The sequence below is a fragment of the Schistocerca nitens genome, chromosome 2, assembly GCF_023898315.1.
Source record: "Schistocerca nitens isolate TAMUIC-IGC-003100 chromosome 2, iqSchNite1.1, whole genome shotgun sequence".
Lineage (NCBI taxonomy): Eukaryota > Metazoa > Arthropoda > Insecta > Orthoptera > Acrididae > Schistocerca > Schistocerca nitens.
This window is the reverse complement of record NC_064615.1, coordinates 76,290,841-76,435,019: the sequence shown is the minus strand read 5'-3', so window position 1 is coordinate 76,435,019 and position 144,179 is coordinate 76,290,841. Positions and strand designations below refer to the sequence as shown.

The window sequence follows — 144,179 nt, the reverse complement described above, 5'->3', positions numbered from 1 at the left end:
AAATGATGACGCAATTAGTTTTTCAGCACAACATAATGTAGAAGTAAATACAATTCAATTGCACTCCACAGGGATTAACAATAACGAACCACTTGCAAATGAAACCTTGTACACAGTCGATGAAGCATCGATTACCAGATCAGATGAAAATATTTCGCGTGAAATCAGTGAAACTAGCCCGGTTTCGATTCAATCAGACCGTGACAGAGAAACAATGGCAACAAATAATGGCATAAATACAAACACACAAGCTTCGTCAGTTACGCTTGAGGCACTATATAGTCTGATGTCAAACGTGAGCGAGCAATTATCTGATTTAAAGATCAGTCACAACACAACGAACACAAAACTGGCGAATCTAGAGATCAGTCACAACACAACGAACACAAAACTGGCGAATCTAGAAATCAGCCACAACATGACAAACACAAAATTGTCAAACATGGAAATTGGGTTCCAACAGCAGTTTTCAAGTGTAAACACGCAATTTGAAAACATGCACATACATTTCGATCAACGCTTAAATAAACTCACCAATGAAATCGATCAAAAGATCGAAGACAAAGTCATTAAAACAGTCAATAGTGTATACAATGTATTGGCAAATGATTTAGAAAAGAAATTCTCAGATCTTACAAACAAACAGGAACAGGAACTGTCAGAAATAGTAGAAACACACAATCAAACACAAACCGTACAAAAAGAAATACATGAAAACGTACAGGCTATTCAATTAAATTTAACAAGAGTACAGTCCGCATGTGAAGAAATACCTGACCAGGTTAATAAAGTTAACGAAGAAGTCGGTTTTCTGAAACAGGAGACTCGACGTATCAACGCGGACATTATAAAAATAAATGAAACTTTAGAAAACGGAAATGTAAATGAATCAATAACTGACCGGGAAACAAAACTTTTTGAAAAATTAGGTAATGAAATCAAAGTAGCCGAGGACAGAATACGTAAGGAAATCGCGGGTAGACTGAATGTTTCAAATGACTTGCCTACGTCAAGCAATAGGCAGCGCGACACTTATTCGCCCGTGCCAGATTACGATGTCAATAACGCAAAACATCACGCGCCCAGTCCGGCGTATGTGCACGCACCGGCACAGGCAAACAATGGCTATTCGCCAAACGTGGTGCTGCAACAGGCAGTAGGCGTGTCGCCTTGCATCTCGACGATTCTAGTCGATGAGAGCCTGTTGAAAGGCAGTTTCCAGTTTTCTCCACAGAATCCAGAAAAACTCATCCAGTCGTATTCGTAAGAGCATTTAAAAATGTCTTACCAAGAAACTGGACTGAGGCACAGAAAATTAGATATGTAGTAGGCTTCACACAAGGCGACGCACTTTTGTGGGCCACAGACATGGCTGAACAGGGCGTCACCTACGAACAATTTGAACGAGCTTTCTTGGAGAAATATTGGTCTGCTGGGGTCCAAGAAAGACTGCGACGTGAGGTATTCAACCCACAACCGTTCAACCTCAAAAACGGCAGGTTGAGAAAGTATTTCGAAAAGTACTTGAATAAGACGCGCTATTGGAACAATCCAATACCGCACGTAGATGTTCTCAAAATTCTGAAAAACAGACTACCCGCGAACTTACGCGAAAAATTGGTAACCATACCAGAGAACGACCTTGAATACTTTCTTTCCGTGCTTGACTCAATTGATCTAATATACGAAGAAGAGCCGAGCACAAGTAATCGGAATGAATATTCCGGAACAAATCAAAACAACGGTAACGGATATCATTTTAATGGCAGTGGACAAAACCCACACAGTTGGCATCCGTATGCGACAAGGCCAAATAATGGAACCTGGAATTACGGAAATCGGAGGAATTCGGCGCCACAGAGACGTGAAGACCGAAGGTATAGTACAGATTACGGTCCACGCCGGTATGGAAATGATAGAAATCACGTGAATGATTGGTCAGGCCCGCGTGATGAAAGGCGGCACACAAATGAAAATTACAATAGTTACGGTAATAGGAATGACCTACCAGGGAGAAACAGCGACGACCGGTCGCAAGAAAATGTTGCACGCAGCGGTCCGGAAACTAATTGGCTACAGAATAACCACTCAGTACATTTCGTAGAGGTAACGGACAGTAATGAAGCAACGCCGTTGTCTCCCCCGGTAAACAACAATCGGTCGCAATGAGCCCCCACCGGCCGACCGATTTGACAACAGGGGGCACAAACAAGCACACATTACATCTTGAACAATTATTTTTAAGATATGATCAGGATGCTACCGTAGAAGATGATCTATGTGAAGAAGAGATGAAAGCACCGGACAAGGTAAGTGACCTCGTGCAGGCTGTAATAACAACAAAAAGATAAGAAAGGTTACAGAATTTAACATTCGACAGGAAGTACTATTACGTACCCACCCAAAATCCTCTAAAATTAAGGCATTAAACAAAAAGTGGCAGTTGTTGTATGATGGCCCTTTCATTATAATAGACAAACCTCACCCAGGGTGTTATCTGTTAGGTAACACACGAACGGGCAAGGTGAAAGGGTTATACCCCCAAAAGGATATCAAGGAATTTTTTCATTAAAGGTTATATGTTATTTTAGCAAAATTGAAATTATACAACCTTGGATCACACAGTAAAATTGCTGTCATTAACCTAAGAAACTTGCGAACAACTGGGGGCATATGCCAGCTTAAAAACGCGTATTTAACCAAACCTAATGAAACATGTGTTACTGTGAGTCTTAACACTATAAAATAAACCATACGGTACTTTTGTAGTCTAACTCAGTTATTTAAGAGAGGGGAACAAAGACAAATTAGCGCGAAGGTCAGAGTTTGTTCGCTTGTGACGAGCAACAAACCACACGTCGAAGTTGCAATCCAACGCTCAGCTAATGAGCACGTGATAGCTGCATGTCAAGACGAGGTCATTGGCCGCGCTGTAGGCAGCGAGCCGGGGAGAAATCTTCCCCCCCTTCCCTGTCCGATCAGCTGAGCGTATACAAAGCGCGAAGGCGCATGCGCAGTCGAGTCCAGACGACACGTGACTCATATTACACGATGGCGGCTATCATGAATAATGTTCACCAACAATGCAGAGTTTTCCCCGCGCCTACAGTCCAGTCGTGGTACGTAAGTGCGCATGCGCGGAACGTTTAAAAGTTTTGAGACCATGCTTACTATGAGACACAGAGGCGAAATCCATTCAAAAACAAGAAAGAAAACGGTACACAAGTCTTGTAAATAGTAACTTAGAAAATTTAATTATAAGCTGGTATTACGTAATAAAAGTGAACATACAAGTACATACTGGTCATGGACGGTATTGTAATATTATATTATACTGAGTAAAATCTTAGCTTGTACAGAAGGAGAAAGAAAATAGGAAAAAAAATAAATAATGCAGATATATAACCGGGAGAAAGGCTATGTACACGAGAACAACACACAATTACATATAGGGAAAAAGCAGCAAAGAGGAAAGAAAAGAGATAACGCATACATTTACATTACACAGTAGCTAGCGATTTTCAGAATGAACAACAAGGTAAACGCGGGAATTTTTGTAACTAAGGAAAAGAATGACACAAGCTTTAAAATAGGAAAATAATAAACAGATCTATGCAGCGTGAGTAATGAACTGAATCGCTCTCAAAACAAATACCTAGGATTTATAGAGAGAGAAACACATTAACGTTAGGAAACACCTAAAGCACTCAGCAAACAACTTTGTAGAATATATAAGCTATACACGAGGTTACATGTACGAAAGCTAAAGTGTAAAGGAGGAAAATATGGAATGATTGCGCATTAATGGACCGTAAGGCAGTTATGTATGTGAGAAGAAATATTTAGTTGTAAGTATTATTAGTATCAGGGGACGATGCTCAGCACACCCTGAATTATTTTGGAATATTGAGGGAATGGTGCAGGGTACCGAAAAAGGGCCCCACCAGCAAAGTGTATATTGTAATGGTAGATGTTTTTTGTGTGTATAAACGTATGTATGAATGTGTGAAAGGCGAAAGAAGCTCTGTACATGTACGGAACTTAAACAACGTAGAAGTGTATAAGGAAAATTAAACTGTTAGACAACCTCATATAAACATGTATACCTAACGTCAAGAAATAACTTAATTAAAACCGTAAGACTCTACGAGTTTACGAGAAAATACGAAAAACCTGATACCCAGTGCAACATTAGCGATTCTTCACTCATGTATGCAGAAGGAAAGTATGAATTACTTTACACACTTGAAATATGAAATGATAAATCATGTCAAAATTATATCTTTCATACATATAACTATTTACAGTCACAAAGAATGAAAATGATATCGCCGCTATACGAGAAACAGGTAAGTAGTGTGATCGACGACCTGTAAGCAAAGGAATCGTCTATAAAATGAATTATGAACAAAAAACGTCATACAGAGTATCATGCTGCACTGAAGCTATGAAAGTCTGATTATTCGTGTACATAGATTTTCATGACAACCAATGCATTAAAATGTCTGTATTTTTTCTCCCATGATAACACAAGACGCCTATAAGCGCATTTTAATTGAAGATGATACACGCACACAAGGGCGTGCCGCTATTATGAAACACTGTACATAGTAATAGTAGTTACACCCTGAACTTCATAATTTTATGTTTATATGTCCATGTTAATGTAGGAAATTTTATTAGAGGTAATGATTTACAAGCACACCAGAACGTGCTTAAGCACAAAACACTGTACATATTAGGTTTATGCTACATATAAATTATTATTTCGTGCATTTTCAGATTTTATACGTAAAAACCGTAGCATACACGTAGTCGTTGTCATTACCCTAAGTAGAAGGTAGAAAATTCCCTTCCCAAGGTGCAGTGGAGCGGCTACAGGTGTGTTCTCTGCATGCTGATGCATGTCGTTGCGTATGAAGAATACGTAACGGAGGTAAACCTTAACATATACTCGAGTTCAAGAAGGAAAACAAAGGACTTGTTCCTTCTAACTGATTAATGGAAAAAGGTGTGTGTGTCAGTAAAATCCAAGACGAAGAAGCCACTTCGAGTGGTAAAAAATTTTTCAATTTTCGTCGATAGTTTTTTCCTGTAATTAATGTAACCAATGTATTGTATGTGTTATTTGTTATTCAATTGTATGTGATGTATTTTGTATTTCATGCCAAGTCCCGTGACTTACAATTTTGTGAATACTTATGTACATTGACCAGAAGTATTCAGGGAAATGAATCTCGGTACAATAGGTAAAAGGGGTTAATGCGAAGAAAAAAAAAAAGTGAAGTGAAAAGAAAGTTTCGATCGCAATACTCGCGGTTAAAGTGGTGTGTGTAGAAATTAAAATTGTGCAAAGTAGTGCTACATTGCAAGTGTCAGCGAGCCTAAGCAAGTGACATCGAAAATTGAAGTTTGTATCGTCAAACGACCCATGGCGTCACAATAAGAAAAGACAATGCCAAACAGGTTTGACATGGTACGCTTCTTACCAGGAGCTGCATCGACGGGATCGTCCTCCGCCTCGCACATAGTGTGGTGTGTTCTTCGGGGCACATATTCCAATGTACCTCGTCGTATCCAGTCTAAGTACTGGAAGGAACTACAAAAAGCACACGCATACTGAGGTTCGGACGTCTCGACGGTACCCGCACGTCGGTGCATATTCAGTGCACCGGCGCGCGCATTCAACCAACGTCGCCCGCTAACGGACGACCAAACAATCAGGCGCGCGTACCACACGCCCATATTCAACACTGCGGATAGCGAACAAAGCTCGTCGCCCCAGAATAAATACAGAAAGCAATACAAGGACTTAATTTTCACCTCTGATGAGGAAGGAAACATTTGTATGTAACTTTGTATTCATTGTATATTTTATTGTACAAACTTTACTACATGATGTCATTTTCTCAGTATTAACCAGAACTTTGTATATTAGGATTAAGGTTTGTAAATATTAGCATAAGTATACCAAAAAACTGACACACACTCAGAAATACCAAAGAATTCACAGTGCCATGAAAATGAGACAATAAAAATGAAGTTTGTAAGTAAAAGACCCCCAAACCTATCGATCGTAAGGTCGACTACTGTATCCTGTCAATCAAATAAAATTTTCTAGTGACAGTATACAGTAGGGGGGCAGTTGTAATGACACATTCCTATGCAGAGACATACAATATCTTAAAAGCTGCGCCAAAGATAAATTGAGAGGCATGTTATATTATAATCTTTGTAAAGTTCACATTGGATTCTCTTTTGTTTCATACTCCAAGGAGCTAAGGGACACTTTCGATTGTTGACTTGTGGAGGATGGACGTGATTTTTGGACTGTGCGGAGAGGCAGCCATATAGTTAGTAATTATGGTTTGTGCGACGAGCACAGTAAGTTTTATTGTCTTGTGAATAAAAAATAGTGAGAAGTATCGAAGTGTTACGAAAATTATTTAAAGCAACGTAGCATTGTATTCCTTGGTTTCCACCGTCTTCGTGAAGTGAACCGATGCCGACTTAAGAAGATACACACGGTCAACAAAGAGAAGAGCTTCGATGGCGACTGATGAATTAATATTGTGGCAGAAGGACTAATTCTACGTCTAAGGTGAGAACTCTGATTAAATCAACAATGACGTGGAATTTAAAATGTAAAATGTTTTTTATTTATTTCGCCACATATGTCATAGTTGATTGTGCTTCGATATCTATACGATTAGGTTCTGGGTTCGAATCCCTGTCCAACACAAAGGTTTACCTCACGGCATTTCAAGTAAGTTACTTGTTAAGAAGCAATATTTAACATCTCTCGTAGTTCGTTAACAAGGACAATAGGTGCTGGGTTGGAATTCGCGTCCGTTAAAAATTTTGCGTTATGTAATTTAAAGTTGATATTTGCTAACTGATACTGTCTAAAATCGAGGTATATCACTCTCTGTGTACCTAATCAGGAATGACTGTTAGTTTCCGTCAGTCACGAAATCTTTGCTTAGTCTGCATGACTTGTGTTTGAATCCATATGCAGAACGAGACAGTTCGTCGTGTCATTTGAAGTTCATACATATTCTCAACTAGCTGCTCGTGAATAACTTAAATTTTTAATGTTATATGTTAAATAATAAGTACGGTATGTTACTTTGAAGAGGAAATCATGAATACGACGAACTTACTACGCGCATTACCTATCTGACGTAATAATGAGAGTGGTAACATTTCAGGTATGTCATTTATTGTAATAAATGTGAGCTTACAAGCCTTAAGGACAGACTTACCTGTGATAAGGTGTTCCCTGATATTTGTAGTATCCTAGTATTACTTTACATCTTGAGTTATTGCGATACAGAGTAGTGTTTTCTAGTGGTGACTTGTTGGAACCATTTTCAATAGTCAAACGACTGTACCAAGGAGCGATTAGAGGACCTGCTAGACAGCTGCATTATGTGGGTTGAATTCGAATCAGGCGAAATGCAATTCAGGTCGTTCGGATACTTTTGAGCACGACTGTACGTTTGAACATTTTATTTCGGTTGTTCCAATGTGATAGATGTACCTTTGTGAACTTATTATTTCTGAGAACGCATGCTGTTATAGCATGATTACCTGTAAATACCCCATTAACGCAATAAGTGTTCAAAATCATGTGCGTCAACCTCAATGCATTTGGCAATACGTGTAACGACATTCCTCTCAACAGCGAGTATTTCGCCTTCCGTAATATTCGCACATGCATTGACAATGCGCTGACACATGTTGTCAGGCGTTGTCGGTGGATCACGATAGCAAATATCCTTCAACTTTCCCCACAGGTACTTGGCCCGGTCACTATCAATGGACCATCCTGTATACCGCGTGTAGCGCGTGAGTATGACTTAAATCTACATAATAGTCCGTAATCCACGTTACAGTTTGCGGCGAGCGCTGTGCGTGAGGAAGTACCGTAGGCACCAATTTCTTTAATTGTACCCTCTCGATCATTACGTGAGATATAACATTAGGAAAATAATGATTTTCCTGACTCGCGATGGAGCTTCGGATTTCGGACTTTTTAAGGGGGAAGACTTTTGGCCAGCCGGAGTGGCGCTTCAGTCTGGAACCGCAAGACCGCTACGGCTGCAGGTTCGAATCCTGCCTCGGGCATGGATGTATGTAGTAGTTCTAAGTTCTAGGGGACTGATGACCTCAGATGTTAAGTCCCATAGTGCTCAGAGCCATTTTGAAGGCTTTTGGCGATGCACTCCGGTTTGCTTGTACTTCTTCTGTTGAAGTTTTTTAACCCCAGTTTTGAAACTCTCGCGACGACTACAAGAAATCCATGACGAAACGCACAGCTGTCTTTTGCCTCATCTCTGCGGTATGGCGGAGCCATGTACCTTGGAACACTTACAGGACATTCGCCTCTAGCTAGTCCTGTAATAGAAATTGAATATATTTCCTTTTCCAGTTACAGTTGATAGGGTTCATTGTATGTGTGCTGCTGTCAGTTCATGGAAAATACAAAAATTGCTCCGGAAAAGTAAGGTTTTCTCAAATTTGAAACGCTGTTCCGAGGTACAACAAGGTTGTGTACCTACGAACAAATATTCCATTCAAATTTCGAAGTCCTGCAATCGAGAAACTGTTGTCAGTGAAGTATTACAGTTATTGCAGTGTCTGTATTTCACAGAATGCGTAGTTCGAAGCAAATGTACTTCGGACAGACATATATAAAATGTATTCGTAATTAGCAAATGCATTTTAACATTAGCTGTACCATTTACTAAAATTTGTGCTGGACCGGCACTCGAATCCGAATTTCTAGCTCATCGTGAGCGGTCGCCTTAGGATGCCTCCAAGATCGATTCAAACTTCTACATGTCCTTGTGTCTCGTCCAGTGCAAGCATGTCTGAGGCACATTTGCATCGAACTACACGACACTGTAAAATACAGTCACAGCAGTAACTGTATTTCACTGCTAAGGAAAGGCAAATAGACGAGCAAAACATTGTCTCTCCCTCTGCGAGACACTGGGACATTGTGACGTCAGCAGCCACAGACTTCCGTCATGTGTGTATGAGTTGCGTTTGCGAGTGTGTGTGAGCTCGTTTCCTGACAGTCTTTTTGATGTGCCTATGTGGGCCTTAGCATCTCCGCCATATCGTGAGTAGCTACTATCCTTTTCGTAATATTTTTATAAGTCTCGTACAACACTGTCTCCTACAAATGGATGTTTTCTGCGTTTGTTTGTTATACCACTACGTGTTTCAATGGTTCACACCACGATCTGCAGGTGGAGAATTACCTACTCTCTATTGACTGCGATCTAGGTTAGGGAACAAAAGTGATGTCAAAACGCTAAGGGCTTCACGGTAAATGTAGCTGGAGAATTTTATATCTCATAGGGGCTCTTCATTATTCTCTAAAGTTACCAAGGTATTTGTGCGACATCTCCAGTTTCTATTAGCGGGTTATTGATGTGCATGCATCAACGACATTCAAACGAAAGACAGGAAACTGATATCATCAGGTGTTTTTATGTAACTCCATGTCTGGAATGTAGTGATCGAGGCACGTTGTGAAGCGTCGTTGCGCATGCTGAAGCCATCCCTTTTGTAGCTAGTGGAAACCCTCCGTCACAGATAAAGGAAAGAGTAATAGTTATTTTGTCGAAGTTTCAGCTATGGTGTGAAAGAAAAAAAAACACAAGATTTCCCTCAATCAAGACGAGTAACATTTGTGAATAAATTGCAACAAGTGACCATGTAGTGATAAGGGTGTCACATTCAAAGGCCCGCGGCCGATGAACGGGCGATCTATTTAAGAGGATGTATTTTGTACGAAATTATGTGTGACGAAGCAGCGTATCCTGCACAGATCAGCGGATACATATTCCAAGAAAGACTTGCAAATATATCTGAACATTCAGATAAGAAGGCAACATATAACATATTTATGACATACGGTAACGTCCAAGCGGCAAGATACACTCAGGATGCACCACGTGTCACGACTTGCATGTTCCTTTTCAGTATTAGAATTAGTGCAGCGGAGGGATGACGGCACATCACCAGATACCGAAGGGAACAATGGAGTTGACCAGACTCAAATTCAATGAATGACACTTTATATGCCAGACTAATTGGAGATATGTATGTAAATCTGACTGAATGAAGTACGACAAGTTTTTCGGCAGTGAAGCTGAGCATGCTGCAGCTCTCGTGATATGGAGTCAGTGGTTGTGACTGGTGAAGTGTAGTAGATAGTACCATGTAATTAGGTAATCCCCTGCCTTTATTTTTGTCTCATCTCTCATCCCTTGTTTTCTTCTTCGTCTTCCTCTTAGTTCCTTTACAGACTGTTTTGCTTTCCTATAAATCTTAGGAACTGTAGTCCAAAGAATTCGGGCTTTGGCGATGTAAACTATTTATGTAAACTGTATATAAATATATATGTAAACTGTTTATAAAGCAACAAAAATTTCTTACCGAATGTGGAGCGTTTAATAATAATAATTATGAAACATGGCCTGTTGTAGCTTCTGGAGTCCATTACACACGTGAAAACAGGAACTAACAAAAACAAACAAAGCGGCTAGCGGTATTCATACATTGGTCGAACAAGGTTTTGCAAGCATCCTTCTAAGTGGTTGTGAGTTGCGCTTCATCAAGACTCTCGTGGTAAATATCAACCTACAACTGGTTTTAGGTGGATTACATCGTGGTCAGTTACATATTCCTAAATCAAATACTGGATTGTGAGGCTTACTCAGGAGCAGAAATAGACTCAGATCACAATTTTGTAGTGATGTACAGTTGGCTGAAGCTTAAGAGAGTTGTCAGGAAGAAACAATGCTCGAAGAAGTGGGATACATAAGTAGTATAGAATGAAGTGACAGATTTGAAGTTCTCTGGGGCTATAGATATTGCAATTAGAAACTCCTCAGTAGGCAGTTTAGTTGAATAGAAACGGACATCTCTAAAAACGTCAATCACAGAGGTTGGAAAGAAGACAACTACGAAAAAACTGTGGGTAACACAAGAAATACTTCACTTGATCGACAAAATAAACAAGTAAAACAAATTTTCAGGGAAATTCAGGAATACAGATATAGGAGTCATTAAGGAATGAAATAAATGGGAAGTGCAGGTAAACGAAGGGGAAAAGGCTGTATGAAAAATACGAAGAAATCGATAAAGAAATGATTGTCAGAAAGACTGACCCAGCATAAATAGAAAAGTAATTGAAAACAAGGGTGGTAAAATTAAGACCGCAATTGGAATTTCATTGTTAAATGCAGAGGAGAGAGTGGATGGATGTAAACAGTACATTGAAGACCTCTATGAGGAGAAGAATTTTCTGATGACTTGATAGGAGTCGATATACACACATCAAAAAAAGTTTTGCATCACCCTGTTTCCCAGAACTCCTGAATATAGAGGTTGACTGTGGATATTGTATCACAGACACAGTCCCTTTGACTGTTTAGAGACGTCTTTAAGCCCACCCAAAGCTGTAAACAACCATGCATGAGCAGCGTCTGTTAGACGGAGGGGGTCCGACAGCCAATCAGTTCCAATCATTCCACCAGGAAGGAGGTACACGGCTGGTGTTGTCTGTAGTTCAACCCTGCCTAGACGGTCAATACCGCGTTTCGATCGCGTCCGCTTTGTTACTTTGTGCCAGGAAGGACTCTCAACGAGCGAAGTGTCCAGGCGGAATGAACCAAAGCGATGGAGGAGATACAGAGAGACAGGAACTGTCGATGACATGCCTCGCTCAGGCGCCCATGGACTACTACTACAGTGGATGACCGCTACCTACGGATTATGGCTCGGAGGAACCCTGACAGCAATGCCACCATGTTGAATAATGCTTTTCGTGCAGCCAAAGGATGTCATGTTACGACACAAACTGTGCGAAATAGGCTACATGATGCGCAACTTCACTCCCGACGTCCATGGAGAGGTCCATCTTTGCAACCACGACGCCATGCAGCGCGGTACAGATGGGCCCAACAACATGCCGAATGGACCGCTCATGATTGGCATCACATTCTCCTCACCGAAGAGCTGAACGTCTTAGACACAATGTCCAGCGAGTACAGCAAGGTGGAGGTTCCCTGCTGTTTCGGGGTGGCATTATGTGCGGCTGACGTACGCCGCTGGCGGTCATGGGAGGCGCTGTAACTGCTGTACGATACTGAGTGCCATCCTCCGACCAATAGTGCAACCATATCGGCAGCACGTTGGCGAGGCATTCGTCGACATGGACGACAATTCGCACCCCCGTCGTGCACATCTTGTGAATGACTTCCTTCAGGATAACGACATCGCTCCACCAGAGTGGCCAGCATGTTCTCCAGACATGAACCCTATCGAACATGCCTGGAATAGATTGAAAAGGGCTGTTTATGGACGATGTGACCCACAAACCACTCTGAGGGATCTACGCCGAATCGCCGTTGAGGAGAGGGACAATCTGGACCAACACTGCCTTGATGAACTTGTGAATAGTGTGCCACAACGAATACAGGCATACATCAACGCAAGAGGACGTGTTATTGTGCATTAGAGGTATCGGTGTGTACAGCAGTCTCGATCACCACCTCTGAAGGTCTCATTGTATGGTGGTACAACAAGCAATGTGTGGTTTTCATGAGCAATAAAAAGGGTGGAAATGTTCATCTTGATCTCTATTCCAATTTTCTATACAGGTTTCGGAACTCTTGGAACCGAGGTGACGCAAAACTTATTTTGATTTATGTGGAAGAGATAGGGGAATAAGCACTAAAATCATAACTAAAAATAGTTTTGAAAGACATAAGATGGAACAAGGCAGAATGGATAGGTAACCATCCATCTGAATTTCTAAAATCGTTGGGGAAATGGTAACAAAACGACTACTCACGTTGGAGAGTAGTCCGGCGCTATACCCACTGACTTTCGGATGAACATTACCCACACAGTGGCCAAGACTGTAAGAGGCAATAACTGTGGGAATTTTCTCACAGTCAGCTTAACCAGCTCATGCACTCAAATTGCTGACAAGAATAGTATACTGAAGAATGGAAATGAAAATTGAGGATGTGTTAGATGACGATCAGTTCGGCTTTAGGAAACGTAAAGGCACCAGAGAGGTGAAGGACCTGATGGTCAGGCCCCGCAGAAAGTGTCATCACTTCTGTCTATGACTTGGTCGTTGGGTGTGTTCCAGAAATGAACAGCATAGAGACAGAAGTGGTGACAGTTTCTGCAGGAACTGACCATCGTTTTGCAGGACAATGCTCAAGCACGTAAAGTGCAAGCTGTTACTGATTTGTTTGACTGATGGGGCTGCTCAGTGTTATACGACCTACTGCACTCCAATGACTTAATCCGTCGTGAGTACAACCCGATTTCTAAAATGAAGGACATACTGTAAGTAGGCTGTTGAGGTTTTTATGTTGGTAACGCCACGTAGTGCCCTGTATGAAAAGCGCAGACTGCGCTGTGTGCAGTCTGTGGCTGGTTGGACTCACTGTTGGAATATTCGCTTGTGTAGTGTTGGGCAGTTGGATGTGAACAGTGCGTAGCGTTGTGCGGTTGGAGGTGATCCGACAGCAGTGGTGGGTGTGGGGAGAGAGATGGCAGAGTTTTGAGAGCGGACGATCTGGACGTGTGTCCGTTACAAAAAGGAAATTTGTAAGACTGGATGTCATAAACTGATACATATATTGACTTTTGAACGCTGTTAAGGTAAATACATTGTTTGTTCTCCATCAAAATCTTTCATCTGCTAACTATGCCTATCACTAGTTAGTGCCTTCAGTAGTTAGAATCTTTCATTTAGTTGGCAGTATTGTCGGTCGCTCTATTGCAGTAGTTCGAGTAACCAAGATTTTTGTGAGGTAAGTGATTCATGGAAAGGTATAGGTTATTGTTAGTCACGGCCATTCTTTTGTAGGGATTATTGAAAGTCAGATTGCGTTGCGCTAAAAATATTGTGCGATCAGAATAAATAAAGACAAAACTGTTTGAGTAGGTTGAGTTTCGCTCAGCTGGTTGAAAATCAAATCACGTAGAAGTTTACCAACACAGTCATTCATAATTATTCTAAGGGGACGTTTTAAATGCCGATCCTTAGCCGAGGATACCTCACTGGAATCTTCTGATATTTTCTTGTAGTTTGAGTAATTAGTGTAGTTATTGTTAATTGCTAGCGCATAATTGTAGAGAGAATTTCCTTTGTAGTGGTAGTTTTTCATTGTTGTACTGTAAAACAGTTGTGGCATGCATGTAGATTTGCGCCAAAAAAATTCGCAGCCACGCTTGCAGTTAATTAGATATTACTTTCAGTGCTATGTTAATGTGTTTTCTTATTTTTGCTGTTAAAATTGTGCTTTTCTCGTTATCGTGTGAAATATGTAACATTATGGCGTGTGAAAAACGCAACACTAGGCTCCAAAGTAAATTGAGAAATGATAGTGACAACGAGCGTAGCTTATCAGCACCCCCGTGTAAAGACATTCAAAGTAGTAATTTGGTTACTGTGCATAGGGAAATGGACTAGGCGGCAAATAATGGTGTAGACAGTGAAACAATTAGTAAACAGGGAAGCATTGTCGATAGATCGGTCTGCAACAGCTCGCCTTAGGAATCCGAATTGACAGGAAAAAATCTTGCAAATACTATAGATTCAAGTTTTGCGTCCTTAGCCTTTTCTCAATTAAGTCAAGACACATTTTCTGTTCTTCAAAATACGAATGCTGCCGGTACAAATGCACTGCCGATAGGCACAAAGGAACAAGTTCCAGACACTAATACCTTGTTATTGCAAATAATGCAACAGCTTCAAAAGTTAGACGCAATGGAACAAAATCAAAAACAATCACAGCAACAGATTCAAAAGTTAAACACAACTGAGCAAACGCTGTAACAAACACGTGAAGGTTTAACTGCAGAGTTAATTAAAACTGAATCTAAACGTCAAAAAGTCTGTAATTACGTAAGAATACAAGTTTGTGAGCATTTTCAACCTATTTTTTCGCGTCATGAAAGTGCATTACAGAATCAGGACACCTAGCGAGCTAACATTGACTCAGTTGCATCTACCGATTCGGTTACGCAACTTGCAAAAACTCAGGAAAACTTAAAGGACATAGTAAATACTCTGAAACTTGGTTCAGAAAGACACATGGAGGAAATCAGTTCATTATCAGAGAAAGTAGTCGATCTTTCGGATCAGCTAAATAATTTATCTACGAAGGTAGATGATAATCTGAATGACACAAAACCGGTAGCCTTTACTGACACAGAAGAGTACGAACAAATTAGAAAATTCAAACAAAATCAGAATCAAATTAATACACAACACAAAACAGAAATCCGGGAAGTACATGATCAGTTGGCACAAGTAATACAAAAATTACATATTTCAGAGGAGACTCTCGCTCCAACACGGGAAGAGGGACTTAGAAATACGGAAAAGCCACAAAATAATAACACAGGGCATTTCGGAAATTATGAAGGAAATGGGAAAGGTGCACTGAATTTCGAGATGGAACCGCCGACATGACGTAACACTGATATGCGACTCTCCCGTCGTGATGACATTGACTATGAGCTGTTCATTACTACACGTAAATTCAAAGCATTTCAGAATTCCAGCAATGACATTCATCCACAAGCGTGGCTTCATCAATTCTCTCATTGTTTTCCTCCCAACTGGTCATTAGAGCACAGATTAGAATTTACGTGTGGCTACTTAGAGAATAAATCAGCTGTAAGAATGCGATCGATCATTCGCGATTGTCACAGTGAAGGAGAATTTTATCATGCCTTCCTCTCAGCATATTGGTCTCAAACTACTCAAGACCGAGTAAAACAGAGCATCATAATGATGAAACACTTTGAACAATCTGAATTTTCCAGTCTGGTCAAATATTTTGAAGACATGTCAAACCCATACAGCCACTAAGAACTTATTTGCATTTGATTGATTAAATTGCCTGAATATTTAATACATATTATTTTGGCAGGACGTTGCAAAGACGACATAGAAGGTTTTCAGGGACTTTTACAAGAATTAGAAATCGACACAGACAGTCGTGGGATGCATAAACAGGAAAACAATCATTAGAGGTAACGTCCGTCACAATTCCGTGACGACAGAAACAATAACTGGACACGACAAGGCTATCCTTACAACGCAAATCGTGACCGAAACAGACACCACCCGTATGACAACCATTGGCAGAGTAATAATAATTACAGGTAAAGATCACCTTTCTGCAATAATGACACTGACAGAGACGATCATAGAAACAGACAATATGGGAACCAGAACTATTATTATCAAGGGAGAGAGAATAACTTCAGACGCAATAGTCCACCGCACAGTTACGATTCCAGGAGAAATTCTCCACCACATGACAGACAAGAAAGAAACTATGGAAACTACTAACATGAAGACAGACGATATAATCATAACGATAGACCTGAATTTCATCTGAACTGGCGGGATTCAAACAGGGAAGGGCCCTCTTGGCAAGGTGAATTTGTAGAAGTTGGATATCCAAACCCAAGTAACGACACGTGACAATAAAGAGACAATAGACCATGATTCGCACCGCAGGCAGCCACGTGCGCCATCCAGCCCTGAGAAAAATAACATAGAAGCTAACCTTGAGAAATATTGCAACATTCTTTACCGACGTATACCACATGATAATTGCATTGAATTTGGAACTCTGCATACTAGGAAGAGTAAAGGTTTATACCACATTTCACATGTAAAACCTTTTATTGAGTGATAATCTGCTTTTTAACTTAGTCTTTGCCATACAATTTTTCACTTCACGTTACTAGTATGCTTTGTCACATTTAGAAACTGCTAACATGCAACAATGTTTTGAAGTTAACTATCCAGGCAAGAACCTAGGGAACTTATTTAGACAGTAATTACGAATGCATTGTTATAGCGAACAGACGACACAGTGTTATTTTGTGTACATTCTTGCTTGTTAGTTGCACGATTACGTAACGACTGTAAGGCTTACATATGTAGAACATATACTACTAATGAGACTTTAATGCAACATTTTGGTTTACTTGGAAAGAAATTCCTTATTGAAATTTCTTTCTGAGAGATTACAGATGACTTAGTGTTTGGTTTGTTTGACAGCTACATGATTATATCATGATGCTACTAATGAGAGACACAATTTACATTGTTGCTTTCACACTGTATCTGTTTTACATCTGCACAGTTATTCTGTATTCTTCTGGAAAGTAAAACATGTTTTAGTAGTAACTTTTGTGGTATAGCTACAATGAGATAGCCTTTTCTGTAGCACAACTGTACGTTACAGTATAGTACTTTCTTGATCACAGCAATGAGTGTAATAACTACGATATCTATATGCATAGCATTTCACTTTTGTTTATCACAAGGAAAGTACATTGACTTCTACAGAATTTTGCTTGCGGAGGACGAGAATTACGACAATTGGCACATTTTTACCGTTAAGTAATGACAGATATTATTTTACAACAATATGCACAGTTTAGTGCTACAGTACACGTATTTGAGTGATTAAGTTTTGTACTTAGGACATTTGTTTAGAAAGATTCTTGAATTACAAAGATATAAAGAAGGTTTTCCTCAGGAGGTACATGCCTACTTTGTGTACTAAGCGTGTGGCAGGCACTAGGAGCCCTAGGTAATATGGTATTTGCGTATACAACTTTGCACATCGGTACCATATTTCTCTAACACAGAATTACACAGCTATATGATTATTTAACAGAGATACAAACATATTTTCTACTATGTCAGTGACACATATTTACGTAATTACACAGTTAAATTAATTTACACTTATGACATTCTATTTTGTCTGTACTTTGTGAACTGTTCATTTATTTTGGAACCATTGTGATACTATAAGAGCTTTGAATGATGTATACGGTAAGGGATCATGATTTTTGAAGTACTTTTGAAGTAGATGACTCTACTGAAGCGAACAGAGAGAACTTTTAAAGCTTTTGAGATTACTGGAGGTAGCTACGACGATTTTGAGATTTGACTGATGTGCTATGATGATATTATTACGACGACGATGTGTATTATGCTGTTGAGGTATGTTTATGATCAATGTGATGATGCTATATGAGGAGTTTGATTATGCTATGTATTTATTATGATGAAATATTGAAGAAGTATTAACAAATATGTAAATGTATAATAAGGTAAGGAATAATGAGTAGTGGTTAGGGACTCTGATTTGTGAAAAGGATGTCAGAAACAAAGAATCTTGAGTTAAGAGTTATGGAATGTGTGTACATGCGTGAATGTATCACAACACTGCTGTTCATTAGATTTCGTTTTTACACATTTCTACTGTCATTTTTCGACCTGTGACATTTTGTTGGTATCACACTGTCACTGTAGTGGAAACTGCTGTCGTAAATATTTCGGTAAAGAATGTAGGTGACCTTCATGTATTGCGCTGTGGGTGCCAAGCTGTGAGACAGTCACCTGGAAAAAAGCCATTAGTGTGTGCCTTTCAGAGGCACAGGTGGAGAAAAAAAGAGGCCATTAACCTGGATATTGACATTTCTTTGTAGAAAGCATCGCAAATACGACACACTCATACTTGAAGACATATGATTACACTTTGGAGCTCATAATTTCTGATATTTACTAAAATGCCTCATGAAATGATGAGAAATATTTTACATCTATACACCTGATTATGAATACTGTCTGTCTGGTTGAGAGATTTTTTTTACTACCTTAGGAGATGCCATATGCCTAGTGAATGATGTTTCATGCTTTGTTATATATATATATATATATATATATATATATATATATATATATATATATATTGGCGTATTTTGTTTAATATATAGTTTCTACCTGCACTGCAGCATTGGTTAAAATAAAATTTTATAGATGTACTAATAGAAATGTTTTCTATCTACTGATGTATGAAATAATAATTTTATGATCTCCTTTCTTAAAAAAAAAGTAGCACAAATAGACATTTCCCTTCATAGGATTTGCATATATAATTTTTTTCAACGACTTGGTAACTTGTTTGGTAGAGTAAGTTATTGTGATGCATCACTCTAGTGTTAAGATGTGACACAGGTATTAGACATGGCTATCTTTACTCTAACATTTTTTCTGCTTGAGCTTTCTCATGTTTAGGTATAAGTTATTGCATTTGCTGCTGCTGTTTGCCAGGCATAGTTCTACTCAATTTTACTTTGTATTACTCTGCTAAGCCAGTTTTACTACTGATTTATTTTTCTTGTTGCTGCACATTGCCTTATATAACTTGTAATGTTGCATTTGCTTTGCTAATTTAGATATACTGCTGCTTGTTTTGCCGATCTGCATTTTTTTGTCATTGCTGTTGGTGTTAACTGTTTTGTGCTGCTGCATTGCCTCATTCTCTAGTGTGTATCTGAGCTCAGTAGATTTAAGTTACCTTAAAAAGGGGTAAGCTATATAAGAGAATTAGTTGTGATGAATAGGAAGAAATGCATTGAGAAGCTATAAGAAAAAGGTTTGTCCAAAAAAGCAGTGTGCAGTGAAGAATAATTATTTTCAAAGAGGATATGAACAAAAATGTAGGATTTAGGGACAACAGGTTTATGTAGGATTTTCTTGGAAACTAATGATGAGATAAGATAATGGAAAATAAATAATGAGGTAAGAAATATGTGAACATATAAATACAGACAGCATGCTTCGATAGGGCTTTTTTTGCGGTAACAAATGCTGAAATAAGTTGAAAGATCTGTGGAATGAAGTTTTAGATTGGGCTGTAGTACCAAATGTTATACTGAAAACAAACCCTGTCCTTTCCTTTTGTGTTATTCCACTATGTGTTTGTGTACCCTTGTGTATTTGTGTTCTTCCTGTCTTTATGTGTTTATCTGATAAGAGTTTTATTGTAGATTTTTTCTATTACTAAGCTACATTCACTATGATGAGGAATACTGTTATCCTCAAGTACCATGGAAAAATGTTTAGATATTATTTCCTCTGTTGTGTTTTCCTTTAATGATCATATGTCAAATTAATGTTTGAATATTATTATTTATTTACTTATGTCATAATTCCTGTAACACTGATGTATGTGCTTATTTCTATTCTTTTCTAAAGCCAATATTACTACAAATGTTGTCTGTATTATTATGCACTTTAATGATGTTTTCTGTGCCTTTGTAACTGTATTCTCATTTCATAAAATTGTACAGACACCAGTTCTACAAATGAAGTATATCGTAGGTTACTGCACACGTTTCTGTTGGTCATAGTGTATGCACAATATGTGAGAAGTTAAGAAAAAAAGGGGGACTGTTAGTGCTCGCACATGTGTTGATAATTCAGCAAGGTGCTGGTTAATGACATTGTTGATTCTAAGGACATTTCAAAATTTTTTTGTAAGTGCACAAGTGGTGGTTCAGGCACTTGCTATATTATCCGCAAGACTCTTCGATGGTGATTGTACACCCACACAGTCACAACAGATGGCTGCTGGCCATCTCTGCAAGGATTACAGTGGGTCTGCACCTTTGCTGGCCCACCAATACCATAATCTCTACCAGGACTACAGTGGGTCTGCATCTGCGGTGGCCCTCTAATACCATCATCTCTACAAGAAATACTGTGGGTCTGCTCCGTGATGACCTACTTGCCAATATTCTTCAAAACTTCGACTGACTCTGCTGTGGGTTTGATATGTTGTGGCACCTTACCTGCCTGCACGTTAAGAGCCAGCACTGTCTTTCCGCTGGAAGGACAACACTACTTCTTCAAGTCTGCATGTAAATCCGCTACTGCCCTGTGCATTTTCTCTCAGTGCTCATACTTCGTACTACTGTGATGAATGATCAGGACTGTCTTTATTGACTGTGAGGACAGTCTTTGCTTTTGACCAACAGTGTATCAATAAGTGTGAGCATTTGATATCTTTGTTATTGTAATTGTGAAAAAAATTAAAATCAGTATTGCCCACTGCCCAAAACAATTTGTAAAATATTTTGTGGGGAGCATGGGGGCTATGTAAGTAGGTTTTTACGATGGTAACGCCACATAGTGCTCTGTAAGAAAATCGCTGACTGCGCTGTGTGCAGTCTGTGGCTGGTTGGACTCACTGTTGGAATATTCGCTTGTGTAGTGTTGGGCAGTTGGATATGAACAGTGCGTAGCGTTGGGCAGTTGGAGGTGATCCGCCAGCGGTGGTGGATGTGGGGAGAGAGATGCCAGAGTTTTGAGAGCGGACGATCTGGACGTGTGTCCGTCAGAAAAAGGGAATTTGTAAGACTGGTTGTCATGAACTGATATTTACATTATGACTTTTGAACGCTATTAAGGTAAATACATTGTTTGTTATCCATCAATATCTTTCATTTGCTACCTATGCCTATCAATAGTTAGTGCCTTCAGTAGTTAGAATCTTTTACTTGGTTGTCGGTATTGGCGCTCTCTGTATTGCAGTAGTTCGAGTAACCAAGATTTTTGTGAGGTAAGTGATTCATGAAAGGTATAGGTTATTGTTAGTCAGGGCCATTCTTTTGTAAGGATTATTGAAAGTCAGATTGCGTTGTGCTAAAAATATTGTGTGTCAGTTTTGTGATGATCAGAATAAGTAAAGAGAAAACTGTTTGAGTACGTTGAGTTTTGCTCAGCTGTTTGAAAATGAAATAACGTAGAAGTTTATCAGTACAGTCATTCATAATTTTTCTAAGCGGGCGTATCAATACTTCACACCATTCGCTTCACAACTGCAAAGAATTTGTCGGGCAATAGACCGTGCCACTCGAACTGTCAACACAACTGGCACTGCTATAAGTATCCTACGACTTCCACATCGCTGGTAATGGGTTATACACAATGCTGGTGACTACTCGAAGGTGAGTAAAACTTTGAAACACGTATCTATTTTGCACGAGCTATAAATAAATATTTGTCACTATTAAAGTTCCAAACCTTGTAATATTCAGTCCGAATTCTGGTTTGAGTCTACTTTCCATGCTGGTTTCTCCTGTGCAAGCCTCTTCATCTCTGCATTACTGCAACCTACATCCATTCGAACATTTTTATTTAATCAAGACTTGAACTCCTCCTGAAATTTTATCCCTTCACCCACTTCACTCGGTTACTCCCTTTCAAAAAATGGTTCATATGGCTCTGGGCACTATGGGACCTAACATCGGAGGTCATCAGTGCCCTAGAACTTAGAACTACTTAAACCTAAGTAACCTAAGGACATCACACACATCCATGCCCAAGGCAGGATTCGAACCTGCGACCATAGCGGTCGCGCGGTTCCACACTGAAGCGCCTAGAACCGCTCGGCCACAGCGGCCGGCCCTACTCCTTTTCGTTATCAAAGTGATAATTCTTTGCTGCCTCAGGATGTGTCCAATGAAGCGATCTTATTTAGTCTTATGTCCATAAAATTCTCTTCGCCCCAATTCGATTCAGTACTTCTCCATTATTCATCCAATTTCCCCTTTTAATCTGCAGCATTCCTCTGTAGCACTAAATTTCAAAAGCTTTTTTCTGTTCTTTTCTGAACTTCCGTATAAGACCATACTCTGGACAAATACATTCAGAAAAGACCTCTTAACCCTGATTTCCTATTAGGTGCTAAAATACTTCTTTTCCAGAAACTGTTTTCCAGAATCTCTTTTCTTGTTATTCTAAACTACATGATCAAAAGTGTCCGAACACTCCTACATAATGCGGAATCGACCACTCGATGTCGCGATAGACAGTATAAAAGGAGAGAAAAATTTTGTTGTCTGTGGAGAAGAAATAACAGGGAAATGGATCGTTCACGAGAACTAAGTGACTTCGATCTTGGAGTAGTCGTTAGATATCAACTATGTAACAAATCCATCAGGTAAATTTTCACCCATCTAAATCTGCCCAAATCGACCGTTGGTAATTTGAGAAGTGGAGACGAGAAGGAACAACCACAGTTACGAAAAGACGGTGAACACCTTATGTACTGATGGACCGTCGGGCTTTGCGAGCGGTGGTTGTAAAAAATCGCATGAAATCAGCGAAAGGAATCACTTTTTAGTTCAAAGTTGCTACCAGCATCCCAGATGGCGCAATGACTGTGCTTATGGAGGTGAAAGGGGTGGGCTACAGTGGTCGAGCAGTTCTTCATAAGCCACACATTTCTGTAGTCACTGCAAAGAGCCACACTGGGGTTCGCGTAAAGAGTGACATCACTGGGCAGCAGGCGAGTGGAAACTGTGTGGTTTATAGTGATGAACCACGCTATACCCAGTGGCAGTCCGATGGAAGAGTTTGGGTTGGGTGAATGCATGAAGAACGTTAGCTGATGACGTGAAGTGCCAGCTGTGAAGGAAGTGGTCTTTACGGTATGGGAATGCTTTTCCCGATTGGGATGTTGTCCCTTATTGCGATTAAGAAAACGCTAAATGCAGTCGGACATGAATATAGTTTAGGTCATTGTGTACTGCAAGCAGAAAAGGATCAGTTCGTAGGCGATGGCTGTTTGCATCAGCATGACAATGAACGCTGTCATTGAGCAGGATGTGTGACGCAAAGGTACGTGGAGACTGGTATTTCTGAAACGGACTGGCCTACCCACAGTCCCGAACTGAACCCAGTGGAACACCTTCAGGATGAGTTTGTTTCAGACCCCTGTGTCGAACACTGTTGCCGTCTCTTGTTTAAGTCGAAAGTCCTCCAGCACAGTTCAAGCCGTCATAAAGGCGTAGCGCGGACACACCCCACATTAGCGTCCACCAGTAGGTGTCCAGATATTACTGATCAGTGTGTAGCCTTTCAGTTTCGGTCATAGTTATTTGGCTGCCCAGATGCGAAAAACTATCTACTATTACTGCTATTGTCTCATTTACTTATACAATTCACTCAGTGCTACCTGATTTAAACCGACAGCATTCTATTACTCTCATTTCGATACCCTATGCAATTAGTCCTACTGATCTTCCAGGTTCTGACAGAATTACTATGTATTGGGAAACAATATGGATTTCAATGTTTCTCCTTGAACAGATCAGCTTCTACCAGTCTTCCAATACTACTGTAAGTAATTAAGTTTAGTATTTTGTGTCTACGACTCAATAACTGATAATTCTCTAACAGACAAACATGTTAGTACCATTGTCGTGCCATTTTTGGAATTGGTATTATTATTTTTTTAAGTCTCTTGTCTCACATGTTTTGCGTACCTGGTGGAATAATTTTGTTATGGCATGTTATCGGGAGGGTCACTGGTAATGTCTCATATACACAACTTCCATTAACCTATTGTATCGATATTCACTTAAATTTTCCTCAAAATCTCACTGCTGTTAACATCAGATTTGATCCTGTTTTCAGTACCTAGTATTATGGGAGCCTTATGGCATTTTAAGAAGCGCTTCAAACTCTGGCAGTTCGCTGCAAATGCTGCAAGAGTTACCACTAATTTTTAATACTCTTCAGTTCTGACACTGATACTTCCGGGTTTCCTGCGTCTACCATTATCTGAACTGGATGGAAAGTAGCCTAATCTGAAAAACCCTTGTGTGCACTCCACACACAATCAGCTATATGAGGTGTAGTACACACTCTTTTAGGTATACCTTACAGGTCTCAATCCTATATCTGGGAGGTTACAGAGTAGCTTATACAGAACTTCATAATCTGTGGTTTAAGCCCTCCACTAGACTCATAATCATGGGCCCATGATCTGTTCTTGGGCCAATATTGCAGATTATTAGCTTCGTTGGAACTCCATGAGCAAGGCCGGTATTCTCAACCTTCTCTGTCAGTCGCTGGAATGATCCACGAACGACCTTCGTCCCCAAACGACAGGCATCCTTTGTCGCTTTGCAGCTGATTACACCCTGTGCCCTCAGTGGCTGCCAGAATTGCGTAACATGTTTTGCATGAAGCCCCAAGATATACAGGGACAAGCAAAATTCGCGCACTTGTGCTTCACAGTGCAACTCCTCACATGCCAGCGATAAAAAAAAGTATCTCTCACAAAACTGGGTCCAGCGAGTATATCCGGCAGAGAAAGGACGTTAAAGAGTGACCATCTGGCAACACTGCAACCACTTTGAGGGTAACTACCTCTACCAATTTGTCTTAGTTGTGTTGTACACTTGGTGCAGTGGGTAGAGTTTTGGGTTAGCATGCAGGAGGTCGATGGTTCGATCCTTGGTTGAGACACATGTTTTTTATGTGGTAAATGTAGTCCAGGTGGCACGGTATCTGGAATCTTAATTGTCAACAGCGATTGCAGCGGGTCATCTAGAAAACATATGCACTTATATACTACAATCGTAGAAATGGAGGATTGGTGAGCTTTGAAAGAAGCCCTTTCCACTTCGTGGGCGTGAATTTATCCGCACCACATAATCTACCAATGCAAAATCTGTTTTCGTTGTACCCTCCTCCAGTGGTCCCATGGATTAGTACCAACTATTATTCTTGCCTTGTTCAGGTCCATTACTTTTCGTTACGGCCTTACATTACCAGTAGGACTAGAAAAAGTGCTTTGCGAATAATGTCCAAACTCTGATATTATTTGTATGTGTTATCACCATGGGCCCGCAAATTATGCCTTTCAACACTGAAACTGTTAAGCGCATGCTGCTTAGTATGTATCTCGATGAATTATTATTATTATTATTATTCTGTCGATGGGATTGTGGAAACATCACGTCTATTACCGTTAGGAAAACAGTGTAATTCGAAACCGAACATTTCACAATTAGCGGTATTGGGATGAATCATGCAAAGCAATATCTGTCAGAGGGATAACGCGCGTTGGATGTAACAGTACATAGGACTGACGGCGTGTTTATACTGTATGCGCTGTCCACCAGACGGGGACTAGTTGCGAAAGGAGTAACACTCCCATGACAGACTCCAATGTACGTGCGTACACGTATCGAATTTTCTCATTGTAGACCTCTACACCAGTGTACAGACGTATGGCATACGATGAATATTTGGATATGCTTCCGCTCTTTGGTGCATCTGATAACCGGGCTGGTGTTGCCGCTCGTGAATATGCTGCTAGATATCCAGTTAAAAATGTGTTTTGTCGTCTGGAGCTGCGCCTTCAGGAGTCGGGTGATAATGGTCATCCACAGATTCGCCGTACTCCTGCTACTGAGGAAGCTATTCTGGAGGTGATACACCAAGAACCTCAGCGAAGTACACGTAGCGTAGCAAGGCAGCTGCGTGTCTCACAAGGGATGGTCATTCACGTGCTGCACGGGCATGGGCTGCTTTCACGGAACACCTGCATCCTGCAGATCGCCACCAGCGGACGCAGTTTTGTGAATGGTTCCAACAGCAACAGGAAGCCAACGATGACTTCGAGAAGGCCGTAATATGGTCAGGTGAAGCAGCATTCACACGTGAGGGTGTCTTCAATATGTACAATGCCCGATATTGGTGTGAGGTTAACCGGCAAGTCACCTGTGATCATGGATATCAGGTTTGTTTTGGTATCAATATCTGTGCCGGAATATTGGACGACCGGTGTTTCGGCCCCTACATGTTGCCTGGCCGGTTGACTGCAAGAAGGTATCATGCACTCCTCTCAAACTATCTGCCTGATGTGCTGGAAGATGTTCTTCTACATGTTCGGCAGAGGACATTGTTCCAACATGATGGTGCACCTCCACACTCTGCAATTAATGTGCAACAGTATTTGGACAAAACATTTCCAGGGAAATGGCTCGGTCGTGGAGGTCCAGTTGTATGGCCACAGCGTTCACCTGACGCAAACCCCTGGATTTCTTCCTGTGGGGACACCTGAAGGAGCCCGTGTACTCTACTCCGCCGACGAATGTGACAGAATTGGTAGCACGTGTTCATGCTACTCTTGTTACTGTGGACGCAGCTTTGCTGCGAAGAGTCCAGTGCTATATGATCCGACCGGTTGCGCAATGTTTGGATGTACAGAGAGGTCGCTTTGAGCATCTGTTGTTCTGGGGACAACGTATTCTGTTGTGAAGGTCATGCAGTAATTTATATGAACATTTTTATGATCACTAGTTGCTAAAGTGCGACACGTAGTATAAATGACAAGTACTATGCTATCATCTTTAGCATCTCGAAATTGATATTGTTTTTGTAGTTATTCTGTTCTGTGACAGGTCGTTTGTTCAACTGTCTATTTCTTGAATGAGATTTCCACTCTGCAGCGGAGTGTGCGCTGATATGAAACTTCCTGGCAGATTAAAACTGTGTGCCCGACCGAGACTCGAACTCGGGACCTTTGCCTTTCGCGGGCAAGTGCTCTACCAACTGAGCTACCGAAGCACGACTCGCGCCCGGTACTCACAGCTTTACTTCTGCCAGTATCTCGTCTCCTACCTTCCAAACTTTACAGAAGCTCTCCTGCGAAACTTGCAGTACCGGGCGCGAGTCGTGCTTCGGTAGCTCAGTTGGTAGAGCACTTGCCCGCGAAAGGCAAAGGTCCCGAGTTCGAGTCTCGGTCGGGCACACAGTTTTAATCTGCCAGGAAGTTTCATATCAGCGCACACTCCGCTGCAGAGTGAAAATCTCATTCTGGAAACATCCCCCAGGCTGTGGCTAAGCCATGTCTTCGCTATATCCTTTCTTTCAGGAGTGTTAGTTCTGCAAGTTTCGCAGGAGAGCTTCTGTAAAGTTTGGAAGGTAGGAGACGAGATACTGGCAGAAGTAAAGCTGTGAGTACCGGGCGCGAGTCGTGCTTCGGTAGCTCAGTTGGTAGAGCACTTGCCCGCGAAAGGCAAAGGTCCCGAGTTCGAGTCTCGGTCGGGCACACAGTTTTAATCTGCCAGGAAGTTTCATGTCTATTTCTTATTTGTCTAACCACGTATTTGTTACTAAATGTTGTAAATTTAGAATACATGTGACCTAATAAACGGTGTATATTACAGTATGAAATGTCAGAATGAAATTAGCAAATTAAAAAAAAGTGCACAAACCCAGGATCGAACCATCAACCTCCGGCATGCTAACTCAAAACTCTGTCCACAGCACCAACTGTAAAGCACAAGCGGAACATCCAGATAAAGGAAGTTACCATATTGTGTTTACAGTATTGCCACACTGCCACTCTTTAACGTCCCTTTTCTGCCGAATGTACTCAGCGGACGAAATTTCGTGACAGACATTTTTTTATCGCTGGCTTGGGAGGATTCCCGCTGCAAAGCCCGAGTGAGCGAATTTCGCTTCGCCCTGTATACATTGAATGCATCCTTTGCTGACATTATTCGCAGTACATTTGATCTGCTGACTATTAATATACCCTACTCCGTTGTGTTTGCCTACCTGTGCCACGGGATACAGAACGTTTCTACATAGGTGAAACGAGTCTCACTGGCTCAATTTCAGTAGAAGACAACAACTCGAACTTGTCGGGTTTGGCGATGACTGTGACATCCTGAGTTCTCCTTAGCCCTGGTTCATGAGTCTCATTAGCCCTCCTAATACACATATATGCTGCGGTTTCAAGCCGCTTGAGAGCAGTCAGGGAGATTTTAGGTTGCTTATGAACAGCAACTAATTTACCCCATGTTCGAGTAGAGCACACACGGTCGGGCTCCAATGCGCCTTGTGCAATATTTTAGCGAACAATAAGTCGATAACTGATTCGTTACACATAATTTAGATGAAAGAATCATTCAAATCATCTATCCTTTTTCGCACATCGACGTCGGTTCTGCAACATAAATTGTCCACCCACCTCGATACTGCTGCAGATCTGCACACGTAACTCCTGACTGCAGCTACTTAAGAGATCTCAGAAAAGCAGTGGTGAAGAAACTGAGAATTCATAATTACACGTCGGAGGCCGCTATAAGTACAAAAAGCTGAAAATAGTCTTGTGAACTCTAGAGAATAAGTCGGAAAACGTTGCTGTTCAAATTACTAAGTTCAAAGATCCTCTTAAACTTGCATTACGATTTTGTTTTTATTGCTATTAAGCAAGATCATCAGCCCACATGTGTTCATGTCATTAAAGTTCCTGTTCACAGACGTCGTCACACTCAAACAGCCAGAACTTTTCCTATCCAATTCCGAAATCATTTACGAGAGTAACACAGTCAATAAAATGCTGTTTACTTTTGCACTCAGCGTTCAGTGGTTGTCTTTAAAAAAGTTTTTCCTCGCCATAAATACTCAGTAAAAAAAATTTACTTAGTACCGCCACGCTTTTAGTTCAAAATTTACATACGTGATTTTCTCCCGAACAAAATATCTCTCGACTTCACAAATATTTAATGGTAAACACCAGCTACCTTTATCACTGTACCGAAACGCGGAAGTCACAATATCATTTCATTTTACACATGCGTTCGGACACTTTCAGCATGACCAACTCCTTCGAAAGCTAGTCCACTTCCTTCTTCTCTTTCTGCCTCTACAAGAACCGCTATCTCCTGCGTTAGGCGGCTCGCGCCAAAATCTAGCAAGAAACGACCACTGCTGTCAGCTCATTGACATCATTTAGATAAGCAACTCAAAACTCTCTTGTTAAACAAATAAAATGAAATAAACTCTAAGCAGTAGTTTACGTCTGGAATTTAACTATATAGTCGCGAACGTTCTGGCTCTCTCTTACATATTCAAACATGCTTGGACATCCACTAGTAGGGGAAACACTGGTGGATTCGTTCCCACGATACAAAGCTGGAACACTTGCAAGTTCCTATAGAGAATTACAAACTGAAAATTTAATATTGGCGAATGTCCCACATACACTCACACAAGTACTCTCTCTCACACTCACCCTAAAACAAAACAAATATCTACTTGAAATTCTTAAAGTTATTACTACAGCAAAATTACGAATGGTTTTCTAAAATGAGAACTTTCCAGATTTGAATCTAAGCACTAAAAGTCTTATCATATCTTTTCAAATAGTCACAGTTGGTGAACTATTAAGATCTATATATTGATTTAGTTTAAGTGTCTGATAATTAAGTTTTTTACTGACTTTTCATTTTTTTTTGTAACTTCAGATTTTGACAGATTGTTCCTTTACACAACAGAAGGTTATGTACCTAATATAAAGTTCCTCAGGCTACTTCTAGATCAGTTATTAATTTTTATAGTTCCACAGAATGTAACCACTCTGTAAGCGCCTCTCCGCTACTTTCACACGCTGCAGTCACGCCACACGGTCATGACGCATGTCTGCAGGACACAGCTCGCCCGTTGCAAATCGTGTAAGATTCTGACTGCTTACACTGGAGTCCACATGCATTCAAACAAGAAAGCTTTAATAGACAAATTGGCGATCGCGCCCTAGGTACGATGCCTCAGAACGTGTAACCAACCAAGTCTGTAAACTAAGCTTGTTGATTCTCTTTAATGTGTGGGTGTGATATGCTACAAGTATTACCAGCAATCTTTTAGAACTGAGCGATTTATAGCCGAAACGAGACATCTATTACAACTTGATACAAAATATACTGTTTCTCTGAAACGTTTTCTAGGTAAGTGTCACTAACAGATTCCACAACAACGTTAACGTACAATTAATGCAGACAATATAGACTTTTGTTAAAAGAGGAAACAAATGTGACATGATACTTTAGTTAGTTACAGTAACTGTAAATCACAAAGACCAATTGACTACGAGATAGGTTTGCACAAACACTTGTATTCTCGTAATAAACATTTGTGTCTTGAACGAACACTCGTAACTCCCAAATATTTTCAGAAATATGCTATTATTCGTGTTGACACAAACTGATATTCGAGGTAAACGATCCTTTCAACGAGGATAGTACTGCAAACATCGGATAAGGCGCAACTGTTAATTGGAACTACCGTTGTAGCACAAATTTTGTTTCTTGTTGTATACACCGTACGAAAATAGATAATATATCTACATCTACACCTACATCTACATTTATACTCCACAAGCCACCCGAAGTGTGTGGCGGAGGGCACTTTACGTGCCACGGTCATTACCTCCCTTTTCTGTTCCAGTCGCGTATGATTCGCGGGAAGGACGACTGTCTGAAAGCCTCCGTACGCGCTCGAATCTCTCTAATTTTGCATTCGTGATCTCCTCGGGAGGTATAAGTAGGGGAAAGCAATATATTCGATACCTCATCCAGAAACGCACCCTCTCGAAACCTGGCGAGCAAGCTACAACGTGATGCAGAGCGCCTCTCTTGCAGAGTCTGCCACTTGAGTTTGCTAAACATCTCCGTAACGCTATCACGGTTACCAAATAACCCTGTGACGAAACGCGCCGCTCTTCTTTGGATCTTCTCTATCTCCTCCGTCAACCTGATTTGGTACGGATCCCACACTGATGAGCAATACTCAAGTATAGGTCGAACGAGTGTTTTGTAAGCCACATCCTTCGTTGATGGACTACATTTTCTAAGCACTCTCCCAATGAATCTCAACCTGGTACCCGCCTTACCAACAATTAATTTTATATGATCATTCCACTTCAAATCGTTCCGCACGCATACTCCCAGATATTTTACAGAAATAACTGCTACCAGTGTTTGTTCCGCTATCATATAATCATACAATAAAGGATCCTTCTTTCTATGTATTCGCAATACATTACATTTGTCTATGTTGAGGGACAGTTGCCACTCCCTGCACCAAGTGCCTATCCGCTGCAGATCTTCCTGCATTTCGCTACAATTTTCTAATGCTGCAACTTCTGTGTATACTACAGCATCATCCGCGAAAAGCCGCATGGAACTTCCGACACTATCTACTAGGTCATTTATATATATTGTGAAAAGCAATGGTCCCATAACACTCCCCTGTGGCACGCCAGAGGTTACTTTAACGTCTGTAGACGCCTCTCCATTGATAACAACATGCTGTGTTCTGTTTGCTAAAAACTCTTCAATCCAGCCACACAGCTGGTCTGATATTCCGTAGGCTCTTACTTTGTTTATCAGGCGACAATGCGGAACTGTATCGAACGCCTTCCGGAAGTCAAGGAAAATAGCATCTACCTGGGAGCCTGTATCTAATATTTTCTGAACAAATAAAGCGAGTTGGGTCTCACACGATAGCTGTTTCCGGAATCCATGTTGATTCCTACAGAGTAGATTCTGGGTTCCCAAAAACGACATGATACTCGAGCAAAAAACATGTTCTGAAATTCTACAACAGATCGACGTCAGAGATATAGGTCTATAGTTTTGCGCATCTGCTCGACGACCCTTCTTGAAGACTGGGACTACCTGTGCTCTTTTCCAATCATTTGGAACCTTACGTTCCTCTAGAGACTTGCGGTACACGGCTGTTAGAAGGGGGGCAAGTTCTTTCTTGACACAATCTCGAGTTATCATGTAATGAAGACGAAAAACACGTTAAAATTTAACGCTCAGGTTTTAGAACAACGTTTTCGAGGGGATTTCATCTGATACACGTGATTTTGTTCGGACACAAAAGGGAATACCGAAAAGTCGACTAATATCCGTAAATATAAGAAAATCAATGAGCGAATTTCACTGATTTTGCAAGTGGCTGGTTTCGTGTAGCGTTTTTACTCCAGCGTGCGGCAGCTGAACGCTGCAGCTTCAGTGTATCTCACGAAAATGACATAAGATGTGGAGCACAAGGTACGTCTTCTACTTGGATCAGTGTCTGTGACGTCGTACTTCCTGATCACAAATTGACAACTTTTGCCGGCACATTCAGTGGTTATGTAGATACCGTATGCAAAATTCTGCTGCGAAAACAGTTTGTAATATAGAAATAATCAATCAAAATTTCATACATGATGCTGATGTTTTATTGCATGGGTAGCGAAAAAGCACTCGATAAACTTTCTTCCTTTCATTATTTTGACAGGGTTTGAGAGTATCAGTGTGAAAAAGTTTCGGAAATGTTACAATTTATGTATGATGTTTGTTGTAAATTGCTAAGTGCTCGCATTCTCAAATACTGAATGAATAAAATCTGGGTAATTTGCAAGCCGTCAGTTCCGTTGCCTTAACACACATACTTTTTCGAACATCAATAGTTGACTTATTATGTTAAGTCTTTATCGTATGTTTATACTTCTTAGTGAGTATAGTGTGATACTACATTGCTGGCCACCGTAAATGCAACACCCTGAAGGAAGCATCTGAATCAAGTGAAATTTACACCATGGGTTTGCAGCGATGAGATATGCAACTGATTAGAATTTCAGCGCAGACGCACATCACGCGCGCCTGTGGCGCCACCTCATAGCGCCATTTAAGGCTTGGCGATTTCGACGAGTGTAGGTTCGGCACGTGTGTTTACCTTGTGGTTGTTTCACAAGACGATCAGTTATGCCTCGTAGACAACAGCGAACAACGTTTGATCAAAGATCCGAGTTCGACAGAGGAAGGATAGTGGCTTACCGAGATTGTGGATTATCATACAGAGAAATCGCTAGTCGTGTTGGACGAAACCAAACAACTGTAATGCGGATATCTGACCGTTGGATACAGGAGGGTACGACGGACCGACGTGGTCGATCGCATTCACCTCGGTGCACCACTGCACGTGCTGATAGGCAAATTGTGCGCATGGCAGTGACGGATCGCTCAGTGACATCCCGAACCATAGCACAGCACATTGCGTCTGTAACGCATCATCCAGTGTCTGCGCGTACCATTCGACGCCGTTTACAGCAGAGTGGTCTGTCCGCAAGGCGTCCATTGCTTCGTCTACCATTGACGCAGAACCACAGACGTCTGTGGTGTGATGACAGACGGATGTGGACGGCAGAATGGAATGACGTTGTCTTTACTGACGAGGCACGCTTCTGTCTGCAGCACCACGATGGTCGGATTCGAGTGTGGAGACACCGTGGAGAGAGGATGCTGGACAGCTGCATTATGCACCGCCACACTGATCTTGCACTGGGTATTATGGTATGGGGCGGTATTGGATATTACTCTCGCACGCCTCTAGTACGCATTGCCGGCACTTTAAATAGCCGGCGCTACATATCCGAGGTGCTGGAGCCAGTTGTCCTTCCTTACCTTCAGGGCTCGGCCACAGCCATATTTCAACAGGATAATGCGCGACCACACGTGGCACGCATTGTCCAAAGGTTCTTCGTCAATAACCAGATTGAACTGCTTCCCTGGCCGGCTCGCTCTCCGGATCTTTCGCCGATAGAAAACATGTGGTCCATGGTTGCTCAACGAGGTGACCCAGATTACATCCCCAGCTGCCACACCAGATGATCTTTGGCAACGTGTGGAAGCTGCTTGGGCTGCTGTACCCCAGGAACACATCCAACGTCTCTTTGATTCAATGCCGAGACGTGTGGCAGCGGTGATCTCCAACAATGGCGGCTACTCTGGCTACTGATTCTGGTAGGAACCACATGTCACAGACGTCTGTAAACGTAATCATTTGATACTTCGTCAACATGTTATCTACAAAATAAATTTTGTTGTGCTACCTCTTGTCTTTCTTGGTGTTGCATTTACGGTGGCCAGCAGCGTATTTTAAATTCTTAAATGCGGTAAATTATATGAAATAGTGACAATCGAATTTTTCTTGTCCCTCGAAGCAAACTGCGACTGGGATGGGTTTTATCCGTTTATTGATAAAGTTATTTTATTAAATTTGATTTTAATGCGCAGATACTCCCCACGATAAGTCCTCCAGAGCGGTATTATACACAGAAGAGCCAAAGAAACTGGCACACCACCCTAATACCGTGTAGGTCCCCCGCGAGCACACAGATGTGCCGCAACACGAAGTGGCGTGGCCTAGACTAATGTCTGAAGTAGTGCTGGAGGGAATTGGCACCATTAATCCTGCAGGACTGTCCATAAATCAGTAAGATTACGAGTGGGTGGAGATCTCTTCTGAACAGCACGTTGCTAGGCATCCCAGATATGCTCAATACTGTTCAAGTCTGGGGATGGTGGCGGTGGCGGTTAGTGTTTAACGTCCCGTCGACAACGAGGTCGTTAGAGACGGAGCGCAAGCTCGGGTTAGGGAAGGATTGGGAAGGAAATCGGCCGTGCCCTTTCAAAGGAACCATCCCGGCATTTGCCTGAAACGATTTAGGGAAATCACGGAAAACCTAAATCAGGATGGCCGGAGACGGGATTGAACCGTCGTCCTCCCGAATGCGAGTCCAGTGTGCTAACCACTGCGCCACCTCGCTCGGTAAGTCTGGGGAGTTTAGTGGCCTGTGGAAGTGTTTAAACTCAGAAGAGTGTTCCTGGAGCCACTCTGTAGCAATTTTGGACGTGTGGGGAGGTGCATTGTCCTGCTGGAATTGCCGACGTCCATGGGAATGCGCAATGAACATGAATGGATGCAGGTGATGAGACAGGGTGCTTACGTACGTGTCACCCGTCAGACTCGTATCTAGACGTATCAGGAGTCCCATATCGCTCCAACTGCACACGCCCCACACTGAGCCTCCAGCAGCTTGAACAGTCCCCTGCTGACATGGTTGGTTGGTTGTGTTTGGGAGCAGACCAGACAGCGAGGTCATCGGTCTCATCGGTTTAGGGAAGGACCGGAAAGGAAGTCGGCCGTGCCCTTTCAAAGGAACCATCCCGGCATTTGCCTGGAGTGATTTAGGGAAATCACGGAAAACCTAAATCAAGATGGCCGGACGCGGGATTGAACCGTCGTCCTCCCGAATGCCCCTGCCTGCTGACATGCAGGGTCCATGCATTCATGAGGTTGTCTCCATATCCGTACACGTCCAAGCGCTCGATACAATTTGAAACGATACTCGTCCGACCAGGTTACATGTTTCCAGTCATCAACAGTCCAATGTCTGTGTTGACGGGCCCAGGCAAGGCGTAAAGCTTTGTGTCGTGCACTCATGAAGGGTGCATGCGTGGGCCTTCGGCTCCGACAGCCCATATCGATGATGTTTCGTCGAACAGTTCGCACACTGATACTTGTTGATGGGCCAGCACTGAAATCTGCAGTAATTTACGGAAGGGTTGCACGTCCGTCCCGTCGAACGATTCTCTTCAGTCGTTGTTGGTCCCGTTCTTGCAGGATCTTTTTCCGGCGTAGCGATCTCTGAGATTTGAGTTTTACCGAATTCCCGATATTCACAGTACGTCCGTGAAATTGTCTAACGGGCAAATCCCCACTTCATCGCTTCCTCGGAGATGTTTGTCCCATCGCTCGTGTGCCGACTATAACACCAAACTCACTGAAATCTTGATATCTTGCCACTATAGCAGCATTAACTGGTCTAACAACTGGGCCAGACACTTGTTTTATATAGGCGTTGCCGGCCGCAGCTCCGTATTTTGCTTGTTTACATAGCTCTGTATTTGAATACACATGAATATAGCAGTTTCTTTTTCGCTTCAGTATAAACGTAATATCTTGACAAACCATTCGAGTTGTTTGATATAACGATGGAGAAAAGTAAATAATACAGTTTATTAGCAGTTTACTTTTCGATGCTATTGAACAGCTTGAATGACTGTCTACTTGATCAGACGTTGTGTTGGTGAGTAACTAAACATTAATTTTATTCGAGTTTAGTGTATCTAAATTGCATTAGCAACAATTCTTTCTAATGTATAATGTGTTAATAATATCCTGAGAGGTTTGGAACTATCATTGCAAGCAGTGTTGGCTGCCATATTCCAGTAACAATAGCATACAGTAAAATGTGAGTGCGATTAATACCCACAAGATCGTGTGATACGTTACCTTCAGAGAGGTAATTCCTGGCGTTATAACAGTAGATCTAAGCTGTGAAGTACTGAAGACGTTGAGTAATTTTTTTTTAGCAAAGGTTGTCATTGAGTTGTAGTTTTCTAACTCTAATGAAAAGCTTTAATAGTATTACTCACACGTATATTATCCATCTCACTTTATTCAGAGGATCCAGAAAATATTAAAGAGAAAATTTCTAGGATAAAATTCAAGACTATATAAATTTCTGATAATTTAAAGCATCGTATTTATAAGTACGATTGTCATGGTATGTCGTTGAAGCGTAGATGACTGAGGTGACATCAGTACACAAACTCTTTTTGCTGAACCATAGGAGCCTTCTTAAAGTGAAGGATCGGAGACACGTCCCGCGAAGAGCACCACCTTCGTCTTTTGATCCAGTATGTAGAAGAGGAATGGATGGTTCGCCCTGAAGATGATTGGTTGTGGTGGTGTGTGTTGTAGGGAAGTTGTGACTGCGCCAAAGATAACAGCTGCAACAGATAAATTTTATGAGATTACGCGCAATGCAGTAACTGTTTGCAATTTATTTACACTCATTCTTCATTTTCTTCCGTGTTCCGCAATTAACGCAGTACTTTGTTTGCAGTTATGACTGCGTTTTAACCGTTAGTGGAGAGATGATATTGCTGCCTTACATCTAAGTGTTTTAGTCATGCTATTGTACATTTAAGGAATTGTGATTGCTGGTATGCAAGTTGCAGCGTACGGTATTAATGGGGTTAAGTAAGCTCAAGCGACGTTTTGGTAGGTGGTCATGAATGTTAGTGCCATGTCGTCCTCCACTGAAATTAATAACCTCGGGATCTGCTCCAAGAGAGAAGGGCTACTGATTGTGATCGCAGGAAATTCGAATGAAACACTGTAGGGGACATGGCTCTGCCACCACCAGCTTATTCTCTAACAACAGTGGCTACAGTGTGTGTACAGTGAGCTGCTTAGGGTTGGGTTGTTTGGGGGAGGAGACCAGACAGCGTGGTCATCGGTCTCATCGGATTAGGGAAGGACGAGGAAGGAAGCCAGCCGTGCCCTTTCAAAGGAACCATCCCAGCATTTTCCTGGAACGATTTAGGGAAATGACGGAAAACCTTAATCAGGATGACCGGACGCGGGACTGAGCCGTCGTCCTCCCGAATGAGAGTCCAGTGTGCAAGCCAATGCGCCACCTCGGTCGGTAGTCAGCTACTTCTCGTGTAGTTCGCCCACATCTGTTCAATGCGGAAACTCGTAGCATGTGACGCCACAGTTCCAAAATTGGTCGCAACATTATGTGGTGTCATTTGAAGAAAGTGCACTGCCGACATTTGCTTCTCCAAGCGTCACACTGCCGCCGATGCGCCGCAGCTAAGACGGTGTTCGTTGTTGTGTCGTTGTCTTGGACTCCTTATCTTGTGCACAGTGGTGAATCCGCCATATGGATCATGTTTAGCTTCGATCTGTTCACCTGCTTGCTGTAAACCGTAATAAACCATACTGCAGTAATGGCGGTGATGACCAGCGTAACGTGGTGAGTCGTCGGCCATTTTACGCTCTAAGAGACGTTCGGGTGCTCCCTCTCAATCACTTTATTTGGTCGTCCGCGCTGTATGACATGATACACTGCCCGTGCCGTCGCCATTCGAACTGCTGGTAGGGCTATCCGGACGTAACTGAGGTCTACATAAGAGACAACGATGTAAAAGATTGAGGGGGGGGGGGGATGTATTGTATCGTCACAGGGGGCGTGAGGGAGGCCTGCACCAATTCCTCTGATAACAAACCCGTCAAACGGTCCGGACGGCGGCGTCCTTACAAATAGAGCGACGCCCTCTCATAAACATGGGCAAGACCAAGATCTTCCCGATCAGGTGATTGGGGGAGAGTTTCATACTTTATCTTGAAAGGCATACCTGAACTGACAAAGGACCCAAAAGCCGCATGACGCCAAATATTGTTGACATAATGAGTCCTTTGATGGATATCCAGTGAGTCTAGCTGACATCTTGTAAAATTCATCTTGTAAAATTCGTTGTTGGTTGCGAGCAGTGGTGCATCGAACATCGTCAGTGAAATCAGCCCGGAGGCATTTCATGATACCTCTGACCTGTAGTGGGTGACACAGTCAACAGGCAGATCGACCCCGATATTCATCGAAACTGATTTGGTGATGCTGATACCACTACACGAGACCATGACATATGTAGCGACGTCATCCGAGCGTTCCCAGAGCCGTCGCCGTCGCAGATGACAATCACCAGGTCGTTAGCAATCGCTTTACATCGAAATGTGTGACCTCGTACTGTCATACCTGTTGCTAACGTTGGTTCGAGTATAGAGCAATGTAGACAGAGGGCAGCCTTGGCATACCATCGAGAAGTCGTGAGGGGTGGCGTAGTTCGTTCGTGGACGATCATCTTGCAGTTAGCGCAGTGGAGGAGTCTAATCACGACAGCGATAAATGACCACGGGTATCGCATATGTCGGAGAACCGCTTCCAAATAGTCACAGTCCACGCGATCGAAGGCTTGAGCGAAGTCAATTGACGCCAATGCACCGTTCAGACGACACGAAGAAGTCACGTTATATACTGAGCGCTGGTTGAATGTAATTGTCACCTCCTAGTGACGTTTCATCGCGTGAAATATCCCGTTTTAAGATCTGGTGTATACGTATCACCATCAGTGTGCGAAAGATATTGACATCTCAGTTCAGGAGCATCAGCGCATCTATAACGCAGCGGACGGTTTGTGAAATGATATCATCATCCCTTCCGCAATGGTCGAATAGAGCGCCACTTCTGTAGGTTGTAGTTCCAGACAGACATCCCTCCATCGGATGGCTAATAAATGTTGAAAAGTCCTGTAAATGGTTCAAATGGCTCTGAGCACTATGGGACTCAACATCTGTGGTCATAAGTCCCCTAGAACTTAGAACTACTTAAACCTAACTAACCTAAGGACATCACACACATCCATGCCCGAGGCAGGATTCGAACCTGCGACCGTCGCAGTCGCGCGGTTCCTGACTGAGCGCCTAGAACCGCTTGACCACCGCGGCCGGCTGCCTGTAAATTCTAACGGGACACTGTCAAGGCTCGGAGACTTATTTGCCGCCCCTTTACCAATGGCATCTATCACTTCCTTTTCTGAAATTTCTTCTAGCAAAGCAGCAGCCATCGCTTGGCTAATGGTGCTGTAAATCGTCTGAGAAACGTCTGCTAACGCCATTAGATCAGGAGTCTGAGCTTAGCAAAATAATAGTCGTGGAATGCGGTGGCTATGTCATGTTATGTGGATAAGAGGAGATGCAACGACCGTCCCTCGTGTTGATTGAGTGTATCAGCGCTCTTCGGAGCTCTTCGGGCCGCTTCGGCGTCATTTACGTTCATAAAGTAAATAGATGGTAGCCGGGCGCTCACTTGTTGTGCTGTCCTGCGTCCCCGATCGGACTACCGCCCACTCTAGGTGGCGTCGCATGTGGACGACGATCTAAGCCAGCGCCGGCCAAACGCTGCACACTGTGCAGACGTGCGGAAGTGCTGCACATGTGCGCACGTGTGCGACAGCGAGCGTCAGCGACATCTGTTATTAGACATGTGTCCTAAATGAACGGCGGCAGCTCCACTTCCCTGTTTGTGTGGTACAAGCAAGAGCGCAACATACCCAGTCTCGTTTACCCCTGGTAACCGTAACCTTAACAGAGAAGTACTGAGAAATGGCAGGTACTGTGAAAAAGCTAAGGACGGGAGATCTATGTTCTCAGTCGTTTAAAAATGACTGGGAACTGCAATTATTTTTTGTATCCGTTGGTGAAAACTCACAATGTTTGCTGTGCCGCCGAATAATAGGCGGCCAGCGTAAGTTTTCAATTGAAAGACACTAAAATACATATCACAAAGACGAGTGTAGTGTACTCAACAGTGAAGAACGGCAAGCAAAATTAAATGTCCTTAAGAAAATGGATGAGACACATCGCCTCAATTATCATTTCTCATGACCAGTGATAAGCGTGTCTGGATTTATTCCTTTCATAATTAAAAATTGTTGTTTACTAACTGTGCATTATTGCATCATTCTGCTCCATGTTACATTATTATCAGGAAAGTTGGTCATTAAACCGATTGTTCCAATGTATACTTACATTTTTTTTTTAATGTGTGAAGGGCTACGCTCAGCTGAAGTCGATAAACGTAACATTCATCTAATTGTCGTTTAGTATGCAGATTTCAGACGGAGCTGATGAAAGATGTAGCAATAATGGTATTGAAATAACAGGTGATCATCGAGAGGTCTGCGGTTATCATTCTGTTCAGAGGTCAGTGAGACAGAAATTATGTGGGTGTAACTGAGGGCACCGAGAACTTGTTATAGGAAACCTTGCATTAGTTTAATGTTATTTGAAATCATGAATAAGGTTCGTTGGAAGTCGCTAAGTGCTCTCTTTCTTAAATACTAGGTCAAAAACATTACGCATATTTACGTGCCATCAGTCAAGCTGCCTTAATAAAAACCCACGGTTGTTAACTGTATTACTTGTCTTACTGGGTCAAATTGTTAACATAAAAGTAGACGTCGCAATGAGTAGACTGTGACAGTATTTTAAATGTTTAATACGCGAAATACCTTCCCATGGTCGACTTGCAAACTGTGGAAAGAGCACTAGAATGCGCCGGTACAGAGTATCCCAGCAAGTGGATAAAGCGACATCTGTGCGTAGAAACATGCACTACATGCACGCTGACGGCTGCGGCGTGCACGCTGTGACCCGGAAGTTGCACATGTGCAGGAGCACCGCACGCGTGCTGAATTTCTGGCCGATCCTGATCTAAGCCTTAGTACGGCGAGTAGCCGTTTGTCCTTCCGGAGATGACGCCATAATATTGCAGTTCCGCAGTACCTTGTAACGGAAACCAAGCGTACGTCTCCGTCAGGCTGCGTGGTCTCGACCAAAGCTTATCAACGTTCGTCGTAGGGGCAGTTTAGCGCTGTCCAACAACCAGGCCGAGGGCTACGGCCGAGCGGTTCCAGGCGCTTCAGTCTGGAACCGCGCGACCGCTACTGTCGCAGGTTCGAATCCTGCCTCGGGCATGGATGTGTGTGATGTCCTTGGGTTAGTTAGGTGTAAGTAGTTTTAAGTTCTAGGGGACTGATGACCTCGTATGTTAAGTCCCATAGTACTCAGAGCCATCTGAACCAACAACCAGCGGATCGTCGTAGTGTTCACCATATGCAGGTCCCAGATGAGAGTCCCGACTTGCGGTCATGGATTGTGTCGAGGGAGCTGATCTTTGGACGCCAGGACACAACTCAAGTCACCCCCAAGTGTTAAATGGTCGCGGTGGCCTTGGAAGAGCGGCGTGATTTCTTCCGCAAAGAAATGTGAACATTAGGGACGTCTGTCCGCACGACAAGGTACGTAGACTTTGATAAGCCTAACATCCAGCGCTGTGAATGCCATTTCTTAAGCATTGGGGTGACATTGAATGCCACCCGCCACTATTCCTTCCTGTAGAATTGTTGAGATACCGCTACCTGTGGGAGAGATATGCGAGACATACACTCCTGGAAATGGAAAAAAGAACACATTGACACCGGTGTGTCAGACCCACCATACTTGCTCCGGACACTGCGAAAGGGCTGTACAAGCAATGATCACACGCACGGCACAGCGGACACACCAGGAACCGCGATGTTGGCCGTCGAATGGCGCTAGCTGCGCAGCATTTGTGCACCGCCGCCGTCAGTGTCAGCCAGTTTGCCGTGGCATACGGAGCTCCATCGCAGTCTTTAACACTGGTAGCATGCCGCGACAGCGTGGACGTGAACCGTATGTGCAGTTGACGGACTTTGAGCGAGGGCGTATAGTGGGCATGCGGGAGGCCGGGTGGACGTACCGCCGGATTGCTCAACACGTGGGGCGTGAGGTCTCCACAGTACATCGATGTTGTCGCCAGTGGTCGGCGGAAGGTGCACGTGCCCGTCGACCTGGGACCGGACCGCAGCGACGCACGGATGCACGCCAAGACCGTAGGATCCTACGCAGTGCCGTAGGGGACCGCACCGCCACTTTCCAGCAAATTAGGGACACTGTTGCTCCTGGGGTATCGGCGAGGACCATTCGCAACCGTCTCCATGAAGCTGGGCTACGGTCCCGCACACCGTTAGGCCGTCTTCCGCTCACGCCCCAGCATCGTGCAGCCCGCCTCCAGTGGTGTCGCGACAGGCGTGAATGGAGGGACGAATAGAGACGTGTCGTCTTCAGCGATGAGAGTCGCTTCTGCCTTGGTGCCAATGATGGTCGTATGCGTGTTTGGCGCCGTGCAGGTGAGCGCCACAATCAGGACTGCATACGACCGAGGCACACAGGGCCAACACCCGGCATCATGGTGTGGGGAGCGATCTCCTACACTGGCCGTACACCACTGGTGATCGTCGAGGGGACACTGAATAGTGCACGGTACATCCAAACCGTCATCGAACCCATCGTTCTACCATTCCTAGACCGGCAAGGGAACTTGCTGTTCCAACAGGACAATGCACGTCCGCATGTATCCCGTGCCACCCAACGTGCTCTAGAAGGCGTAAGTCAACTACCCTGGCCAGCAAGACCTCCGGATCTGTCCCCCATTGAGCATGTTTGGGACTGGATGAAGCGTCGTCTCACGCGGTCTGCACGTCCAGCACGTACGCTGGTCCAACTGAGGCGCCAGGTGGAAATGGCTTGGCAAGCCGTTCCACAGGATTACATCCAGCATCTCTACGATCGTCTCCATGGGAGAATAGCAGCCTGCATTGCTGCGAAAGGTGGATATACACTGTACTAGTGCCGACATTGTGCATGCTCCGTTGCCTGTGTCTATGTGCCTGTGGTTCTGTCAGTGTGATCATGTGATGTATCTGACCCCAGGAATGTGTCAATAAAGTTTCCCCTTCCTGGGACAATGAATTCACGGTGTTCTTATTTCAATTTCCAGGAGTGTATGTGTCATAGCCGTACATGCCTGAGAAGTCGTCGACGTGTACTTCCTGAGAAACGTCTGCCTGCTTAGCTGAATAGTAACATTGCCACGCGATCATATCATTTTTTCGTGGGAAAAGGCTATACCGATGGCAACAGCGTTCAGCATGTATTGAAGCAAAGAATATTTAGTGTGTGTCCATATAGTGTTGATGTTAATAGTCGCAACACGATAAGTATGAAGTCTGTCCATCGCACCCAAGTTGGCCATTAGCATCAAAGTAAGTGGTGTGAGCGTGTTACGTCAGGGTGACACGTCGCGGTCACCGACAGTGTCAAGAGATCAACACTGATGAACTGTGTGGGCGCGTTATACCAGGGTGACTCATCACGGTAACCGACAGTGTCAAGAGATCAACGTTGATAGACTGTGTGGGTGCGTTACATCAGAGTGACTCACCGCGGTCACCGGCAATGTTAAGAAATCAACACTGAGTGTGTGGCCGCATTATATCACGGTGATTCTATGCGGTCACCATCAGTGCCAAAGGAACAACGCTGATGGAGTGAAATCACTGGCATGGTGTCCGACATGACGTACAATGAGTCTTCTTCACAATCTTCCGCCCAGACGCCATGACACACCTTCGACTGCTGATGGGATATCTCAGTTGCGGCTCTTAGTGCAGACGCCACGGTTATTACAGGCTGGTAATCTGTGGTGGATATCTCCATGCGATCCTACGTTACAGAGGAAACGGAGGGACTGACGCTGTTGCCAATGCGATCTACAGGGTGTGGGGCTCTGTGTTGTGCCGTCACCACCGTTAAACTTTCCACTGTCTTTTTCACATGTTCGCAGCCGGCAGTAGTGCGACGGAACTCGCCACTGTTTCTTGTGCCTCCGCTGGGAACGCTGTTTGCCTACATACGTTTCAGTATCCGAATGAGGCTGGATCTCTTTGATCGCCCTCCTGCCGGTAAGAAAAACTGCAGTCAGCACCACCCATGCGTCGATACCCATCTTCTCATCCGTACCTTCCCACAAGGTCAGACGCTGATTGTCTTCTGAAGCGGCCACCTTCGTAGTGGATGAGTTTAGTATTTCCAATTCCGCTATGTTCGTCCTGTCGGGAGCGTCTGTCTGACAAGTAGGTTAACTTCGTATGGTGAGGCCGTACGTGCAACCTCTGCATAGTTGTGAGGGCGGGTCGTGATCCTAGGAGGAGTAGCCGGCCGCTCTGACCGAGCGGTTCTAGGTGCTTCAGTCCGGAACTGCGCTGCTGCTACGGTCGCAGGTTCGAATCGTGCCTCGGGCATGGATGTGTGTGATGTCCTTAGTTTAGTTAGGTTTAAGTAGTTGTAAGTCTAGGAGACTGATGACCTCAGACGTCGTCCCATCTTGCTTAGAGCCATTTTTTGAACCTAGAAGGAGTCACAGTTTCGCCTGTCGGGATTTGAGCAAGTCGCCATTGTAAACACACCGATCTGACGCGTACTTCTTGACCGCAAACGGAGCTTGTACGTGGCTGTCCATCATACATACTATTCGCCATACAGTCACCAATGACGAGTTAGGAAAGCACGTGTTTACTCAAGACAGCTTTAATCTGTAGTACTCTGTTGAGGAGCAGGTATGTTGTAAAAGTGTTCCTTGTTTTGGCCACATGGCTGACTACATTGCTCTAGTGTTGAAAAGACGCCGTGACGACATCCGGTACTTCGAACGGGAATTCTAAAACTCGTAGCTTCTGGAAGCTATACTCCAACATGGCCATGTTTGAATTTAAAATTGTTCGCATTTGAGCGCACAATTCTGTTACACCCCTCGCCACCGACTAACTTGATGTAGACGACACCGCTCGTAATATGGAGGTGGATACCGATTTTGTCCTGTGTTTCAATATTAAAGTCGTCACATATAAAGCGTTCAACTTCAAAAGCTCGGGACCACGCGTGATTGGGTTGAAAGCTGATCTTATAGTTGTTGTGTGTGTGTGTGTGTGTGTGTGTGTGTGTGTGTGTGTGTGTGTGTGTGTGTGAGTGAGTGAGTGAGTTAGAGAGAGAGGGGGGAGGGGGGAGGGGCGAGTACCCTGTTACGTCAGCTGTGATGGGCTCTGAATAAGTGGGATCGAAGTAGAATACGACTGCGCACACACGCGACACCATGAAGAGGACGTAAACATCAAGTCCGCGCCGATCCACTGCCGAAGACTGACTGTTCCAGATTCAAATGGCTCTGAGCACTAAGGGACTTGACATCTGAGGTCATCAGTCCCCTAGAACTTAGAACTACTTAAACCTAACTAACCTGAGGACATCACACACATCCATGCCCGAGGGAGGATTCGAACCTGCGACCGTAGCGGTCGAGCGGTTCCAGACTGAAGCGCCTAGAACCGCTGGGCCACAACCGCCGGCACTGACTATACCATTAGGTTTCACGACCAGAATCAAACTTCCGTATGTCTTTAACCTTGTGTCTTCAACCAGTACTCGCTCTTACCTTTTGTATATTCCTTTACTTCGAGACATTTTATTGAAAGTCGCTTGGTCGGTGTAGGCGGATAAATACGATATATTGTCAATATTCGCAACCGAAAGTAAATTTCATATATTTCACAATGGCTTTAGTTGACCAATTCATGTTCATCCGGACATGCTCGCATGTCCGAAGGAACATTGCATCCTATTTCTAAAATATCACAGGCACTGCAGTATCGAATTAGCTAACATCTTACGCTGCGCCTTCCATTGTTCAAACGCTCAGCAGGTGGTTGTTTCCGCTTCACTCTGTCTTCACTATTGTAGTCTAGAATCGACATTTCACCAAACACAGCAACAAATGGGCTAGCCATTCTCACACTGTTGTTGTAAAACTTACTTGTGTTGCGCCACAAGCGTTTTGTAGCCTGAGAACCTCAGTATTAGAATTTGCATTCCTTGTGCAGTTTTAGAACTATTCTGAAATTTTATTTCTTCATTTTACCTACAACCCAGTGGGATAGCAACGGCTAGAAGCGGAAATCTTGTCCGCTCTTTCACCAAGACACATTTAAGTTTCCTGTCTATTTACCTGAACATTACTCTAACTGACAGTCTAATATTTCTCTTGTAGCTTGTAAAATGGTTCAAATGACTGTAAACACTATGGTACATAACATCAAAGGTCATCAGGCCCCTAGACTCCTACTTAAACCCAACTAACCTAAGGACATCACATACATCCATGCCCGGGGCAGGATTCGAACCTGTGACCGTAGCAGCAGCGCGGTTCCGGTGGACTGAAGCGCCTAGAACCGCCTTTCTCCCCCCCCCCCCTCCCCCAATTCGTTGATGATCGTTGTGTTTGGTCGTTGAGGGCGTCACATGACGTCCGTTCAAGTTCGTTTGTTGATCCTTCCACTCAGTTTTTTTTTTGTTACAGAGGCCAACCAGCTCTCTGACCGAACACGCTGAGCTACCGTGCCGGCGTCGGCTACGGAGGCCGGCTTCTAGCTTGTACCTTCTATCTTGGCGTTACCTGTATTTTTAAAATTTGTGAAAAGTCTTATGTTTAATAAATATGAGCCATCAAACAAAGTAATCAATGAGTAACCGTGAACTGTCATCACCTGCTAACACGTATTAATTCTTCTGTCAACCTCAGAATGTTTCATTCTATCTTCGATATCTTTCATGTCAAGAATCTGCGTAGTGACCTTGTTAGGCTATAACGATTCTGCAGAATAATTTCCAGATCCCTCCCCGTTATCTCAGTACTACTCTCCGCGCTTTCAACCACCCATCGATCATTCCACTATACATTATTGTGGCATAATTAAATGTATAAAGTGTAAAGTAATTTATTCATTCCCTGTTGAATGGTTTCTAATAAAAGCTATAACATCTCTTCCATTTGTTTGTAATTAGTCATTAGATTTCCCTCGACACATTCGTCGTGCTTCCTGCATCTTGTACATTCGGACAACACGTATCAACTTCAAACTTTCTGTCTGATTAAAACTATATGCCAGACCAAGATTCGAACTCGCGACCTTTGCCTTTCTGCAACAAGTGCTCCACAGACTTTTTTTTTTGTCGAGGCAGGCGTCACATGAGACCCGTTCAAGTTCATCGTTAGTTCGTTCACTCAGGTTTTTTTTTTATTACAGGGGCATCCAGTCCATTGAGCGAAAACGGTGAGCTACTGTGCCGGCGACATAGCTACCCAAACATGACACACATACCCTCACAGCTTTACTTCCGCGTGTACATCATCTCCTTCTTACAGGAGTGCTACTCCAGAAAGTTTCGCAGGAGAACTTCTGTGGGGTTGGGAAGGTAAGAGATGAGGTACTGGCGGAAGTACAGCTCTGAGGATACGTCGCGATTCGTGCTTGCATAGCTCACTCGGCACAGCACTTTGCCACGAGTCTCGGTCCAGCACACAGTTTTAATCTACCAGGAAGTTCCATATCAGCGTACACTGCACTGCAGAGCGTAGATTTCACTCTATCAATATTATCAACTTGCGCACCGAATACACTCCTCGAAATTGAAATAAGAACACCGTGAATTCATTGTCCCAGGAAGGGGAAACTTTATTGACACATTCCTGGGGTCAGATACATCACATGATCACACTGACAGAACCACAGGCACATAGACACAGGCAACAGAGCATGCACAATGTCGGCACTAGTACAGTGTATATCCACCTTTCGCAGCAATGCGGCTGCTATTCTCCCGTGGAGACGATCGTAGAGATGCTGGATGTAGTCCTGTGGAACGGCTTGCCATGCCATTTCCACCTGGCGCCTCAGTTGGACCAGCGTTCGTGCTGGACGTGCAGACCGCGTGAGACGACGCTTCATCCAGTCCCAAACATGCTCAATGGGGGACAGATCCGGAGATCTTGCTGGCCAGGGTAGTTGACTTACACCTTCTAGAGCACGTTGGGTGGCACGGGATACATGCGGACGTGCATTGTCCTGTTGGAACAGCAAGTTCCCTTGCCGGTCTAGGAATGGTAGAACGATGGGTTCGATGACGGTTTGGATGTACCGTGCACTATTCAGTGTCCCCTCGACGATCACCAGTGGTGTACGGCCAGTGTAGGAGATCGCTCCCCACACCATGATGCCGGGTGTTGGCCCTGTGTGCCTCGGTCGTATGCAGTCCTGATTGTGGCGCTCACCTGCACGGCGCCAAACACGCATACGACCATCATTGGCACCAAGGCAGAAGCGACTCTCATCGCTGAAGACGACACGTCTCCATTCGTCCCTCCATTCACGCCTGTCGCGACACCACTGGAGGCGGGCTGCACGATGTTGGGGCGTGAGCGGAAGACGGCCTAACGGTGTACGGGACCGTAGCCCAGCTTCATGGAGACGGTTGCGAATGGTCCTCGCCGATACCCCAGGAGCAACAGTGTCCCTAATTTGCTGGGAAGTGGCGGTGCGGTCCCCTACGGCACTGCGTAGGATCCTACGGTCTTGGCGTGCATCCGTGCGTCGCTGCGGTCCGGTCCCAGGTCGACGGGCACGTGCACCTTCCGCCGACCACTGGCGACAACATCGATGTACTGTGGAGACCTCACGCCCCACGTGTTGAGCAATTCGGCGGTACGTCCACCCGGCCTCCCGCATGCCCACTATACGCCCTCGCTCAAAGTCCGTCAACTGCACATACGGTTCACGTCCACGCTGTCGTGGCATGCTACCAGTGTTAAAGACTGCGATGGAGCTCCGTATGCCACGGCAAACTGGCTGACACTGACGGCGGCGGTGCACAAATGCTGCGCAGCTAGCGCCATTCGACGGCCAACACCGCGGTTCCTGGTGTGTCCGCTGTGCCGTGCGTGTGATCATTGCTTGTACAGCCCTCTCGCAGTGTCCGGAGCAAGTATGGTGGGTCTGACACACCGGTGTCAATGTGTTCTTTTTTCCATTTCCAGGAGTGTAGTATGGTCTGTGTGTTACTACTAAACATGCTTCTAGGATGAGTATGTTGGGCAGTGCGTATCTCAACAAAATACGAATAAAACCACAATGATAAAAATATGTTGGCTGCCGCGACCTGTGTCAGTCACGTTGAAATCCTTTTGGATGTACTCCTGGGACGTCTTAAAAAATACTTAAAATACTAACATTAATCGACGTTTTGGCAGAGCTGCAGAACCTTCAACTGGGACCTCTGAGGGGATCGCTGCAACACAGCCGAAATGCTGACTTATCTTATTATTTTTTCACTTCAAGTGTTTTATAAGAAGATGTCGCAGCAGTGCTCCCAGATGGGTTTTAATAAAAAGAATCTGAGCTACCTATAAATAGCCGGAGCTCTCGTTTTTCTAAACTTCTTTTTTTTCTGAGGCAGACAATACTGACGTAAAGGCAATTTCATACTAACCGAAAACATTAATATCGTTATTCAGCAACAAGAGCGTCACGTGTAGCCGAGTGTCTTCTTCGGCAGCAAATTACTTAAGTGAGCGAGGTGTTGCAGTGGCTAGCACTTGCATTCTGGAGGATGACGTTTCAGTTCTTCTCCAGCCAACTACCGGGATGGATCCTTTGGAAAGGCACTGCCAATTTCCTTACCCCCTTACCCATCCGTTACTAATCCGAGCTCATGCTCCGTCTCTAAGGAATTCGTTGAACCTTAATCTTCCTGCCTTCCTTTTCCAGATTACTCACCAGTAGCAGCAGCAGCCTCTGTACCTTCTTCGTTAACCTCGATGAAAGCTTTGTGCAGTACTTGGTCCACTTTAAGTTTCTCTGTGGCGATTTCAGAAAAATTTGCGGCATCACTGAACATTGAAGTCATGCCGAGCTGAAATTAAATAACGAAAAGTTTTAAGCAAAGTTTCATGTATATTCACAGTATTTTCCTAATATATCTGTGACAATAGTAGCAAACAATAGTTCCATACAAATTCAGTTGACAAATTTCACTATTATGTCTCTAATAGAGGCACAAAAATAGGTAGTGTCTCGAGCTTTTGGGACAGAGATAGAATGCCGACGAATTATTCGGTATGGATTTGCTACTTGAGGACAAACTGCAGGAAACAAACCCTTATAAATAGCAAAAAAGATCATATGGGCAGTTGGCCGGAAAGACGTCCAAGGAAAATACGTCAAGTTGAAGACAAAGATAAAAGATCTTTCACCGTGTGAGTATTGTAAGTAGGCTGTTTAGGTTTTTTTTTATTGGTAACGCCACCTCTGTATGAAAATCACTGGTTGTGCTGTGTGCAGTCTGTGGCTGCTTTTCATTGTTGTAATACTCGCCATTGTAGTGTTAGGCAGCTGGCTATGAACAGCGCGTAGCGTTGGGCAGTTGGAGGTGAGCCGCCAGCAGTGGTGGATGTGGGGAGAGAGATGGCGGAGTTTTGTAATTTGTCATGAACTGCTATATATATGATGATATCAAGGTAAATACATTCTTTGTTCTCTATTAATATCTTTCATTTGCTAACTATCCCTATCAGTAGTTAGTGCCTTCCATAGTTTGAATCTTTTATGTAGCTGGCAGTAGTGGCGCTCGCTGTATTGCAGTAGCTTGAGCAGCGAAGATTTTTGTGAGGTAAGTGATTTAGTGATTTGTGAAAGGTATAGTTTAATGTTAGTCAGGGCCATTCTCTTGTAGAGATTATTGAAAGTCAGATTGCGTTGCGCTAAAAAATATTGTGTGTCAGTATAAGCACAGTCGAGTATAAATTTTTCAAAAGGGGACGTTTCATATGTCGACCCTTAGCCTAGGATACCTCACTGGAATCTTCTGATTTTTTTTTCTTGTAGTTTGTGTAATTAGTGTAGATTTTGTTTATTGCTAGCGCGTAATTGTAGAGAGAATCTCCATTGTAGTTGTAGTTTTTCATTGTTGTACAGTAAAACAGTTGTGGCATGCATGTAGATTTGCACCAAGTATTTCGCAGCTGCAATTAACTAGATATTATTTTCAGTGTTATGTTAATGTGTTCTCTTATTTTTGCTCTTCAAATTGTGCTTTTCTGTGTTGTTGTGTGAAATATTGTGACAATAATGGCGTGTGAAAAACGTAACACTAGGCTCCAAAGCAAACTGAGAAATAATAGTGACGACGAGCGTAGCTTGCCAGCACCACTGTGTAATGAATTAACAAATGTTCAAAGTAGTAATTTGGTAATTGTGCATAGGGAAATGGAGCGGGCGGCAAACAATGGCATAGACAGTGAAACAATCAGTGAGCAGGAAAGCATTATCGATCGGTCGGTCGGCAACAGCTCGCCTCAGGAATCCGAAATGACAGGACACAATTTTTCAAATATTGTAGACTCAGGTTTTGGGTCCTCACCGTTTTCTCAAATGAGTCAAGACACATTTTCTGCTTGTCAAAATGTGAATGTTGCCGGTGCAACTTCACTGCCGAATAGCACTGAGGAACATGTTTCAGACACCAGTGCACTGTTATTACAATTAATGCAACAAATGGGACAAAAGCTTCAAAAGTTAGACATAATGGAACAAAATCTTCAAAAGTTAGACACAGTGGAACAAAATCTTAAAAAGTTAGACACAATGGAACAACACTAGAGACAAACACAGCAACAGTTAGACACAGTGGAACAAAATCAGAGACAAACACAGGAAAAGCTTCAAAAGTTAGACACAATGGAACAACACCAGAGACAAACACAGCAACAGTTAGACGCAATGGAACAAAATCTTCACACCACGCTAGAACAAACACGTGAAGATTTAACTACTGAGTTACATAACATCGAATCGAAATGTCAAAAAGTCTGTAACGACGTAAAAACACAAATTTGTGAGCATTTCCAACCTATTTTTTCGCGTCATGAAAATGCACTACAGAATCACGAAGCAGCCATAAAAGAACTGCAAACTACTGTTCATGAAAATCATGAGACCTTGCAAGCTAAATTTGACTCAGTTGCATCTACCGATTCGGTTACGCAACTTGCAAAAACACAGGAAAACTTGAAGGACACAGTAGATTCGATTTCAACACAAATGGACACTCTGAAACTTGGTTCAGAAAAACACACTGAGGAAATGTGTTCACTATCGGAGAAAGTAGCCGAACTTTCGGATCAGTTTACTAATTTATCTACGAAGGTAGATGATGATCTGAATGACACAAGACCTGTAGCCTTCACTGACACAGAAGAGTATGAACAAATTAGAAAATTCAAACAAAATCAAAATCAAATCAATACACAGTACAAAAGAGAAATCCGGGAAGTACAAGATCAGTTGACACAGGTAATACGAGAATTACGTATTTCAGAGGACACTCGCGCTCCAACACGGGAAGAGGGACTTAGAAATACGGAAAAGCCGCAACATAATAACACAGGGCATTTCGAAAGTTATGAAAGAAATTGGCAATGTGCACCGAATTTTGAGATGGAACCGCCGACACGACCTAACAATGACCGATATGCGACTCGCCGACATGATGATTTTGACTATAAGCTGTTCATTACTACACGTAAATTCAAAACATTTAAGAATTCTGGTAACGACATTCATCCACAAGCATGGCTCCAACAATTCTCTCATTGTTTTCCTCCCAACTGGTCGTTAGAACACAGATTATAATTTATGTGTGGCTACTTAGAGAATGAACCAGCTGTAAGAATGCGATCGGTCATTCAAGATTGCCACAGCGAAGGAGAATTTTACCATGCCTTCCTCTCAGCATATTGGTCTCAAGCCACACAAGACCGAGTAAAACATGGCATCATAATGATGAAACATTTCGAACAATCTGAATTCTCCAGTCTTGTGAAATATTTTGAAGACATGTTGCACAAGAATCAGTACCTGTCAAACCCATACAGCCCCTCAGAACTCATCCGCATTTGCTTAATCAAATTACCTGAACATTTACGACATATTATTTTAGCAGGACGTTGCAAAGACGACATTGAAGCATTTCAGGGACTCTTACAAGAATTAGAAATTGACACTCACAATCGCGGAACGCGAAACCAGGAACACAACAATTACAGGTCACATCCGTCGCAATTCCGCGATGAAAGAAGTAATAACTGGACACGACAAGGCTATTCTTTCAACGTAAATCGTGACCGAAACAGACACCACCCGTGTGACAACCGTTGGCAGAGTAGTAGTAATTACAGGGAAAGATCACCTCTCCGCGGTAATGACTATCACAGAGACAATCAGAGAAACAGACAATATGGGAACCAAAATAATTATTATTACGGGAGACAGAATAACTTTAGACGCAACGGTCCAGCGCGCAGTTACGATTCAGGGAGAAATTCTCCACCACATGAAGGACAAGGAAGAAATTATGAAATCTACCGACAGACCTGAATTGCATCAGAACTGGCGGGATTCAAACAGAGCAGGGCCCTCTCGTCACGGTGAATTTGTAGAAGTTAGGTCTCCAAATCCCAATAACGACGCGCGCCAACAAAGAGACAATAGGCAATGACTCACACCGCTGGCAGCAACAAAGCGCGAGTATGAAACTAACGACGCAGCTGCCGTAGCTAGTAATTACGTAAAAATGGAAGACATTAGGGATATCTTACTCCAAGAATACGACGTAAAACATATTAACATTGCATATCCTGTGATTCACATTACAGTAAATGACGTAAAATTTACGGCAGTACTTGACTCTGGCAGTCCCATTTCAGTAATTAGTGAAACAGCCTTTAGCAAATGCAACAAATCGAACGATTGCCCCACACTTCCGTTACGTAAGATTAAATTACAAGGTGCAATCTTTGGAAAAAGTGTAGATGTACGCCAACAAACCAACTTAGAATTCTTTTGTCAAAGCCACAGTTTCTCTATGAACTTTCTTATTGTTCCATTATTGTCGACGGAAATTATACTGGGAGTAGACTTTTTGAATGAATACAAAGCAATCTTAAGCTTTCACGATGCTGAAATAAGTTTAGAAAAAGGAGGTAAGTCAGTAGCTTTGAAATTTGAAGATTGGCTCTCAAACCATGACGAAGAAATTAATCGGCTTTACCTCCTGTTAGACAACAGTTCGGAATTTTCGACGGAACTTGACACTAACAATCACTCTGCAAGTACTGACAGGGGTGATATCGACGGCGCATTTGATACTAATGAGTTAATTCAGAATAAAATTCAAACAATTGAGAATTGTAATGACAATGATAGGCAAGACCTTTTTGAGATTTTACAAGCACATTCCACAGTTTTTACTCACAAAACAGGAACAATCAAGGGATTTCAATACCAATTTCGTGTTCGTGAGCATACTAAATTTTGTGTTAGACCATACGTAATTCCGGCGCATTATAGGGACCGTGTTAGAACAGAAATACAATCTATGCTTGACGAGGGCATTATTGAGCCTGCAGTAAGCTCATACAACAATCCATTACATGTTGTCTAAAAGAAAAATGGATCAATCAGGCTTGTCTTAGATTCGAGACAAATCAATACTATCATTATTCCTGAAACAGACAGGCCGCAGACGTTGGAAGAACTTCTTCAAAATTTTAATGGTGTAAACGTGTTGTCTTCCATTGATCTCAGATCCAGCTTTTATCAGATCGAACTTCATCCAGAATGTAGAAAATACACAGCTTTCCTTTGTTTCGGCGTTTGTTATCAGTTTCGGAAACTTCCATTTGGTTTGAACATTTCTTCAGCAGCATTCATTCGCGGGCTAAATTCTATATTACCTGAGTTCTTAAAACGTCACATCACCTTATATGTGGACGATATTCTAATAGCAGAAGCTTCATGGGAACAACATAATCGCATCCTCAACAGTTTGTTACGTATTTTTGCAGAATCTGGAATTACAGTTAACTTGGAAAAGTCTGAATTCGGTAGGTCAAAGGTGAGGTTTTTGGGACATATTATTTCTTCTGAAGGTATTCAGCCGGATCCTGAAAAGTTAGAAGCAATCAGAGCCATTCCAGTTCCATCCACAAAAAGACAAGTCCGCAGTTTTCTAGGTCTCGTAAATTTTTACCGTCGTTTTCTGAATATGCAAATCCTTGTTACACCAAAACTTTGTTCTCTCACTGTAAAAAATACTATTTGGAACTGGGACGAACAAGCACAGTTGGAATTCAATTCTTTGAAAGAATCGCTACTTAACGCGCCAATACTAGCTCATCCAGATGTGTCACAAGATTTCTGCCTTAGCACAGATTCTTCTAAAGTCGGTCTTGGTGCCCATTTATTTCAAGAAGCCACAGAAAATGACACTACTGTTCAGAAAACCATTGCTTTTGCTAGCCGAGTGCTAACCAAATCTGAAAAAAATTATTCCGTTACTGAATTAGAAGCTTTAGCTATCGTTTGGGCATTTAACAAATTCCGTTTCTTTCTTTCTGGTAAGCACGTAAAAGTATACAGTGATCATCGTGCATTACAATTTCTTATGTCATCAAAATTAAATCATGACAGGTTAAAACGTTGGGCATTGTTTCTGCAAGAATTCCGCTTCACAATAGTCTACATTCCCGGCAAGGAGAACATTGTTGCGGACGCACTGTCACGCGCACCGGCTGGGCTTGAGAAAAGTACCACAGAAGGCAACCTCGAGAAAAATTTCAGTATTCTTTACATTCAGAAAGTCGCCTTTGAAAACTTCATCGCCACATCTTTAAAGGACATTGCTCATGAACAAGATAAAGATCCGATTTGGAAAGACATCAAGAGCAAATGGCATGAAAAGACACACACTCAGATTCGGCATTATTATCTGGTTAGAAACAACATACTGTTCAAACGCTGCACTGTTGATGACAAGCTATGGGTACTTTGCATTCCTGACGATTTTGTTAATAAGCTCATTTGGTACATTCATTTCAGCTATGCACATTTTGGCCCACGAAAATGTTATCATATTCTTCGAACGACTTGTTATTTTAACAATATGGAAAAGAGAATTCGAAGAGTCTTGTCTATTTGTAAACTTTGTCAAAAGGCGAAACCATCTACTATCTCCCATCGTGCTCTGCTGTTTCCTATCATTCCTTCTAAATTAAAAAAAATTTGCTGCTGTTGATCTCTTGGGACCGCTTGTCAGAACATCTAATGGATTTTCGTACGTTCTAGTCGCTGTTGAACTTACTTCAAAATTTGTTTCTTTCACACCGTTACGTAAAGCCACTGGACGGTCTGTATCCAACGCCTTTGTTAAAAATTTCTTACGTGAAGTTGGACACGTTAGTAAAGTCATTTCAGATAACGGACCGCAATTCAGATCTGCTGTTTGGGCACGCATGCTTCGCAACCATAAAATCGAACCTGTTTTTATTTCATTGTACTCACCACATTGTAACCCCTCCGAACGGATTATGAAAGAAATCAATAAGCTTTGCAGACTTTATTGTCACAGAAAGCATCAGCATTGGGACAGATATTTACACTTATTTCAAAACGTGCTGAATGAAATGCTCATGATTCCACTGCTTTACCACCTACTCTTGTACTGAAGAATGAAAAACCACCGAACAGAATCAGAGAGCTTGTACCTTTCCCGAATACACGTAAACTTCGACACAAAGACATAATTGATTTGGCTATTAAAAATATAAAATCTGCAGCAGACAAAAGGAGAAAACTACACGGTAAAGCAAATGCAAAGAAATTGTATATTGGTCAGAAAGTTCTCATTAAAGCTCATTCATTGTCACATAAGAAGAAACACTTAAGTCACAAATTCTTTCTAGTTTACAATGGACCTTACAGAATCCGACGTACACCACATGATAATTGCGTTGAAGTTGAAACTCTGCGTACTAGGAAGAGTAAAGGTTTACACCACATTTCACATGTAAAACCTTTTATTGAAAGATAATCTGCTTTTTAACTTAGTCTTTGCCATAAAATTTTTCACTTTACATTACTAGTATGCTTTTTTAGACGTAAGTAACTGTTAACATGCAACAATGTTTGAAGTTAAGTATCCAGTCTAGAACCTAGGGAACATTTTTAAACAGAAATTACGAATGCATTGTTATTGTGAACAGACGACACAGTGTTACTGTATTTGTACATTCTTGCTTGTTAGCTGCACGATTACGTAACGACTATTAGGCTTACATAGAACATTTACCAGTACTGTTAATGAGATTTTAATGCAACATTTTGGTTTATTTGAAAATACATTCTGAAATTAAAGTGTTTTCTGAGAGATACCAGATGACATAGAGGTTAGTTTATGTGACAGCTACACGACTATATCACGACGCTACTAATGTGTGACACAATTTACATTGTTGCTTTTGCGGTGTGTCTGTTTTATATCTGCACAGTTTTCTGAATTCTTTTGGAAAGAAAAACATGTTTTAGTAGTAACTCTTGTGGTATAGCAACAATGAGACAGCCTTTTTCGTAGCACAACAATACGTTACAGTACAGTACTTTCTTCATCACAACAATAAGCGTAATAACTAAGATATCTATACACAAAGCATTTCACTTTTGTTTATCATGAGGTAAGTACATTGACTTCTGCAGAACTTAGCTTTCGGATGACGATAACTACGAGACTTTCACAGAGATTATCTTACAACAAGACGCACAGTTTAGCGCTACAGTACACGCATTTGAGTGATTAATTTTGTACTTAAAACATTTATTTTTAAAGATACTTGAAGTACAATGATACGAAGTTTTTCCGTGATACATTTCATTCCCTTGCAATAATCTGTTACACCTGAGGGTATAATTACATTAATCCTCAGGGGGGTACACGCTTACTTTGTGTACCATGTGTGTGGCAACCACAAGGAACCCTAGCTAATATGGTATTTGCTTATACAACTTTACACATCGGTACCATATTTCTCCAACACATAAATTACACAGCTATCTGATTATTTGACAGAGAAATAAACATTCTTTTTACTACGTCAGTGACAGATGTTTACGTAATTACACAGTTGAATAATTTCACACTTATGAAATTGTATTTTGTCAGTACTTTGTGAACTGTTCATATTTTTTCGGAGCCATTGTGGTACTATGAGAGCTTTGAATGATGTATTTGGTATGGGATCATGATTTTGAAAGTACGTTTGAGGTTGATGACACTATTGAAATGAGCAGAGAATTTTTTTAGGTTTTGAAATTATTGGAGGAAGCTACGACGATTTTGAGAGTTGACTGAGGTATTATGATGTTATTTTTACGACGACGATGTGTATTATGCTGTTGAGGTATGTTTATGATGAACAATTTGATGCTATATGAGGAATTTGATTATGCTATGTATTTCATATAATGAAATATTAAACAAGCGTCGACGAATATATATATATGTGTAATAAGGTAAGGAGTAATGAGTAGCGGTTAGGAACACTGACTTGTGAAAAAGGATGTTGGAAACCAAGAATCGTACTTTAAGAGGTAGGAAATGTGTGTAAATGCGTGAATGTATCACAATGCTGGCGAAAATTTTTTGGACACTGTTATATTCATACGATTTTGTTTCTACAGATTTGTAACGCAAATTCTTGACCTATGAAAATTTTATATGAGACTGTCACTGTAGCGGAAACTGGTGTCGTAAATATTTCGGTAAGAAAGTTCAGTGACCACCTGCACGTAATGCGTCGCCGGCACCCAGCTGTGTCAGACACCTGGAGAACAAGCCATTAGGGTGTGCCTTTCCGGAAGCACAGGTAGAAAAAAAAAAAAAAAAAAGGGAGGCCATTATCCACGCTATTGACTTTCCTTTGTAGAAAGCATCGCAACATTTCATGGCTATTGTCGTGCTAGTTGAGAGAAATGCCATATGGCTTGCTTTATGTATTTATTTACTCATTTTGTTTAATATCTAGTTTCCAGCTGTGTTGCAGCATTGGTTTTATAAAAAAAAAAGTTTCATTGGCTAATGTGAACACTTTCTGTCGACAGATCTATTAAATAATTATTTTATGACCCATATTCTTCGAAAAAGGAGCTCTTGGAATGGAAAGATCAATAAGAAGGGACTAATAACAGGAACTGTACACATAATTTTCTTTTCAACTACTTGGTAAATTTTTTTTCGTAGAGTAAGTTTTTGTGATGCATCACTCTAGTGTTAAGATGTGACGTTAGTTTTAAACATGGCCATTTTTACTGTAATATTTTTTCTGCTTGAGCTATGTCATGTTTAGGTATAAGTTGCTGCTGTTTGCCAGGCATAGTGTTATTGAATTTGACTTTGTATTATTCTGTTAAGCCAGTTTTACTAATGATTTATTTTTATTGTTTGCTGCACATTGCCTTATATTAGTTGTAATATTACAATTGCTTTGCTAATTTCTTAATGCTGCTTGCTTCGCAAATCTGCGTTTCTTTTCATTGCTGTTTATATTAATTGTTTTATGTGATGCTGCATTGCCTCGTCCCTTAGTTTAGCATCTGAGCTCAGTAGATTTAAGTTAGCTTAAGAGGGGGTAGACCATATAAGAAACTAACTATGATGGATTGGAAGAAATGCATTGAGAAGCTTAAAGAAAATGCTTTGGCCAAAAAAAAGGGTATTTTGAAAGAGGATATGAACCAAAAAAGTAGGGTTTAGGGACAACAGATATAGGTAGGATTTTCTTGGAAATAAATAATGAGTTAAGAAAAATGTGAAATAAATACAGAAATCATGCTTGGATAGGATTTTTTTGGTGGAAGCAAAGGTTGAAATAAGACGAAAGATCTACAGAATGAAGTTTTGCGTTGGACTGCAGTACCAAATGATACACTGAAAACAAACCCTGTCCTTTCCTTTTGTGTTATCCCCCTATGTGTTTGTGTACCCTTGTGTATTTGTTTTCTTCCTGTCTCTGTGTAGTTTCATAGAATTTTTTCTTCTTCTAATACTAAGCTACATTCACTATGATGAGGAATACTGTTATCCTCAAATATAATTGACATTAATAATATGTTATTTACTTTGTAAAGATGTTTAGACATTATTTATTCTGGTTTTAATGCTCATGTGTGAAGTTGATGTTTCAAAATTTATTCTGATCTTTATGTATGTACTTATGTCATTATTTTTGTAACACTGATGTATATGTCTATTTCTATTCTTTTGTAAAGCCTGTATTACTACAAATGTTATCTGTATTGTTATGTTCGTTAATGATGTATTTTGTACCTTTGTTATTGTATTCTTATGTTATAAAATTGTACTTGTCACTAGTTCATCATATTATTAACTTGTAAGTTACATTTCACTGCACACGTTTCTGTAGGTCATAGTATATGGACAATATGTGAGAAGTAGGGACTGTTAGTGTTTGTATGTGTGTTAATAATTCAGCAAGGGACTGGATAACAGCATTGCTGGTTCTGAGGACAATTCCAAAAACTTTGTGAGTGCACAAGTGGTGGTTATGGACTTGCTAAATTATCCGCAAGACTCTTCAATGGTGATTGTGCACCTGCACAGTCACAACATATGGCTGCTGGCCATCTCTACAAGGACTTCAGTGGGTCTACCTCTTTGATGATCCATCAATACCATTATTTCTACAAGGACTGCAGTGGGTCTGCGCCTCTGGTGGCCCACCAATACCGTAAGCTCTACGAGGACTACAGTGGGTCTGCTCTGTGATGACCTACCAAACAATACCCTTCAAAACATCGACTGACTCCGCTGTGGGTTTGCTCTGTTGTGGCCCATTACCTGTCTGCATGTCGAGAGTCAGCACTGTCTTTCCGTTGGAAGGACAACGCTACTTCTTCAAGACTGCATGCAAATCCACTACTTCCGTGTGCATTTTCTTTTACTGCTCAGACTTTGAGAAAAACACTGCACTGTGATGAACGATTAGGACTGTCTTTATGGACTGTGAGAAAATTTTAGCTTTTGAGCAACATTGTATCAATAAGTGTGTGCATTTGATTTCTTTGTTATTGTAATTGTGAAAAAATTGTAACAAATATGCATTGGCCAGTGCCCAACCCAATTTGTAAAATTTTTGTGGGGAGCATGGGGGCTATGTAAGTAGGCTGTTTAGGTTTTTTTTATTGGTAACGCCACCTCTGTATGAAAATCACTGGTTGTGCTGTGTGCAGTCTGTGGCTGCTTTTCATTGTTGTAATACTCGCCATTGTAGTGTTAGGCAGCTGGCTATGAACAGCGCGTAGCGTTGGGCAGTTGGAGGTGAGCCGCCAGCAGTGGTGGATGTGGGGAGAGAGATGGCGGAGTTTTGTAATTTGTCATGAACTGCTATATATATGATGATATCAAGGTAAATACATTCTTTGTTCTCTATTAATATCTTTCATTTGCTAACTATCCCTATCAGTAGTTAGCCCTTCCATAGTTTGAATCTTTTATTTAGCTGGTAGTAGTGGCGCTCGCTGTATTGCAGTAGCTTGAGCAGCGAAGATTTTTGTGAGGTAAGTGATTTAGTGATTTGTGAAAGGTATAGTTTAATGTTAGTCAGGGCCATTCTCTTGTAGAGATTATTGAAAGTCAGATTGCGTTGCGCTAAAAAATATTGTGTGTCAGTATAAGCACAGTCGAGTATAAATTTTTCAAAAGGGGACGTTTCAGTATCATTGATTGAAAGAACACATGAGCCTGCAAGAGACAAATGGGAATATTCTCTTGTACTATAGTTTTAGCTCAGCACTCATGCAAGTAAGGGCGACTGTTACTATACTTTGCACTACCCACTTTCAGCTATTTATCAAGGTCTCCAACTACCCACATACATTTACTTTTCAACGTCACCATCCAAAAACACATGTAGATTTTCTTAAACAGCTGACTGTTTAGGGTCTTTTGGCAGGGTTACACAAAAAAGTAGTTGAAAGTGGGTGGTTGGAGGAGTTAAAAAAATAGTTGATGTCGGTAGTTGGAACTACAGTAACCGTCTTTTCTTACTGTCATACAAAAACACTATACCGCCGAAAACACCAACTTGCTTCAGTTATTCTCATGTGTGCTTTCAGTTATTGATACCGTGCACTGTCAAACATCGTTCATCTGCACGTTTAAGTACTATGTCCAGTAGGCTTTAATCATCATCCACTTTTATAATTGTGTCATTAATCGAAGAAGGAGACAGGTGAGCGTGGAAAAATGGTGGATATGGAAGGGAGGATCGATTCCTGTATTTGAGAAAGAAAAGGTATTTTAAGCGAAGATATAGAGTATGATTGTGTATCAGAAGGAAGAAGACATATGTTTGCGAGAAGAAATTGAACTGAAGCAATTTTGGAAGATTAAGTGGTACATAATGAAGAGTGTTCTCAGAGAGTGAGTAATAACATCTTGGGAGAACGTATTGGTGATCTTGTACTTTAACACTGTAATGTCCTTGCCCGAAAGAAGTCGGATAATAAATACGAAAGTTGTTACTCAGACGTAAAGTAAATTAATAAAATTTACAGAATAGATTATTTGATTATTAGAGTTATATAAAATGTGGCTAATGTAACGCCTAAAGAAATCGGATAAAAATAGGAAAGTTGTTACTCAGACGTACAGTAAATTAAAAAACAATTTACATAACAGGTTAGAGAGTATTAGATTTATGCGTATTCCTTAGCATCTGCAATGCTTTAGAATAATTGAGTCTGTCAAGACTAAGGTAATGTGCCGGTACCTTTGATGGGAAACCCTGTTTAAATGAACATCGCAACTACAAGAGTCCACTCAGCTTAATAACAATAAATATTCAATTGTCTCCAACAGTAATATAGACAATGAACAAAATAACAAGTTTGGACAAAACATGCAAACATCTGATAATCACTGGTTGGTTGGTTGGTTGGCTTGGGGAAGGAGACCAGACAGCGTGGTCATCGGTCTCATCGAATTAGGGAAGGAATGGGGAAGGAAGTCGGCCGTGCCCTTTCAGAGGAACCATCCCGGCATTTGCCTGGAGTGATTTAGGGAAATCACGGAAAACCTAAATCAGGATGGCCGGACGCGGGATTGAACCGTCGTCTTCCCGAATGCGAGTCCAGTGTCTAACCACTGCGCCACCTCGCTCGGTGATGATAATCACTGAAATACAGTTCTAATACTTCAGTTATATATTAGTTAATTTAATGTTAGTTCATTTTCCAGTTTATTGGATATATCATAGCACTAACAACACGCTAAGGAAATGCAGTTCGTGTGACATCATGGAAAACAAATGTTAATTGTGTCAATGTAAGAAGCAACTTAAATTTGTTCACGCCTGATTTAGCAACTACGTCCACCTTGTCTACCAATTAACACTTAATAACAACGCAGACACAACAGCCTTAAGAACATATCATCTCCAGTCACTTGGCTTTGCTGTAACATGCATTTACTTTCAGCCCACACATGAAAAGATTCGTATCTGGTAATAAACTTGTTCAAAAATCAGAAATTTTACTTTGAAATGTTGAAAATTTGTGGTAGGGTCTTATGGGAGCAAACTGCTGATGTCATCGGTCCCTAACCTTCCACACTATTTAATTTAAAACTAACTTACGCTAAGGACGACACACACACACACACACACACACACACACACTCATGCCCGAAGGAGGACTCGAACACGCGGACCGTGACAAGACGCCCAAGACTCTTCCAGTGATTATCGTCTTGTACATGATAATAATTGCTGCTTCTTATTGCACAGCTGAGCTGAAACAGATCTGTATTAATTTACGTTAACTAAAAAAATTTAAATCCACCTTGCGTCAATGACATTTATTACAGCTTTTGAATTAAGTTTTGAATTTATTTATTTATTTATTTACACGTCAAGTTCCTTAGGACCAAATTGGGTAGCAAATCTGCAAGGCCATGGGAAGTGTCCATATATGAAATTACAATATAAGAGTGATAACAGATAAAAATAAAATGTTCATCAACCCGAAAAAAGTCAAGCCAATTAAGTAAACGCTATCAACAATATAACAAAAGAACCAACTTAATTTTTCAAGGAACTCCTCAACAGAATAGGAGAAGTGACCCATGAGGAAACTTTAGATTTGAAGGTGTATAGATTACGGCTAAGATTTTTGAATTCTTGTGTTAGCTTATTGAAAATCGATGCAGCAGTATACTGCACACCTTTCTACACAATAGTTAAGGAACTGTGATCCAAATGTAGGTTGGATTTTTGACGAATATTAAAAGAGTGAAAGCTGATTATTTTGGGAATACGCTGACATTGTTAACAAGAAACGACAGTAAAGAACATATATATTAAGAGGCCAGTGTCAAAATACCCAGACTAGTAAACAGGGGGGCAACAAGAGGTTCGCGAATTTACACCACATATTGCCCGAACCGCCCGTTTCTGAGCCAAAAATATCCTTTTAGAATGGGAAGACTTACCCCAAATTATAATACCGTACAACATAAGCGAATGAAAATAGGCAAAGCAGATTAATTTTCTTGTCGAATGATCACTTACGTCAAATACCATTCGAATAGTAAAAATGGCAGCATTACCTCTTCCAACAAGATCATGAATGTGGTCTTTCGCAACAGTTTACTATCTATCTGAACACAAGGCTCATTCTGTGAAATTAAAACGTCGGGATTTGTTGAACTGTGTTTATAAACTGTGTCTTACTGTGATTTAGCGTTAGTTTATTTTCTACAAGCCATGAAATTATGTCATGAACTGCACTATTTGAAACCGAGCCAATGTTGCACACCAATGTTGTCGACCTGGACAAAGCGTTCGACGATGTCAAAAGGTGCAAGATGTTCAAAATTCAAGTATGAACAAGAAGGAAGAGTGGAAAATAAGGCTGGATGACCAAGAACGAAGTGCTCGGATTAAGAATGGTGTGAGACAGTGATGTAATCTTTTGCTCTCCACTGTTCAATGTACACATCGAAGAAGCAATGACGGAAATTAACTGAAGGTTCAAGAATGGAATTTAAATTCATTGTGTAGTGATATTAGTGATAAGATTAGCTGTTGAAATTACTGTCCTCAGTGAATGTGAAAAAGAATTACGGAATGTGGTGAATGCAATGCACAGTCTAATGAGTACACTTAATGGACTGAGAGTAAGAAGATGTAGTTTCTAAGAAACAGCAGAAATGAGAACATCGAGAAACTTACTATCAGGATTGGTGATCACTAAGTAGATGAATTATGTTACTTATGCGATAAAATAATGGATGATGGACGGAGCAAGGAGGACATTAAAAGTAGACTAGCACTGGCGAAAAGGGCATTTCTGGCCAAGAGAAATCTACCCTACCATCAAACACAGGCCTTAATTTGAGGGAGAAATTTCTCAGAATGTACTTTTGGAGCACAGCATTGTAAGTTAGTGAAACATGGATTGCGGGAAAACCAGAACAGAAGGGAATCGAATCCTTTGAGATGTGGTGCTGCAGAAGAATGTTAAAAAGTAGGTGGACTGATAAGGTATTTGAATGAGAAGTTTCTGCGCAGATTCATCGAGGAAGGAACATTTGGAAAACACTGAAAAGAGAAAGGACAGGATGATAGGACATCTGTTAAGGCATAACGTTTCTCTGGTGCCCGTCGGTACTGTCAACAGACGGGGTTTCACTAGACATGGCCTACACCTAAACAGGACTTGGCAGGGAAGATTGGTACAGCTGATTCATGAAAGTATAGGAAGTGGATCTCGGGCCACACATGGTCAGATATCTGTTGTCATGAGTAAGAAAAGTAAGTCTTTTTAGGATAAATCCAGACAACAGGTTCCCTGGCCTAAAGAGTATCTCCAGCAGTTTAAAAAATACTGAAACAATCACTCACAGACAGATTTTAACACTCCAAATATCACATATGCCAAATGTCACCAAGAAAAACAAACCACTGGGAAGAGTAACATCGAGCATTTCCCACACTTATCAATCCTTCATCAAAACATACAATCAATAAAAAATAAAATACAACTATAAGAAGTTGACCTCCAATCTTTGAACTGCACAGTAGCTTGTGTTACTGAACACTGGTTTAGAGACACAGAAATCCAACATGTAGTATTATCACTGAATGAAAGGGCAAAAACTTACTGCAGAACTGCTTCAATGGATGGAGAATCATGCATTTATATCAGAAAAGGAACACAGTTCAAATCAAGACATGACCTCAGTACAGTAAGTGAAGACAAACACTTGAAATATCAGCTACTGAATTAACAGCGCTTGAGACCACCAAGAAATTGATCATTTTGTGGGTGTATAGATGTCCCAGTGGTAGTGTGGACAAAATTTCAATAAATTAACAAAAATTTCTAGATAAAGTCTCAAGTACAAAGGTCAACATAATTCTGTGTGGGTACATTAACATCAACACTAATATCACAAATGAATCCAGCAGCACCCTCATAAATATCTTCAACGTTTTGGCATGTCACTAATGGTCAATAGTGCAACAAGGGTTACTACAATGTCTGCATCAGTAATTGACCTTGTGGCCACAAATATGGGCAGTGAAAAACGTGATGTAGCTGTAAAAGATCTCAGACTATCAGATCATCTCTATCAAATATCAACAGTAAACAGAGGCATCGAATCATTCCCTAAACTACAAGCTTACAAACGACATCTATCAGAAACCAAAATAAAAGATTTTTCAGTAAATCAAGCAAAACAAAGCCGGGCTGAAGTGTCTAAGGAAACCAATGTGAGTATGAAATTTTCTAAGTTCTCCACATTATTTCAATTGAACTTTGAAAAGGCATTTCTGAAAGTATGCATGTCTGTATTAACATCTCACAAAAACAGATAGAAAACAGCAGGTATTAAGTAGTCCTCCCAAACACTTAGATATGTCAGATCCACGAAAAAGAGTCGCAGTGATCCAGATTCTTAAATTTCTATCATAGATACAAAAAGACCTATAGGAAGGTGCTGATTGTTAAAAAAAAGACATTTTATGACAAAATAATATACAGGGTGAGTCGCGTAAGACTTAACACCCCCTTTATTCTGGGGGCGATTGCACGTATCAGCATGCGGTTTTTGGCGAATCATAGCGGACTATGGGGCACATACATTGGTACTGTAAGTAGGCTGTTTAGGTTTTTATGTTGGTAACGCCACTGACTGTGCTGTGTGCAGTCTGAGGCTGGTCGGCATTGTTGCAATTTTTGCTAATGTAGTGTTTGGGCAGTTGGATGTGAAAAGCGCGTAGCGTTGCGCAGTTGGAGGTGAGCCGCCAGCAGTGGTGGATATGGGGAGAGAGATGGCAGAGTTTTGAGAGCGGATGATCTGGACGTGTGTCCATCAGAGACAGTAAATTTGTAATACTGGATATCATGAACTGATATATATATTATGACTTTTAAACACTATTAAGGTAAATACATTGTTTGTTCTCCATCAAAATCTTTCATTTGCTAACTAAGCCTATCAGTAGTTAGTGCCTTCCGTAGTTTGAATCTCTTATTTAGCTGGCAGTATTGGCGCTCGCCGTATTGCAGTAGTTCGAGTAATGATGATTTTTTGTGAGGTAAGTGATTCATGAAAGATATAGGTTATTGTTAGTCAGGGCCATTCTTTTGTAGGGATTATTGAAAGTCAGATTGCGTTGCGCTAAAAATATTGTGTGTCAGTTTAGTGTTGATCAGAATAAGTAAAGAGCGAAATGTCTGGGTACGTTCAGTTCTGCTCAGCTGTTTAAAAATCAAATATCGTAAGGGGTTTATCAGCACAGTAATTCATAAAATTTTCTAAGGGGAAGTTTCAGTACATGCGCAAATACCACGTTTATATTGACCGAGATAATGAGGCAAGTACATGTTTTTTAATTGGGACGCTATACTTTTTTTTACCATCATTCGAATGCTCTGGAAAAGACGCGTATAGTGATGTAACGCATGTTGCTATTGTGATTCAAACTTTGCTTAAAAGAGGGCGTATGAGGATTTACCTACGTAGCGTAGGCCGTGCATGCTGCATAGAGCACGGCAACTCGGCCTGCGGGTTGCGCGAGGCGTGTTTACAGTCTGCAGCCGCTTCCGACCGCCTCGACCTTCAATCGTACAATATTTTCCAGCGTCTTAAGCAAAGTTGGAATCACAATAGCAACATGCGTTACATCACTATACGCGTATTTTCCAGAGCGTTCGGATGATGGTAAGAAAAGTATAGCGTCTCATTTAAAAAACATGTACTTGCCTCATTATCTCGGTCAGTATAAACGTTGTGATTATTGTACATGTACCAAAGTATGTGCCCCATAGTCTGCTATGATTCACCGAACACCGCTTGTCGATGTTTGTAATCGCCCCCGGAATAATTGGGGTGTTACATCTTACGCGACTCACCCTGTATAATGCAGAGAATAAAAGCAAAGCAGTCTGGGATGTTATAAAAAAGGAAACAAGGTAGGCAAACAAATACAGAATCACATACTGCAAAGGGAGGGGGATAAGGTAAATAAATGATCCACAACACTTAGCAAACAATGTAAACGAGCATTTTCCAAGTTTTGCACAGAAGTTACAGCAAAAATTCCCCATAACAAATAGAACACCTACAAACAATGTTGCACTAAAAACAATTATGTTACTTCCAACCACAGAGAATGAAGTTAGTAAAACTCTTCAAAAACTCAAAAATAGAAAGTCAATACGCTTAGATGAAGTACCAATGTGTGTACTGAAACAAAGCATAGAGATTATACAAGGCCCCTTAACGAACATAGTAAATGAATCCTTCACATCAGGGACATTTCCAGCGCAGTTAAAACACGCAAGAGTTGTACCTTTAATTAAGAAAGGTAATGCAGAAGACGTAGAAAATTACCAGCCCTTTCCCTGCTGTCACCATTCTCAAAAATAATATACGCAATTATGAAAGACAGATTAATGAATTACCTGAATAAATACAATCTTTTAAGCGAATCTGATTTGGTTTCCGAAGTGGAAAAAATATGGAGTGGTTAGTAAAAAAGAAAAAGAGAAGAGAAGAAAAGGTTGAAAATGTGGGAAGAAATGGTGAATAAAAAGGGGGTTTTAAAATCGTTAATGACCGTGAAAAAGGGAAAGAATGAAATGCAAATCGAACTTCGTATTACAGAAAAGTTATCGGACTTCGTGATTCGGAAAAGCTATTGTTGCCGGCCGGAGTGGCCGTGTGGTTCTAGGCGCTACAGTCTGGAGCCGAGCGACCGCTACGGTCGCAGGTTCGAATCCTGCATCAGGCATGGATGTGTGTGATGTCCTTAGGTTAGTTAGGTTTAATTAGTTCTAAGTTCTAGGTGACTGATGACCTCAGAAGTTAAGTCGCATAGTGCTCAGAGCCCTTTTGAAGCTATTGTTGGGGTGGTCCTTGTGGCGTTTCTGAGCAAAAGTCAAACCCATTTCCACTACAAATATTATTTGAAGGAGAACAGAGAATAACAAAATGTGATTAACAGGGGGAAATGGCGTAGGTAAGAGTTCATCCTTTACCATGTTAACATGTCTTCTCTTGTGTGGCGTCCAGGTCTTGTTCTCCAGAAATCTCCTGCTTCATTTATGCGTGAAAAGTCGTAGGTGCTCCGAAATCTTACAATAAATTTCATTGTCCAGGAATTACTAATGTATACAAAAACCATCTTGATATTAAATGCAACGTATTTTACGTTGCTGCTTCCATCCTCCAAATTTCATTCCACAATACGTCTGCACATCAATGAGGTTTTTCGTCTTAATCCGACCAAGACTAGCTAATAAAGTGAGTTAAGCTTCTGCTCTCCAAGACAAAAGCCGGTAGAAAACAAAAAGTGTTACAATTTTAGTACCTTCATTTTCTTATATATTTTCTCTGCCGTCGAGTGCTCATACAGCTGCGACGGTGTAATTTATATCTGAGGGAACGAGTGTAGCGCGGCGAAATTCAAAGTCCCGCTACAAGTCATAGTAGAATTCACAAAACTTGTACTTGATGCTCTTGACACAGGAAAATTTTTGGATCTTTCTAAGGCCTTTGATACAGTTGACCAAAAGATTCCGCTAAATGAATTAGAAGCATTAGGAATAAGAGGGATAGCTAATGATTGGTTTCGATCATACCAAGCAGATAGGGTACAAAGAGTAGAGATAACACATACTTCAAATAGATCTAAATATTTAGTAAAACACTTATCCGAACCAAAATACATTAATAAAGGGGTTCTGCAAGGTAGCATATTAGTACAAGTACTATTCCTGTTATACATCAATGACTTTCCCTCTAGTGTTACTCACGGTGAAAAAATTCTCTTCACTGATGACAACAATATTATAGTCACTGAGAAAACAAGACGACAACTTGCAGAGAAAGCAAATGAAACTCTCAAAGAAGTTTACTATTGGTCAGTAAGCAATAAAGTGGCATTGAACGTAAAGAAAACTAAGGCCATGAAATTCAGTTTGAAGATTGAAAATGAAAATGTTAAATTAAATGTAGTTGGCACCTCTATAGACTGTGCAACAATTGCAAAATTTCTAGGAATGAATATTAATTCTCAGTTGAACTGGTGTGAACACACAGATAACTGATAGAGGAAATAGAGAATATCCAAAGAAGAGCAGTAATTTTCATTTAGTAAGCATGAAAGTGCTACAGAGATGCTCAGTCAACTGCAGTGTAGATGCTGCAAGAGAGGTGTTCAGCATCACAGCAGAATGTCATCAGCATGTTATGCCCTTAGAACCCTACCATCAGTGTGTTACATGCAGTCTTTTAGCTACATACTATTCATATGTACACTCAATTCTTAACTATGGCATTCTTTTTTGGGAACAAATGCACAAAATATGAACACAATTTTCGAACTCCATAAAAGAGCAATAAGAATAATAACCAAAAATAGTAGTTGTGCTCATTGCGAAGATCTCTTCAAAACATTGGGGATTTTAACTCCTCAATGTGAATACATTTACCATTCAGTGGTACTCATCAAAAGTAACATTGATAATTACTGTACAAACAGCTCTGTCCATGACTATGGAACAAGAGCTGGACTCAACTTACATTTACCAAAAAATAAACATAAAACTCAAAACAGCATTTTCTTCCAAGGAATAAAACAGTACAATAAATTACCAAAAGAGATTAAAGAAATTGAAAATGCACTTATTTAGAAAGACAGCTAAAAAGTATCTGTCCTGCAATACATTTTATACATTGAAGGATTACTTAGATAAAACAGAGTAGGGATTTGGTAAAAAAAGTTATACAAATAAATAATAATAATGATTATAATACGTCCAATATTCTACCTAACACCTTCACACTATGTTTTTTCCTTCCTTTTTCCTTTTCTAGAAAAACTTACCCCAAGCTATGCATATCACAATACTAACAACTCTTACTCTTTCTGAGCTCAACATCTCCCTCGCTTTAGAGGGATGCTGACTCAGTTTTTCAGGATTGCAAGTGGGAAGCTGCGGTACAGAAAATGACCCAGAGATCACCAGTGTGTGTGTGTGTGTGTAGTGAGTGAAGTGTTATGAAACAATGTGTGCATAGTGTGTGCAGTGACTGATAGTGAGATATGAGTGGACATTGTGGCATTACATTATTTAGTAAGTTATTTGTAAAAAAAGTTAATGTATACCAGGAGTAAATCTGATGACTGTCTCTAAATAGAAGTCTGTAAATGTATGTGTACATACATACATTATTTTAAATTGGTTTAACTTATAAACACTTTGACATGTCCTACATCCCTGTAGAAAGAGATCTACAGATTACTACCACTACAGTTTACTACCACTACAGTTTACTACCACTACAGTTTACTACCACTACAGTTTACTACAACTACAGTTTACTACCACTACAGTTTACTACAACTACAGTTTACTACAACTACAGATTACTACAACTACAGATTACTACCACTACAGATTACTACCACTACAGTTTACTACAACTACAGATTACTACCACTACAGATTACTACCACTACAGTTTACTACCACTACAGTTTACTACCACTACAGTTTACTACAACTACAGTTTACTACCACTACAGTTTACTACAACTACAGTTTACTACAACTACAGATTACTACAACTACAGTTTACTACCACTACAGTTTACTACAACTACAGTTTACTACAACTACAGATTACTACAACCACAGATTACTACCACTACAGATTACTACCACTACTATCATGGGATAACTTCCATGATACTAGAGGGACGTGTAGAGGGTAAAAACTGAGGAGGAAGACAGAGATTGGAATACACACAGCAAATAATCGCGGATGTAGGGTGCAATTGTTACTACTCTGGGATGAAAAGGTTGGCAGAGGAAAGGAGTTCGTGGTGGGCCACATCAAACCAGTCAGAAGATGGCAGAAAACGCTATAAACCTGAACAATAACGAAAAGAATGAAGGACAGGTCCTTACCAAATCGGAACAGCTACTGACGAAGTAGCGTCGCACTGAATGGCAACTCAGTCACGTTGGATACGACTTGGATTTGTATTTCGCATTTCTCAATCACATAGACCCGCCAGGGTAGCCGAGAGCGCTAATGCTCCTGCTTCGGGGACTCGGGTAGGCGCGCTGGCTCCGGATCGAATCCGCCAGGCGGATTAACGACGAGAGCCGCTATGCTGGCTAGCCTGGGTGTGGTATTTAGGCGGTTTTCCACATACTGCTAGGTGAATATCGGGCCGGTCCTCGCGTTCCGCCTCAGTTACACGACTCGCAGACATTTGAAACCATTCACACAATTCCATGGCTTACAATAGATGCAGACAGATGGGGTGCATTAATTCTATCCCAGGGGATTCGGGGTGGCGACAGGAAGGGCATCCAGTCACCCTCTCCAACTAACACGGCCAAATCAATAGTAACACGACCAAATCAATAGTAACACGGCAAAATCAACAGTAACACGGCCAAATCAATAGTAACACGGCCGATCCCGCGTTGAAGCGGGACCAAGGCCCCGAGAAAGAAAGGAAGAAAGTTAATTTTAAATTAACAACAGCCTCAGTTGCAATTTTTACCTAGATTTACCTAGGTTTCAGTTGGGATAACCCAACCTTCTTCAGAATAAAGGGAACTACGATTTTTCCATAATGGACAACGACAAAAACTAAAAGCTATAATATAATAACACATCGTCATATTGCAATAACTTATCTGGGAAACAGCCTCGGCCCCGCTTCGCGACCACAGTACAGCAGTAGCAGATGTTGTACTGGAACTGGCTATAGCCTCGAGAGTGCATGTGCGATAGTGTGTCATGCGTACTTGTTAACACTGTACTCCCAAACTTAAAATTTTATAGATAAGCTCGTGCGGCTAACGAAATTGACGTATACGTTATCCTGTAAGGAACAAAGATATATCGACTGTCTTAACATTTGTTTCCCAGATATGTTATTGCAATATGACGATGTATTACTATATTACAGTTTTTAGTTTTTGACGTTGTCCATTATGGACAAATCTTAGTTCCTTTTATTCTGAAGAAGGTTAGATTATCCCAAATGAAACCTAGGTAAATCTAGGTAAACATTGCAACTGAGGCTGTTGTTAATTAAAAATTAATATTTATACAGTTGCTAATAGGGCCGCGAAATGTTGAAAACATTCAAAGAAAGATTTCTCAGTAACATAGATCATAAACACATCAAAGTTTCAGTATTGTTTAATTATTTTGGTGCACTGAACACACTAAATTATTTTTATCTGGTACATATTCTCGGCATGCCGACAGATGAGGATAGTTTCACAGATTTTCACACTCGTATTCATACTTTACTTAGTTCCGCAATCGAAAGAAGGTATTTCACACGTAGATTATGTAGCCTGAAATGTTGTGACACATTTGCAACCTCGTTATGGAGCCGTGTAAACTACCAGAGGAAAACAATGTAGAAGTCAGGAACAATTTAAAGTAAAAGGAGTTGTCTGTAAAAGATCTGCACATGTACAGGCGCACATTCAACTGAAACGGCAAACGGTTTCGAAAACAGCTCTAAATCGGATGTAAGCTGGCAGTGTCCTCAAAACTACTAGAAAAATATGAATTCTTCAAATCTCGCGTTTTCTCCAGTGACCTTACGGAAATTTACTATGTGTATGTGTCAGACTTTGTCCCTCCTGTAACGCAATTGTCTTTTTAAATTCATCGCAAACAAATCAGAAATAAGTTGTTCCATATCTTGCAATACCTTTATGTGTGCAGTATGCAGTCAAGTTCAGTTAAAATACGAGTTTTCGAATCCATTCTGGAAATTGTAAATTTCATTCCTGCATTACTTTTTTCCCTCATAAATTCGACAAGAGCACGTTTTAAATCTGGAAAGAGTTCCAGCCATGTTCCTTGACCTACCCTACGTGCTTGGCAATAATGTATAAGGGGTCCATACCCTTCGTTCTGTTCCATTGAAAACTGTTGCCACGACAGCTGAATAATGCGTGCGACTTCAGAAATTTTGCCATTCATACCACCAGTTCCTTCACTCCTCCATGCTCGCAAATTTATCACAAAGTGCTTCTTGAGGTGCAGAAAAATGAAACCCAACTAATGATCGTTGTAATTTTTTGCTCTTTTATGGTCAACTAAATCCTTAAATTACTTCTGCATGGTATCGTTATGTCGTTTCATTCCAAATTGGCAGTAGCTGTCGATTATGCGACTGGACAATAGAAAATGAGGATTCTCATCCCTCTCTTCAGTAATTCCCATTCACGTTTAAAGGCTTATGACGACAGGTTGCTAGATAGCCATTTTCTTCTTTTTTTTCCAGACAGCCACTGGACTTGTCATTGTCCGTCATACGATGAACAAACGGCGAAGGGTAAACAAAGTTGGTGTTCAAAACAATTAATGGAGACCTCTCAGTTGCCATTTTACTCGCCTCTACAAGGGCGACACCATGAGTGATGGGAAACGTCAATTGTTGCTCGTAGCAACAACAATATGAGGTGCTCATACTTTACACACTAGAGAACATGTAGGTTTTTAATTGAGCTGGGGACTTACGTAAGCTTCTTATGCTGAGGAGAGATGCGATTGTGATTTGTATTTAGACTGATTCTACACTCCTGGAAATTGAAATAAGAACACCGTGAATTCATTGTCCCAGGAAGGGGAAACTTTATTGACACATTCCTGGGGTCAGATACATCACATGATCACACTGACAGAACCACACGCACATAGACACAGGCAACAGAGCATGCACAATGTCGGCACTAGTACAGTGTATATCCACCTTTCGCAGCAATGCAGGCTGCTATTCTCCCATGGAGACGATCGTAGAGATGCTGGATGTAGTCCTGTGGAACGGCTTGCCATGCCATTTCCACCTGGCGCCTCAGTTGGACCAGCGTTCGTGCTGGACGTGCAGACCGCGTGAGACGACGCTTCATCCAGTCCCAAACATGCTCAATGGGGGACAGATCCGGAGATCTTGCTGGCCAGGGTAGTTGACTTACACCTTCTAGAGCACGTTGGGTGGCACGGGATACATGCGGACGTGCATTGTCCTGTTGGAACAGCAAGTTCCCTTGCCGGTCTAGGAATGGTAGAACGATGGGTTCGATGACGGTTTGGATGTACCGTGCACTATTCAGTGTCCCCTCGACGATCACCAGTGGTGTACGGCCAGTGTAGGAGATCGCTCCCCACACCATGATGCCGGGTGTTGGCCCTGTGTGCCTCGGTCGTATGCAGTCCTGATTGTGGCGCTCACCTGCACGGCGCCAAACACGCATACGACCATCATTGGCACCAAGGCAGAAGCGACTCTCATCGCTGAAGACGACACGTCTCCATTCGTCCCTCCATTCACGCCTGTCGCGACACCACTGGAGGCGGGCTGTACGATGTTGGGGCGTGAGCGGAAGACGGCCTAACGGTGTGCGGGACCGTAGCCCAGCTTCATGGAGACGGTTGCGAATGGTCCTCGCCGATACCCCAGGAGCAACAGTGTCCCTAATTTGCTGGGAAGTGGCGGTGCGGTCCCCTACGGCACTGCGTAGGACCCTACGGTCTTGGCGTGCATCCGTGCGTCGCTGCGGTCCGGTCCCAGGTCGACGGGCACGTGCACCTTCCGCCGACCACTGGCGACAACATCGATGTACTGTGGAGACCTCACGCCCCACGTGTTGAGCAATTCGGCGGTACGTCCACCCGGCCTCCCGCATGCCCACTATACGCCCTCGCTCAAAGTCCGTCAACTGCACATACGGTTCACGTCCACGCTGTCGCGGCATGCTACCAGTGTTAAAGACTGCGATGGAGCTCCGTATGCCACGGCAAACTGGCTGACACTGACGGCGGCGGTGCACAAATGCTGCGCAGCTAGCGCCATTCGACGGCCAACACCGCGGTTCCTGGTGTGTCCGCTGTGCCGTGCGTGTGATCATTGCGTGTACAGCCCTCTCGCAGTGTCCGGAGCAAGTATGGTGGGTCTGACACACCGGTGTCAATGTGTTCTTTTTTCCATTTCCAGGAGTGTATTTAACTGACATGACATTATATTTCTGTGTCTTGTCGATTATTTACACCAGTCTTGAGTTCGTTATGATAGAAGTGGCTAAAGTTTAGCACATATTTCCATGAGCAAAAGAAGCCATCGACCTTGTTTTAACGTTCTTTAAGTTCGAATAAAAGGTATTTCTGTTCTCTGTAATAGGTTGCTAGTGAAAATGGGCGAAACCTGAAACCAGTCAGCCAATAAATAAATAGCACCTTTGATGTAAGCAATTAAAAATGTATTTTCTTCTACATCTGAGAGCTGTAAGACGCAAAATACCGAAAATCCTCACTTTTATTTCGTAATTATTCGTACAGGCTTTTCTTGTACAGCCACACAGAAAGTGTGGAATCAAAATGATTTAAAACGCATGGTTGTATACATGTACTTAAATCAGTGGATGTTGGTGTCTTCTATACCATTTAACATTGCTGAATGATTTCAGTGTGGATGATATACTAACTCGAAATGTTGAAATGATAGGTGTTACACGAAAAATGTACTCTATTTTATCATTCAAAGACGTTTCAGTGGTACACACATTAAGTGACAACAAAAAAAGGACCTAAAAAAGTAAGATTTTTTTACCTCTTACAACAGTTTTCTCTTTGTTGATAACCGAAATTCTGACGTGAAAAGCTCTGATTAAATTATTGAAAAAGTTTTCTACAGCAAGCTAAGATATTGGGTCTTGTTATATCAAATGCATTTAAGCCAATAAACAAAGTCTTTGTCACCCTGCTCCTCACTAATATTCAAATTACTGTTTTGTGACTAATAATTAACTAACTGACTAATATCACAACTGAGAAATACAATATTGTGTGACTAAAACAGTACTGGTTTTAGAACATTTCTACACAAACAACATAGCTTTCGGTATCCCCCTCCCGTCAGACATCAGTTGCCTCTCCTTTGGCTCTTACATGTAAGAATCTTAAAAATAAATCTAAATATAAAGGCTGTCCTTTCAAAATAAGTACTACATGGATAGTCTTCTGTAGCAGAACCTCTTTGCAGTACTAAATATTAGAAGATGAAAGCATCCATTACTATTTAAGGTAGCTTCTGAGATCTTGAAAAGATTTTAATGAAAACAAAAAGAGCTAGGCCTACTGTGTAGTTCCAGGTTCAACAAAAACGTGCTATCTAATTGGGTGGGAAAATTGATGGCATAAAACTTTTGGTATTCCTTTTTATTTTAATAAGGAAACTTTTTAATTGTGTGATATACAAGTCATTTTCTTTCTCATCTGGAAAAGGAAATAAATACAAAAACTATCATCTAATTTTATATTGACATTTTCAACATTTTCAGGGGTAAGACAAGGCTGCAACCTGTCTCCACTGTTGTTCATATTATTTATGGATCATATATTGAAAACAATAGACTGGATTGGTGAGATTAAGATATGTGAACACAAAATATGTAGTCTCGCATATGCGGATGACTTAGTTGTGATGGCTGATTCGATTTAAAGTTTGCAAAGTAATATTTCAGAGCTAGATTAGACATGTAAGTACTATGGTATGACGACTAGCATCTCCAAAACGAAAGTAATGTCACTGGGAAAGAGATATAAACAGATTGAGTGCCAAATAGGAGGAACAAATTTGGAACAGGTGGATGGTTCAAGTACTTAGGATGCATATTCTCACAGGATGGCAACATAATGAAAGAACTGGAAGCGAGGTGTAGCAAAGCTAACGCAGTGAGCGCTCAGCTACCATCTACTCTCTTCTGCAAGAAGGAAGTCAGTACCAAGACTAAGTTATCTGTGCACCATTCAATCTTTCAACCAACTTTGTTGTATGGGAGCGAAAGCTGGGTGGATTCAGGTTACCTTATCAATAAGGTTACTGATATGAAAGTGTCTAGGATGATTGCAGGTACTAGTAGATGGGAACAATGGCAGGAGGGTGTCAACAATAAGGAAATCAAAGAAAAACTGGGAATGAACTGTATAGATGTAACAGTCAGGGCGAACAGGCTTAGATGGTGGGGTCATGTTACACGCATGGGAGAAACAAGATTACCCAAGAGACTCATGGGTTCAGCAGTAGAAGGTAGGAGGAGTCGGGGTAGACCAAGGAGACGGTACCTGGATTCAGTTAAGAATGATTTTGAAGTAATCCGCTTAACATCAGAAGAGGCACCAATGTTAGCACTGAATAGGGGATCATGGAGGAATTTCATAAGGGGGACTACGCTCCAGACTGAACGGTGAAAGGCATAATAAGTCTTAAATGATGATGACGATTCCAACATAACATGCTATTTATATGGGTTAGTTGTATGAATTTTACATGTTAAGAAAACGCAGCAGTCTGCACTTACATTTTAAAGAATCTGCCATAAAGTAGTGTAAACTGATAAACATGGTTAAACTGAAAATGAAGAAACAAATTTTTGTGTGATCTGAAAGAGAAATACAAGTAATTCCTACATTGTTTCAAAATTTGTACTGATAACATTTCCTTTGAATAAAAATACACTCCTGGAAACTGAAATAAGAACACCGTGAATTCATTGTCCCGGGAAGGGGAAACTTTATTGACACATTCCTGGGGTCAGATACATCACATGATCACACTGACAGAACCACACGCACATAGACACAGGCAACAGAGCATGCACAATGTCGGCACTAGTACAGTGTATATCCACCTTTCGCAGCAATGCAGGCTGCTATTCTCCCATGGAGACGATCGTAGAGATGCTGGATGTAGTCCTGTGGAACGGCTTGCCATGCCATTTCCACCTGGCGCCTCAGTTGGACCAGCGTTCGTGCTGGACGTGCAGACCGCGTGAGACGACGCTTCATCCAGTCCCAAACATGCTCAATGGGGGACAGATCCGGAGATCTTGCTGGCCAGGGTAGTTGACTTACACCTTCTAGAGCACGTTGGGTGGCACGGGATACATGCGGACGTGCATTGTCCTGTTGGACCAGCAAGTTCCCTTGCCGGTCTAGGAATGGTAGAACGATGGGTTCGATGACGGTTTGGATGTACCGGGCACTATTCAGTGTCCCCTCGACGATCACCAGTGATGTACGGCCAGTGTAGGAGATCGCTCCCCACACCATGATGCCGGGTGTTGGCCCTGTATGCCTCGGTCGTATGCAGTCCTGATTGTGGCGCTCACCTGCACGGCGCCAAACACGCATACGACCATCATTGGCACCAAGGCAGAAGCGACTCTCATCGCTGAAGACGACACGTCTCCATTCGTCCCTCCATTCACGCCTGTCGCGACACCACTGGAGGCGGGCTGTACGATGTTGGGGCGTGAGCGGAAGACGGCCTAACGGTGTGCGGGACCGTAGCCCAGCTTCATGGAGACGGTTGCGAATGGTCCTCGCCGATACCCCAGGAGCAACAGTGTCCCTAATTTGGTGGGAAGTGGCGGTGCGGTCCCCTACGGCACTGCGTAGGATCCTACGGTCTTGGCGTGCATCCGTGCGTCGCTGCCGTCCGGTCCCAGGTCGACGGGCACGTGCACCTTCCGCCGACCACTGGCGACAACATCGATGTACTGTGGAGACCTCACGCCCCACGTCTTGAGCAATTCGGCGGTACGTCCACTCGGCCTCCCGCATGCCCACTATACGCCCTCGCTCAAAGTCCGTCAACTGCACATACGGTTCACGTCCACGCTGTCGCGGCATGCTACCAGTGTTAAAGACTGCGATGGAGCTCCGTATGCCACGGCAAACTGGCTGACACTGACGGCGGCGGTGCACAAATGCTGCGCAGCTAGCGCCATTCGACGGCCAACACCGCGGTTCTTGGTGTGTCCGCTGTGCCGTGCGTGTGATCATTGCCTGTACAGCCCTCTCGCAGTGTCCGGAGCAAGTATGGTGGGTCTGACACACCGGTGTCAATGTGTTCTTTCTTCCATTTCCAGGAGTGTATATTATAATTTTTCTAGCTTTTAACTTGGAAAACTCTTCCAGAATTTAATCTAAATCTATTGAGTCCAAGGTATCAGTTTCAACGGCTGAAGTTGACAGTCCAAAAAACCTTTCATCATAAAGTGTTGACTTATGGTATGTCTTTACCAATTTGAGTTTTTGAGAAAATTCTTTCACCATATGCAACCTGCTGAAATTTATTGTATTTCTTTTTAACGTAAGCCTCGGATAAAATTTGAGCCCAATTAGATGGTGGCTTCATCAAAAAGTTTACATTTCAGTTACATTTATACTAACTAGGACAATATTTGACACAAATGAGTGGCAGCTCATGACCACACATTCACAGTTATCTCACATAACTCGTTTATGACCCAGTGTTCACTAGAAAGTTTTTGCTTCGGTAATGGTACATTTTCCTGCGCTACAGTTGTACATACTAATTGTGATTCAACCTGTATAAAAAAATGCGCTTGGCAGTTCTGGTGCCCCTCTCAACATGTCACCCCAAGCAGCCACTTGTGTAGCTTGGGCCTCAAACCGGCCTTGGAATAAGACCTTCATCTGCTGAGTTGAAGAATTTTATCCGCCAATAGTCTCAAGCAACATGACCATCCTCAGGTAAAAGAGTTGAAATACAGTATCCATATGACAATGATTAACTTTAGCATGTTAAAAGTCAACTATTCTTTAATGTTACTCGTTACGTATCAGAACTCCACTTACTTTCATTAGTGTTTCTGTAAGTTCCTTCTTGTACTCCATTTTGAATTTAGGTAAGTGTACAATCACTTCAGGCCTGTACATTCTGGACATAATTTGTTGAAGACTTACATCTGTAAGTTTCTTCTCAGCATTCGGTAGACCATGTAATTCTCGGGGCAGAAGTATCAACATACTTATTCTACGACCCTGGCGTATGAAATGAGATCAGAAAACACAAGCACATTAATACCATACCTTACTCAACAGAGTAATCGACTACACACTAAAACAATGTAAGAGTGTTATCACAGACATTATACAATGAGCTACGTACCTGAAATCTAATTTTACTATGTTCTCCTGTGATAGCTATGTGATTGAAGGAACATTTTAACTTCCAAGTATAGTGTTGCGTGTATATCTTAAAATGTATCACAATTTTTCTTTGTTGACTTAATAATTACAGAGAACTTATTTGTTCCACACTTCATTTCATGTACTTCAAGCACTTAAGAATAGGCTTACCATATAGTGAACTTGATTGATTTGTTCAAAACATGCAAAGAAATAACTCAGCTCAGTTTCTTGCTACTTTTTCTTCATTTATGCATGGGGAAAATATTGCACTTCCAACTTTAAGGATTTATAGAAGACAGTAATACAGAGTAAGGAATCACTATCTCACAATTCTTACGAATTTCTGTTTCATATCATTGCTTCTATCTTAAGTACAATTCTTTCCGTTCTTCAGACTGATTACCTGGTAGGGAAGAAGCAAGGCCTGACAATTCAGTTCACTTATGAGTGCATAACTGAATCTCTCCTTGATGAACATGGTGTCCACATTTTTTGCTGGTTGTGATTCTGGGTAGAAAAGTTCAGGTCTTGTAGCGCTTTTGGTAAACTGCTTGATCCAGTTACCCTTGAAATAAACGGCGTTGACCAGTACCAGACGAGTGAGCTCATTGAGGGCATCTGAAAAGATTTGCTCGTTACGATCTTTTCACATCAGTTCATCTATGCTTTTTATTAATATTATACCTACAGCATTCGTTAGCCTCTACTTCTTATATAATTGTGAATATGAAAACGAGAACCACATTTTGTCAGAATTAATGGTTCACGACAGCGACATTTAATTGTTGTTGTTGTTGTTGTTGTTGTTGTCGTCTTCAGTCCTGAGACTGGTTTGATGCAGCTCTCCATGCTACTCTATCCTGTGCAAGCTGCTTCATCTCCCAGTACGTATTGCAGCCTACATCCTTCTGAATCTGCTTAGAGTATTCATCTCTTGGTCTCCCTCTACGATTTTTACCCTCCACGCTGTCCTCCAATACTAAATTGGTGATCCCTTGATGCCTCAGAACATATCCTACCAACTGATCCCTTCTTCTAGTCAAGTTGTGCCAGAAAACTCCTCTTCTCCCCAATTCTATTCAATACCTCCTCATTAGTTATGTGATCTACCCATCTAATCTTCAGCATTCTTCTGTAGCACCACATTTCGAAAGCTTCTATTCTCTTCTTGTCTAAACTATTTATCGTCCATGTTTCACTTCTAAACATGGCTACACTCCATACAAATATGTTCAGAAACGACTTCCTGACACTTAAATCTATACTCGGTGTTAACAAATTTCTCTTCTTGAGAAACGCTTTCCTTGCCATTGCCAGTCTACATTTTATATCCTCTCTACTTCGACCATTTTGCTCCCCAAATAGCAAAACTCCTTTACTACTTTAAGTGTCTCATTTCCTAATCTAATTCCTTCAGCATCACCCGACTTAATTCGACTACATTCCATTATCCTCGTTTTGCTTTTGTTGATGTTCATCTTATATCCTCCTTTCAAGACACCATTCCGTTCAGCTGCTCTTCCAGGCCCTTTGCTGTCTCTGACAGAATTACAATGTCACTGGCGAACCTCAATGTTTTTATTTCTTCTCCATGGATTTTAATACCTACTCTGAATTTTTCTTTTGTTTCCTTTAGTGCTTGCTCAATATACAGATTGAATATCATCGGGGAGAGGCTACAACCCTGTCTCACTCCCTTCCCAACCACTGCTTCCCTCTCATGTCCCTCGACTCATAAATGGCATCTGGTTTCTGTACAAATTGTAAATAGCCTTTCGCTCCCTGTATTTTACCCCTGCCACCGTCAGAATTTGAAAGAGTATTCCAGTCAACATTGTCAAAAGCTTTCTCTATTAATTACTAGTATCTATCTCCTGCAACTAAAACCCAAGAAGGAATCTAGACTCCTGTGCTTATTTATTTATTATGTAATACACATCCCTTTCCAGTGCCAGTTATGTTTCTGTCAGTTATCAAATGAGAGAGTGTTGGGCTGCGGTTTCACGAGTAGAGCAGTTTAGTGCAGGTGTACATGTTTCATTTGGGATTTGCTGCCACCCTAATGCGTGGTGTGAACAGTCAAAGATTCACCTACGGTGGAAGAGTCTCTGGGGTTGGTAGGAGCCTTCTCCCTCCCCTCAGGGACGAGCAGAGTGAACGTTAGCCACAACTTTGCCGCTTTCATCATTCTGTTTTAGCTGGCTGAGAGGATGGACGGATTTTGTGCACGTCTTCATCACCTTGAATGATAAATGAAACGCATGAGATATATCGCTATAAAACAACTAATGCATCCCTTTTCAGTATTGTCCTAGCCATGGTTATATTGCGAGCACCTTTTGTAATTATTTTTCAAGTAAACTGAGTGGTGAGGACATATTTCTAACGAGCTCAATGTGCTTATTTCAGTCCAGTGGTATCAAGTTAATCTTAGCACATTTGATGTTTGTTGACTTGATATTGCACTTAATTTACGCTATTCATTTTCGTTAACTTTTTTTTTCAGAGTATTTTACTTTCTTACTTTATGATATGGGCTTCACCCATTGTGTATCAGCCAACCATATGGTCGCAACTGTTAATACAAAGAATAGGCACTTTCATAAATTTGTTCCGGCTTAGGTTCACAATCGAGTGAATAGTTTTCATTATTTGAGTATTCTGGTGTGTGGAGTTATTTTATTTTACTTATTTTTGGTTGATTGATCATTGTCTTCGTGGTCCCACGAGAGCACGGCTGCACAGAGGAAGGACCATCTGCTTCCCAGGTTAGGTGAGGACACGATTTGCTTGTGATGCGTCTACAGTTTTGCTATTAATCCAAGAAAGATCCAGTAGGTTGTGCACATAATTGTGCCATTAACTTCCAATTACCTATATGGTACATGCTGCACAGTCAATAAGCGATTATCGTTGGTGAGGGAAATTGGGTTTTACATGTATTGCGTGTGGAATTTTGTTAGTAAACCAACAACGATTCAGCATGGATAGTGCACAGTTTTGACATTGACATCCAGTTATCCACATGGTGTTGGCTGCGTAGTCCATGAGAGCTGGCCATTCTTGAAGAATTTCATACCAGGCTAAGTTTACGTTCGTGTGAAGAGTATGGTAGGAGGTACCATTGATTTACACGTGTTTTATATGTAGTTCTCCAGTCCCACTAGTTTTCAAATGAAACCTTGAGATAACGCGCTCACGGTTCCCGTCTAATCTATTCATTATCTCGCAGCCATGTTGTGTGCATAATTATGAGAAATAGTAGCCATTAAACAGCATATGAGTGCCATGAGTATGGGCCTGCCCAGTTCGCCATGCGGTCTAACGCACTTTTTTCCGGGCGAATTAGTGTCGAGGTACAGTGTGGCGGCCAGCCTGTGCATGGTTTTTAAGGCGGTTTTCCATCTGCCTCGGCGAATGCGGGCTGGTTCCCCTTATTTCGCCTCAGTTACACTATGCCGGCGATTGCTGCGCAAACACTTTCTCCACGTACGTGAACACCATAATTACTCTACCACACAAATATTGGGGTTACACTCGTCTGGTGTGAGACGGGGGTCCACTGGTGGCCGAACCGCACAATAACCCTGGGATCGGTGTGGGGCGGCGGTGGGGTGGGTGGACTACTGTAGCCTGTTGTGGGGTTGTGAACCACTGAGGGCTACGGCGGGTACGAAGCCTCTCCGTCGTTACTTGGTCCCCTGTTCCACACTATACAATACAATACCATGAGTATGAATGTTACGTGTTAAAAGCACCTTAATGCCGGTACCAACATATACTGATGAATCAAAACGTTATGACGATCTGCTTAATAGCTTGTTTGTCCATCTTTGCAACGAAATACATCACTCATTCTGCGTAGCAGGGACACGACAGTTTGTTGGTAGGTTTGTGTAGGTATGTGGCATTAGGTGTCTCTGCACAGGTCATGTAATTCGCGTAAATAACGAGCCTCTGATTGGCGTACGCGGTGATGGCAACGGATAGCGATCCATCTGGATTCCATAGGGCTTGCATCAGGCGAATTTGATCGCCCAGACATCGACTTGAGTTCACTATAATGATCCTCCAACCACTGGAGCACGGTTCTGACTCCGAGACACGGACAGTTACACTACTGAAAGATGACATCGGCATTGGGGAAATCAAGTATGAAGGGATGCTGGTGGTTCGCAGCTGCCAACGTGTCGTGTGATACTAACACAGGTCCCGTGCAAGCACAGGAGAGCGCCTCTCCTAGCGTAAGACTGCTCCCACCAGTCTTGTGTCTATAGCGCAATGCAATTTTCGAGCCGCCGTTCACCTCGGTGGTGGCGTTAGTGGAGACGACTATCAACCTAATGTAGCAAAATGTGATTCACTTGAAGATCCAACACGTTTCCTTTGATGGACGGTCAAAACCGCGATGGTTCCCTGCCCACTGGAATCAAGTAGGGGCCCAATGGACAGCGTGCTCCGAAACACTTGTGCGTGTATAAGCGTTATGCTCTTGCGGCAGAGATGCCACAAATCCCCATCTATCCTACTTTACAGAGCAGACAAGCCGTAGAATCCCACGTTCTGTGAAGAGTCGTCCGCGTCCATCCATTTAGCGCCTAGTAGAGATGGGCAAACTCGTTCATCCTTGGGAACTAGTTCACTGCTGATCGTTCTTTTTTGGGAACCGTTCATTTTTACTCGTTCACCGTTCATTTGTGCTTGGTATGTGGTTCTTATGAAAAACTGAAAACTAGTAGCGTTGGTGACTGAAGGATGGAGGGCACCAAGAGGGGGCAATTGCCTCCCCTCTGGAGTATAGAGTTTTTATCCATTACAGAATTCTTACACAATTTTAGAAGTAATTTCTTTGATTCCTGCACAACCTCTCGTTTAGCCAACTGTAGCGTTGTGCGGCTGATCGCAGGGAAATAATATAGGGTGGCGCACGGAAAACCGGCCCCGACTACAGACTGTTTACCAATTAAGAACGATGTGTTGCCCGTTACGAGCAGATACAACAAACAGACGAACATGTAATAATTAGGCAGTGAAGAAATAACAACCTAATGCAAGCAACAATTGCGAAACAATCAATGACGATGTGTAGAAGCTGGAGAAGAGAACATGAAAATAAAATAAAATGTGGTTTTCTCATCATACTTGCGTCACACGATTAGTAAAAATTGGGTTTCTATGTTACATTATTAAAGTTAATGCACCAATAATAATAATAAAGTTTTCAGTAATAAAGTTTTTGGTTTGAAAGCTCCTTCTGAACAAATGTTTTTGAGATAATAAGTAAATACGATTTTATGGCAATCTGTATCTTTTCAAATGAAGAGGCACCGCTTTTCCTACTGAGCCAAAATGACCCACAACACACTTTTTTCTTTTTTTTTTTTTCAAAGAAACCAAACTAGCAGGTAATGCAAATTGGGAACAACCAAACTTAAAAATAATTAGAGCCTTCCTAAATGTAATGTTTTGTATATGAGAGATACACGAAAATCGTTTTATATGAATTTTCTTACACTAAAAATTAAGCAAATTATTGAAAGTTAGTTGCTAAATCAAGTCGATGAAACCAAAAAATATATGAATAACAGAAAAAAACTTGCCTTGTTATGTCTTCTACTGTTCTCATCGATATAATGAAGTGAGCTGATATGCCCTTTTGTTACCTGAAAAGACTTACCTATTACATACAACGTAATTTTTATGTAATTTACGTAACTATAAAATACTTGTTGATTGCCAGTCTTGGACACTGAATAGCCAGACCAAAGTGCAAGAACAGTTTGGGACACATGTAAAATGGGCGAGCGCAGTGAACGAAACGAACAACTGGATACTGAACTAACTAGGAGCAGTCGGCAGTGGAACTGAGACAGGTGGTCATGCGAAGAACGACGAGTGCGGCCGAGGGAGACCGAGACTGAGACGAGCACGCGACCGAGGGTGGAACGAGAACTGCCGAAGTGACCGCCGCGACCAAAGTGAACTACTGAAGTATAAACCGATCGTTCCTCGTTCCCGGGAACTATAAGTAGACCGCCGCGACCGAAGTGAACTATGAACCGATCGTTCCTTGGAATTCGTTCCTCGATCCTTTCGTTCATCTTCTTGAACCGTTCCTTTGCACCCGTTCGTTCGCGAACTACCCATCTCTAGCGCCTAGTGGTAATTTCATCGTCCATCTACCTCTTTCCGTAGATGCTCACGACAGTAGCGCGTGAACATTCGCCCAGTTTTGCCGCTTTGGAGATACCCGTTCACAGGTTCCGCGCAATAAAAATCTTCCCCTTGTCAAACTCCCGCCCCCCCCCCCCCCATTTCCACCCCATATCTTCCCTAGGGCGATGACTCGTCTGTGTCTGCTCGCTTACATACTTTTGTTACGCCGTCACGCGTCCGCACCTCCACCAGACGGCATCCGACCTCGCATTGGGGGAGGTCATAATGTTTTGGTTGTTCAGTTTATTTTACTCCAAATCCCGCACAAAGTAAATTACGAGGCCCATTACTTGTAGATATTGAAACCCTTCAGCGAGTAAAGTATGCCGTGTATGTTTTGTTCACATCTGTTGTTTGAGCAGAGCCCCATAATAGATTGTATCGTTGAACGAGAAATACCTTCAGGTTGTTCACGCTGATACTTTCAGTGACCCGACCCCACCTTATAATGCAATCCTGAACAGACCTATCCTATGAAATAACACTGATTGAGTCTGTAACTAAATTAGAACCCCACGCAAATATTTATCGTGTCACACTACGCTGCAAGCGGTCTCATTCAGTTATCGCCTTCGGTTTTCCTGTTTCCTCCTTTCCAGGTTGTACATTGTGCTACATTGTTTAAATCAAAGTAATTAATTGGTTAAATAGATTTCCAGCCAACCCCTGTCTGCTTGCTCTCAGCGAGCACTGTATTGAAGACGGTAACGAGAATATGGGCAAATACAGAAGTTCCAGTACACACCATCAGGCAACAACAAATCAGAATAATATTCGACGAACTGTAGGCTTTCGTGTGTCGAATCCTGTTCAGTGTAATACAAACAAAAGAGAGGTAGGCTTTGAAGGTGACGTAGCAGAATCAGAACTGAAAATACACTATGCAGCACGATGAAGACATCATGTCACACACGCCACATTGGGATGAAGTGTACTGCATGCTTGGACACTCGTGCTCATAAATTAAGAGTAATGCTGATACATGGTGAAACAACGCTCTGGTGGGCGGTTTGCGGGTTTAAATCACCTCGGGGTATGACCACACAGTGCATTTGACCTGCGGTCGTTGCACGGTGGCGCTGGCAGCAGTCCACGTACGCAGAGGTGTGTTGGTGCATGTCAGAGTACGATGCAGCGAGTAAGTGTGCAGACGTTTTCAGACGTGCTAATGGTGACTGTGTGTTGAAAATGGCTCAAAGAACACATACTGATGACGTTACGAGGGGTAGAATACAAGGGCGACTGGAGGCTGGTCAAACACAGAAGATGGTAAAACGGGCCCTCCGTGTGCCACAAAGTGTGATCTCAAGATTATGGCAACGATTCCAGTAGACAGGAAACGTGTCCAGGGACTACAGTATGGGACGTCCACAGCGTACACCACAAGAAGACCGATATCTCACTATCAGTGCCCGCACACGGCCACGGAGTACCGCAGGTAACTTTGCTCGGGACCTTAGCACAGCCACTGGAACAGTTCTCTCCAGATACGTAGTCTACAGTCGACTGAACAGACTTGGTTTATTCGCCCAGAGACTTGCAAGGTGCATTCCACTGACCCCTGGTCACAGGAGAGCCCGTAAAGCCTGGTGTCAAAAACACAGTACAGGGTCATTGTAACAGTGGTCCCAGGTTATGTTCACGGACGAGTCCAGGTATAGTCTGAACAGTGATTCTCACCGGGTTTTCACCTAGCGTGAGCCAGGAACCAGATACCAACCCCTTAATGTCCTTGAAAGGGACCTGTATGGAGGTCTTGGTTTGATGGTGTGGGGTGGGATTATGATTGGTGGACGTACACCCCTGCATGTCTTTGACAGAGGAACTGTTACAGATCAGGTGTATAGGGACGTCACTTTGCACCAGTATGTCCACCGTTTCAGGGGTGCGGTGGGTCCCCCCCCCTCCCCCCTTCCTCCTGATGGATGATAACGCACGGCCCCAGCGAGCTGCCACCGTGGAGGAGTACCTTGAAACAGAAGATATCAGGCGAATGGAGTGGCCTGCCTCTTCTCCAGACGTAAACCCCATCGGGCACGTCTGGGATGCTCTCGGTCGACGTATCGCTGCACGTCTCCAAACCCCTAGGACACTTCAGGAGCTCCAACAGGCACTGGTGCAAGAATGGGAGGCTATAGCCCAGCAGCTGCTCCAGAGTATGCCAACCCATTGTGCAGCCTGTGTACGTATGCATGGTGATCATATCCCATATTGATATCGGGGTACATGCGCAGGAAACAGTGGCGTTTTGTAGAACATGTGTTTCGGGACGGTTTTCTCAACTCATCACCAATACCGTGGACTTACAGATCTGTGTCGTGTGTGTTTTCCCTATGTGCCTATGCTATTAGCGCCAGTTTCGTGTAGTGCCACGTTGTGAGTCACCACATTCTGCAATTATCCTTAATTTATGATAATGAGTGGATATGCAAATGATTAGTTTTTCAGTGGAGTATAGATGCAGACGTGAATGCGGTCTGGCGTCAGCAGTAAATGATGCATGGCATCATGATATCTCAAACGAACTACCAGTAATCCACTAAGGCTCGTGGCCATCTGTAATCTCTGCCTGGATTTTTGTTGGTGTCATCCCACAGTTCGTCATGACCATTTAAACAAACCTGCAATATTTTCGTGTCGCAGTCCTTCTGAAATAACTAGGGCTGGCCTGAGTCCGTCTCATCACCACCTGTTTTGCAGTCACATCACTACAACCAACTGTCTGTAGGACCTGTCAGTGCTATGCTCCCATGTTCTCATGCCAGTGTTTCAATGGTTTTCAAAGCCTGGAAGAAGGCGACAGTTCACACATGTGTGTGTGCTCTGTGTACACCGTGTTACAATCTCACCTAAGAAGTTCCATGACTGATCATTGAATCTCAATGGCATGAAAATACTGGAGTATCAGTCTGCTAGTGTTTCGCCCATGTGTTAAACGAATGTTTAAAATGAAAGGGAAAGAAATGTTACGTTGGGTAAGCGACAGACAAACACCATTCCAAGCGTTCATGTCAAACATGACTTTTTGTGGGGATACTTGCCGAGGAATTATAATCAACTCATGGAATAATACATCCACCTTTTTGTGTGGACCTAGCCTCAGCTCAATTGCAGTCCTGAATGGATGGAGCGAAAGAGTTGCTTCGGTCTCTTACCTGATTTTCATATCCCTTGCATACATGTTTCCAGCTGGCGAAGCAGTCAGGTTACTCGAGAAAATAATATCATTTTCAAGGAACCAGCCAAGCTTTATCATCCATCAGAAGAAACTAAAGAAACTATGGACTCATAGTCAGGAGAAAGTCCCCGTTATGCACTGCGAACAACTGGCCTCGATATCTTAATTACGTCATGTCCTCCCTCTGTCAGATGCCTACCGTCATTCCAAAGTTTGCAACTTAATCCCCGTTTTGCTTTGCGTCTTGTTCTATCCATATCGTTGGGACTGTACTACAGTCTCACTGGTGAAGGTAACATGGACTTCGTTCTCCATCTCTCCAGGCTCACGCAGTCCACAACAGTCAGTATTTTCCGTCCCTCAGCCAATGACTCCTATCCCCGGGGATGACATGAAACACACTCTGTCAAAGCACTTTCCGTATAGAGGTCAGTCTGCCACAAGGAAACAAACCACCACGTGGCCCCTGGTTGTCATTCTGTCGGCATACTACTCTTACATACACACTCGTCGACTGACGAGGGCTACACTTAGTTACGTCACGCAATGAAGGAGAGAAGATAACTGTTTAACGTCCCATCGACATCAAGAGAATTAGAGACGGAGCACAAGCTCGGATGAACAACCTCAGCGTTTTCCTGGAGCGATTTAGAGAATTCACATAAAACCTAAATCTTGATGGCCAGACGCGGATTTGAATCGTCGTCCTCCCGTATGCGAGTCCCGTGTGATAACCACAGTCCCACTTCGCTTGTCGCAGTGAAGGGGTCACAACGCAATCGCGACGTCAGATTCCATGAACTGCAGTCTTCCATAAAACATTCTACTGCTCTGACCAATGTGTTGCTGGGTTTCTCTTTCTAGCTACAGTTCTCTTCGATAAATACTGCTGTGCTGGTAACTGATTCTATAGCTTCGCATTTAACGACAGAAACAATCCCCTCACACAAGTGAATTATAGAGACGCCTTCAAATGCCCTTGACTTACTTCCTCAATCTTGTCGTGTTGTGTCCCATAAGCAACTAATTACAGGATGAAAATCGTGCAGGTACTTCAGCTTCTGAATGAACGGCTTCAATTCTCTCAATCCTATCCCTTGGAGTGGCATTATCCAATAGTCTTGACTGTAGCAGTTTCTGCCTGTCACCTGCATGCACACCTCTCTCACTCGCAAGATTGTTGTGGAAACTCCCTAACGCATCTACTTCCACATCTACATCCATACTCCGCAAGCCACCTGATGGCGTGTGGCGGAGGGTACCCTGAATACCTCTATCGGTTCTGCCTTCTATTCCAGTCTCGTATTGTTCGTGGAAAGAAGGATTGTCGGTATGCTTCTGTGTGGGCTCTAATCTCTCTGATTTTATCCTCATGGTCTCTTCGCGAGATATACGTAGGAGGGAGCAATATACTGCTTGACTCTTCGGTGAAGGTATGTTCTCGATACTTCAACAAAAGCCCGTACCGAGCTACTTAGCGTCTCTCCTGCAGAGTCTTCCACTGGAGTTTATCTATCATCTCCGTAACGCTTTCGCGATTACTAAATGATCCTGTAACGAAGCGCGCTGCTTTCCGTTGTATCTTCTCTATCTCTTCTATCAACCCTACCTGGTACGGATCCCACACTGCTGAGCAGTATTCAAGCAGTGGGCGAACAAGCGTACTGTAGCCTACTTCCTTTGTTTTCGGATTGCATTTCCTTAGGATTCTTCCAATGAATCTCAGTCTGGCATCTGCTTTACCGACGATCAACTTTATATCATCATTCCATTTTAAATCACTCCTAATGCGTACTCCCAGATAATTTATGGAATTAACTGCTTCCAGTTGCTGACCTGCTATTTTGTAGCTAAATGATAAGGGATCTATCTTTCTATGAATTCGCAGCACATTACACTTGTCTACATTGAGATTGAATTGCCATTCCCTGCACCATGCGTCAGTTCGCTGCAGATCCTCCTACATTTCAGTACAATTTTCCATTGTTACAACCTCTCGATACACCACAGCATCATCTGCAAAAAGCCTCAGTGAACTTCCGATGTCATCCACAAGGTCATTTATGTATATTGTGAATAGAAACGGTCCTATGACACTCCCCTGCGGCACACCTGAAATCACTCTTACTTCGGATGACTTCTCTCCATTGAGAACGACATGCTGCGTTCTGTTATCTAGGACCTCTTCAATCCAATCACACAATTGGTCTGATAGTCCACATGCTCTTACTTTGTTCATTAAACGACTGTGGGGAACTGTATCGAACGCCTTGCGGAAGTCAAGAAACACGACATCTACCTGTGAACCCGTGTCTACGGCTCTCTGAGTCTCGTGGACGAATAGCGCGAGCTGGGTTTCACACGACCGCCTTTTACGAAATCCATGCTGATTCCTACAGAGTAGATTTCTAATCTCCAGAAGAGTCATTATACTCGAACATAATACGTGTGCCAAAATTCTACAACTGATCAACGTTAGAGATATAGGTCTATAGTTCTGCACATCTGTTCGACGTCCCTTCCTGAAAACGGGGATGACCTGTGCCCTTTTCCAATCCTTTGGAACGCTACGCTCTTCTAGAGACCTACGGTACACCGCTGCAAGAAGGGGGGCAAGTTCCTTCGCGTACTCTGTGTAAAACCGAACTGGTATCCCATCAGGTCCAGCGGCCTTTCCTCTTTTGAGCGATTTTAATTGTTTCTCTAACCCTCTGTCGTCTATTTTCTCATCTATCATTTTGTCAACTGTACGACAATCTAGAGAAGGAACTACAGTGCAGTCATCCTCTGTGAAACAGCTTCGGAAAGAGACATTTAGTATTTCGGCCTTTAGTCTGTCTTCCTCTGTTTCAGTACCATTTTGGTCACAGAGTGTCTGGACATTTTGTTTTGATCCACCTACCGCTTTGACATAAGACCAAAATTTCTTAGGATTTTCTGCCAAGTCAGTACATAGAACTTTACTTTCGAATTCATTGAACGCCTCTCGCATAGCCCTCCTCACACTACATTTCGCTTCGCGTAATTTTTGTTTGTCTGCAGGGCTTTGACTATGTTTATGTTTGCTGTGAAGTTCCCTTTGTTTCCGCAGCAGTTTTCTAACTCGGTTGTTGTACCACGGTGGCTCTTTACCATCTCTTACGATCTTACTTGGCACATACTCATCTAACGTATATTGTACGATTGTTTTGAACTTTGTCCACTGATTCTCAACACTATCTGTACTTGAGACTAAACTTTTGTGTTGAGCCGTCAGGTACTCTGTAATCTGCTTTTTGTCACTTTTGCTAAACAGAAAAATCTTCCTACCTTTTTTAATATTCCTATTTACGGCTGAAATCATCGATGCCGTAACCGCTTTATACAATTCTTCAGTTCAGGTTTACTTTCTGGTAGATGTCAGAAATAGCCTACCGCACCACTAAGTAATGTTTTATATTCTACATTTGGGTTCGTTGCCCACTTGCCCGTTCCAGAACGAATTCTGAACATCAGTGGAACAAGGATCTGCCCAAAATCTCGAAAAGTCAAAGTGCCAAGTATGATAGAATTTAATGAGCTGGTAGTCACGTATTCCTTCATACACGTGAAAATGCTTAACATCGCGAAGACCCCGAGTTCCTCTGGATGTCTGATGTTTGACGAGCAGTGTACTGTGCATTTCAAACTGATCGCTGATATCCGCATTTTATCCGGACCACATTAGAACAAATTACCTACCAACGACGCCCTGTGCATGTAGTCAATACACCCTCAAAAGTAAGTACAATTTAGAAGATGGTGTATCTGCCCATAGTGCACAAAGAGCCCATATTTCCACAGAATTTCAAACAATAGTCTTGGGTCAATGGTCGCTTGATGTAATATTTACAGTTGGCTTTGGTGAGCTGAAATACAAGAATGAAGGCATCAAATTCGTCCAGTTGCAAAAACGTGCGGAGTATAGGCGTATTTTGAAACAAAGTATGTTAATACACATCAGAAATTTACTTCGCTAGTCAACGTATTAAAGGTGGAGTAATACACGTGAATGAGCTAGTGGTCCTACACCACAATTGGCTTTTATCCATTGGCGTTAGGTCCCAATCTAATGGTAGCAGCTAAATTAAACATCAGAGTTAAGACTACTTGGTTTCGTTATTAAAGTTTGACGCCTTTAATAGATTAATTTTTATTTTCAAGTGTGTTTATTTTTTTACCTTATAACTACTATGGGTCATTACTCGAATAACCCGCCCCACCTATATGAAAAGTACAGAAAGATAAGCTTACTCACCACTACGTTATGGAGGTTACTTACCAGATGGAATTATGTTTTTTATTTTTCCACTTGTTATTTTTTCCACCCAGCTATTTATAATTCCAGACGCTCCATCTTGTAGAAAATCCATTTCTTCCACTCCAGCCATGAATTTCCCAGCAGACTGCTTGAACGCCTCATAAATCTCAAAATTGTTCTTCACGAACACCTTGTTGGCTACTTTAAGCGTGACGTCGTTGACATCCTGAAGTAAATGCGCATGAACATTAATTATTGCTTCCAGCGTACTCTCTCTCCTTAACGACAATAAACATGGAAGGGCTCCTTTCTAGTGCGTTAAATGGTAGCACGCGGAGAGTGGTGGTCTATGGGAGCCTTTCCTAGACCTCGCACAAAGGTTTTGGGTGAGGCTAGCAAGCGGATACCTATTCTGACAGTGAACTATTGTTAAGAGCTGGATGTTCCGTACATGGACGGTAAATGGGATCGTATCAGTGGAAAAATATGCCAAGCATCAGACCTGCGCCATTAGATGTCCTTTCACAGGTGTTTAGGAAAACCTTTTCAATTTACCTGTTGTCGAGTGTAGTCTGAGTCGGTTCAGAAAAAGGGATGTGCAATAGGACTTTCATAGGAACGAAATGCTGAATATGGAATGCAATTCAGTTAAAAAACACACAAAGATAGTATCAAAAACTACTTGAGCACCCATCTGCAAGACGAACGCGGAAGATTGGATGAAAATGATTCATACTATGTGCCAAATAGGTGATGAATTGTTTCTGTGCAAGGTAGTGAGCGATGTTATGAACATATCACATTTCGAAAACAGCATTAGAATGTTACTATGAATCTAGATGTCTCTTTGACAGGCAGGCAAAAGACTCAGAAATTACCTGGAGAAGTACGAACAATAATTTAAGCATTTTAAATGCGATGCAACTCTAAAGCGCTAGTTTTATTACTTTGACATCTGTTCTGCAAAAGGTTAGCAAATATTCATCTGAACAACAACAGCAACAAAACTGTACAATTCCTGGGTGTCTGGCCGGATCATGTCGTAATGACTACACGATATTTCGATAAACAGTCTCGTTGCCGTCTTCGGGTCTTCTGCTCCGATTTTTTTTATGTGGAGCCCCTCCACGTTAACACTAACATGATGACCAACACAAAATGTCTATTGCCATCTCTGCATAACGGTTGGTTTTCACTAATTGAGTTATGTGGTCGCACTAATTCTGAATGGAAATGCGAAATTTGTGGCAGGATCTTATGGGACCAAACCGCTGAGGTCATCGGTCCCTAAGACTACACACTAGTTAATCTAACTTCGCTATGGACAACACACACGCCCATGCCCGAGGGAGGACTCGAACTTCCGACAGGGAGAACCGCACGGACCGTGACATGGCGCCGAAGACCGCGCGGCTACCCCGTGCGGCTAATTCTGAATGCTCAGTAGCACTAGTTTGAGGACAGAATTCGACTCAAGTCCGCACCTTCTCCCTAAGCTATCCGTATCTTTGTCATCGTTTGCACATGGACCTGAGTCGGAAGGTCACCTTGTTTAGCGAGAGGAAAACCCAAAGCCAATCCCTTCCATAACTGCTTCTACAGTATTTTATTGATCCGTAACTATTAAACCTGAGATAGCATCAGTTTCTTTTACAAAATGGAAGTTAGTGATCAACTTAAAACTATTAACATTTATTGTATTAGGTAGCAACATACAGATACGTTGCGTAACGTCGCTTTCTAGGGCTGATGGCTTCCCCCGAGGCGAGTGTACTGTTGCTGCGAGAAATTTCTCGCACCGATTTTTATAAACTATTGAAATGTGGGTTACAACGTTGACAGATACGTCTGAGAAATAAAAGAACTGTTGTGGATCTCCGAAGTATGGATGGCAATCGTCTGAGAAGAGCGGATGAAGCGACAGGTAAATTGCAGAATTACGTCAATAGACCGTATGGCAAAGAAGATCTGTCGAATAGCCTGACAGAAGAGGAAGATATAGTGGAATAAAAAGTTCTTCAAGTGCTGCTATCAGATTATGACAGAGCAAAACTTGCCAATAACAGTGGAATTTCTATCAAATGGGATGTTGTTTCACGTAGTGTCAAAATCTAATCAGGTTAAAACAGAGTAACAGGTTTGTAGAAAAGCAATATCATCACATTTCGAAGTAATCACGAGTAGTTTAATACGTGGTTAGAGTTAGGATAGCGAACACACATCGGACCAACACTCACAGCATTCGATGACAATGAGGAGTGTTGTACTAATTTTGTGCGAACTCGTATTCTCTACTCCTGTTTCAGATGTCAAATTCAACTTCTGATTTCTGTTAGAACCTTACCAACAAGCACATAGAGTTTAGAATATGATCATACCCACCTTCAGCTGACTCAGTGTTTCACTGAAACCTTGCTCAGTAGTATTTTTATCTTCTGGAAGACGAAGTCCACTCGCCATCTCTTTCGCCGTGTTTCCGCCAGCTCCAAGAAATGTAAGAGAAAGTATTACTTGTATGCTCCATGGCGAGAAGAACAAGTTACCTCTTTCCTCCGCCAGCACCTAGAAACAAATACGTGAATTTTATCAACTGAAGACAAAGTCTGAAAAGAATTCCGTGGCCACATTTTGGCACTTTATTTTACAGGTCCGTTTGTCTGACCAATCACTCAAACTTTTTTTACATTTCACTACTGCCATCTTCAGATCACAAAATATTCTGATGTGGTTTCAATGTCAAACTAAACATTTAGGTACATAGCAAGTGTTCTGCGTCGCTGGTTGAAAACATTCAACATTTCAGTAGGTGTGTCTGGTTTATCCGTCCACCGATTGACCACTTAGTCCGCGAATTACATGACCTTTTCCCCACTTGGCATTTCCTCCGTTATGTAGGTACATAGTAAGTGCACTTACTATGTACCTATATGTTTAGTTTGACGTTGATAGTACATCAGAATATTTTGTGATCTGAAAATGGCTGTGGCCGAAACCGGTAATAGTGAAGAGTAAGAGTTTGTGTGATCAAGAGGGGACCTTTAAAATAAATGTGAATTTTACTTTCCGCCTTTAAGACATTACGCAGACATTTTTCGCGTCCGAAATATGTAATACATTGTGAACTGGAAGAAAAACATCCAATGCCAACAATTTTATAATGTGAAGACTCTCGGTGTTGCGTTTTTCTTTTGCCTGCATCCCTTACCTACAAGGGGTGGGCATGCTTATTATCGGATTTTGCACTGTTAATGTAAGATGGTGGCCTGGTGAAGTTTGTCGTAGGATTTCCGGCCGTGGGCTTTGCGACCCGTGACGTCAACGTCGTGTTTTCAACCACCAAAGAAAGCCGGGGTAGTGGAGGAGGTTTTTGAATAAGGACATACCTTCCCTTTTTATTCAGGTTTAATAGTGGTTAGTATTTAGTACACAGGAATGTTTAAATTTTGCTTTTTTACTTTTACCTTCATTTTATTTTCACACTTTTCTCACTCAACTTTTTGTAAGAAACCCAGAGATTTTAAACATCATCATAAATCCTCCGTGTCGTTATAGATTTCTATATTCGCTTTTTTGTATCTTTTTCTTGTATTATGAGGAGGTTGGCCAATGGATTCTTTTAAATTTCAAATTGTTTACAGCTTCCTCCTTCAGCTTATTTATCAGAAGGTATACATTCGGATGTTTTTGAGTTATGGAGGAGCTATGGCAACCTTTGACAGCATTCGTGGTCTTGCGCCGCTGGTTGAATACATTCAACATTTCAGTAGGTGTGTTGGGTTTATCCATTCACTGATAGACCATTTAGTCCGCGAATTTTATGACCTCTTCCCCACTGGGCATTTCCTGCGTTATCACCACCCACGCTTTAATAAAACTGTTTGGTGGAAGATGTGCCACTGCAGCACCACACGCGGCTAAACACTGACTTCTTCCCCATCCTTATGTTCCTCCTTTAATGCCAGTTCTTGTATTTTCTACAACAAACATAGCTTGAATCGACAACTACAACCGGAAAAGGATGCTTCCGGAAACACTATTTTCATAGCTTTAACTGTAACCATTTCAAAGTCTAACACTGCAGTTTTCGGTGACCTCCCAGGCATCTTAGTTTTCAATCCAGAAAAAAAGCGTTTCTGGCGTATTTTGACTTTTGTGTGGATATAAAGCAAATAAAACGTTAAGTGTCGTTATCTTTTCTTCTGTGCTTCCGATGTCAATGTGCACTGCGTGTAGTCGTCTTTTTTCGAACAGCTGTCAAATATCCCGTCCATAAGAACAGTTCCATTTTGACGCAGGATTTTTCGCGTCATCTTGACAACGGAACACCAGGATTCTTTCGTCAGGAGCAGATCCTTCGTTAGTTTTCAAAAAAAACTGTTACCTTCAGTTAGTTTCAAACTGTCTTCGCTGAGTTGAATCTCCGAATTAGTGCTAGGGTTCTTGGTCGTCTCAGCAGCTACCGTTCTTGCTTTACACAATGCAGTCTTGGAGTTTCATGATTTGGTATATCTGCGACGAAATCTTAACCGTTACCTTTCAAATCTTGAAATTTCTGTTTAAAAATTTGGAAAACAGGCAATGCCTTTTCTTCGTGAATTCTTTTTCTGCTGTTATGCATTCGTTTCTTAAGCTGCATATCTGATCCGGCAGGTGATCAATAACGTTGCTCCTCAGATATACAGTTTTTAAAAGGCCTCGGCTCTTTCTCCGTCAGGAATTCAAGCTCACCTAGTTCGTACACTTGTCACATTTTCTGGGTAACCGGTAGCGACGAAGATCCTTGAGAAGGCATGCCTTTTCTTTCATGCTTGTAATTACACTGCGCAACACAATTTAAGGGTCACTTTTTGGAAACCTCTTAATTGTTTCCCATTCGGACGCAGCAGTTTTAAACTTGACTCAATAGTGTCTACAAAGCTACGTCATCCTCGGGCTTGTCGTGGCTTCAGGCAGCAAGATATCGACACATGCGTAAAAGAGGAGAGCTCAGAAGTTCATGTGAAGTATAAAGTTACTTAATGATGTCACATTGGCACCAATTTTCACTACAGTTCTGCAGAAAGCTACAGTGGACAGTTACACGATGGGGAAGGTTGTCAATCCCCCTCTTACCAACATTTTACCCCTTCTTTTGACTCCTGTGCGATGGAGGTCAGAACTCTGACGACCAGTACTAACATCACTCAGTCTTCTTTATGTGTGGCCGCGGATAACATTTCAGACACATCGCCGCTCGGTATACACATGAAAAGTCGTAGCGTGTGTCATAGAGGGTGGCAATGAAGCCAACCCTTCCATTTATGTGTCATTTCCACACTTTCCAACGTAGTAAAAGACAGCTCGCAGTGCATTGAGCAACAGGGTCACATTCTTGAAAAACTGCCACTGCTGACATCAACCCCTTCCCCTCCAGACAAATTCAAGTCTTATCTTCTGAGGACATCGTGGGCCTACAAACCCATGGTATATATTCCTGGCCTTTCGGAGTGTAGAGCGATCACACTTTTTGCTCTAGTGTACAGGGTGAAGCCACTAAGGACCGTTTAAAACCATTCAACGAAATTTGAAAATGATACAAAACATCAATGGGTGTTTATTCTTTTTCAGCCATCTTGTTTTGCGCCGTACTGTGGCATGATTACAAAGAAGTAAATGAAGTGGTAAGGGGACCCTCCCCCACCCCCCAAGGTAGCGAAACAGGAGAGCTGCCTCGAATCACATTCAAATTTCGTCGAACGGTTTTAAAGGGTCCCCACCGAAGAAGCACTCTTGGCTCTTAAAACATGCACTTTAGAGCCCATGTTTACTGAAAATGTATATTCTTCTTTTGGTCCATACTACCAGCTCTCAAAATATGAAAGGAGAGAACCTGAAGTGGAAGAGATTTGTTTTGCAGCATCGAAGATGAAGACGTGCTGTTAGTTCTAAAGGTATGCGTTTTAGAATCTACGTTTATTCAGCTGTTTTTGCTTGCGGTAACGTGAACATTCAACTGTGCGCATTTACGCCACTAACTATGATAAACTCTGTATAAGACAGCATACGGCTTTTCGGTAAACATTGTTGTTGTTGTTGTTGTTGTTGTTGTCTTCAGTCCTGGGACTGGTTTGATGCCCGCCGGAGTGGCCGAGCGGTTCTAGGCGCTACAGTCTGGAACCGCGCGACCGCTACGGTTGCAGGTTCGAATCCTGCCTCGGGTATGGAGGTGTGTGATGTCCTTAGGTTAGTTAGGTTTAAGTAGTTCCGAGTTCTAGGGGACTGATGACCTAAGAAGTTAAGTCCCATAGTGCTCAGAGCCATTTGAACCATTTGAACTGGTTTGATGCAGCTCTCCATGCTACTCTATCCTGTGCAAGCTGCTTCATCTCCCAGTACCTACTGCAGCCTACATCCTTCTGAATCTGCTTAGTGTATTCATCTCTTTGTCTCCCTCTACGATATTTACCCGCGACGCTGCCCTCCAATACTAAATTGGTGATCTCTTGATGCCTCAGAACATGTCTTACCAACCGATCCCTTCTTCTTGTCAAGTTGTGCCTCAAACTCTTCTCCCCAATTCTATTCAATACCTCCTCATTAGTTATGTGACCTACCCATCTAATGTTCAGCATTCTTCTGTAGCACCACATTTCGAAAGCTTCTATTCTCTTCTTGTCCAAACTATTTATCGTCCATGTTTCACTTCCATACATGGCTACACTCCATACAAATACTTTCAGAAACGACTTCCTGACACTTAAATCTATATTCGACGTTAACAAATTTCTCTTCTTCAGAAACGCTTTCCTTGCGATTGCCAGTCTACAGTTTATATCCTCTCTACTTCGACCATCAACGGTTATTTTGCTCCCCTAATAGCAAAACTCCTTTACTACTTTAAGCGTGTCATTTCCTAATCTAATTCCCGCAACATCACGCTATTTAATTCGACTACATTCCATTATCCTCATTTTACTTTTGTTAATGATCATCTTATATCGTCCTTTCAAGAGACTGCCCATTCCGTTCAACTGCTCTTCCAGGTCCTTTACTATCTCTGACAGAATTACAGTGTCATCGGCGAACCTCAGATCAGCGTATCTAGCGTATGAAAGAATGCCTACAGCTGATGCTGAGAAATTACTGAAAAATGTTTGTTCTAAGGGATTAATGAACACATCTGCAAGGATTCCTGCTAAGGGGTTCCCCATTGCAAGGCCAGCTAGTTGTTGATATAGCTTTCCTTTAAACTCAAAATAATTACATTTCACTAAGACACGAAGTAAACTGAGAAGATCCTTGATTTGCCCATCACACAAGTCTTTTTTGAACGAACGTAAATTTTTTCTACCATGTGTTAGGCTGCAAGTGCTGGCACCTTTGTGAAGAGGTTTTCAATGTCAATAGGAAGTAATTTCGTTTCTTTGTCACAGTGAATGATTTAAATTTTGTTGACTAAATATTGACTATTGGAAACAGAATAATTATTACGCAAAGTGAACGATTTTTTCAATATGTCTTGCAGAAATTTGACTAAGTCGTGATAGGCACTGTTCACACTGCTGGAAATTGGACGGATCAGTTGGTCTTTTTTATGAACTTTAAACTGAGCTCGTAACTTAGGCGATTGAGAATTCATGTTGATTAACTGCTTTTTCCGAAAAGGCTTAAGAAAAGATTTCGCATCGTTAATTGCGGTTCTGACTTCTTTCTGCAAAGTTGGCGTGGGGTCCTCATGTAGCACGAAAATATCGTTTTTCTCAAAGAACTACCAAGTTTTTGTAACATATTCTTGTTTACTAGCAATGACAATGGTAATCCCCTTATCAGACTTCGTTACCAAAGCATATTTTTCTACAAACTTAGTATTTATGGTTTTAATTATTTTGCTGTCGGAATTGAGAATATTATGAGGTCTTTTATACGTTACGTACGCGATACTAGCACCATCTGTATATGTGCATACTGCTAATCAGCTTAGTGCTGGCTCATGAGCTCAGTTTTTGGTTATTCGGGTAGAGCCATTTCTGGTCTGGCTGCCGAATGTGTGCACAACCACAAATATAGTATATTCTACAATAGGTCTCAGAGAGTATTAGCTGCACTTCACAAATGTCAGAAGAGATAACCTGTTGGAATGTGTGTGTGTGTGTGTGTATGTGTGTGTGTGTGGCGCGTAGTATAAGGATATCAGAATGGCTTAATCTATGTGTGGATTGTGTTTTAAGTACAGGCATGATAAATCGCACTAATGCATTTAGCTGTTTTTACACAATCTGATAATTGGTCGCGCTAATGCATTTAGCTGTTTTTACATAATCGGATAATTGGAGTTCTAGTGGCTTACTAGGTGTGTCTAGAAATTTCAGTCTACTGTATCATTCATTAATGGAAAACAGAGGATAAAACGAACTATGTGCAGTCGTCATGAAAATTAATGCCTCTTGGCCACAGGGTCGTTCAGTGATGTTTACCGCGTGCTGGAAAATGTCATTGTAGGCTTGTATCAAAACAGTAATCATCAGTGACATCACCAGCCATTTTACATCCAATGACGCGCATAGGTCTCCTTTAAACTTATTAATTGTTACAATCCTCAACGATATGCAGCCATACTGCTCTTGCCTATTTACTAATGTTATCTACCCATCTTTCATAGCCACACTTGTGATCGAACGCCAATGATTTTGTAATATTTTGATTTGTGCTTTGGTGTGGCGGGAAACTGCGTAAAATCGGATCAGGTTTCTTACATATCAGTCACAGAAATACCTGATATTTTGCGACTAATTGGGCTTATTGTAGTTTCTTCCATTTATTAATTTTAGTTGATTACGCTAAGTGCGGCCAACACTGTTATACTGAGCTACGAAGTGCACTGTTCCCGTCTTCGGCTGCTACGTGCAAAATCGGACGCTACACCTACGGTCTGGGTCTTCGTGGCGCTCGACCTTGTCCGTGAAACAAACAGTAACTCTTGCTTTCGCAACAGTCATCAGCAATAAGCGTTTTACCCCATCACTTAATGGAGTATTTGCACTATTGTTACTTGGACAATAACGTTATTAAAATCACTGTTTTCTAATTTGGTCCATGTGTACTCTAACTATATAGATGTTAAACAAAAAATGCGATCGATTAATGACTTCGAAGTAAAGTGTTCAATCGTATGTTTCAGCCTCTATTACAAAAACACTATCTTAAACTTAGGACTGCCTACCTTCGATGTCGGTTTGACACCGTGATTATATCTAAACAGTTTCTTTCTGCAGGCACAGGAAAGAAAATGTTTGTGACTCACCTTATTAAATCCTCTGAAATAAATGTTATGGCTAGGTGGTTATGTACACCAAGGTCTAAAGGCACTAATTTACTTTATTCATTCTCAAATTTATTGTTCATTAATAATCCGGTCTGTTAAAGTGATTTTGTACTTAAAAATTCAAGATGGAAGCAGGTAACAGTGTTTCTAATGCAACGTCTATACAGCCATGTTTAAAACTTTTACGTAATCAGTTATTAAAAATTATTGATTACATTGTGGACTTTCACTCAGCAAAATTTACGTCAGAAAATGGTTAAACAAAGGCTACCAATGCATAGAGCTTAGATTTTTAATCAGTTTAAATGAACTGATAAATGAACTTTATAGTATGAAATACTTTAGTTTCAGAAACTGCAAATACGATCTTTGATATCGTAATTTTAACTCAAGTTATTATTTGTAGTGAATGACACAGGATTAATGGTAGATATTGTATGCTAAAAAAAGTCAAATCAATGTTACGAATGACCCGTAATGTGCAAATCAACCATTGCTGGAGAAATCATTACAGGCGTAATTTACTACCTCAATTCCGCCCATGGACCTATAACCGCCTGGATTCGGTTCGGAAATGAGTCCACAAGGGTGTGCAGGTACGTCGCATAGAGGTTGAGCCACTCGATGAGGATTTCTTCACGCTGTTCCACCAGCCTGCGGGAGTTCGCAGTATGTCATGAGAGAAAAGAGCAAACTGAGTTTCAGACGAGCGACGCCTTCGAATAGCATGCTGATTGGTCGACAAGTTCCTCAGTCTCAATAAAGTTTATTATGTTCCACCTGAGAATATGTTCAAGGATTCTGCAGCAAACCGAAGTTAGGGACATTGTTCTCTAATTTTGTGGGTCTGTTCTTTTACACTTCTTATATATTGTAGTCACCTGCTCTTTTTTCCAGTCGCTTGGGACTTTGTGCTGGGAGAGAGATTCGTGACAGAGGCAAGCTTGCTAGTTAAGGGGCCAATGCCGTAGAGCATTTCCTGTAAAATCGAAGCGGGGTTCCAACCGGACCTCGTGATTTATTTGTTTTCAAATCTTTCAGTTGCTTCTCTACGCCAGAGATGCTTATTACTACGTCGTCCCTATGGGATTCTGTCCGTTGGAAAAATGACGGTATGTCTGAACGATTCTCCAGTGTGAACTATTTCTTGAACGTGAACTGTAGCACATTATGGAACTTAAGGCTCAGCAACAGATGAACCCTTCATGTTCCAATCTCAGCCCAAATACATCATCAATTACGATGGCAGTGGTCACCAAGGGTGGACCGTGCATAAATGGGAAGGTGTGGCCCGGTCCGAAGATCAAGTTCCCTTTTACGCTAGGGCGGTGGTCGTGTCTGGATATGTCGTCTTCCAGGCAACGGCTGCTGGCAACATCCACCACCTCGCGGACACGGAGTCTATGGGGCAGCATTATGCTGTGGGGAACATTCACCTGGGCTGTAAAGTGACCTGTGTTTGTAATCGAAGGCACCATGGCAGCTGTGGTCCACGGGAACGCTACAATGGATCAGCAGCATCCCTTCATGCTTGATGTCTCCCCCAACGGCGAATACATCTTCCAGCAGGATCAATGTCCATGTAACAGTGCCAGAATCATGCCATCGTGGTTTGAAGAGGACGATAGTGTACTCACGTGATGTCTTGGCCACCGAATTCGACTGATTTGAACCTATTGGAACACATCCTGATTGCTATCGAACGCGACCTTCCGCAATCTATGGTAATCACATGACCTTTGCCTGACCTAGTGGCACATACCTCTAGTAAACTACGAAGACCTTTCCAATGCCATGGAAAGAAGAACTGCTGTGCTGTTTTTCATTCCAAAGATGGCTGTTAACCAAGTGGTCTGAATGTTTCGGCTCACTGGACTCGACATCAGCAAAGCCCTTTCTTGGTCCCTTCATCATCATTCGCCTCGCTCTGTATCACTCCAAGGTCACTTTCACTTTTGTTACAGTCAGAATCCTATCTTCCTCTCCCGTCTGTTTCCCGGTACGTTTGTATCGCCCACGCAGTCTACGGATCAACATTCTTTGTCAATAACAGTCACGATAAAACCTTACCTAAAAATGTTCGCATTACTAATCTTAATTTACTTATAAATTTGGGCAACAGATCCGTTCACATGTCCGACAGGCTTCTGAACCCTTGCGACTCACACCTAGTGGCCTTCTTTAAGTTTAAACCTGAAATTAGTGACATTGTTAATTTGTTACAGGCGCATGTGGCGTGTCTTGATTTCATAAGGTATACAGAGACTATGCAGCAGCCCTAGCCCATTTGGCTGTCCATTCCGTGTAGAGAAGCGTGCGAGATGTTGCGTGGAATCTTACCCTGTAGATGTCCGATGTGAAGAGGCCGTTTGCTTCAGACACCGCCTGCAGCGCATCACTGACGACTGCGTTAGCCATTTTCTCGAAAACCTAGAACGACAAATCAGAGCAGTTTTGGAAAGAGGCTTCCAGAATGGCTAAAGATAGGGTCTTCGGTTGCCTTACTGGTAAATTTTAAAGTTATTTGTTCCTCGTGATGTATGGTGATGGTACCACATTGTATGTACACGCCCACCTTTCTGTAATAAGTAAGACTCATAACAATTTTCCTTTTCGTGTCTCAGCCTTGTATGATGAGACCAAACATTCGTTGCAAATTATTTCTGCTTTACAGAAGGTGATTTTTATGCGTCGATAAATCTAACGAAAATCATCCTAAATATTTATTTTAATCAACATAAAAGTTTTCTGGGTATGGTGCCACGTCATATTGGGTAAAACTACTGCTGGAGAAAACAACGTTTCGGCCACCGTTGCAGCCGCCTTCTTCTGGGTCTACTGGTGCGTCCTAGCTATGCAGTGTCACTTATTTTTTCTTATTACTGTTCACTGTGGGTGCTATTTCGTCATACTTTTAAAAAGATAGTTCATTTCGTTGGTCACTTAAGTAAGAAGGAGGCCGGCCCCGTAGCGGCAGTTTCTCGCCGGTAGTGCTCGCGCCTCGTGTTGACAGTGCGGTCTACATCTACATCATTACTCTGCAATTCACATTTAAGTGCTTGGCAGAGGGTTCATCGAACCACAATCATACTATCTCTCTACCATTCCACTCCCGAACAGCGTGCGGGAAAAACGAACACCTAAACCTTTCTGTTCGAGCTCTGATTTCTCTTATTTTATTTTGATGATCATTCCTACCTATGTAGGTTGGGCTCAACAAAATATTTTCGCATTCGGAAGAGAAAGTTGGTGACTGAAATTTCGTAAATAGTTCTCGTCGCGACGAAAAACGTCTTTGCTTTAATGACTTCCATCCCAACTCGCGTATCGTATCTGCCACACTCTCTCGCCTGTTATGTGATAATACAAAACGAGCTGCCCTTTTTTGCACCCTTTCGATGTCCTCCGTCAATACCACCTGGTAAGGATCGCACACCGTGCAGCAATATTCTAACAGAGGACGAACGAGTGTAGTGTAAGCTGTCTCTTTATTGGACTTGTTGCATCTTCTAAGTGTCCTGCCAATGAAACGCAACCTTTGGCTCGCCTTCCCCACAATATTATCTATGTGGTCTTTGTTCGTAATTTTAACACCCAGGTACTTAGTTGAATTGACAGCCTTGAGAATTGTACTATTTATCGAGTAATCGAATTCCAACGGATTTCTTTTGGAACTCATGTGGATCACCTCACACTTTTCGTTATTTAGCGTCAACTGCCACCTGCCACACCATACAGCAATCTTTTCTAAACCGCTTTGCAACTGATTGCTGGCAGCCAAGATGGGGCAAGCCTGAGTCCATCCTCTCTATTCATGTTCTTAGGGTGTTTAAGTATTTCGATGGTCTCTCTGAATTTGCATTTCGTCATAACCGGCTGCTTGGACAACACGTAGGCTTCGTTGAATTTTATTTTTTTTTTCTGCAATCTTGCTGATATTCTACCACTGCAGATTTGTTGTGTTGCCCTAGACGAATATAGCGCTTGTGTTCTTGGTAAACAGGAGCCAATTTTTCATTCACCTGTGACCACCCATCATGGCTCTTAATACAAGAGCCAACAGACAACTGAGGTTATGCTCTCCCTCCACTGCAGTAACCTATAAAAATAAAGTTCCCTCTCCTTCTTCCTTAAGTGACCAATGAGATGAACCATCTTCTTAAAATTATGACGTAATGGAATATGCAGTGAACAGTAATAACAAAATGTAAGGGACACTGCATAGCCAGAGCGCACTAGTAGACCCAGAAAAAGGCCGCTGCAACGGTGGCCGAAACGTTTGTTTTCTCCAGCGGTAGTGTTGTTCAATATGACGCAGTAGCATACCCAGGAAACTTTTATGTCGACTGACTCTGGCCGCGGATTCCCAATCAATTATACTTGTTTTAGTGTTAAAGACAATTGTTGTCACAAGACCGCAAGTTATATTCTTTCGCAATTTAGAACATTTGGTAACAACGTAAGTCGTTAGTTGTGATATAAATAACTCTGTTACAGTAGTTATTGCTGAATCTTTACAGTGGTTTATTGAATTAAAATTAAATCGTAAATATGAGCAGGATAAGTTGACGAGACAGTCAATAGCGCCCATACGGTAGTTTGGCGTAGAACTGGGCGGCAAACAGGGGGGGGGGGGGGGGGGGGGGGAGGGTGAGCAAATGAAGTATTTTTTAATATTTTGGATCCTGTTAAAACCTACGTAATACATTCTTTAAAATCATTTTCTTGAAAGAAAATTACATTTTGCCCTTTTTCTGAGAGATATGTGGGGCCGCCACCCCAATCCCCCTTCCCATCGGGTATGGACGCCCTAGATTAAAGCCACCGTCAAACATGGCTTGTTGGTAGTAGTGAACTTCAGAGGCGTTTGTGGCGTGCAGGTGACAAAGCTATTGCTTATCGCTAATCACTAGCATTTAGTTGGTTCGAGCGAAGGTACTCTGTTTGTCGTGTAAATTTGTACTCGTCGACAGCCTGACGCTAACCAATGACGATATGAACTTGTTAGAATGCTACGCTAGTGGCCTAACTACTTCAAAATCTCCTTGCTTTGCAAGTGGCTGACCACCTCGATTATTCCGAATTCCTCTTACGAGCAAGCTCTTCATACGGAAGTCTCCACTGAATCCAGCCAGACTAACCGCCTGTGATGCTTACATCAATAAAACCAGTTTGTAGCTACTTTCTTTATCGGGAAAACGCGTAAAGAAATTAAAGCATAGTACAATGGAGAGCTTTAAGGTCTTCCCGTTGATTTACACAGGCTTTCAGGCTATCATCACCTCCGACATTTCACATGAACATTTCGGGTTGAAACAGACATTTCTACGTCTGTTCAGTACACGAACGAACGATGGATTCAAACAAACACGTTTTAAAGTCATGTCAGAGAACTAACATTTGAAGTGCTTACAAAACTAATCAACGGTTTTTATTTCGTGATATTGAACAAAAAACTGGAAAGAAGATAAGGATGTACCGGTTCACAGACAACGAGTCGTCATAGCCGAGGTGTAAGTTCAGAGCGTAAATGGATGGGGACGAAAATCGACCACGTCGTTACTGAAAGGGACCAAGGTAGCATTTGTCTTGAGAGATTTAGGAAAACCACGGAAGGCATATATGTGTTTAACTCAACAGGGATTTGAACCCTACCCACAAGCTACGAAAAAATATCATAAAACAGCAGAGGGTCGAAAACAGTGAGAATAATCTCTCGAGGAAGGTAACTGCGAGAAAACCATGGTTAAGAGAAGAAATGATTCAACTGCTTGACGAAAGAAGGAATTACACGACTGTTCAGGGAAAGTAAGGCTACAACAACGTAAATGACTTAGGGTTGAAGTCATAGTAAGAGAGGGGAGATAATGTGAAATGATTGCAGGAATAATCCGAAAAAGGAGCGTCAGCATTAAAGAGAAAAAAATATTAAGTGTCATGTAATATTTTGTGTAATGTAATATCTTGTATTGACTCCTTTTATTAACCTGACACGTTTCATATCATTACCAAGTGTCGTATTCATGATCTATGGAACAAGTACTAATCTAATCTAATCAGATGATATTCCAACATTTGATGCAGGCGAAGGAGTGGATAGATGAGGCTCACTATGAGGGGGAAGAACTGTCATCTTGCATTGTAGAAGCACAGGTGGATGTCATTTTGTAAGATATACGGGTTTGAGTATTAGAACTATGGGAATCTTGAGAGCAAACAAGACGCAAGAAATAGATAATATTTCTTCAGAATTTCGAAAATCATCGAGGCAACCACACGATTATTTGAGCTAGTGTGTAGGATCTATGCGATGGGGGCGTATCGTCGGACTTTCAAAAGGATATCACCCACACAATCCCAAAAATAGCAAGAGCAGGTGAGTGAGAGAAATATTGAACAATTAGCTTAACACCTCATTCATACAAGTTGCTGACAAGAGTAATACACCATCTAACATTCTGCATGGTGTCTGTTTGTTCTATATCGTGTCTCACTACCACTTTCGCGCAACAACGCTCTAAGCGTGTTTTTTAGGGAATTGACTAGTTTGAACCTGGGACCTGTTGCTGGTAAGGAGACGCCAGACCACACATGACATGTAGAGTTCAGAAGAGTTCAGTGAGACTAGCGATGATATAATCAAATACTTAATGATTTCAGCATCAGCTCCACTGCACTCCCTGTAAAAGAATCTTAATGCTAACTAAATTTAGTGTAAGGGGTTCAAGGCTTTCCTATTTTTAGTTAGCTGGTAAAATAACGTTGAAAAAGCTGTTAAGTTTACAGGGTGATAAAAACCAACTGCGTTCAACAGAAATGTGCACAAATATTCCCTGAATGGATTTCCAAGTTCTACAATGGATCGAAGGGTGACCTATGCCATATCACATCTATAATCTAGGTCTAAGTTAAGTTTCATAAAAGAGAAAACTATCAAAATGGTCTACAGCGACACTCAATTATCTTTAATTACTTATTTAACTTGTCATAAATTACAGTGGCTGATGTGGCTTCTCAATAATTATATAACAGAAACATCATCGTGTTTCAGATTTTAACAAATGTGAATACCATGAGCTTTAATTGACGATCGGCACTAGTATTACGCAAAAACTGGATGTAACAGATGAGACTACTGCAGTTCTCAGTGAAGCCTTATGACTCTTATGCGGCATCGCATGTGTTCATTACCTTCTCGGTGGTTAGTCAGCGTCAGAGGGTGGCGGGCGGCGCAGCTCCACGCACCTCGCCGTCTCGGAAGCAACTCTCGGTAACCTCTCCTTACTACAATTTACCGAAGTTGGTTTAAGAAAAGCTATCTGGCTGTGTTTTCAGCTGACCAATCAGGGTCTCAATGTTAACCTTAAGCTCTGCCTACTAAAATTCTGTCTATACAATGAGAAACATTATACTTTTCGTGGTGGGGCAATGTTTTTAATGTTTGCTACGTAACAGAGACGCGAAAAAGTCTCACGCTAAAACTTGCAGTTGGTGAGGCCCTTTTAGTGTTATCGTCAGATCTATACTGTTCTTCTGGAGGGCTATTCTTTTAACATGGGTTGGGGGTGGTCTTGGCGTGTAAGGTGTCAGGCAAATCCAACACCTTCCATGAAAACCCTGACATGATAAGTAAATCCAGTAGTATGTCACATAACTCCGAATAAATCGTGACATTAAATTAACCAAAGTAATACGAGTAACGAGTGAGCAAATGGAATACCACAGACTAACACAAGAAAGCCTAAATGCATGTCATACCTTCCCACCGTGAGACAGACGCAGTTCCGAGGGGAGAAACGAGAACAGAAGCCGAGAGCAGAACCGTGATAAGCTGAAGGCCCTACGATAAGGGATGGACACCCACGTCGCCAGCTAACTGCTAGGACCACCCTCCAGCCCATGTTAAAAGATAGAGCCCTCCAAAAGAACAGTATAGATCTTACGATAACACTAAAAGGACCACATCAGCTGCAAGTTTTAGCGTGAGACTTTTACGCGTCTCTCTTACGTCAGGACCACCCCCGAGCCCATGTTAAAAGATAGGGCTCTCCAGAAGAACAGTATAGATCTTACGATAACACTAAAAGGACCACACCAGCTGCAAGTTTTAGCGTGAGACTTATTCGCGTCTCTGTTACGTTGCAAACTTTAAAAACATTGCCCCACCACGAAAAGTATAACGTTTCTCATTGGATGGACAGAATTTTTGTAGGCAGAGCTTAAGGTTAACATTAAGACCCTGATTGGTCAGATAAAAACACAGCCAGATATTTTTTTTAACCAACTTCGGTAAATTGTAGTAAGGAGAAGTTAGGAGAGAGTTGCTTCCGAGACGGCGAAGTGAGCGGAGCTGTGCTGTCCGCCGCCCCCTGACGAACACCGACAAGGTAATGAACGCACGCGATGCCGCATAACAGCGCATAAAGCTTCACTCAGAACTGCAGAAGTCTCATCTGTTACACCCCCTTTTTGCGTAATACTAGTGTCGATCGTCAATTAAAGCTCATGGTGTTCACATTTGCCACTTGAAGTAAAAATCTGAAATGCGATGATTTTTCTGTTATATAGTTATTGAGAAGCCACATCAGCCACTGTAATTTACGACAAGTTAGACAAGTAATTAAAGATAATTGAGGGTCACTGTAGCCCATTTTGATAGTTTTCTCTTTTGTGAAACTTAATTTAAACCTAGATTATAGATGTGATGTGGCATAGGTCATCCTTCGATCCATTGTAGAACTTGGAAACCCATTCAGGGAATATTCGTTCACATTTTTGTTGAACACAGTTGGTTTTTACCATCCTGTATTAAAACATTTCCTTTTATCAATAGTGCAATTTATAAACAATGTTTTGTGAGTAGAATAAAATTTCCAATGGTAAACTTAACTGCTTTTTCGACGTTATTTTACCAGCTAACTAAAAAATACGAAAGTCTTGAACCCCTTACACTAAATTTAGTTAGTATTAAGATTCTTTTACAGGGAGTGCAGTGGAGCTGACGCTGAAATCATTAAGTATTTGGTTATATCATCGCTAGTCTCACTGAACTCTTCTGAACTCTACATGTCATGTGTGATCTGGCGTCTCCTTACCAGCAACAGGTCCCAGGTTCAAACTAGTCAATTCCCTAAAAAAAAACACGCTCAGAGCGTCGTTGCGCGAAAGTGGTAGGAAGACACGATATAGAACAAACAGACACCACGCAGAATGTTAGAAGTGGTCGGCCGGCGATGCGGGTGTCCGTCCCTTATCGTAGGGCCTTCTAGCTTAACACGGTTCTGCTCTCGGCTTCTGTTCTCGTTTCTCCCCTCGGAACTGCGTCTGTTTCACGGTGGGAAGGTATGACATGCATTTAGGTGTTCTTGTGTTAGTCTGCCGGATTTGCTATCATGTCAGGGTTTTCATGGAAGGTGTTGGATTTGCCTGACACCTTACAACCAAAGAACGTAAAACAAAACAGGTGACCTGTCAGATGCCGATCAATTGTCCTTTAGCAAAGGAAAAGTCAGTTGGTAATCGAGGCAAGACCTAAGAAAAGTCAAGTCATCTCCATCAGTTTTGTTGAAGTAGAAAAAGCGTTAACTATTTGAAAATCTCAGAAAAATACGTATAAGCTGTAGTGTAGGACAGATAATGAATGTACTGCACAAATATCAAGAAGGAATAATGAGAATGGAAGAGAACGAGGGAAGTGCTGTGAATTTACAATACTGGTCGACTCCTGCCTTGGAACAACGAGGAGACTAGCAGCCACGGGTTGTACTTTTCCGGCATAGGCTTTGTGCAGTTCAGCGCTGGAAAGAAGCTAGGAAAGAGTGGTCAATCGCTTGATAACAGGAAGGATGCTAACGACCGTGACAGTTACGGACAGGTGACATACCGCGGATATGCCTGCTACTGCAGAAGATATACACTGTTGTGCCAATGCCAAATAACATAGCTCGATGAAACTTGCACCCTATGTAGAAAGCACTCCTACTGTATAGTACGGAAGGTAATTGTAAGACAAACGCGAGGAGACGGTAACACAGATGACAGTTTTATTCAAAGGCTAATTACACTCAAGTCATCGTGATTCAAGGTGGTCCAGTTAACATCACAAAAGGCGGGTCATAGCTCTTAATAAGGTGTGTGGTCACCATGGATACCAATGCATGCTGTATAACGTGCTCCCATCCCGCCCAAATGTTTGTAAGGAATTCTTGTGGTATGGGGCCCCTTTCCTCCACGAGCGCAGTTCCTAACTGATAGATGATCGTTACTTGCGTGTGGACGTGCTGCAGGGAAAGGATCCCACACATGCTCGATGGGATTTAAGTTTAGGAAACGGGCAAGCACGTCCATTCGCCGCCGAATATCCTCTCGCTCCAAGACCTCCTTCAACCTGCTCTGTTCGACACAGTCGCGTTTTGGCAAAAAAAAAAAAAAAAAAAAAAAAAAAATGCTGCGCCGTGTACACCCTTGAAAAGGCGCACATGGGGAAGGAGTAGAGCGTCTCAATAATGCAGACTGGGAAGTGTACCATGTTCAAAGATTTGGTGGTCAGTACGCCTTTTCCACATTAAGTCCCCACACACCATAACACAGGGACCACCAAAACGGCTCTGTTCGCCACTGTTCCTGGGTGCGTTATGTGATGGCACCACTCGGCAGACGAGAGTACGTCCAGATGTAACACCTACAGCGCCTCTCGGTGTTGAAAAATCAAAAATAGCTCGCAAATTAGCTCCCATGTCCTTAAAATATCAATTCACAAAATGACCCAAGTCCCTCCACAAGTAGTAATTACGAAAAATAAATAAAAAAACAAATAGAGGGAAATATCTAGTATAGAAAGCAAAAGAAAAGAAAAGGAAATTTTAATTATAAATTTTAGAAACATGGGAAGGGGGAAAAACAGTAGAAAATATTAAAATATTAGTTATTCCGATACGTAAGAAAATCAATATCATAATCATAGAACGTAGGTTTGGGACACCAAAGATAGTGTTTATTAAAGTATAAATAGCCATACGTTGTAATTACGATACTCTAATCTCTAGCCTGTTCTAGTTCGGAAGTTATTTAGGACGTACAGCTTGAGAGAACAACAATTGGGACTTTATTAAACGGGGATCAACAATAGATCGTGACGAGATTGTTTTTGAGGAATGTCAATTCAAGACTTCAGTATGGACATTTATCAGATTAGATACACGGAAGGTGAATAGTAATCTCTTTGGCTTTAATGTCAATCCGTGTGAATATTTAAACGCTTTACTGAATTGAGAATTTTAACCGGATTCGGACTTTGAATTGTGATAGTGGCAAACTTAAACTTCACGCGACTAGTGATCATAGTTAATGACAGTTTGCGGACATTAAATAGAAATAACTTAATTACCGAAAGTGACAGGATATTATCTAACATCTCTGATGCTAGCGGCAATCCTACTTAGACATATAATTCAAGAACTTCTTTGAATGAGATCGTATGAGTGCACCTATTTATTAATAATTCTTGTCAATAAACTGACGTTGTTAATTTGAAACATAATACAAGTCTTGGACATTAATTTAACTTAGATTAATAAAAGTTAAGGTTACGTGATCTATGCCAAGAACAAATTACTGATTCGTAACTAAAACAACTGAACGAAAGGTTAAAGTGTCGTCGTCTGTAAAATTGGTAGTAAAGTTACTAAAGATTTTTCTCTCAGAGTTGGGAAGACTATACGTGTAGTGACCCACGTTTAACATTGGGTTTTAAAAATAATCAAACTGATACTTAGCCGGGACAATATTAAATAAAAGTAAAACCCTTCAATGACAGTCAATGTGTAAACAATAAAATCAAACTTTCACCTATTAACGAAAAGGCGAAAACAGAAAAAGGGCTGCTACACAGGGTAACTTATCACACTGAATCTGCTTTCATCCGAGAAGACCACGTGATCCCACTCCTCATTGGTCCACTCCCTACGCTCTTGGCACCGTCGCAAAAGGTATGGCCGATGTGCGAGTGGCAACGGACCACAACGTACTAGTCGGACAAAGAGACCATCCCCATGCAAACGCCGTACAGATGTGGATCTCAAGTTGATTCCATATTTCTAGATTTCCGGAAAGCTTTTGACACGGTTCCTCACAGGCGACTTCTAATCCAAGCTGCGGGCCTATGGGGTATCGTCTCAGTTGTGCGACTGGATTCGTGATTTCCTGTCAGGAAGGTCACAGTTCGTAGTAATAGACGGCAAATCATCGAGTAAAACTGAAGTGATATCAGGAGTTCCCCAGGGAAGCGTCCTGGGACCTCTGCTGTTCCTGATCTATATAAATGACCTGGGTGACAATCTGAGCAGTTCTCTTAGGATGTTCGCAGATGATGCTGTAATTTAGCGTCTAGTAAGGTCATGCGAAGACCAGTATCAGTTGCAAAGCGATTTAGAAAAGATTGCTGTATGGTGTGGCAGGTGGCAGTTGACGCTAAATAACGAAAAGTGTAAGGTGATCCACATGAGTTCCAAAAGAAATCCGTTGGAATTCGATTATTCGATAAATAGTACAATTCTCAAGGCTGTCAATTCAACTAAGTACCTGGGTGTTAAAATTACGAACAACTTCAGTTGGAAAGACCACATAGATAATATTGTGGGGAAGGCGAGCCAAAGGTTGCGTTTCATTGGCAGGACACTTAGAAGATGCAACAAGTCCAATAAAGAGACAGCTTACACTACACTCGTTCGTCCTCTGTTAGAATATTGCTGCACGGTGTGCGATCCTTACCAGGTGGTATTGACGGAGGACATCGAAAGGGTGCAAAAAAGGGCAGCTCGTTTTGTATTATCACGTAATAGGGGAGAGAGTGTGGCAGATATGATACGCGAGTTGGGATGGAAGTCATTAAAGCAAAGACGTTTTTCATCGCGGCGAGATCTATTTACGAAATTTCAGTCACCAACTTTCTCTTCCGAATGCGAAAATATTTTGTTGAGCCCAACCTACATAGGAAGGAATGATCATCAAAATAAAATAAGAGAAATCAGAGCTCGGAAAGAAAGGTTTAGGTGTTCGTTTCTCCCACGCGCCGTTCGGGAGTGGAATGGTAGAGAGATAGTATGATTGTGGTTCGATGAACCCTCTGCCAAGCACTTAAATGTGAATTGCAGAGTAATCATGTAGATGTAGATTGCATATCTTCCAGTACTGTTAAATGTAGGTGCAACTGCACTTGCTGTTTGACGTGGGTCCCTTCTCCTCTATTGCACTATGTAGCTGTTATCTGCTGCTGTAGTTGACTGTGGTGGATCACCTACCCTCCTCCGGATATAAGTGGCTGCGATTCGGAACGCTCCTTAAGCACGAGAAACAGTGCTGTAAACAATACCAAACTCTAGGGCTACGCTCTTCACATTTCGTTCTTCTTCCAGTTTACCGCGTGAAGCCATCCAAATATTGTATCTAGGCCATGTTGTAGTGAAGAATCCCACCACAATACACCGTAACTGCTCGTTGATTGACACACACAGTGTCTTTTGTCGTTCGTCCAACTGTCCCGTGCTGCGAGGCCAGTCCCATTTGGCGCTACGGTCAAGCTGACCTCACAACATATGGCGTCGAACTTTCTGTGCACGACTAGGAGCTCTCTGGCACCATGTTCCCGGACTTTCAATCACTTCCACCGAATAGTTAATATTTTGTGTTACTTCATTTTGCTCGTCCTTAACTTTTACAGAGCAGTGTGCAATCGTAATAGCTGAGGACATCAAATTGCGCTTCTTCAAGCAAAGAGTTCAGTGAAATATTGCATGGCACAGTACTGTTTCTGAATCGACATCGGTTTCTGGGGGCAATGATGAAGAAATTACCTTAAAATACACAACTGCTAAAATATCAGTGACAAGATTTGCTCATGGCATTTCAAGGGAGAATTGCAGGACATACTAATTGGATTGAATAGGTTACTGATCACAGAATATGAATTGAGCGTAAACCGAAGAAAGAAAAAGTAATCATGAGTAGTAAACATGCGATTAGTGAAAAATTTAACATAATAATCTTAGACCGTGAATAGATGAAGTTAAAGAATTCCGGTACGTTGAAGGCGAAATAACATATGGCAGAGGAAGCAAGGAGAATACCAAGTAGCAAGTATAGAGGGCACTCATGGCCAAAAGAGTCTATTAGTGATATCAAACACTGATCTTACTTTGATGAAGTAACTTCTGAGGATGTACGTCTGGTGGTGGTGGTGGTGGTGGTGGTGGTGGTTAGTGTTTAACGTCCCGTCGACAACGAAGTCATTAGAGACGGAGCGCAAGCTCGGGTTAGGGAGGGATTGAGAAGGAAATCGGCCGTGCCCTTTCAAAGGAACCATCCCGGCATTTGCCTGAAACGATTTAGGGAAGTCACGGAAAACCTAAATCAGGAAGGCCGGAGACGGGATTGAACCGTCGTCCTCCCGAATGCGAGTCCAGTGTGCTAACCACTGCGCCACCTCGCTCGGTCTGTACGTCTGGAACACAGCATTGTATGGTAGTGAATCACTGAATGGGAAAACCGGAAAAGAAGAGAATTTAATCTTTCTAGGTACGGTATTATAGAATGACGATAAAATACGTGGACTTATAAGATAAAGAATGAGGAAGTTCTTCACAGATTTGTCGAGAAAAGGAACATGTGACAAGCACTAACATGAACAACGGAGAGGATGATAGGATACATGTTAAGACATTGTGGAATAACTTCAGTGTTACTACCCAGAGCTATAGAAGACGAAAACTGTAGGGGAAGACAAAAATTAGAACGCATCCCACAAATAGTTGAGGACACATGGTTCAAGTGCCACTCTGGGACGGCAATGTTGCCACAGCAGATGAAGTCGTAGTGGACAGCATTAAAACTAGTGAGAGGACTAATGACCCAAAAACAAAAACAGGAACTACAGTCATAAACAATACAGCAGACGGCCACTGAACTGTACATTGAACACATACTAACACCGACTGACTGCATTCAAGTTCTAAGGCCTCCGATTTTTTTTCTCCAGACTGGAAAGAGATAGAAACATGCGCATTGTTTTAAAATCAGGCCGCGTTCATTGTCAATACGTCCCAGAGATGGCAGCACCGTACGGCAGATGGAATTTTACCGCCAGCGGCGAGAATGAGAACTGTTTTAAATACTTAAAATGGCGACGTTTTCGTTACTTGAAGAGCGTGCAATCATTCGTTTTCTGAATTTGCGTGGTGTGAAACCAATTGAAATTCATCGACAGTTGAAGGAGACATGTGGTGATGGCGTTATGGATGTGTCAAAAGTGCGTTCGTGGGTGCGACAGTTTAATGAAGGCAGAACATCATGTGACAACAAACCGAAACAACCTCGGGCTCGCACAAGCCGGTCTGACGACTTGATCGAGAAAGTGGAGAGAATTGTTTTGGGGGATCGCCGAATGACTGTTGAACAGATCGCCTCCAGAGTTGGCATTTCTGTGGGTTCTGTGCACACAATCCTGCATGACGACCTGAAAATGCGAAAAGTGTCATCCAGGTGGGTGTCAAGAATGCTGACGGACGACCACACGGCTGCCCGTGTGGCATGTTACCAAGCAATGTTGATGCGCAACGACAGCATGAATGGGACTTTCTTTTCGTCGGTTGTGACAGTGGATGAGACGTGGATGCCATTTTTCAATCTAGAAACAAAGCGCCAGTCAGCTCACACAGATTCACCGCCACCAAAAAAATTTCGGGTAACCGCCAGTGCTGAAAAAATGATGGTGTCCATGTTCTGGGACAGCGAGGACGTAATCCTTACGCATTGCGTTCCAAAGGGCACTACGGTAACCGGTGCATCCTACGAAAATGTTTTGAAGAACAAATTCCTTCCTGTACTGCAACAAAAACGTCCGGGAAGGGCTGCGCGTTTGCTGTTTCACCAAGACAACGCACACGCACATCGAGCTAACTTTACGCAACAGTTTCTTCGTGATAACAACTTTGAAGTGATTCCTCATGCTCCCTACTCACCTGACCTGGCTCCTACTGACTTTTGGCTTTTTCCAACAATGAAAGACACTCTCCGTGGCCGCACATTCACCAGCCGTGCTGCTATTGCCTCAGTGATTTTCCAGTGGTCAAAACAGACTCCTAAAGAAGCCTTCTCCGCTGCCATGGAATCATGGCGTCAGCGTTGTGAAAAATGTGTACGTCTGCAGGGTGATTACGTCGAGAAGTAACGCCAGTTTCATAGATTTCGGGTGATTAGTTAATTAGAAAAAAAATCGGAGACCTTAGAACTTGAATGCACCTCGTAGAGTGTCCGAACTTTAAAAATATTAATTTAAATTGACCAAAACTAAAGATACTCCACATGAAGTCAGCAAGTGATGTCTTATACTCTTTCCTTTTTCCGAAGTGTGTATTTTTTAAATGTGTAAGCTATTTCCTTGTTAAATTAAGCCTTTGTTAATTTTACTGATAAACGCCTTTATTAAACGGGCCCTAGTTTGAATGTGAATAAATAGCACCGCGTAGAAGAAAAGGTAAATATACTCTGATTTGAGATATAACACTTATTTGTGAAATAATATGTACTTTTAGTGCTTATTTAAAACAGTTGTGCACTAAGATATATTTCCCATTTTCATTGTTCTTTGAGGTATTCTTTATTTAATGATGATTTGTAAGGTCAGAAAGTGGCCAGCGTGGGTAGGCGCTCCTTCTAGTACGTACCATATTGAGAAACATTATGTAATTTAAATGATGCTCATTTTATCGTATATCTGTAAGACTTGTGAACATCATTCACTTGGCAATGGTCCACGTGGTTATAAATATGCGACTTCATGAAAGTCATGGTCAGTAGGTGTCCGGTGAGATTCTGAAGTAGTTTGTAGCAGACGCTGTAGGTGTGTTCGCTATCGATAAATGTTTATTTGTGGACGGCATATGAGCCGGACTGTTCCACTACTTCGAAATTTTACGCGTCATGCAGTTTTGACCAACATGTGACCAACACAGTCACGCGGCTTTCTAACGTAAGTTTTCGAGAACGAAGGAGTTTATATAGGTTGACTCTTAATGAGAAGACAACAGCAACAAGGCATTTTTTTACAGTGCTAATGAAAATAGCGCCGTTACTGGTTTCGGCCAGTCTTCAAACGGGCAGGTCACGTTAAGATACATTTTACAGTATCTTTCACTCTTTGTTTTCTCAAATGATGAAATTATCGTGACGACAGCGAAAGACTAACTTTGCGCGAGTGACAGGTATGTTCATGATGAACTTTTGTTGACAGTAAAGTATCATCAGCCATGAACGTAAGAAATGTAAGAGCTATCGCTGTCCAACATCGTGAGATGTTGTGCAGACCACCAAAATAAGCGAAAATTCAAATGGCTCTGAGCACTATGGGACTTAACATCTGAGGTCATCAGTCCCCTAGAACCTAGAACTACTTAAACCTAACTAAGCTAAGGACATCATACACACCCATGGCCGAGGCAGGATTCGAATCTGCGACAGTAGCGGTCGCGCGGTTCCAGACTGTAGCACCCAGAAGCGCTCGGCCACCACGGCTGGCCACAATAAGCGGTCTATTCATATTTCATATTCTCGCTCGGAGTTTCCGTGGCTGTAACGATGGCTGAGGGGTTCTCGAAATACACACGTTAGCAAAGTTATATATTCATACATTCGGAAGAAAAACAAACGAGGCATTCAGGGATGATAGGCATATGCAACAAAGTCTGTAATACTGCAGATTGTTGACTATTTTATAAAAGAAATCTGTTTTTCAAATTCTTTGCAATTACTTTCGTATAGAATGCATAACTATAAATATGGACTTTGTATGCATGTTACTATAGAATGTTGTTTCCTTACCTACAGAAGATATAATGAAAGGAACAGGAAACAATAGATAATAAAAGCTATTATCGCATCTAGAGTACTAAATGAAAAGAATAAAGAGCGTAGACACTTCGGATATATATCACGTCTAACGGTTCAAATGTGCATTGCTATACTACCAGGCATACACGGGCGTTGGACAAAAATAAGCTAAGACCCCGAGAAACGTATGTTTGAATGTAAATTCAGATGCTTCCCAAGCCTGCCAGTGGCGCTGTTGTATTTGGCTACGAACGGTACCTGTGCGAAGTCCTTAACACGTTACAAGCGTTAAGCGTGTCAGAACAGCGTTCTGTGTAATTGTGAGTGCGTTATGTCGGAGTAAGTGAATCCGAATGTGGGAGTATTGTTGGTGTCTGCATGCCGCTGTAGTGTCCCTTTTGCAATATTCACCATTATCGAGGTGAAACATAAACAAAAATGACTGTATGCGACTCAAAATGAACTGCAAACATCGATTTATCTGCGAAAGGTTATAACACTAACTGTAAAAATATACAATATAGATCGATAGATGCAGAAAAGACATTTTTATTGTATGAGAATATAATGTGTAAGTAATTAAAAGAAGTATTATTATCTTTGTAAGAGTATAAAACACAATGCAATGCTCATTCTTCTGTCTAGTCTGTTTTGTTCTGTTCGTTCTGGTGTTAGCTGGAACAAGTACGCAAGCTATTGTGCTGCGCTAGCACCATCTTATGAAAAGAATATTTAATGAAAATTATTTAGTATGTTTCCAGCTGCTGCGGAGCGAGTAACAGTGATCTCTGACTGTTAACAATTAGCCGCCATTACGCGGTACATTTGAAAATATTTTTTCACAGCACAATGTCTGATAGCCGGAGCGGAAGAAATTATGTAAAAATATTCAGTGAGATTAATTGATGGAATCCAGTGAAATAATTTTATTAAAACTTGTCTATTGACTGTGATAGTAATAATTTCAGATCAGTGAACTGGCGCTGAGTAAAACTACGCTATTGCATTTACAGTAATTTGTAGGGAGCCTGGCGCTGGATAAAACCAGATATAATACGTAATTGGCAACCTACGGAATTCATTATTTTGCTTATTATATCTCTTTTGTATTTTTTTGAAAGCTAAACGTAAAAACTACCTTCACTAAAAATCAGTAACAGATCACGATAAATCAAAGGACAAACAAATTTACTAGGAGATATAATACCGCATGGGGGGGGGGGCACTTGCCACTTGTGAGCACGAGGATAAATTATCGTATATACCCTGGCTACCACAGTCACAAGATCTCGATATTATTGAGCCTTTGTGGCCTTCTTTGTACAGAGTGATCCGTGATCGCTCTCGTCCTCCATCATTGTTACACGAACTTGTCGCTATTGTGCAGGAATAATATTGTAAGTTCCCCTTGAAAACCACACAGAACGTGTATTTATCCACTGCGAGATGAATGGAAGCTTTCTTCTATACCAACGATTTTCCTACACCGTATTAGGTATGGCAATGTGTTTTTTTTTATTTCCGCATTTTTGCCCATCCGCTCTACACAGCGTGATCGAGCTGTATAAATCAGTACGTCATGGATTTTAGGTCGCACGTTTGGATTATATCTGAAACTGATATATTGCATATTTTGAATGCAATAGATTATTGTACAGTTCGCTCAAAACTTGGTTCTTTTGTTTCCTAATAAAATACACTAAGTATGAGGTACATTAAGTAATGACAGGCTGTTTCTCAGACTAGTAGTCCTCGAGTACGAATAGTCAACACACTTACTCAGAGGAGAGCAAAACAACTTCCAGCGCCTGCCCGATGCCAGCCGACTGAAGAGTCGTACTGGCAGTGCGGAGCTATTTCAAGGCCCTGACAGAGCGTTTCCGTCCTTCGCAGGAGCTACTGACGTCATCCGCGGCAAATTCGACGTGCAGTTTTCTTAAGCTCACTGATTCTGAGCGGTAGCACAACACAACGAATATTTGAGAGCCCACGGGTTTTTCTGTTATTGCTTCATACTGGTCGGGCCACATATCGCACTTGCTCCTTCTATATGTCCGTTTCCAAAGAAAAAGCACAAGAGATAAAAAAGAGAAAACTGCTCAGTTGCACACAGGGAGAATTGACCGTTACTCCATAACTTGTGTAGATTTTCATTCCGGTGATTATGCTGTTTAGTCGTCCCTTATCCTCTAACATTAAGCAAAGGAAAAGAACAATTACATTCCTTTGCTTCCTTTTCTTCATTTTAATTCTTTCTTTCTTTCCCCGCTACTGTGGAATACATCGTCGAATTGAAGTGAACGCCTGTGCTGCGTGTATATATCGCGTGTAGCGCATGAATAAGACTTAAATCTACATAATAGTCCGTAATCCAGGGTACAGTTCATGGCAGACGATGTGCGGGAAGAAATACCGTAGGCACCAATTTCTTTAATTTTACTCTTGCGATCATTACGCGAGTATACCTTAGAGGAAATAATGTGTATCCTGACTCGTGATGGAGCGTGGGATTTCGGACTTTTTAAGGGGGAAGGCTTTTGGCGATGCACTTCGATTTCCTTGTAATTCTTCTGTTGGAATTCATTAACCCCAGTTTTTAAACTCTCGTGCCGACTACAAGAAATCCATGACAAAACGCACCGCTTTCTTTTGACTCATCTCTGCAGTATGGCGGAGCCATTTACCTTCGAACACTTACAAGACATTCGCCTCTAGCTAGTCCTGTAATAGAAGTTGAATATATTTCCTTTTACAGTTTTAAGTGATAGGATTCACAGTATGTGTGCTGCTGTCGATTGTGGAAGTTACAAAAATTACTCCGGAAAAGTAAGATTTTTCCAAATGTGAAATCCTGTTCCTTGTGTACCTAGGAACAAATTTTCCATTCAAATTTTGAAGTCCTGCAATCCAGAAATTTTTGTCAGAAATGTATTTCAGTTATTGCAGAGTCTGCATTTCACAGTATGTGTAGTTCGGTGCAAATGTACTTCAGACAGGCATACGTGAACTGTATTCGCAATTTGCAAATACGATTATACATTAGCTGTACAGTTTACTAGAAACACGAAAATTTGTGCTGGACCAGCACTCGAACCAGGATTTGCAGCTAATCGTGGGCTGTCGCCATACCACGCATCCAGTACCGATTCAGACTTCCGTATGTCCCTATTCTCGTTCCGTGCAAGCATGCCCGCAGGATATTTGCATCGAGCTACATGGCAGTGGAAAATACAGTCACTGCAATAACGTTATTTCATGCCAAAGCAAAGGCAAACTGACGAGCAAAACACTGGGTCTTTCTTTGAGGGGACCACATCTTGCCAGGTAAAATAAATGCATAAATAAATAAATAAATATGTGCGAGACACTAGTACGTGTGGGAGTCTGAATCGGTCTTTGAGGCGTGCTCGGATAGCCGAAGTGGTTAAAGCGACCGCTCACGATAAACGAGAAATCAGGGACCGGGTCCTGGCCAAGCATAAATTTTCATGTGTTCCTAGTAAATGGTACAGCTGATGCATAATCGTGTTCGCAATTTACGAATACATTTCACATACTTAGTAGCGTATTTAACAGTCGATGTATTAAACAGTTACTTTGCTGCATAAAAAAATTCAGAAATTGAAATCAAATTAAGAAGAAGTATTTTTAAAAACATTTTGAAATAGAAGCTACTGGCAACTAACACAAATTTCCATTTTCGAGACAAGGAAAATTGTTAAGACGTTAAAGAAACTCAGTTCATTTGCAGATACCAAGTGTTCCGTGGTACAAAGACCTCCCATTCGACGTACTAGGTGGTGCACGACTGATGAATTATGACTTAACAGCCAACAACTTATGTAATTAATTTTAAAAATATATAGACTTTAGTTCACCATAAACCCCGTAACTGAAGACTCCACAGTATCTTCAAAACAGCTTTAATATATTATACAATGCTTAAATATTTAGAATTGTTAATATATACAAACGCTGCAGAAAACAAACCCTGATGATTTACAACAATTAAAACTGTAGAAAACTGCTTATGAAGGTCTCTAGTGTGTGTTCCTACATGTGATTCTAAAATCACTCACTAGTTTGAAAAACCGTTCAGTATGTATCAGGTGTTCCTAATTACCCTATCCATCAATGGAAAATCCAGGATGGAATGTAACAACGTTATGAAAAGGTTGCTACTCACCATATAGAGGAGATGCTGAGTCGAGGGTAGGAACAACAAAAATACTGTCAGAAAATGAGGTCCAACAAGGCCTTTTTCGGAGAAAGACCATACACACACTTAACGCAACCGCAACCCATACACACAAGACGGCAGCCTCTGGCTGCTGAGGACACACTGGCTTTAGGAAAGCTAAAGGTACCAGAGAGGTAATTCTAACATTCAATGGCTCTGAGCACTATGGGACTCAACTGCTGAGGTCATTAGTCCCCTAGAACTTAGAACTAGTTAAACCTAACTAACCTAAGGACATCACAAACATCCATGCCCGAGGCAGGATTCGAACCTGCGACCGTAGCGGTCTTGCGGTTCCAGACTGCAGCGCCTTTAACCGCACGGCCACTTCGGCCGGCGTAATTCTAACATTGTGGTTGATAATGAAGACAAGACTGGGGAAAAATGAAGATACATTAATAGGATTTGTCGACGTCGAAAAAGCGTTTGACAGTGTAAAATGTTGTCAGATGTTCGAAATTCTGAGAAAAACAAGGGTAGGTTAAAGGGAAAGATAGGTAATATACAATATGTACATGAGCCAAGAGGGAACAGTAATGGTAGAATAGCGAGAATGAAGTGCTCGAATTACAAGAGGTGAAAGACAGGGATGTAGTCTTTCACTCCTACCGTTTAATCTATACATCCAAGAAACAGTGACGGATACAGAAGAAAGTTTAAAGGCTGTAATTAAAATCAAGGTGAAGGGACATCAAGGACACGACTTGCTGAGGACATTGCTATCTTGAGTGAAAGTGAAGAAGAATTACATAATCTGCTGAATGGAATGAACAGTCTAATGAGTGCAGAATATGCTATGAGAAGCAGCAGAAATGAGAACAGCGAGAAACTTAACAGCAGGATTGGTGATCACTAAGTACGTGAAGTTAATGAATTCTGGTGTATAGGAAGACCCATGACGGATGGAGCAAAGAGGACATGAAAAGCAGAGCAGCACTTTTAACAAGAGCATTCCTGGCCAAGAGAAATCTACTTGAATTCAACACAGGCCTTAGTTTAAGGAAGAACACATCGTATGGTAGTGAAACATTGACTGTGAGGAAACTGGAAAAGAAGAGAATCGCAGCACTTGAGTTGTGGTGCTACAGAATAAAGTTGAAAAATTAGGTGGACTGATAAGGTAAGGAGTGAGGTGGTTCACCAGAGAATCGGCGAGAAAAGGGATGTATGGGAAACGTTGATAAGAGGAAGGAACACGATGGTAGGATATCTGTTAAGACATCACGGAATAACTCCCACGGTACTAGAGAGTCTTTAGAGGGTAATAACTGTAGGAATACATCCAGCAAATAAATGAGGACGTAGGTTGCAAGTGCTACTATGAGAGGCAGAGGTTGTCACAGGACAGTAATTCGTGGCGGCCCACATCAAACCATGCAGAAGACACGGATAGTTGCTACATACAAAAAAAGGCCTTTGTAGTTTCCACCGCTCCAGACAAATAACACGAGATGCTTTTAAATTATTACAGTTGCTGGTCGTCGATCCTGTAATCTAACGTTATCGGATCTTTTCGTCTATTTACGCACATTGCACCAAATGCACTGACTATAAAGACCAGCACACTACGTCAAGAATTGATCAACTCCACCAAGGTTTTGCAGAATTTGCTAATGCTGTTGCGTAAGTTTTCTCCTACTTTCTTGGAAAATTTTGTTACTTCAGGTTCATTTATGTTTTTCAGCGAGATTTTGTGTGTAGGGCACGTCAGTCCACAATCGAAGGAGGGAGACCATAGTTCATGTGCAACACTAATTAATTACTTGTGATCTGATCCTATTGCACATGTGTGTATTGTTTCTTAACATCATAGGTCTAAGATACTTGAAAAAAACTAGTTATCTGAAAGTCACTATAAATATCTGTTACTGTTTTAAGTAGAAACTCGAAGATGACAGAGCCAATACTGAAAGCAGTCACGCATTGCTATTAATCGTAGCACATTTTAATTTGCATAAATGAACGCTCTGAAAGTACCAGCAGTAGAGAGTCTCCTGAAATTTAATAGCCACTGTAAAATTAATTGCTCTCTTAGTTGGATTTTTGAAACAGTGACTTATCAGTGAATCTGCCCAGTTGAACAGTGCTGTTTGAGAATATTCAGTCCGATTCTGCTCTCCATTGTGGCCCAACCTGTGAAGCCTCTTCATCTCTACATTACTACAGCCTACATTCATTCGAACATTTTTATTTAGTCAAGACTTGAAATCTTCCAGAAATTTTATTCATTCCCTACTTCCCTCCATTACTCCCTTTCATTATGAAAGTGATAATTCTTTGGTGCCTCAGTATGTGTCCTATGAAGCGATCTCTTTTTTAGTCTTTAGTGCCATATAATTCTCTTCTCCCCAATTAGATTCAGTACTTCTTCGTTATTTATCCGATTCCCCTTTTAATCTGCAGCATTCCTCTGTAGCACCACATTTCAAAAGCTTCTCCCTATTCTCTCCTGAACTTCCGTACAAGACTATACTCTGGACAAATACCTTCAGAAAAGACCTCTTAACATTGAATTTCAGTTAGGGGCTAAAATACTTCTCATGTTAAGAACTGTTTTCTTGTTCTTTTGCACTATATGATCAAAAGTATCCGGAAACTCCTATATAATGCGGAATCGACCACTCGATGTCGCGATAGACAGTATAAAAGGAGAGAAAAATGTTGTTGTGTGTGGAGAAGAAATAACAGGGAAATGGATCGGTCACAAGAACTAAGTGACTTCGATCTTGGACTAGTCGTTAGATATCACCTGAGTAACAAGCCCATTAGGTACATTCTCACCCATATAAATCTGCCCAAATCGACCATTGGTAATTTGAGAAGTGGAGGCGAGAAGGAACAAGCACAAGACCAGGTACACCTTATGTACTGACGAACAGCGACAGTTTCGCTTTGCGAAGGGTGGTTGAAAATAAAATCACGTGAAAACAGCGAAAGGAATCACCTTTTAGTTCCATGTTGCTTCCAGCATTCTAGCTATCACAATAACTGTGCTTATGGAGCTGAAAACAATGGACTACGGTGATCGAGCAGTTCTTCATAAGCCACACATTTCTGTAGTCATTGCAAATACACTCCTGGAAATGGAAAAAAGAACACATTGACACCGGTGTGTCAGACCCACCATACTTGCTCCGGACACTGCGAGAGGGCTGTACAAGCAATGATCACACGCACGGCACAGCGGACACACCAGGAACCGCGGTGTTGGCCGTCGAATGGCGCTAGCTGCGCAGCATTTGTGCACCGCCGCCGTCAGTGTCAGCCAGTTTGCCGTGGCATACGGAGCTCCATCGCAAACACTGGCAGCATGCCGCGACAGCGTGGACGTGAACCGTATGTGCAGTTGACGGACTTTGAGCGAGGGCGTATAGTGGGCATGCGGGAGGCCGGGTGGACGTACCGCTGAATTGCTCAACACGTGGGGCGTGAGGTCTCCACAGTACATCGATGTTGTCGCCAGTGGTCGGCGGAAGGTGCACGTGCCCGTCGACCTGGGACCGGACCGCAGCGACGCACGGATGCACGCCAAGACCGTAGGATCCTACGCAGTGCCGTAGGGGACCGCACCGCCACTTCCCAGCAAATTAGGGACACTGTTGCTCCTGGGGTATCGGCGAGGACCATTCGCAACCGTCTCCATGAAGCTGGGCTACGGTCCCGCACACCGTTAGGCCGTCTTCCGCTCACGCCCCAACATCGTGCAGCCGGCCTCCAGTGGTGTCGCGACAGGCGTGAATGGAGGGACGAATGGAGACGTGTCGTCTTCAGCGATGAGAGTCGCTTCTGCCTTGGTGCCAATGATGGTCGTATGCGTGTTTGGCGCCGTGCAGGTGAGCGCCACAATCAGGACTGCATACGACCGAGGCACACAGGGCCAACACCCGGCATCATGGTGTGGGGAGCGATCTCCTACACTGGCCGTACACCACTGGTGATCGTCGAGGGGACACTGAATAGTGCACGGTACATCCAAACCGTCATCGAACCCATCGTTCTACCATTCCTAGACCGGCAAGGGAACTTGCTGTTCCAACAGGACAATGCACGTCCGCATGTATCCCGTGCCACCCAACGTGCTCTAGAAGGCGTAAGTCAACTACCCTGGCCAGCAAGATCTCCGGATCTGTCCCCCATTGAGCATGTTTGGGACTGGATGAAGCGTCGTCTCACGCGGTCTGCACGTCCAGCACGAACGCTGGTCCAACTGAGGCGCCAGGTGGAAATGGCATGGCAAGCCGTTCCACAGGACTACATCCAGCATCTCTACGATCGTCTCCATGGGAGAATAGCAGCCTGCATTGCTGCGAAAGGTGGATATACACTGTACTAGTGCCGACATTGTGCATGCTCTGTTGCCTGTGTCTATGTGCCTGTGGTTCTGTCAGTGTGATCATGTGATGTATCTGACCCCAGGAATGTGTCAATAAAGTTTCCCCTTCCTGGGACAATGAATTCACGGTGTTCTTATTTCAATTTCCAGGAGTGTAGACACTGGAGTTCATGTAAAGAGTGACGTCACTGGGCAGTGGGCGAGTGGAAACTACTTTATTTAGAGTGATGTATCGCTCTGTACTCACTGGCAGACCGATGGAAGAGTTTGGGTTTGGTGAACGCCTGAAGAACGTTAGCTGATGACGTGTAGTGCCAGCTGTGAAGGAAGTGGTCTTTACGGTATGGGAATGCTTTTCGCGATCGGGATGTTGTCCCCTTATTGCGATTAAGAAAACGCTAAATGCAGTAGGACATGAATACAGGGGTATTACAAATGATTGAAGCGATTTCATAAATTCACTGTAGCTCCATTCATTGACATATGGTCACGACACACTACAGATACGTAGAAAAACTCATAGAGTTTTGTTCGGCTGAAGCCGCACTTCAGGTTTCTGCCGCCAGAGCGCTTGAGAGCGCAGTGAGACAAAATGGCGACAGGAGCCGAGAAAGCGTATGTCGTGCTTGAAATGCACTGACATCAGTCAGTCATAACAGTGCAACGACACTTCAGGACGAAGTTCAACGAAGATCCACCAACTGCTAACTCCATTCGGCGATGGTATGCGCAGTTTAAAGCTTCTGGATGCCTCTGTAAGGGGAAATCAACGGGTCGGCCTGCAGTGTCCGAAGAAACGGTTGAACGCGTGCGGGCAAGTTTCACGCGTAGCCCGCGGAAGTCGACGAATAAAGCAAGCAGGGAGCTAAACGTACCACAACCGACAGTTTGGAAAATCTTACGGAAAAGGCTAAAGCAGAAGCCTTACCGTTTACAATTGCTACAAGCCCTGACACCCGATGACAAAGTCAAACGCTTTGAATTTTCGGCGCGGTTGCAACAGCTCATGGAAGAGGATGCGTTCAGTGCGAAACTTGTTTTCAGTGATGAAGCAATATTTTTTCTTAATGGTGAAGTGAACAGACACAATGTGCGAATCTGGGCGGTAGAGAATCCTCACGCAGTCGTGCAGCAAATTCGCAATTCACCAAAAGTTAACGTGTTTTGTGTAATCTCACGGTTTAAAGTTTACGGCCCCTTTTTCTTCTGCGAAAAAAACGTTACAGGACACGTGTATCTGGACATGCTGGAAAATTGGCTCATGCCACAACTGGAGACCGACAGCGCCGTCTTCATCTTTCAACAGGATGGTGCTCCACTGCACTTTCATCATGATGTTCGGCATTTCTTAAACAGGAGATTGGAAAACCAATGGATCGGTCGTGGTGGAGATCATGATCAGCAATTCATGTCATGGCCTCCACACTCTCCCGACTTAACCCCATGCGATTTCTTTCTGTGGGGTTATGTGAAAGATTCAGTGTTCAAACCTCCTCTACCAAGAAACGTGCCAGAACTGCGAGCTCGCATCAACGATGCTTTCGAACTCATTGATGGGGACATGCTGCGCCGAGTGTGGGAGGAACTTGATTATCGGCTTGATGTCTGCCGAATCACTAAAGGGGCACATATCGAACATTTGTGAATGCCTAAAAAAACTTTTTGAGTTCTTGTATGTGTGTGCAAAGCGTTGTGAAAATATCTCAAATAATAAAGTTATTGTAGAGCTGTGAAATCGCTTCAATCATTTGCAATAACCCTGTATATTTTGGGTCATTGTGTACTGCGTGCAGAAAAGGACCAGTTCGTAGACGATGGCTGTTTGTACCAGCATGACAATGAACGCTGTCATTAAGCAGGATGTGTGACGCAAAGGCACGTGGATACTGGTATTCATCTAACCGAGTGGCCTACACAGAGTCCCGAGCTGAACCCAATGGAACACCCTTTGAATGAGCTGGAACGTCCACTTCGTTCAAGACACCTGTGTCCAACACCATTACCGTCTCTAGTTTCGGCTGAAAATGGCCCAGGACAATTCAAGTCGCCATACAGGCGGAGGGTGTTAACGCCCACCAGTTGGGGGGTTACACTCGTCTGTGGCATCTAGTAGTCAGGCCTACTAGAAGAGTGGCCTGCCAAGCGAGTGCAATTATCATTCGTACATCAGAAATATTTTTATGATTTGTCATATACACTGCAACTATGCTTGAAATTAGAGCCCTAGTACCTAACAGTTAAGCTATAATTTATTCTCGTATTTACTTCTTAACACATCGGAATGGATAACGCATCTGACTAATAGCTTGTGCACATTTCTGATGGACTCACTCCGTCCAGGCAAGACCACATTTCCTTTCTGTGGCACATATTTTAATCAAAGCTTGGGCATACTAGCAAAAAAATGAAGCTTATGGTATAATGTCTCAACAAACATTTGTTTCATATATCTCCACTTTTATTATAATAAATTCCATCACGCTAATGTTGCATAATTTCTTGCATTACTATTAAACACAATGGTTAAACCAGGGATTCTTTACCCAATGGGCATGACATTAAGCATTTTACTATTCTATGGTCTTGTAATGTTTCTGTTTATTGCTAATGTGCACTTCCTGGATTGGTAAGGAATCTTTCGCTACTTCATCCTATCCCATACTCTCATAAGCTCATTCATTAGCAACACAATGAATTTACTGACTATCGGGCTGTACTAAGGAAAATCATGTTTGACCCACCGTATTTGAAACTAATTCGCTACTGCGTTATGCAAATCACACAGATAAAATATACAAAATAAATCACATTGGCAGTATAAAACACATCTCAGAAACAAAATGTTTGGTTATCTACTTGTTCTGCCTTCCCTCATCAATCAATTGTCATCCCAGATTCACACGTCACTGACCCACGTAACAAATTTCCCTACCACAAACTCTGTAGGATTTATGCACATCTCCCTGTGCAGTGCAACCCACATGGTGTTGCCGGGTAGGTGGCTGACTCACCTTAATTCTCTCTCAGAGTATCAGAATATCAAGCTTGCGTCACACGAATGTATCTCATAATGGAAATTTTTGGTATCTTAATTATCTCACACACGGATCCTCAAGTGAAAGCTTGGACAAGCACTTCAATTTTTTTATTGTCTCATAGTCACGTTCAGACTCACATTGTACTCACCACATGGAAGTGCTTGTCTCTAATTCAAGTTCTGCACACACAGTTCTTAAATATTTTCAGCTTAGATTTACACACGCAAGTATTTCATCTTAATATTACCACAAGCAAGTATTTCATCTTATAATTACGTGTGGTTTCATTGTGACTGTTGGTCACTTCCGAAGAATCCTATGTTCCCTGTGAATTTTACCTGCCTTTCTTTTTCCGAACAAATCACATGAGCCTCCCACCAAAAGTTTCTGAAAAGGTAAATCATTATTTTTATCTACTCTTAAATATTTCCACATGCATACCATCTTCATTTAAATTTGTCTTTCTGGAGCACACATAAAGTACGTCTTCACACCTCAGGAACCAGCGACAGAGTGCTGAAACATGGCTGTTCATCAGGTCATCCCGAGCTTCCGCAGAAGTGGGGGAGGACCTTGCCACTGTATTGGTCAGCCACATTCCAGGCCCTCTGGTGTTCTGGTATACTTTCTCTCTTTGGTTCGGCCAAAGGTGACCAGAGAACCGTCTCAGAGATGATTATAGTATCTACCTTGCTAAAAGCTGATAGTGTCAAAACGTTTATTTCGTACATGATTAGAAATGTAATCCATAACTCATTTTTCTTTATTTTGATCTGACCAGACTAAATCAGCTGTATATTGTATTACGACTGAAATATTGACACTCGAAGATATAGTGGCTGCGATTGGTAGCATCGATGCTAAAAATAGACTGTTGTACATCGTATCTCTGCGTAGGTTAGCCGACTTGGATGTAATTTCTAATTTTTGGGAGGTTTTTGTGTTGTCTTCCTAACGGAAGTAGAGAGAGGTATATATGGTTGTATGAAAGGAATAGTCCGCCATTGCAATCAGAATTGCGACTTTAATGTTTGGTCTCCATATAGAAAAGGAGAAAGGATTAAAAACCACTGTAATTCGAAAGAGCTCATCTTGATGAATAAACGGCGAATATAATCATCGTCAAAGGCAACAAAACAGGAAAAGGTAATGCATTCTTTTAAAAACCCGGCACTTCACATTGGGCATTATATATGTTTAACTTTTTACCAGCAAGATTTACATCCTGTGGCGAAAATAATTTCAAGAGCCTACATCGAATTTATAACACCGATCAAAATCCGCGACGAGTGACATTGCCGTCTTTTCTCAAAAGTAACATTCAATAAGTAGGCCGTGGATTTATTCTCGCTAAAACGATTAAGAATATGTTGCCATTTTCATTCCCCACCCGTTTTTCTTCGAGATTTTGCAGAACCAGCAATACAAAATTTTCCATCGCCGCAGCTGTGGAGTCCCGGGATCGACATCTCCGAGATTCAGAAGACGAATTCTTCTTCCAGAGAATCTCTATTGCTGTAGATACAATGATAATAATAACAATAATTGTTATTATTTTCAGAGAATTTTCAAGATTTTTGTTAGGAAAAATCCTGCAATTAACTTCACAAACGTTCATAATATTCTACTTTTTTCATTTTTTTTTATCTGTACAGTTGTCCGTTACAGTACACATTCATTCAAGAGGGAATTAGTACGTTAATGCAATTAACTTGGGGAAGGGATATTATAACGTGTCAGTCGTGGTCACAACAGTTTCAGTGAGTTTTGAGTACATTATGACGGAACTAAGTGAATTTGAACGTGTTGGTGTTCGTATGGTAGGACCTTCTGCAATCAAGGTAGCCAAAGTGTTTGGTGTTTCAATAGTAAGCAGGAAAACGTCATCCACAAAGCCACAACGCGGAAGAAGAGTGTATTCGTGATTGTGACCGACAGTCATGTAATAAGATTATGACGAAAAATAAGAGGACGACTGCTGCAGAAGTCACTGCAGAACCGAATGTCGCACTCCCGAACCCTGTCAACACCAACACAACACGAAGGGAGCTCCATAAGCAGGGGACTGAGAAGCGTGCTGGAATCCCAAACCCACTCATTAGTGATACAATGCCTGGAACAGGAGAGGCGGTGGCGAAACCATAACATCTGGACCAATGGAAGAATATCATTTGATCGGATAAGTCTTGTTTTACAGTGTTTCCTACTTCTGGTCGAGTTTATGTCCCAAAAGCGAAAAATGACAACGATTCGATGATGATCTGGACACCAGTATCGTGGTATTCCATCTCAAGGTGTGATTACTTTCCTAGGATTATGTGAGCACTTTGGTGAATCAGGTCGATTCCAAATGGTAATGCTGATTTTCCAAGACGACACGGCCTTTGTTCACACAACTCGCATCGTCCAGGACTGTTTTTGAGAGCACGAGGATGAACTGTCGCGTCTCCCATGGCCAACACAGTCACCAGGTCTCAGTGTTATTGAGCCTTTGTGGTCTAGCCCTCTATTGCCCAAATTATTATTTCCTGTAGAAAAAAATATTTATATGCACAGAATGTTAGAGAATAATGTATTTAACACATATAAGGTGAATTTTTGTTTTTGAAATAATTTATTTTTTAAAACTAGTTGTGTGACTCTGAGGTCACAGTGGGCAGTTACATTTTTTGTTCAGTCTTGTACAAATAATTTAGTATTTCTAATTCGAGACAAGAATGGAGCTGCATGTTACAGTAACATTGGAAGTAAGTAAAGAATAATGAGATAACAACTAATTACAGATAAAAACATACGCAATACAATAATTAAAAAAATACAAACTTAAAAATTGATTTTAATGTCAGCAATTTTCTGGTTATTTTTAGTTTCTGACATGGACTACTGAGTATGAAAATCAAAAAAACAGTTAGAATTTGGTGTGAAGCAAAGATGCACTCTACATTTTGTGCAAAACACTTTTGGTGCACCATTACATCCTGGTTTTTTGCAACGACCTCTTTTTTCTGAAAATTGTGGCCAGTGGCCAATTCCATCCTTCCTCACTTCTTTTTCAGGCAGTGGTGCTGCTGACCCAGTCTGCTTCTTCAACTGAATTGCAGTTTCCATTGACGAACTACTAGGTCTTCCCCTTTTTTTCTGTCCATCCTTATTCTGTTTGCAAAGACAAGCAGCAACAGTAGCTTTGAAGTCCAATAGGCTGAGCTGATCTAGTTTTCTCACGTTACGCTCTGTACAATCTCTTCTGTATAGTAGCCAAGCATTGACTACAGTCAGATCAAGCAAGTGAAATACAATTCTCAAATACCATTTCTTCGACCGGATCTTGATGCGATACAATGCTATCAGTGAGTCCAACAGATCACCACCACCCATGCACTGATTGTAATAGTGAACAATACTGGGGCATTCAACATTTATTTTTTCTTTCTTTGTATGGTCCCATCTCTCCACTGTTGATGTTGGATGAGCACCAGCAAAAGTACTGAGCAAATGAACAGCCTTGTTATCATACCATTTTACTGCACTCAAAGTAATGCCATCAATTTTAGATAAATGTTCCTCATAACTCTCTCAACTCTTCTTTTTCATGACTTTGTCAGAAGTGAACATACAGCCTTTGAGCCGATTAGGTCTCAAAGTTCCTAAAGACTGAATACCCATCTTTTCTAGTTCAACTTCTAACCAAACTCCTATGAACCAATTATCAAAATACAGTTTGTGAAACATGTGTCTAGGTATTACAGAAGCCAATCTGAGAACATCATTTCCACTCACACCTACATCAGGTAAGGATGGGTCATGTTTCACTTTCCCTGAATTTATCTCTAAATTATGTGCAATTCCATGTGAATCACACAAGACAAATGCTTTGTAACCCCATTTTTTAGGTTTTTTTTGACATAATTCTTCAAGGTGTGTCTTCCCTTGAAAGGAATCATCTGTTCATCCACTGACAATTTTTTACTCATGGGAATTCTTCGAAAATTTTCAACCAATGGCTCCAGAAAGGGTCTGATCTTGTACAATGTGTCAGCTTGATCTATAGTTTCGTTATCACTGAAATGGAGCCCTAGTTTTAGCTGCTCCCACCTATTGCGGCTCATTACATCAGCAACAGCTGGAATCCGAGTAGTAGTTTTCCAATACATAAGAGACGATGGAAGTCCATTTTTCAATCTCATTTTTATCAGTGTTTATTGGTTTAGAAATGTCTTTCTGTATTGCATATAAGTTGGTTTGATCTACAGCATTTTCCACAATTTTATCGTCTAACAACTGCCTAAAATAGGTCATAGGTAGATGAGGTTCTTCCAGTGCACAAGGGAGACAACACTTCCATGGTTGAACAGGACGAATAATACGATTGCTAGAACGTCTCCACTCATAACTGACTTGAAATTCATCACTAACATTCTCGTTATCATTTTCATTATTCACAAGTACAGCATTATCACCGTCCTCTGCACTATCATTATCACTCTCGCCTATAATTATGTCACCTTGACGCTTTTCTACTATCTCAATATCATCCTCACTATCTGAATCTAAGACAGAATCTTCTGATTCATACCCAGGAATAGTTCTAACTTCATATTCTTCACCTTTCTTACGTTTTCCATAAAACGTATTGGGCTCCATGACTCTGTAACAAAGTGAGGTTATGATTCCATTATTGCTCAACGTGACTTCAGAGAAACGGACCCAAATTCGCTCATAGCACATGCAATATTTATAGTTACATGAAATGCAGTGTTTATAATGAAGAATTATACTTACATTTCTAACTAAGTATTTGTGTTACTTGAAAAATGACAATAGCATCACTGTAAATAATAGCTAAACTTGCACCTGCACAGGACGACGACAAATGACTGCAGTCCAACATTCAATGCTACCTACCAAAGATAATATTATTCTGGTGCCAGTGCCAGTGCCAGTGCCAGTGCCAGTGCCAGTGCAAACAACCTAAATATAAAGCAGCCATATTGTAACACTGGTCAAGAAAGAAATAACGATCCTAATGCGAAATATAACAATAAAATTTGACGCGACTTCAGAGTCACGGTGGTCAGTAGAGGGCTAGAAGGATGGGTGATGGCTGTCCAACTCCCTTATCATTGCCTGAACCTGTAACTATTTTGCAGGAAGAGTGGCATTAGATACCCTTGAAAACCGAACAGGATCTTTTCGTATCTATTCCGAGACGACTGGAAACTGTTTCGAATACCAACGCATTTCATACACCTTATTAGGAATGACAATGTGATTTCGGTACTTCCATACGTTTGTCAACGTTTGTATGTAACCGACACGGTGGATATTTTACTAATATAGCTCCACATTTTATACTGGATGGCGAATGTTGAATATAAATGAAAGTAACATCGGGTGCGCATCAAGTAATCGTAATAGAACATATTTTGTTCTGAATGTACATAAACGATATATGAGATAGGCTCAGCGGCACTCTCACTTTGTTACATGAAGATGCGGTTGTCTACCGGACAATATCTTCGTTGAACTGCCGTAAAGAAATTGACAAAGACTTGGACATAATTTCTAAGCCGGAAAACCGCTCTTGGGCCATATATGGTATTTACTGTGCGTGACAACAATTCGCCGGTGGCATTCGCAATGTGATCTCGGCGGTTATACTTTCGCATAAAAATGCAAGATGCGCAACATAGTTTCAAATATCTTTAAGACAAAATTCCATCGAAACAGTTTTGTTAACATTGTAAGTAGGCTGTTTAGGTTTTATGTTGGTAACGCCTCGTAGCGCTCTATATGAAAATCACTGGCTGTGCTGTGTGCAGTCTGTGGCTGGTTTCCATTGTTGGAATATTCACTATTGTAGTGTTGGGCAGTTGGATGTGAACAGCGCGTAGCGTTACGCAGTTGGAGGTGAGCCGCCAGCAGTGGTGGATGTGGGGAGAGAGATGGCGGAGTTTTGAGAGCGGATGATCTGGACGTGTGTCCATCAGAGAGAGTAAATTTGTAAGACTGTATGTCATGAACTGATACATATATTATGACTTGAACACTATTCAGGTAAATACATTGTTTGTTCTCTATCAAAATCTCTCATTTGCTAACTATGCCTATCAGTAGTTAGTGCCTTCAGTAGTTAGAATCCTTTATTTAGCTGGCAGTATTGGCGCTCGCTGTATTGCAGTAGTTCGAGTAACGAGGATTTTTGAGAGGTAAGTGATTCATGAAAGGTATAGGTTATTGTTAGTCAGGGTCATTCTTTTGTAGGGATTATTGAAAGTCCGATTGCGTTGCGCTAAAAATATTGTGTGTCAGTTTAGCGTTAATCAGAATAAGTAAAGAGCGAAATGTCTGAGTACGTTCAGTTCTGCTCAGCTGTTTAAAAATCAAATAACGTAAGGGGTTTATCAGCACAGTCATTCATAAATTTTTCTAAGGGGAGGTTTTAACATCTTGGGTATTAGCAAACCGCTTCAGCTGTATTTAGTCCTTCATTATTGGATCACTACCGGTTTCGTGGCACTAAAACCCACATCTGCAGGTGAACATCTGTTAAAGAATAAATCCAGAAGGAATAGCAACCCTAAAGATGTGGATTTTAGTGCCACGAAACCGTTAGTGATCCAATAATAAAGGACTAAATACAGCTGAAGCTGTTATTAATATCCAAGATGACTACTCACAGCTTTGGCCGCCCCACCTACAAGGTTGTCTGCAGTGCTGTTGACATCCGTTGTCGACATTCTACGTCACAAGCGCTCGGCTACATCCTCTTCCGTCGAGTCACTGACGTCTTATGCACCTTAATCGTCTGATGAGTTCTTGGAAGGGAGCCGATCCCTATCCTTCCCCCTCTCATCTACTCTTAATTCTGTTATGTTCGAAATGTTTGCTGACCTTTTGGTTTCCTGAAACAGCATGTCGTAACTCTTGTGACTATATTAAAGGTTACACAGCAGTTACACGATAGGGTAACGTAATGGATTATTGAAGTTGTCACACTTGACATTTCATTTATCACCGTTTATCACAGCTCTTTGTACTGCATTACTTGTAACTGTTCTTTCCTTAAAAAGAACGCAAGTAATGAAGAGACTGTTTTGAAGCTTCCTGCTCTGTGTCTAGTGATAAAACTTCAGCTTAGCCACGCAAATTCTGATTGTGGTGCCTCCTTCAGGTCAGTCCACGATATTGTTGACTGTCCTCTTCGAATGCACAAAGGAACAATAATGGACATTCTTCACACATCGGATGAAGCGATCGAATGGGACACGTACGAGCTTGTGATGGAGCAAATTTGTCCACAAATGCGTATTTGTATTCATTTTCATCATATGATACATAAATAGATAAATAGTTATGCGGCATAACGTTGTTCTATATACATGTCAACAGGATTAGAATACTGTCACCGCATCACGTTTTATATCTCGCACCTATACTCTGCTTGCCGCGGAATACTTGATTTAGTATTCGTATGTTTGCTTCTAAAAGTCGTGTGTTGTATATTTACATTCATGACATGCACTACACATCATTTAAGTAATGACTAATGCAGTGTGGTGGATTAAACCATTTTAACCCTTATCCGTCAGGTTGGACCAAGACTTAAACCAGTTGATATTTGGGTTTAAAATAAAAGCAGCTGGTGGTACAAATATGCATTTAATTCATTAGTTAAAGGCTGTTGACAGTCACCTTCCAGAAATGTTTAAATATTATATCTCTCATGGGACATATTTGGGCCATGTAACAGGAACCATATGTCAAGTGCAAAGATTTCTCTACATTCTTGTCACATTCACCAGTGAATTAAGCTAGACCGTGATAATCTGTACCGAATTTTTTCTATAAGTTGGATACTTTATTTATAGAATCTGTCGAATACAGTTTTCACTCCCTAGACTTGTGTTACGTTAAATGCTGCACGAGTGCGCGGTAATTATCGACGTTTACGAATGAAAGTAAACTCTATCTACATTATCTGAATTTCTCGAGATGACTTGGATTGCTCCTCAGACATAAAGACAACCAATCTCTCGGGCAGTCCCACTGACGTAAAGCAACTTCGATTAAAAGTTTTTGTATATCGTAAATCGTACACTGTTCCTCTGTCGATTACTCACTCACTGGATTATTAGTTAAACAATGAATTTCTTTCTAATTCCAGAAAGACACAATGCAGTAAATAACATCTAAGGCCAACATTCCGTGACGCAGTATTTTAAAAGGTTTTTGCACTTTGATATTCTCAGAATGGGCCTCTCGTCTAATGCAAGTAAATGAAAGGCTGTTATTATTGTGCCACACTGTTTTCACTACTTTTTATTTGCGAATAGAATTTTCTTGTGACTAATATGGTTAATGAGTTGTTACTTATATTGATTTTATCATTGAGGGCCGCTGTGGCCGAGCGGTTCTAGGTGCTTCAGTCCGGAACCGCGCTGCTGCTACGGTCGCAGGCTCGAATCCTGCCTACGGCATGGACGTGTGTGATGTCCTTAGGTTAGTTAGGTTTACGTAGTTCTAAGTCTAGGGGACTGATGACCCCAGATGTTAAGTCCCATAGTGCTTAGAGCTATTTGAACCTTTTTTTTTTTATTTCATCATTTATTACTTTCTTGTTCATTGCAAGGGCTCTTGTATGTGAAATTTTTCCTGTGGTGTTGAGAGTTTCCTGTTGTGATTGTTCATCCTCGCAATTTTCACATCCTGTCCGTGTTAAATGGTCCATGTCAGTGTGTTATTAGGTATTCAGCAGAGGTAGTAAGGCTGCTTTTATATTTCCAGCTTCTTAGATGTTGTTTCCATCTAGTTTTCAAATTTCTTTCTGTTATCCCGGATACACCGATCTGCAGTCTAGGCATTCCAATTGGTATACACCACCTCCATTGTATGTGTTCGGGTTTTCTGCTGGTGTTTGTTAATATGATTACAGCGTGTTTCTTGTTCTCTATGCTCTGTGAATTCTTGTTGTGTGCTGGTTGGGTGGGTTCATTGGGTGTCTGGCGGTTGGGTTGTCGTCAGATCGAGAATGGTTGGACCGACTGCCTGTCTCACCTAAGCAAGCGTTAGTGTTTGAATTCCAGGCCTACCCTCAGAAACTTCTGAGCGCCGTTGCGTGTACTGCCTTTTCTTATTTGTCCTTTTAGTTTGTATTTGTATGGCTTCTAGCTGATTTTTAAATTAAGGCTGTTTTGTCCTTAAGGCATAAGATTGTTTCGGCCTTCAGCCTAATTCAAATGGTTCAAATGGCTCCGAGCACTATGGGACTCAACTTCTGAGGTCATTAGTCCCCTAGAACTTAGAACTAGTTAAACCTAACTAACCTAAGGACATCACAAACATCCATGCCCGAGGCAGGATTCGAACCTGCGACCGTAGCGGCTTGCGGTTCCAGACTGCAGCGCCTTTAACCGCACGGCCACTTCGGCCGGCTTCAGCCTAATTAAAGAACTGTTTTAAGATAAGGCCTTTTGGCCTTTTAAAAATTTATTTTGGTTTGAGTATTAAGAGATGGGCCTTCAGCCCATTTTTTTTTTAAATTAAAGTTGTTTTGCTCTTAAGGTGCGAGATTGTTTGGGTTCAAAATGGTTTAAACGGCTCTGAGCACTATGGGACTTAACATCTATGGTCATCAGTCCCCTAGAACTTAGAACTACTTAAACCTAACCAACCTAAGGACATCACACAACACCCAGTCATCACGAGGCAGAGAAAATCCTTGATCCCGCC

The 144,179-nt window shown here is 41.9% G+C and overlaps 1 protein-coding gene across 1 annotated transcript; it reads right to left on the bottom strand.

Annotated features, from left to right (window-relative positions):
* Positions 1-36,798: 36,798 nt before the first annotated feature.
* On the bottom strand, positions 36,799-124,671 carry LOC126235745 (serpin B6-like). The gene is made up of 8 exons (XM_049944530.1): positions 124,619-124,671; positions 107,300-107,389; positions 98,041-98,220; positions 95,680-95,884; positions 82,389-82,603; positions 81,650-81,835; positions 50,296-50,431; positions 36,799-37,152 (listed from the first exon to the last, which is right to left on the bottom strand). The coding sequence occupies exons 2-8, from the start codon at positions 107,375-107,377 to the stop codon at positions 37,001-37,003; spliced, it is 1,152 nt and encodes a 383-aa protein (XP_049800487.1). The 5' UTR covers positions 107,378-107,389; positions 124,619-124,671; the 3' UTR covers positions 36,799-37,000.
* Positions 124,672-144,179: the final 19,508 nt, after the last annotated feature.

Coding starts and splice junctions, on each gene's coding strand:
- LOC126235745 (XM_049944530.1), bottom strand. CDS start 107,377: ATGGCTAACGCAGTCGTCAGTGATGCGCTGCAGGCGGTGTCTGAAGCA. Junction 95,885..98,040: donor AAACACTGAGTCAGCTGAAG/GTGGGTATGATC, acceptor CATTTACTTCAG/GATGTCAACGACGTCACGCT. Junction 82,604..95,679: donor AAAAAACATAATTCCATCTG/GTAAGTAACCTC, acceptor AAATCTTTTCAG/ATGCCCTCAATGAGCTCACT.